General features: G+C 45.0%; 1 protein-coding gene across 3 annotated transcripts; it reads right to left on the reverse strand.

Moving 5' to 3' along the window:
* Positions 1 to 9839: 9839 nt before the first annotated feature.
* On the reverse strand, positions 9840 to 102706 carry KCNMB2 (potassium calcium-activated channel subfamily M regulatory beta subunit 2). Of its 3 annotated transcripts, none has more exons than XM_064721014.1 (5): positions 102161 to 102706; positions 27321 to 27431; positions 20703 to 20873; positions 18011 to 18206; positions 9840 to 11954 (listed from the first exon to the last, which is right to left on the reverse strand). In XM_064721014.1, exons 2-5 carry the CDS (start codon positions 27374 to 27376, stop codon positions 11670 to 11672), a joined length of 708 nt encoding a protein of 235 aa, XP_064577084.1. In that variant the 5' UTR covers positions 27377 to 27431; positions 102161 to 102706; the 3' UTR covers positions 9840 to 11669. The 3 variants fall into 3 exon arrangements, with proteins under 3 accessions (XP_064577084.1, XP_064577083.1, XP_064577082.1); XM_064721013.1 differs by lacking the exon at positions 102161 to 102706 and adding an exon at positions 57782 to 58708 and having other exon boundaries at positions 20703 to 20852; XM_064721012.1 differs by lacking the exon at positions 102161 to 102706 and adding an exon at positions 57782 to 58706.
* Positions 102707 to 144179: the final 41473 nt, after the last annotated feature.

Here is a 144179-nt window from a genome sequence, read left to right on the forward strand (position 1 = left end):
TCAAACGCCTTCCTTGTAACTTTTAAGATAAAAAGCTTTTGATACTATCACAATCCACCTTTGGAAATATTGGGATAAGAAATATCATTATCCAACAGAAAAAACATTTTGCTGAAAAATCGGTTTTTCTGCTTCAGAGGAAAATATCTGACACTTGTAGAAAGATGTGTCACTGGAGAAGACTTTCAGTGGTTTTACATGAAGCCACAGCTGGTTCTGGCTTGCCTGGGTCAAATTCCCAGTGCAGGCTGGCAGGGCTGGAGCTCGGAGCTGCTGGTGTGTGCTCAGGCACCCAAGGACAGCAAGGATGCTGCTCCTGCCCCTTGCAGCCCACGCTGGCTGCTGCTGGCAGGTACACAATTAACCTTGCTAATCAGCAGCTCTCTGAGGAAGGAAGTGCACTGCTCCTGCAGGGAATTCATTTTTTTACTTCAGGTTGATTGATATTCATGTACTTCAATATTTCAGCGTTGCTCTGCTAAGAGTGTCAGGTCTGGCTGGAGCAGGAGGGATTTTTTTTCTCTGCTAGAGCAAGGCAGAATTGCTCTGCAGGAGCTGGTGCTGCCCTGCAAACCTGATCTGGGCTGGGAGCTGCTGGAATGCTTAATAGCGCTTGAGGAAATACAGGGCAAGGAAGACAAGGGATCAAAATCTACAGGGGAAAACATCAAGTGAACTGAAGTACCAGAGGGAAAATGAGGATTTGAGGTGGGATTTGGTGGATCCCAGGAGGCTGGCTGCCTTGTGCCTGTGAGCCTGGGTCTAATGTGGGTCTTGCACTCATAGTTATTTAAAACTCAGACTGAGTTGGAGAGTGTTGGTGTGTCTGTCCCAAGTGAACAGAGCAGGTTTGGCTGCCAAAACAGGCTGGAAAAGCTGAATTTCAGAAATTCACTGCCAAAGAGAGTGTCTGAAGGAGTGGATAGTGCCTGTGAACCCCTCAGCAGGACCTGGCCCTGGGATGCACTCACTGGTAGCAGGCAGATGCTGTAGTAGGTTTCAAAAGCAAAATTTGCTCCCCACCATGATGTTCAAAGGTTGGATTTTCTCATTGCTAATTTTTCCAGGTAACACCCTGTGGAATGAACCTTTATTAGCTGTAAATCCCTTCTGCAAGACAGAGCAGCATTTTTCTACTTGAGTCATCCTCCAGCAATAAAAGTGAGTCCCCAAATTTGGGGAAAGATTTGTCACCCACTAGCACAATCATATATATTTACAGGCTGTATTTATGCATGAATGTAATATAATTTTTAAAGGCTGTTCTTTTGCCAGGCTATCTTATAAAATACCATCTGAACATGCAGATGTGGTGCTCCATCTCTCAGGGTGCTGATTCAAGGCATTGCTGGTGCCTCCATTACCTTTCCTCACCATCTTTAGCCATGCAGAAATGCAGCTGGAGAGGAGAGTGCTTCAGTGTCCCAGCATTTGCTCCTCTGCATTGGCTGTGGCCTGAGAGATGCTCATGCTCACTCTTTATTTAATAAAATCATCACTCCTTCTCAGATAGCTTTCCCCAGCTGAATTTATCAGTTTAAACAACTCAATTAAAAGGCCAGAAAAAAGTCCTTAAGGGCTCTGCCTTTCATCACTGGTGAGAAGATGAATGCTGTACAAAGAGATTGCAGAGATGTGACAAACAGCATTGCAAGTAAACCCTGAAAATAAAAAGAAAAGGAAAAATTTCCCAAGCAAATATCTACCTTTTCTCTCTGTGTTACCCCAACCATGCCTGGCAAGACAACACAACCCCTTCCCCTGGGTGTGCCCTTGGCTGGTGGGTTGACCTTGTGCCTTGTGGGTCACACAGGGGTGTTGTGGTTTCACCCTCTGCAGTTCCCATCCTGCAGGGATTCAGCCCAGGGGAAAATTGCTCAGACACCCCACCAGTCTCATGCTCCAGGCTGCAGAGAGGCTTAAATATATATATATATTGTTTTTATGGAAAATATATATATTGTTTTATTGTTTTTATGGAATATATATATTGTTTTTGGTGCTTACCAAAGTAAGCATCAACCATTAAGTTGCCACTGAGCTAGTGCTTGCTCTCGTAACCAAGGCATTTTCAGCTGTGTGTGTCAAGGCTCAGTTGTGCTCAGCTCTGTAAAGCCAGAGCAGAAGATGTCTTTGTGTCCAAAGAGCTCATGGTCTGTGATGGGACATCCCAGGTGGACACCACTGGGCATGGGGAGCAAGCACTGGTACTGCCCAGATGGGAGAGGCACAAATTTTGCTGTGGGACAGTTTTCTGTGTCATTGTTCTATGAAAGCAAGGTCCTGGAAGCCCATAAAATTTTGCTGGATTTATTCTTTCTGGGCTTCTGCCTCCTTTTTTACAGCAGTGGCACAAAGACAGCAACAGGGCTTGTGTTACTGGGACACCCCAAGGCCAATGGAGTGAGGAATGGAAGGCCCAGACTGAAACCCACAGTTATGGAGAGACACAGAAAAGTATTGAGCCGCTACATAGCCCACATCTAGACTCTCATCCTCCACAGAACTGTGAAATATTGAGAAGGTAGATGTAATTAATTTCCTTTTTTTTCAGTTCAAATAGCTCAAGTATTTACAACTTGCATACACTTATGTGTTTCCCAAGAAACTGGAGATGCTACACAGTGCAAATGTGTTATGCTTTGAGTTTGCATTAATTCTTTATATTTCCTGTGCTGGAGATATTCTGGAATCACTGAGCAGGAACTTTGCTAGATTCAAAACAAATGTTGAAAAACCCCAAACACGAAGTCACAGAGAACAAGAACCATTGAGAAAGTCTGTTCCACAGTGATGCTGTAGTCACCATGGCAAAAAAAAAATTTGAAACAACCCAGGTAAGACAATTAGTTTTGCTTCATTTCTTCCTGTTGCATTGCCTTACTGTGCTTCTCCACATTTTCACAGAACATGGTGATGTGTACCAGGGCTGCTGCTGGCTGGAAACTGATGGTAAATCCAGGTGGACCCTCATGGCTTATCGTGGGCATTGTCTGGGAAGGATCCATTGTGACAGGAGCAGGATTTGGTCTGTCTTTGGGGCTGATGGCTGGCTTTGTCCAGTTTCAACTTTATTGAGTGCACAGACACCCTGACCTTTGGCCTGGCTTATGGGGAGGCCAGCATGAGCTGGAGGAACATGGGTTTTGGTGGCTACAGAGTCTCTGTGTCAATAGATTTTCTGGAGTTTTGACGCAAAGGAGTTCAAAAGCCAATAGTAAATTGGCCCTGCTTCCCATGGGTCAAAAATGTCTGAAGATGATCGGTTGGAGCTGTCAGAACATTTCCTTCAAGTTGTTTTCAGCAGGAAGATGATCTGCTTGAGCTGAGCCCTGCTCAGGGCAGAGCCCAGAGTTTGCTCTGCTCCAGCAGGAAAGGGATCCACAGTATTTTGGGGAAAAGAAGTCTCTCCATCAGCCTCCCTTAAGCTAATCCTCTCCACCCTCACAGACATCTCAGCAGTGAAGGACATCAGGCACAGCTCCCTGTTCCACTCTGGCTCTGCCCCTGCTGTGACCCTGCCTGAAGGTCACTCACCAGGGCAGGGTCAGGGCTCCTGTGGAGAATGGTAAATCCCTGTGGAGTTAGAGCCTGTGCCACCATGCATATGTACAAGTGGTGCAGCAAGGAAGCTGTTCAGGCAGCTCTATTTCTGGCATTGTGTAACTTAGGAGTGCCTGCTTTTGCAACCTGAATAATGTGCTTTAAAGTATAGAGTTTGGAAAGGGTTTTTTTTTTTTTAAGGATGTAATTATAATCTTGTTCTACATAATTTAACAGCATCAGGGCAGGAGATTTTTATCCAAGGCTGGAAGTAATTGTCAGGCTGGTATTGAGCAGCCAAGCGGCTCGAGGGAAGGACAGAGCTGCTCATTTCCCAGTCACAAAGTGGAGGAGAGGACAAGCCCACCCCTGGGTCTGCACACAGAGCCTCTGCAGTGGGCAGGGTGCCTTGTGAACCTTGAAGGGTAAAGATCATCACCAAAATATCTGCTCCACAGATGTAGAAGAAAGGAGTGACATTTGGGACTTTATTCCATGGGCATGGTGGCACGCCCAGAGCTGACTGCCACCTCCTGTCCTGCTCTTGGAGTGAAGTGTGGAAGGTTTGAGGTTATCTCAGGCATGGGGTAGCAGGATTTGGGAGCTGGGGGTGTGAGTCAGCTCAGCAGAAGTGCAACTGCATGAGAGGGCCCTGGATGCTCGTTCCTCACTGTTCTCTTTGGGTCATTTGTGGTGATGGGTCCATAAAAAGCAACTGATGTGGTGGCCAGCTCCAAAGTCAAAGGGCTGCTGCCACCAAAGTCTCCTTGCCCAAGCATCTGAACATGGGTTAGTGCTGTTTACATGGCTCTGATGGTGGGAAGTAGATGGAATTTCATCTTTGCTTCTGCTTTCCTGCATGTGTTGATCTGCATGGCCAAGATCTCACCTGGAGAGAGGCCAGGAGGGGTGGGAGAGGACTCTGAAAGGGTACAAGGGAACAGCCCATTTCCTAGATCATTAATTTGCTATTTGCAGCCAGAGTGTTATTGGCTCAGGAGGAAGGACTGCCAGGGACAGCTGTGCAAATCTGGGACTGCAGATGATTTCTCTTCTTAAGGTCACTGCTGAGTGGCACAGCCCTGGAGAAACAGGACAGTGAGTGCCTCCCAAATTCCTGTGCACAGACCATGCCCTCAGAGCCCTGGATGCTCAGGACAAGGCACAGTGTGCTGGTGGGACAGGGACTCTTGAAGCTGCCTGGTTTCCCCTGTGCCCTTCTCTGATTTGGGTTGCAGTCCCTCTCTCCTGGCTGCTGCCTCAGGATTAACTTTCTGGTTGAAGTTATCAGGTTATCTCCTGGTTCTGACAGCAGAGGGTCTGGATTCCCTCCAATGCCAGCTCTAATTTTGGTGCTCTTTAACAGGGGAAAGTCTCCTGGAGAGCTCTGCCAGCTCTGCTGCTGTGTCTTTCACTGGCTGCTTCGAGTTAAAAGAGTGAAAAATGGAGAGTGATGGAGTATTAGCAGAAAATCAGGTTTTTAAATGAGGTTAACCAATTTCTCCACTCACAGCCAAGTCCATCACAGCTTCTGACTCCACTCCTGCTCCTGTGACAAGACCTGCAGTCAGGGCACTTGCCTACCAGGTGCTGGGATGTCCAACCTCTGCTGCAGCACATCCCATACAGCACATCACTCAGGATTGTGTCCAGATGGTGTTTGAATAATTCTGTTTTGACACTCAATACTCAAAACTTTTAGCATCTGGTTCAGTGGGCCTAGTAAGCTGCTACTCCTTGGGAAGCAGGGATTTGTGAAGGGCCATGTGTTGTGCCCATGAGATGAAAACCTGGATCTTATATGCAAACATGATTTGTCTGCCAACAGAGAATGATGCCCCTGAACATCCCCTGCCCTGGGAAACCCCTGTGTGTGAGCAGATAATCCTCATTTCTCCTGAGCAAAGCAGAACATCTCATTTCCTCATGTTTGCTGTTTGTCTTTCCCTCTCCTCCCTGGTGTCTGTTTAATAGAAACCTTGGATTAGTGGCACTTCACATGCTGTAGAAAAACCTGCTCTGGGACAGATTGCTTGGCCTCTGTTGCGCTCCCAGGTCTCGTTCTTGGAGGCTGAGGCACAGAAACCCCTGGGAGTGTGGGGCTGGGAGCAAAGGGAGCTGCCAGAGATGGCAAATGTGCTGCTGCTGGTACAAACCTGCCCTCCCCCTGTCTCTGAGCACATGGGGAAGTGGTGCCGAGCAAGAGGCAAGCACTGACAGCCAGACTCCCTCTGTGTGGGGTTCTGCAGCCTTTCCCTGCATTGTTCAGCTGTCTTGCTGTATTAATGGCTTTGAACTCCTGCTTCTGAGGGGAGTGATTGAGGTGTTGCTGCTTAGTCATCAGACTGTGCTTCCTCTTTAATTTCTGATGAATATAACGGAGAGCTCAAGTGTACCATGACTGAAATCACAAGTGAGGAAGCCTTTCAAGGTGCTCTTCCTTTCTGCCCCCTGGATTTTGGGAATTGAGCTGCTCAGCAGCCCCAGCAGAGCCTTTGCTTGTGATCAGGAGTGTGCTGTGCAGGTGGCTGGGTGTTAAAAAGGGCTTGGTAACTGAATGCACAACAGCACCTGCAGTTATGCCAAAGAATTGCCAAGGTGGAGACTTTAGGAGAGCAGATGAAACCTCCCACCTTCCTCATACACATTTTCACATGGGGAATCATAGAATAGTTTAGCTAAGGGACCTTACCCATCATCTAATTCCACCCCTTGTCACAAAAAGGACAGCTTCTATATGATATATTAGAATACCTATCCCAGGAAGGGTAAAGATTTTACCTCGAGCTGAGTGGGAAGCACCTTTTCAATTTCACAATATTTTTTTGAGCTGTGAATGGGAAGAAAATCTTCAAAATATTCTGCAGACTGAAAACCTAAAAAAAAAAGTCGAGTCAATACAAAGAGTTAGGTGAGATCACTCCAGGTTCAGATTTTGCTTTTGCATTTTTTCCAAGTTTCAAAAAAAAAGGAAAAAAAGACATAGTAGAAACTGTACATTTATAAAGGATGCTAGTTTTTGTGTGCACTGAATATCACAGTGTTTCAGCAATTTTTTCCTGAAACATACTGAAAATTGAGCACACTCCTGGACAAAAGAGCTGTGCTTTTTAATTTTTTTTTTTTTATATTTTTTTCCAACCTATAACAGTGTCTGATCCTTCTGGCTATACTGAAGGGTATGAACACAAATTCATATGGCTCCCCAAATCTGACCTGCCTGACCTCTGGAGATGCTACTAACTCTCACCTGCTTTTCTTGAACTCCCAAATTAAACAAACATTTTCTATGAGTTCAGTGAGCTGGTCCTCCATCTCTGCCCATGTTTTCTGAGTCATTTGCTGAGCTTTTGCCTGGAAATAGCCATGTTTCAATAGAGCTTGAAAAGCATTTTAGAATGAGCATCTCTATTACAATAAAATCACTAAGCAATGAAATACACTGAATTCTTACCTAAATAAATGTAGTTCTGTTAAAAATAAATACTCTTCTACCAGCTCCTTCTACGAAAATGGAGAACTATTAAAAGCAGACAGGCTGTATGGAGGGCTCTGCTAAAATTAACACTTTTATTTCAGTGCTTGGAGAAATTTGATTTATTTAAAAAATCTTGGTGTGAATTCATCAGGCAATATTGCAGATTTTTTTTTTTTTTTTCCAGATTATATCTGAAGGATGAAGAAGCCCTTTGTGTCAAATGAAGTTTGTTTTACATTTAGCAGCTGCAGGTCAGGGACAAACAGTGGCTTGTTGGGGGACCAGCAGATTGCCACAGGCAGCATCAACCCCTCCTGGTTCACTGGGATTTAACTTTAAACACTGAGTGCATCCACACAAACATGTCTATTCAGTAGCTGTTGTACTCTTTGATGCTGTGCTTTGCTTTACCATCCTGGTGATCCCTGAGATGAGCCTGGCTGGACCCTGGCTGGGGCTACTGGTAAATCCTTGTGATGGATCCTGCATTTCACTGGTGGTTGATAAAAATGAAAGAACCTTGCTGGTCAACCTCACAAAAGGAAAAAAAAAATCCACCTCAAAATATTCAGTGAACTGATCAATTGCTGTTTTTTAAAAAATTTTTTTTCTTTCACATCAGAGGAGCTTTTATGTTTCTAACTATAATTTTCCAATATTTCCTACATAAAAAGTTTCCTTCATCCCTAGATTTTAAAATGCTTCTTCAGATCAAACTGAAAAATGGAAACATTTTGTTTTCAAAATACTGAAACCAAATAATTGAAGTTTACTCCTACCTTTCAATCTATGAAAAATGATTTGGCAAAGTTTGTATTCAGTTGTGAGATGTTTAAGAACTCCAAAAACTGTCTGTGGTTTTCCTGTGAGTGCTAGGAGGTGACAAGTGCTCAGTGGAGCAGAAAAGTGAGGGATTTTCCCAAACCTTTGATGGATGATGAGCAGTACAGGAGCTAATGGAGAGAAGATGCTCAGAGCCTATGGAAGAATTGTGTTGCTGCAGAGATACTGGATAACACCCCTGAAAGCCTGGAGCTGATTTAGCACCAGCATGACTGTATGAGAAGGGAAATTAGCTGAAAAATTATAAAGGTGGTATTAAAGGGACAACACCACTCATGAGAGAGTTTGTACTGCTGTAAGGTCAAAGTATGACAGTTAAATAAGAGTAGGAATCCTCATGGAACATTAACACCAGCCAGTTCTTTCTCATCAGCTTCTTCCATTGAACTGACATTAACCCTCACCCAAACCCTAGCCCTAACTCAAACCCAACCCCTTATCCCAACCCTATTTTCAAACAGAATTAAAAATTTAATTACCCAAGTTTACTCCTATCCTCTGTATGAAATTAAAAAAAAAAGTCACAAGGTGGGACTTTATTCCCTATTTGTCCTTCAGGTGAGAAATCACTGCCTTTGTGTCTCCTCTTGTGTTTCCTGAACTCTCTCCTTGCTGCCCTCACCCAGGCTCACCCTGGAGATAGGTATCCTTCCACTGGGTACATTCTGTGAGACAAATTGACATCTCCTCAATGAAGAAATCTAAATCAAAATAAACTCCCTGTTGTCCTAGCTGGTGACATTTATAAATCTGCTGCAAGGTGCCAGATTTCAAAGTATTACAGCAAGGATGTTCACACTTCAGCTTCAGATTTAGATCTTCCAGAATAGGAATGAGGCTTGACATATACAATCTAATTAAGAAAATGACAACTACTAAAAGGCCATGGGAATTTGGTATCTGAAATACTTATGAATGCTTTAAATCATTTTAAATCACACAAGGGTGCTTGTCACAGGCTTCTGATGCCTGCAAATACTGCACAACCTTTTTCATATTGCACCTCTCCCTTCCAGGGTTTTTCAGGACAGGTTTGACCCTTCTGTCCCAAATGCCCAGCTGGGACATCAAGAATGGAACTGTTTGTGCTGGGAAGAGACAGAACCAGTGTTAGAGGCAAGGGTTGGTTTGTCTGGCTATTGAATTGCATGACATGTTTTTCTCATGCATTTGAGCTGCCTACAGGAACATCAACGCCTTTTGCAGGGGAAAACATGACATTAAAATAGAGGAGGGAAAGAAATAGGACAGACTAACATCCCTGCTGAAACACCACCTCTCTTTGGGGCAGCAGGAGTTGTCAAAAAATCCCATTTGCAGTGCAAACACTTCAGTAGGGGGTTAACAGTGCCAGGGATCAGATGGATAATTCCCTTCAAAATTATTGTTTTACCTCACTCCATCCAATTACTCAAGTTGTTTTGCTATCCCACAGATCTCTCCCTTAATGTCAACAAAATGATTATAGCCTACAACAGCAGCAAGATGTTTCACCCACAGGAGCTCTGGTGAAGTGTTTTACGGCACGAGAAGTTGAAAGCAGCGTTTGATGTGTAAATGTCAGGAACAATCAGCTTCCCTGCCACCCAGGGAAAATACACAAACACAGGCACCCAAAATGTCACAGAGCACCTAAACCATTGCGCAAATGGCCAGCACAAGGGCTGGTGGTGGTTGGAAAAGCTGTGCAGCATTCCTGATCTGTGAATTGTGCTTGGCAGCACAGTCCAGCCCCACTGGTGCTGAGATTCCCAGATCTCCCAGCGCTGGCTCCTGCAATTCCAACATATTGATCAAAACAGGGTTTTTGGAAATGAACATTTCTGAATTCCCTGGTGCACCAGCACTCCTCTTTTCCTGGTAATGGAAGCTACAGAAAGCAGTTTGATGAAACAAGCCAGATCTGAAGGCAGCAGATACTGAAATCTGGAAGATTTAATTGAATATTTTTATTACATATTTTTGGAACCTTCATTATCCCCCCCACCCTCCAGGAATTTAATTACCTAAAGAAAATTATACTACTGATTACAAGATTGCAGGTTTATTTTCACTGCTGAGAACTTTTTTTTTCTTTTTACAGCTCACATTACACTTGCATGACTTGTTTTGTAACATCTTGAAATTTTTAATGCTGTGATGAGGAAAGGTACTTTATATATATATATAGATGAACTAGGCAGAATACTTGATTTGCAGTCTTTTTGAAGGGAAAAATGTTATTTTCTTGGTTTGAGCAGGCCTGTATATGGTTTCTTTGAGCTATTGGATAATGAGTTCACAGGATTGCTCCCAGGATGTGCCTTGTGTTTGTCCTTCAGGCTGGGTACAACATGAGGAACTGAGAGAGGTGTCTTTAAAACATAGTAAGGAATGTTTTCTATAGGGGAATAAAAATAAATTATGCAGAAATTGTGACTCCAGTGTGTATGAAATTAAACTGGCAAGTATACTGTGGTAAATGTTTGACAGATAGGACAACAACTTAGCCAGATTCTCTGTTTTTCCAATACATCATTGCACCTGGGTCTTGTAAATCATAATTCATGTCAGCCAGCACTGCATGGTGAGTTAAGGTCAGGAGAGATTTCCAAATGTGTTATGATGATTATCTAACAATTCAGTTAATAGAGCCATAGAATTGGATGAGATTTTTGTCATTTCCCATGTCACAGCAACAGAGACCTTTGACTGAAACAACATCATGAATATTGGATAAGATCCTGCAGTGCTGCTTCTCCGTGTTATGATATTATCCAAGGATGAAGGTTACAAATACATGAATTGTACTGTTCATTTTCCAGTGGGTAAAAACAAAGGAAAATACCCCCCTAAACAAGTTTCAATACACAACTAGATATAATATAGCTTTTTCTTTATATATATATATATCTGTATATATATCAAGTAAAAAAATCTAAAATAGTTGGAAGTAAAAAATGAAAAAATAGCTGATAGTGTTATTTTTTTCTTTACAGTGATATGGTAGCAAATACAAGACAAATGAATAATAAACCTTTACAGAAGGAGTTCTGGTCCCACCTCCATCAATAGGGCTCAGACTAGAATACAAAATGGAACAAGGTGTTTTTTGCTTTTTTGGCTACAGCTTCTGCAAGTGACAAAACTTATGTTGATAAGACAGAAGAAAATTATAGCACTACACAAAATAAAACTCCAAAGTGTTTTCCAAAAGACCTTACAAACACCATAGGGTACAATTGACTTCTGAACTGAGGGAGCAAACACAAAGCATCACCAATTCCTACTGAGGCTGAAAATACTGTATGCTTGTCCCAGCCTAACCTCAAAATACATAATTTTTGTGCCATCCTACCATTTAAAAAAACGCTTATCAGTGCTTTTTCAATCTGCAGCCAGTTTTAAAAAAGCCAAAGCCACAAATCCATCCAATGGGCTGAGCCAGGTGTGAGACCTCAATGATGCACAGGTGGTCGGCTGCCCTTTGTCCAGCAGTGAATGTCCCCAGAATCTTTTACACCAAAAACATCAACTGACTAAAGCTTGGCCAATGGTCACACTGAGCCCTATCTTGGCTGTAGAAAGGAAAGTACTAATCCCAGCAAAAAAACAAGATCATAGAGACAGTCAACACAAAACAGGAACTTCTTCAGTCGTCTGCATAATAATAACATCATGTTTGCATATAGAACAGCTTTTGCATTATTGCTCTACTTAGAAGAATATAGTAAGGAACTTATACCAGACTTGCACATTACAAACTTAAGGTTCTTTGGTGAAGAATGAGAAAAAACAGTATTAAATTTCGGAGGAGTCTCCTTTCCTATCTGCTGATCCTCTGGATTCTCTCGCAGAGCAGGGAAAGGTACTGAGTCAGCTTTACCATGGCCACGATGGCCACCCCGCCGATCATCATGCAGGTGGGCCACACCAGGGAGTGGAAGAGCACGTTGGAGCTGTACAGTTTGGTGAGGATCACGTTCTTCTGCACGCCCTCGGGGTCGTAGAAGCAGGAGAAGCGTTGGTACTTCCTGAAGTTTTCCATCACCACGTTCACCAGCGACATGGACTCCTCATAGTTCTTCCCACACTTGGGGATGTAGGAGCACTGGGGAGAAAGCAGAGGGAGGAAAATGTCTCCAAACCTGTTGCAGTGTCTGTTTGCAGGTGGCAACTGGGGAAATCTCCAGATGATTATGCTTTTCACAACAAGAGTGGAATACTATTACGCTAATAATGAATTTATCGCAGCAAAACTCAATATTTTGCACATCTACAGAATTTCCCATTGGAGAACCTCCAAGTGCTGTTCAAACATTAATGCTTTAATCTGCACGGTGCCTTGTGAGATAGGTGAATATATTATTATTGCTAATTTGCACATGCAAAAATAGAACGGATGAAGTACCTCTTCATCTTAAGTGGCACACATATGCTCGCGGTTAGATGGGTAATTGACTTTCTGTAAATACAAATCTGGTAGTTTAGCTCTCACTTGGCTTGGATCAAAGTGATCACAGTGGGCACAGGAGTTCACTCACAGGGGGGAGGGATGAAGAGAGACCTCTACACAAATATTCTCATGGGGCAATTCTCATGTTTGTTTCTAGCCTGAGCTAGAGACAAACAATGGGTCTAGTTTTTCCTACTGACAGCCCAGAGGACTTTCATTCAGCCTCTAGCTGAAGATCAACCTGGTTGCCAGGGTGGCACTTAGTGAGGTTTTTGCTTTTGACCCCAGCATAAGTTCCTTTTCTCTGAAGATGACCCTGGATTTTCAGTTTTAGTCCCAAAGGAAATAAGATTTGGGGGTGGCTCTATCTAGCACAGTTGCAGCCTAGATTTCCAGGGAATACTAAAGGCAAGTTATTTTAAAAACAGCTTTATAGAGTCCATGCACTAAAGATATTCCATGGGAAGGGTAGGACAGTGGTCCTGGGCTGTGCTGAGCACTCCCTGCCAAGAGCTGGTGTGAGCTGGTGAGGTGGTTGGCAGACACAAGGACTGAGGCCACATCTGGACAATTTTGGACCTAGAGCAGAAACCCCTCAACTTTCTGTTGCTCCTGCTGGTCTGGGAGTTGACTGATGGAAGTAGCCCAGGGCCTTTCACTTCCCTCTCTCTTCTATGCACTTACACCCCACCAAATCTGAAATTTTTCTACACCTGCATAGGATTTTGATTAACTGTGGAAAACTGCTGCTTGACTTCTCCTTGGACGTGCAGGGGGGGGACCCATCAGGCTGCTTGTCCTGGTGAGAACCTAAAGTAGCCCCAGATAATTTAATGAGAAAGTGAGTTTTGCAAAGGAAAGAAGAAGGTTTTGATTAAAATAATGTGACCCATGGGTTTTGATTATTACTGTTTTAATGTACATCCTTTATAAATGTCCCTCTGTTCTTTTTCGTGACGTGCTGTGAATTCTTTTTTTAACATACTGCAACAAATCCCTAGTCCTAATTATGATCAAAGGATTAACCTCATAATAGGATTTGATTGATTCATTGGCAAGTTATTAACACAGAATATGATTTGAAGCATGGCAGAGATATTGTCTGGCGTTAGCAGACTGGAGCATTAATGGTGGAGCGTGGCCACACTGCCATTATGAATATTTCATAGAGCTCCAGAAATTAGAGATGAAAAATATCAGAGCATTAATATCTCATCCATCTTGCTGCTGGTGCGTGTCTGCTCCCTATAGGATATTCTCTTGTACTCTGACCAAATTTGTCTTAAATGTCCAAAGTCACGAGCCCTCTTCCAGTGCCCACGAGTCTTTAATAGATCATAATCTACTAAGAAGGGGAAATTTCTCAGTGAAGCATTCCTCATTTTCCCTTAGTAAATTATTACTGTCATAACAGCAGTATTTCCAGTTCAAATGGATTTGTGTTATGGTTTTTTAGGGGGAATTTGTTTTTTTTTCTTGTCATTGTTTTGCTATTCATTTCTGTTTCTGGAATTCCCATAAAGTATCCTGAATGAGGTGATTAAACAAGAACTTGGCCACTTTTGCAAAATACAACTTCCCATTGACAGAGAACAGAAGATACGTAGAAGCCAAAAGGATGAAATATTCCTGGGCTCTAAGTTTGCAAAAATATCTCAAGAATGCAGTGAGTCCAAGTGTTCTCAGAGGGGACCTGAACCAGAACCTGAGCTGTTCCCTGCACCACCAGCTCTGTTGGGCTGCCCATGGCGGAGGGTCTGGGAGCATGAGACTGTGGAGTGCAGCTGTGCCAGGGAAGTTGGTTTATTGTGCCTCTCATCCAGACTCCTTGTGCTGAATCCGTGTCTCTCTCCAGGCTTTGGTCTCCCAGGTGCTCTCCAAGGTCTGTGAGCCCTTTGTGTGCTCTCTGCCTCACTCTGGCTCTCCTGAGACCCTGGAAACCTCTTGGTCTTTGCTTTGATCCTCAGCACAAGGACATTAAACTTTGGTTGTGGGGTGCTCCTGGCCTCATTCAACATCTCAGCTTTCCCAGTGAGATCCCAGGGCTGTGTTTCATAGGTGTTTGGCAAACAAGAAGAAGACTCAACAACAGGATGTATTGATGTTTTCTTTGTTTTCCATAGTTTAAATTTCCAAAAGTTTTCTGCAATGCCTGGTAAGGAATTTTATATCCACAATTGTTATGCTCTACCTGTGAATGTAGACAATTATATCCATGCTGCTTTTTGGCACTTCTGAATTGTCAAACAGCTGGAAATCTGCAAGTAAACAATGTCTGGTGCTCTACCTCAGGTGAAGATTCTGTGATACAGCATGAGAAAGGTGGTTCTTGTGTCCCTTGCAATCTGAACACAAGAAGGATCTATCAGACAGTTACAAATAGAAGTTGTGATTAATGTTTTCATCTCTACATTCCTAATATAAAGCATTGGGTAGGTATCCTGTCTGAACCACCTCTGGACACATCCATTCCAGTGCCCTGCTCAGTGCAGAGCTGCTCAGGGACTCTTCCAGTCAGGTTATGAATATCTCCAGGGATGGAGATCACACAACTTCTCCAGGCAAGCTTCTCCTCCTCCTTAAATCAATGAAGAAACACTAAAAAGGTTGTTGTCAGAAAAGCCCCAGTTCAGGGGGGCAGTGAAATACACAACTCTCATCATACTGAAATACACAACTCTCATCATATATCTGTGGCTGGGATTGGTGTCCAAGCTGAGCCTGGAAACTTAGACAGGATGTGCTGTGGCAATCTTTGTGAAAAAGTGCTCAGGATGTCAATTTACACCTCTTTTGGAAAATGCAACAAGTTTGGAGAAGGATTGAAGGAGGAGTTCTGTACCTGAGCTGGCCTGAATTGACTCCTCCAGATGGAATTTTTCAGTTCCCTACTGGAATTCACAGCTGAACACCTCTGCTTCCCCTCCCTGCACCAGGCAAACTCCTTCCTGGCTTATAAACACCTGAGTCTTCAGTTAGAAACCCTGAGAATCCACAGAACCCTTTCTGAGTCCCAGGCAGTTACAGCTGATTTTGGTGATTAAATCCTTCTTGTTATCTCACTAACAGAGAACCAATACAAATCAGCAGCAGCTCCAATGACATGAAATGAGTCAAAATTACATAATGTGAGATCAAAACGGGGCCTCTCTAATTGCTTTAACTACCACGGCCCTTGCTCATGGTGACAGCCTGGCTCGGTGGCTGATTCACCTCTTGCAGAGGCTGTTAGAGCCTTTGGCAGCTGAGGAAGAAAAGTGTGGCCATGGAAGCATTTAAACTGTTTTGCCTGTGGTATTGACAAGGGGCTGGGCTTGTCCTAAAGGCTGGAGATAAAGTAGGCACAGCAAGAGCAATGAAAAGGCAGAAAAAATCCTTATGTGCTTTTCTTGGAAAGACTCGAGCAGCCTGACAGATATCCACTGACTCCCCACTGATTCCCACCAGAGACTGGCAGCAGCATGCTGTAGATCTCAGTATAAATTGTTCCTGCTCCTTACTCCACCTCCTGAGCTGACAGCCAGGTTAGACAGCATTTATTCTCCTGGATAAAACATTATTAAACTCAAAGTGGATTTTGCTCTGTCCGTGCTGGCTGGGGGGGAGAAGAGAGAGGCAGCTCCAGGGGCTGCTCTGTCGCTGTGTGTGGGTGCTCAGCAAAGCAGAGAGGTTGCTGGAGGGGTGGCACCTTTTGAAAGTCACTGGGGTTGGTCTTGGAGTGTCAGGACTGTGCTCTGTGTTGTCCCCAGTAATGTCAGAGCTCAGTGAGTCAGGCACAGGGTTATTTTTGTTTATTTAGCAAAGACAGGGAACACAAATGTGAGTAAATGGATGGAGACGGACAGCTTAGCACCCAGCTGGAGCATCACCCAGCCCATTCAGGACTGCTTTCCTGCTGCATGGGGATGCTCTCTGGCCAGGGAATAGGGAAATCACATCTGGAATGCTGAGGCTGGTTGTGCTGATTTGAGCTTGGAAACTCTGCTGATCCGAGCCATGAGCAAGAAGACAGGTATTTTATAGACATTGCAAACTTCCACTCAAAACTGCTCTTGTATTCAGGTCACATAGCCAGCAGCATGTCAGGAAAACCTAGGAATCCTCCTGAGAGCAGAGCTTAACCTGTAAAACAACCTTGGGCTGGAGAAGTATTAACTGTGCCTACACTAAATTAAGAGGAGGTGGCATCTGGGAGAATTTCAAAGTCCATTTCAGCAAGCAAAAATGATCAATAAAAGAATGTGGAGATTCATGCTGAATCTCTCAATTTATTTGAATCAGCGGAGCACAGAGATTTATCTGATCTCTTTTAATCAAATGGAGGCATGACCATCACGGTTTTGCTTCTGCCCCTGCAGGAAGTGGGGTCTGTCTGTCCTGCCTCAGGCTTCACAGACAGTGAGTGCCTCTTCCTGCACTGTGCCAGAGTGGAGGGAAAAAGGGGGAACTCTTCACCATTTCACACTTCAGAGCCAGAGGACTCCACCATGAGTGGAGTCATGAGTCATGAGAGTTAATTATCCAGCGGAATAAGCAGCCTACTGCAACCATGCCATACTTTGACTGATTTTAATATCACTTCATCTTAATATGCAGGATTAATTTGTTCTACTGAACAGCTGCCATAAATAGAAACACAATAGGTTACTTTGTCAGCAGCCTGATCTGGGGTTCTGCTTTGCCAAGTTTGGGGTTCAGTGACCTTGGATAACCAAGCAGTTAAAGGAAATCTGGCACCTGTAAGACTAATGATCCCACTGTGTCCCAGCTCCCTCCAGTTTGTGCTCTCAGGGACACAGGAGTTGTTAATATGAAGAAAAGGGGATGGGGACAGGGAGATTTCCCTGTTCCCATCTCTACTTTCCCTGTGGAAGGTGGGGAGTGGTGCATAGCCCACATCATTCACACAGCTGTGCTGCTGCTGCTGCATTCCCTGCATCTGCTGCTCCCTTCAGCCTCCAGGCTGGAGCTCTCTCCACCCCACCTGCATGGGCTTACACTGGGGCTTGTACTTGCAGAAGCAGAGGCAGGAATTCTTCAGGCTTGCTCAGAATAATTCCATTAGTCCAACATGTGGAATCAGAGCAGTTGTGCTGTAAAGATGGGGCAACTCTTTATCTTATTCACACCCCAAAACCAGGCCCTTTATGTTCATGCTGCTGCTTTAACCTTGGCACTCCCCAGTCAACAAACTCTCAGGGTCTTTGCAGGGGGAGTGCAGTGATGGAGCCCAGCCCAGCTGAGCTCAGGGGGCTGCTCAGGCTCAGGGTTTGTCACCAGGGATGGAGACGGGCTCTCCTCCCTCCCCATTTCTGCCTGCCCTGCAGAAATGGTGCCATTTCCATTCTCACTGCCACATGGATGCTCCCTGCACATTTCTAGGGCTGTTCACTCTCATGGGGAGCCATTCCTGGGTGGGAGGTGACTTGTCCACAGCTCCATGAGAATATCAGGGTGACAAGTTCTCAGTGATCCCCTGATCTTGTAAAACTGTTGGAAAGGATGAGGGAGGCTCCAGCCCTCAGGGCACAGCACCCCTGGAAAGGATGGAGGCAGAAAATTGCCCCTCTCCAAACATGTTTGTGCACTGATTTCTGTTTTCTCTGCTCTGTGAAACAGCCTTATATTGCTTTAAAGTGAGGAATGGATGTAATGAGATGAGAAGCCCTCCAGAAACCCATTTAGGAACAAATTTTATTCTGTGCTCCTACCTCAGAATTAATTTTCATTGTTTCCTCGGTGTGGTAGAGTAGAAGCTTCTGGCCAGAAGAGGTGAGATTAACATACACCTGCAGGCAGGGGTACTGAGAGATTTTCCAGCACTCTGGGCCGCAGTTAAATGAGCAGTTAAAGGTTTCTGTGATGGATGCATTGAGGAGTGAGCACTGAGTCTCTTCTGTCCAGACACTAAGCAGGAGAAAAAAAGACATTAGAGCATGGCAAGAATAGGAAAATAAGCACTAACGCATCTCAGGATTCCCATCAGAGATGTACTGGGGCATCTTGCAGGAGAGGACACGTGTTGCAGCAAAGCCTGGGCTGGCTCGTGCCACACATCACAGACAGTTTTATTCTGAGTACTCAAAGTTTGGCCTTTGGGCACAAAATTACCCAAAATCAATTACAAAATTACCCTATTCACTTATACCTGTGTATAAATGGAAACTGAACTGGAACTGCGATGCTGGAGAAGGTGAATTTGAAAGGGTGTCAGCAGAGAGAGAGGAAAACTGAGCAGCCTGTGCTGGGGAGAGCACAACACACGTGGTGCTGCATGACAGACACCCTGAGCTGGGACTTGAGGGTTAACTCAAAGTCCAGGTCAGTTTAATGTGAGGACAATTTTGAATTGAGGGTTAACACAAAGTCCAGGCCAATTTAAAGGCTGAGAGGATAATTTTGAATTAGCAGGGTATGGGTTCATATACATGAAGACATAGGAACTCTCAAGTGTTACCTCCTGCAGCTCTACCTATGGGAAAGCTTTTCCTAGTGGCAGCTTGCTCAGATTTCTCTAAGTCAGTGGTTGTAACTTTTCTGGAGATTTCATCTCATCTCCAATTCACCAGAGGCTGAAACTGGAATGATGGAGCCTGGCTGTGCGCTAGCAATGTTCACTGGCATGTATTTAAAAATCTGCAGCTGTGTTTTCCTTGGGGAAAGGGCACACTGAGGGCTCTGCAGAAAGCCCTTTGTGGGCGGGGGAAGGTTTCACCCAGGGCTCCCTTTGATGGTGCTCAGCCCCTCAGCTCACCCCCAAGGTCTTGCCCTACCACAAAGGGCAAGATCCCTGCTTGCCCCTCAAAAAACCTGTGAGGGGTTTTACATAGAAAGTGATATCAAAGATTTCTGCCTAATTCTATTGCTGCTTTACTTAAGCAGTAATTCTGCTTGTATATTCAGTTTTACATTTATATTAAATTATGCTATGTTTTCTGGGGGGAAATGGAATGAAAGGATTTTTCTCACCCTCCCAGGCAGTATTTGTTGGAGGGGTACTGCTGTAAAGGAGAATAACCCCTGAGGAAATCTGTCTGTGTGGAAAAAAGTGACAGCAAAGCTCCTGGGTTGTCTTCTCCTCACTTTCACCTTTCTGGCTGCTGTTTTATTCATGCAAGGGGTAATAAAGTGACACCTACCTACCACAGACTTGTGCAGATGGAATAGTTGATACTTTGGCGGTGTTTTGATATCATCTGGCAATTTTTTTTTCACATATCATATAATAAAAATCAACTCTTTCCACGTGAGCAATTTTGACCTTAGCAGCCTCTGCAATTGACCCTGATATTGCTGAAAGATATGGGAGAGCAATTTGGAATAGCAAATGCTCTTGGATACTTAGCAGGCCTTGATCTCAGCTTTCAAAATCGAATTGTTGCCTTGATTTAAAAAGGGACAAATAACTTTATCACATGAATAAGATGCTTGCAAATCAGTACAGCTCATCCTCATCTGTATTCCTCATCACTGCAGGGTCAAGAGGGAATATTCTCATGCAGGTGCACCAGTATAACTGAGGATGCTCACACCAGTTACTGCAGGCACTTCTTGCATGTGCCTAAAGAAGAAGCCTGTGGTGTTTAACCCAAATATCCCAGTATGTGCCCCTGCCTTCGTGTGGTTTGGGGCATGGCAGACTGATATTTGGATCCCCAGTTACACATTTTTCATTCTCTTAAATTCACCAATCAGGGCAGGAAAAAAACCCATCACTGGCAGTCTTGCTGCAGTCTGTGCTGGATTTTAAATAGGGCTGATGCTTGAAAACTGATTACAAATGTTGTTAATGAATCACAGGCCAAGCTCTCTGCTCAGTGGCAGAGGAGGAAGCCAGAGACAGCCTCAGAAAAATTAAGTGCAGTGCAGGAATGATGGAAGATGGTCTTTTGCTTTCAGCAAATTGCTATCTTTCATGAGGATTTCACTTGTTAAAATGAAAGCAATAACCAACATGGAAAACTACGTGCTACAAAGAGCTTGATTTCCTTCCCAAATTAATTCTCAATCTTTCATTTGGAAGTGTACTGTTTCAAAGGGCTGCAAAATGTTTTTTGCTCTTTTGTCCTGAGTCTGGGCTTGGCAGCAGCAGCCCCTGAGAAGCTGACATGGTTCAGCAGACTGCAGGCCAGCTGATATGGATATTATACTGGTGTAAACTGTGCCAAGTCTGAAGCCTGTGGATTGAGATTTTGTCAAACAGGGACCTAATTCTTCCCTCACTTTATGCCAGTATTACCCAAATTGCTTTCACTGTGGCTGTGCCTGATTTACACCGGGGCAAGGAAGTGCAGAGTTTGTCTGACCAAATGAACAATTATAAACCTTTAATAAAAAGAGCCAAAAGAACAAGCCACATGCAGGCAGCTGGGGATGGGAGGGCAGGGAGGGCCCTGGGGTTACCTTTGCATGTAGGAGCGCAGCAGGGTGATTCCCAGCAGGAAGTACATCATGATGGAGCACACCATCATGGCCAGCCCCAGCAGGATGGCTCGGTCCTCTCCAGCCTTCAGGGCTGTCACTGTTTTCCTTTTGTCCAGTAGGTCGTGATCCCTGATTTTTTGGTAAATATTTCTGAGGTTGAAAATAATACATTTTTATGTGAAGTTCATGTTTAATCATCAATGCAGCCTCTAAAGAAAGGGTGGGCAGTTCCACCTCCATACCCATCTCATGGGAGAGAAAGGCTTAAAGGTCCTCTGGTGTCCTTTTCCAACAGATTCACTCTGACCTGGTGCAAACTTATTCATTTCCAAAATAAATTACAGCCATTTCTGAAAAGGTGAAAACCCCTTACAGCAAAAACAAATATTAAACACTTGTGCCAGCTCAGTAAACACTTCTTTGGTACAGCCTCTTTGGCTCAGCAGAATTATCCCAGAGGTGCATTTGACCTGACAGTGCCATCTCAGGCCACCACAAGATATCCAGGTGTATGAGGTGTCTTTTCTCCAGCTGAATAGGGTAACAAGTCTTACATTACCACATGTAGGAAATAGCCTGAAGAAAGTCACTGTTAATATTATCTGAAAGGACCATGCTCTCTTTTGATTCACTCCAGGCTATTTGTTTGGGCAATTTTCCACCCTGAGTGTGACTCAAAGCTCGTGAAACACTATGGGGATTTTGCAATTGATTTCAGTGGGTTTTTTTGATTGGGAGCTTATTTGCTTTATTCATAAAACAGCTTTTTGGAAGCCCAGTTACTTATTACAGTGAAAACCCTCACAGAGAATTATCCACCAGAGCTATTTGTTCTGGGATTAAAAAAAAAAAGAAAAAAAAAAAGAAGATACAACAAACCATTACCCCTTCAGCAGAGAGTCCTTTGCATTTTCTAACCATAAGTCCTTCTTTCATCTCCGAGCCTTTGATGATTCAATGGGTCATGAGGACACAATGGTGGAGAAGGAAATACTTGAGTACATTTCAAACACACTCAAACTTTGTGGGTTTAAAATGTACTTACAGACCTGAGGCTGGTCAAAATCTCCTGTGCTTTCTGCTATGGTTCTTTTGAATCATCCAGGCAGCACCCGAAGCACAGCTCTGAGCCCTGGCACCACCATAGCATGGACACAGTAGGACACGTGGGAGGAGTTCCTCTTCCACTGTCTGCAAAATGGCAGGTGAGCAACATCAACGTCACTTTGGCCTCTAGCAAACCCACCACTCCTTTCAGCTGAAGCCAACAAGGTGCACTCACCGGTAGGGAAATAAAAATAACTGAGTCAGGTCAACCAGAGAACTTACGTTGGCTATTGAGGATAAAGAAATAGAGATAAGACAGATGTGAAATCACACATAAACACAGTAGATGCAACAGCAAAAAATATGTTTAATCATAGACTCCCTGAGACTGGAATTGAATTTGTATTTAGATGATGAGTCACAGCCAGGAAAAGCACATATGGTGTGGGGTTTTATAGCAAAAATGTTGCTTAGACAGTACTGCAGTCAATAGTCTTCTGTACCTAACAACCCTTTATCCAACTGCAGTTTACATCTTTAGGTGTCCATGTTTCTCTTCAAAACCATTCTTTAGAGCTTGTCAGTATTTTCCTGTTTGGAAATGAAATGATAATTCTGCCTGTCAAGTTTTCCTCTGCTGTTCGGGAAAAAAAATAATATATTGTAAACTGGCAGATGCAATTGCCTTCAAAGAAGTAATGTAGAGTAATAATCTAGTGCTACTTTTCTATTATTATTTATCAAACTGTATTTAACTGCTGCCATTCAGATTTGCATTGCTCCCAAATGGAAGCAGGCAGGAAGGCAGAGATTGTCGTGCAGTTCCAGCACATTAAACCATCACACAGCATAACTTATGGCAACGTGGAGGCATAAAACAGGCCCAGTGCAATCACTCACTAATGCCATTGGACATAAAAGGGATACAAATGGACAATCTGAAAACAAATAACTAATTGGGATTGGTTACAAGTGCTTCCCATGTGGCCCTTAGCCAAGGAACACACCATCAGAGGTAAAAAAAAGGAGGGACTGAAGGATGTGTAGTGAAAATGAGCACCTGGCAAAGGTGACTGGTGAGCACCTGCCAGGTGCATCCTCCAAGCTCACCCACCACAGGAAATAAACCTAAAGAAAGCTCTGCCTCAGAGGTCAGGCTTGGAGCACAGCTCTTTTGTATATGTTTCTTATTCAAAGCCCCAAACAACAGAAAAGTGATAGCCTGGTGCACCTCACTGAGGGCTTTTCCCCCTGAATCCCTGCCTGGAGTCAGCCTGGTGACCCTGCTGGGGTGGGTGATGGTGTGGCACATGCCAGCCCATGCCAGCAGTCCTGCCACAGCCCAGGAGACAGCTCTGAGCAGCCTTCGTCCTCCTCCTCCCCCTCCTCCTCCTCCTCCTCCTCCTCCTTATGCTTGTGCCTGCGCTGGGCTGGTGCCAATTCTCCAATTCTCTTTGTGTGATACTGGGAATGTCTGCTGCTACAAAACTTCACATTTTTGCCCCTTAGAACCCTGTTTTGGGGAACACAATGTGTTTTGCCCAGTATTTGGGCGGAGCAGAGCAGTCCCAGCACCTCCCTCGCTGGGGCACAGCAGTGCCCTGCACATGAGTGCACAGCTGTGTCAGGGAGGGTGAGTGAGTTCATTACCTGTGAACTCCTGGCACAGCTCAGGGGCCTCCCTCTGCTCGGTCAGCTGCAATAATGCCCTGCTTAGCTGGCTGCTTTTGGATCCCAGAGCTGCACAGCCACAGCCAGCTGCCTGCTGGGCTGTTTCAGTACAGGTCACTGCACCCCAGGCACTACTCACCAGGTGACTCCATCTAATCCCAGTGCTTCCCTGGGATAAGTCCCCATATGCCATCCACAGGGGCTGTTGGCTTTTAAAGAGGCCCCAGCTGTCAGAACAAGGTCTCCCTGAGCCCTGCAAAGGCATTTAATAGGAAGCAATCCCCCAAGGACAAAAGGACTTTGTGCCCTTGATCCTTTCCAAAGTGAAGTTCTCCCTGCTAAATTTCCCTGTCCTTTCTGCCAGGTTGCTCAGAGGATAAAAACTGGCTGAGATCTCAGCCATGGCTGTGCCTGCTGGGGACAGGCAGAGATTTCCCTCTCCATGTCCCTGCACAGCAGCAGTGCAGGGATCCCTCTCAATGTGCTCAGCAGATCCTTCTGTACCTCCTGCTCCAGAATGAGTGAAGAGTGCTAAATGTCCTCATGGGAAAGCTAGAAAAACCAGGCACCTGCAATTATTTTATTTATTTCAAATAAACTCAGATTACCTACCTTCAAAGCCCTCCCCTTGCAGAGGGACCATGGGGTGACACTGAGGGAGGCATTGCCTCCTCTGGCACCACGCAGTCCTGGGGCTTGTCAGACAGGGATGCCTGCCTGAATAATTCACAATGACTTTGAATTCACATTCCCTTCTCTGATATAGCTGTTGTTATGCAGATGTCACTCAAATTACCTCATGGTGAGGTATTTACTGATATCAGAAATCCTTGAATGCAGTAGTCAGAAACTACTCCTGTGTCTTACCTGCAGAATTCCCCCTATTCAGGGATTTTTCTGCTCAGAAGTCACCTTCTTTACATTTTTATTTACAGGTATGTTTGGCTGCACCAGTTTTTGCTAGTAGACCTATGGCAACAGCTGGAGCCCTCAGAATAGATATTAACAGATTTGTTCTCTCAATTCCTCCCTTCTTCCTCACCAGGCTGGACAAAACTTAACCAAACCTAACCAACCAAACCAGTGTTTTGTTTTTCCAATGGTTGTAATGTTGTGGAGACCCTCTTTGACAGCTGAGAAAGTATGAGACCTCGAGTTTTCCAAAGCATAAAATGTGGAGCTGGAGAACCATCGATGGCTAAAACAGCAATGAAATACAGATATTCTGGTGCTGATCCTGCAAAAAGAGATGTCTCAGAGATACTTGATTCCTTTCGAGCAAGTGGCTCATTGCAGCACAGTTAATATTATGGTGCCACCCCTCAAAATTCTGCGGCTGTAGCACATATTGGGTGACAAATTGGTGATCCATATGACAATCTTCCTGTCTGAAGTTTAAAGAACAAAATTCTTGGGAAAGGGTCATTTAAGGTGAGTCATTTCTCTGAAAGGCACCACCTGTTTGATATAATGATGGCCCTGGTGACTTTACATGTGTTAAAATCACTGCCAGACACTGGAGGATGAGTTTCTCCCACTAGCAGCACTTGCTCTGCATTCACACCTCTCCTCTGCAGTCCTCAGGCTGCCATCAGCACTCTCTTATTTCCATCTTCTTTTCCTCCCTTTCCCTCCCGCATTTTATTAATCACTCACAAGCTACAAAGAAGTCCTTCTCTTGGGAAATAAACCCACCCAAAGGCTTGTCAGGATATGTGAATTTACCATGGCTGCTGTGCAGGCACAGAGATCCTGCTCCCTGTTCCCTGTTCCTGCGGGCAGGCAGGGATCAGCTCTGCCTGGATTTGTGCTGACCAGACCCTGGTGAGCCCTGAGCCCAAGCTAATCAGCCCGGCTTCAAGGTGTGGATAGAGTCAAAGGCTGTGCTAATCAGCAGCTTCCAGGCAGCCCAAAGCGTGGGCAGATATCTCCTCACCCCTGGGCCATGACAGTGTTCCAATGCAGAAGGACATTAGCCTGGGGAAAATTCAATTAAAGAAGAGACTGGCAGAAGTACAGGAGGCATTTAGACAACCAGCTCCAATGAAAGTTCATGCTGCAAAGCTGGCCTTTTTGTCTTTAAAATATCTGTTTGGGATCAGATAACCCAAGAGCTGAACACCTATGCAACCTTAGCAGAAACATTCAGAGAATTGGCCAATTCTCCAAAGAACCTCAGGGTCCTGAGGGCAGCTCTGCTGCCTGAATTCAGGAGTGCAGATTCCCAAGCAGATGTCAACAGTAATGTCTCATTAGAATTACTGAAGAGTGTGTCTTGCTAATTGGCACTGTAGGTACATTGAGATCTGGTTTTGTTTCACTGGAGTGTGATTTTTTGTGATTACATTTAATAGTCACTGCAAGAGGAACTGAAGGAGAGGTGGAAAGGGGCAAAGGAAAGAAAAGAAAGGCAAATGTGTCCTTGTTGTGACAAGACAAGCTGTCCAGCAAATCTTACTACAAAGGAGAGGGATTTTGGAAGGATGAGTCTGAGCATTACTGACAATTATTATTTCATCGTTGATATTTAACTTCTTTTGTTCCCAACTGAGCACTGCCTTTGTCTGTGGACTTCAAACCTCTCCTTCCCTTCCCTTCTCTTTGGAACATTTCCCTGCTCCCCTGGGAGATCCAGTAACTCATTTATTCCTATCTCCTTCAGCCTGTTCCCTCCAGCAACACCACTCAAGTGGGCTGGTGAGCCAGCAGCTCTCTTCCAAGCAGCCAAACAACCCCCAGCTCCTGTGCAATGCTAAAACAACCCCCAGGTACTGTGCAGGGTGTTGCACACAGGCTCATCCTCACACAGGCTCATCCTCACACTGCACCTGCACAATGAGAAATCACCCCTGGCAGCTGGAGCATCATTCGGGAGTGGGGCAGGGACCTGCCTGGGGCACAGTGTGGCTGCTGGCTGGGGCAGGACACCTGCAAAGAGCATGAACACTTCTCAGGGCTGGGGATGCACAGCTGTGGCTGGGATTAGTGTGCTTTCAAACCTGACACAGAGATGGCCACGGTGTGCTGCTGGTGTATGAGAACAAGGAGGGCTTTGGTTATGGCTCTGGCTCTGGGATCTCTGCTGGTCACAGTGACTCTGAGATATGGACAAGCTTCTTTTTCCCATCCTGGCAGCTGAAGAAGGAGTCAGGATTCTTCTGTTTTCATTCTCAAGGTTGTTTATTGTTTCTTATCTGTAACATTCTTTCTCTGACCCCCCCAAGGTCTGTCTGGCATGTTGGGCTGAGGCACACTGAGCCCCTCAGAGTTGGTGTTGTCTTTTTATACTAAAAACTCCATGTACATTATTTATTTACCATAACTTCCCAATACCTATCACTACATTAGACAGTGAGCTTCTACTCTAAACCAATCTAAAGTGCCAACATCACAGCAGAAGATGGAGGTCAAGAAGAAGAAAGAGAAAGGCTGGACACACCCAGATTCCTCCATCTTGCCTCCTGAACCCCCATTCTAAAAACTTAAAAATCTATTTTTCAACCTGTGATAACTATCATTCTACTTAAACTCTTTTGTTTTGTAATTCTTCATATATAGGTTGATAATTGTTTTTCCATAGGTCAGGATCAAAGGCACAGGGGTCTTCGGCTCTGTGCCAAGGTCCCTGAGCCCCTTGGCAGGGTCTCGAGTCCTCCAGGGCAGCCAGAGGAATTTCGTGGGCTCCAACATCTGGCATTGCCCCTGGGCTCTGCTTTGGCTTGGCAGAGTAACCCTGGCACTGCTGGGCTGCTGCTGTGCCTGGTGGAGCAGCGCTGGGGCTGTGGGCACAGGGAGGGCACTCTGTGCATCCCTCCTGCATCCCCAGTGCCACCACTGATATGCAAACCCATAGGAGACAATCAGCACAGGTGCCTTTACCTTTTCTCATCATGTCTGTAAGATGTAGATCCCCGGCCACTGGTCCAAATAAACATTTTAGAGGGCTGCCCAGGGTTGGCTCTGCTCGCTGCAGTGGGACGATGGAAGGACCTGGGGGAAGAGGGATAATGTTTGTCACTGCCCACCCAACATGGCAGAGCACACCATATCCAGCGTGCCAGATCCCCTGTGCTCTGAGGATGGACATTTGTTAACTTGAGATGAGATACAAAATAATGGAGATGAGAGACCAGTGTGTTGGAATGGAGAATAAACCCCATTTTAGCCCCACTCACTGGGAAAAGATGAGGCTGGATGATCAGGTTTAGCTCTGCTCCACGCTGCAAAGGATTCATGTCATGGGCAAGGAATCATCAGCAGTTCAAGGAAAGGTAATAGCTGTGTGCAGTGTTCTTATGGCAGTATTTTTCAGGGACAAAATGGCTATTGTTTAAGCACATCCACACTCATTACAGGTTTTTGGTTTTCTGCAGCTCTCTGCAAGGTGAGGCTCTCAGGGTGTCTGAATGGGGCAGAAGAGGGAGATACAAATGCAGCATTTTCTGGAAGTGTAACTGATATGACAAGGATATCTTTTCCCATGGAGAAATTACTATCTCAAGGCAAATTAGATCCCTGCCCAAGGACTTCCTTGTTTCATTTCAGGGTGTGAGATCTGTTGCCTTCTCTCAGGCTCTCAGGCCATATTGGACCTTCTAGTGGGGCCACAGCTCCCCTTGTAGCCCTTCTTAATTCCTTCTGGTTTTCCTGAGTCTCAGTTAAAAATCTTGGTCTCTGAGAACTGGGCCATTCCTATGAAGGCTGCATTTTGTCTTCTTTCACAGCACAACATTTTGTGGTTTTAATGCATTCAGATACAAGCTTAAGGGAAAAAATATTCCAGATACCAAATAGTTCATTGTGAAGTTTTCATACACTGGGGGCCATTCTTTAGCTCACTGAAAAATAGACCTGATGGCTGGTGCTGTCAGCAGAGAAGGCACATGATCTGAGAAAGTCTCTAATGCCACTGTCTCCATCATCATGCAAAGGGCTAATTTCAATATTTGCATAGTGGGGAACCAGGAGAATACTTAAATACTGTAGAGGTGGCTGCAGGGGAAGACTGATATGGACAGGAGCCAAAACTCATCAGTGTGCAGACAGGCTGATGGGTGCTGAGGGACTCGGCATTCCAGCTGCAGCCATCCCAGAACCCCCACCACAAGGGCCAGGACACAGCCCCAGGCCCAATTCACACCCTGGATGGCCAAACTGGGCAAACTGGGCAAACTGGTGCTCCTGTCATTCCCTTCCCTGCTGGGATACCCCTGCCCTGCTCAGATGCTGGCTCAGGACTGGGACTTGCGGACAAGGACCTTGCCTACAATAAGAGGTGGCAATATTTGATGGAGCTTTTGGCTGCGTTGGTGAGCAGCAAATTGGACAGGAAGGGGGCCCAGAGGAAGGGAGGAGGAAGGAGGGGAATGTCCCCCAGCCCTTTCCCTGATTCTGTGGTGATCAGTGCAGTCTGAATGCCAAGAACAATTCTGTTCTTTCCATGCAACCACTGTAGTTAAATATTGGGGAATGAACAACAAGATGAGGCACCACCTCCCTGAAATAACTATAGTTTAGAAGGTGAAGTAGCATCTGCTGGGATCTAATTAATATAGCCAACAGCTAAGTGTTTTGATAGTGGTATTGGTCAGAAATTTCACTTGTGAAATCACTCACCCTGAGCCAAATCCTCACACTGCTGGATGAGATTTCACCCACATTACCTCAGACAGCACCACAGTGACCACCCAGCTGGGGCTTCTGCTCCAGGCCATGCAGGAGGGGTCAGAGCAACTCCCCAAGGGCCACAGTGCCTGCTGGACTGAGCCTATCCCAGGCTGAGCCCCTTAATGATGGAAAATAAAATTATGCTTTATTTAAATGATGCCATTGCACTCGTTAGGATGTCACGCACTACAGGAGAGCCTGGTTGTGCTGCTACAGCCTGAGCGGTCCCAGAGCCATCAGGAGATGGTGGTGAATGCTATTAGAGAGCCTTTTCTTAATTAAGCAAAGCTTGGGCACACATTAGAGGTCATCAGCAGCTTCTGCCACCTGTCTGAGCTGACAGGGACACCTGGGCAGGACTCCCTGGGCAGGGAATCAGATTTTTAAGCTCCAGAGCAAATTGCTGGGCTGGGAGCTGGGTGAGGGGGTGTGTCCCACTGAGGGGATGCCAGAGAAGGAAGAGGGATGCTTCTCTTCCCAGTGAAGTGGGAGTGATTTCAGACTCCCTAGCAGTGCCAGTGCCCTGGAGCTGTCCATATGTGACAGCTTTAATGCTGCCTGCTTCGTTAGTTGAGCAATCCAAGCTAACCACCACTATTTAACACACAATTGCACACCTAATTTTGTGTAAAATTGTAACACTGATGACATCAGAACACTGCTTCAGAGGTCAAATGAGTGACCGAAGCCCATGGCTCCCTTATGCAGGGGTTAGACATTTGGGAAAAACCTTTTGTGCACCAGCAACCATAGAAACTCCCCAGGACCCTTCTTTGAAGGCCTTTGGAGGATTCATAACCTCCAAATTTGCGTTCTCCATGAGCATGCTCTGCCCCACAATGTGACAGTGTTCACAGGGGTCTGAGGATGAGGGAAGAGATGAGGATCTGACTCCATGTTTCAGAAGGCTTGATTTATTATTTTATGATATATATATATATATATACACATATATATAAAAAACTATACTAAAAGAATAGAAAAAACGATTTCATCAGAAAGCTTGCAGAGAATAGAAAAAAAAAGATAATGAAAGCTTGTGTCTGACTGAGAGTCTGAGACAGCCAGACTGTGATTGGCCATTAATTAAAACCAACGGACAAAGAGCAATCACAGATGCACCTGTTGCATTCCACAGCTGCAGATAATCGTTGTTTACATTTTGTTCCTGAGGCCTATCAGCTTCTCAGGAGGAAAAATCCTAAGGAAAGGATTTTTCATAAAACATGTCTGTGACAGCACCAGGTCAGTTAAACCTCCATGCCTTTCTCCCCTGCTGGATAAGCCTCTGTGACCCATGTTTCTTCACTGCTCCCTTTCTCTTTTCTGGGAAAACAAATAACACTACTTTTTCTTGGTTTTTTCCCCCTCTGGCTTCTCAGAGTCAGCTACTGGCAACTTATTTTTATTATGCAACAAGTAATCAGCCTGGGCAACTGATTACTGCAGGATGTCAGCCTTGCATTCAGAGTGGGTTGTGTTATTGCTTGAACAGACAGAGCACCTAAAGTTACCAAAATACCTTAAAAACAGTGGAGAAGAGATGCTTCAAGCTGCTTTTTAGACTGTGGGGGTTATTCCTATAGGGCAGGTTATCCAAAAATTGCTGTAGTTGAGGTGACTTTTGCAGGGTGGGACTCTGGGCTTCCTGCCTGAGCTTGCCTGCACACCTCTGTCTCCTTCACTATTTACACACAAGAGACAATGCAGTTGTCTCTTGACACGGTTGCCACAGTGACAGGCAAGGGGGAAAAGCTTTGCTTTTTACAAAACACACCTCATTCTTCATATCTGGGTCTATTCTAGTAAATGCTCAAGGCTAAGGGCAGAAATGCAGAGTAAAGAGTGCACAGTCTGGTACAAACACAAGTCTGTGATGCTGTTCCCCTCCTCCCATCTTCTCTTGTTCTCATCCACTTCTTTAGCATTACCTGCTAGTGGATTTCATGGAACTCACTAGAAAACCTGACAAGATGTCCACTTTTTCAGCTATTGAAAGGTGAAGACTTGAAACAGCTCTTAGAAAATTAGAAACATTCTGCCTTGTCCTAAGGACTATCAGCATGTCCACATGCAACCACCTGATTGGGGATTTCAGTGTGAAGAAAACACAGCAGTGTGGCAGACATCTTTAATGAAAAATCCTTTCCTTAGGATTTTTCCTCCTGAGAAGCTGAGAGGCCTCAGGAACAAAATGTAAATATTGATTATCTGCTGCTGTGGAATGCAACAGGTGCATCTGTGATTGGCCCATGTTGGATGTTTGTAATTAATGGCCAATCACTGTCAGCTGTCTCAGACAGAGAGCCCGAGCCACAAACCTTTGTTATCATTCTTTGCTATTCTATTCTTAGCTTGCCTTCTGATGAAACTTTTTCTTCTATTCTTTTAGTATAGTTTTAATGTAATATATATAATAAAATAATAAATCAAGCCTTTTGAAACATTGAGTCAGATCCTCATCTCTTCCCCAATCCTAAAACCCCTGTGAACACCGTCACACAACAGGGCAGCATTTGCTTCAAATTTCTATTAAAAAGGATGTAATTCTGAGGGTAAATCACAAAATCCCTTAGCTGGTACCTTGGGGACTATATTACATACCCTGTATTACTCTGTTGTCCTCACTTCACCCTGGGTTGGCTGCCCTGCTTCCTCTGTCTTCAATTTGAGTCATGGTTGGTATGACAAGTCCCTTACTCTAGGTCACCACAGCTGTGAGCTGCCAAAGAGAGGTGTTGCAGACCATGTTTTTAGATGGAAAGCTGGGTTTTAGATGTGTGTTTGCTTGTAATTGCCTCTGCCTATGCTTATGTTAATCACAGGGTTTCTGAGACCTTGGAGAACATTTACAGCACCAAACTAATGAGCTTTTTTCCCCTTATGACATTTCATTTCCTGGGCAGTGTGGCCACTGTAAAAAGAGAAGCACTTGCATTAATTTTGCCTCATAAAAGACACCCTGATTCATCAAAAGGCAACAAAAGCTAAACATTCACCTAAAGATTCAATCACTGAGCACCCCAGCTCTGTGAATACACCCACATCCCCCACTTCTATGCTGACAGATGCTGGATGCTTTATCCCAGTATTTCCCAGCCAGGAGATTCATTCAAACCCCAAGGGAGCTCTCTGGAAACCCCAAAGTTTTCCTGCCACCCCTCTCCCCTTGGCACCCACAGCACCAGTGCCAGTTCTTGGGCAGATGGATCAGGGGCTGTTGAGTGGTGGGAAATATTTGGTCTCTCTCATGCCTGGATAAACCCTTTTTTGAGTGGTCCCATGAGGAAAGGAAGAGACTGAAGCCAGGCATCAAAGACAACCTGCAAGAAGGCAGTTCACTTTGAGGTGAATTTACTGAATATCAGCAATTAGACTTTGTGTCCAAACAGGTCTTACCCATGCTTCTGCCTGGTGATAGAATGTTCTCTTATGGCTTTGATGAGCCAGAAAACAGGGAAAGTGGTGTGTGATGAAGGAGGGGAGAATAAATAAAACAGCCTGTTGAATTTTTAATGTAAAGTGTAGCCTGACTGAAGGGTAGTCTGGTTTTTAGGTGCCTCAGAGCATGGAAGAGTTTCCCAGGCAGAGTGGTGGAAGTAACTCCTGTATTAAGATGCTCCTGTCTGATTCAGGAGATGATCCAGAGCAGGTTTCCTGTCCTGGTCTTAAAAGAATAAAAGAACTGGACCAAGGACCCTTGTTTGCATCCAAAACACGACAGAAAACACACACCAAGAACACAATGAAGCTAACTCACAAAAGAAATGCATCTGCATTAGCAGAAGGCAGTCACCACTTAGGGAACATTGAATGCTCTGGCAGCAGCAGCTCTGGATGGAGGAGCAGCAAAAGCAACAGCAAAGGGTGGATTTGTGCCTCTGTGAGGGAGCTTTGCTGATGGGTAGGGGCAGGGCAGAGTGACACAAAGTGCTGCTCTTGCTGCAGCCTCTCAGGAGCCCCATTGTCACCAACAGCCTGATCCAGCCAGCAGGTGACCTTCAGCCTGGGCAAGGGGGAACGGACACTGGGCAGCTGCTGCTGATGTACTGACAGAGCATGGGAAGGCTGATGGTTAATGATGCTTCATTAATGATTCACTTCTATTTCTGACCTGCTCTGAAATCTCCCCAGAGCTCAGAGCTGAGCTCTCCATGCAGGTTTTGAGTTGAATGAGGGAAACATCCTGGATACAGAGTGGTCCTTCTGGATTCCCGTGTCACAGCCATGTCTAGAACATCCCACGTCCAAAGGAGGAGAGTGGGGCAGCCATCAGGGACAGCTGAAGCCATCACACAGAGGTGCAGATTGTGTGTGGAACACACTGACATTTGGATATGTTTTCTAAGGCAGTATTTCTTTATACTTAAAGTCACTCTTGACAGTTAATTCCCTCTTTCCATTATATACAGGAGAAAAAGAAGTATTCAGAAAGGGTGAGGTATCTGTATCTCTCTGCTACATAACAATATGTCCACACTTTGAAATTAAATATTCCAATGTAGCCTCTGAACCTTCCAGGTTTCCATCTCATGATGTTTTTCTCTCCAATGCTATCTTTGTTTTGGAAAAGCTTTTAAGCCTTGCCACTTAATTATGCTCCTTATCCCTAGGCTTCCACTTTACCAACAGCTGCCTTCCTAGTCCACCAGCATGTCTGCAGACTTTATAGCCTTTATCCTTTGTGATCTTTTTACCTTTAACTTCCTTCTCCAATTTTCTTTTTCCTTATTTATTTTCCAAGTTCCTCTTCTATACATTACTATCCCAGTGACAATTTATTTCACTCACTTTGACCATACTCTATTATTCTCAGTTATTATTTATTATTCTGATTTAGCTGATTGAAGCAGCAAATTTGAAGATATTCCTGTGTCCCAGGTCAGCTACAAAGGAGAGGCCAGAGCAAGCAAGAGACTCACAACTCCTCTTCTTTGGTGGCTTTTTGATTGCCTTGAGCAGTCTGGCATTATGGCCTCAGTTTCCTCATGGGTACAAGAGAGGTGCTGGTGCCACCGCTGTACCTGGCACCTTCAGACCATCCCCAGGAGCAGAGCATGGAGTGAAGAGCCAGCCCTTGCTCCCATCCTCATGTGTTGGTGCTGGTGAGTTTGCAATCCAAGCACGAGGCAATGCCTCTCTTGGCACGTTGCAGTCGTGAGGATCAACGTTTGTGAGGAGCAGCTGAACATAATTGTCCACTTTGCCTGTCAGGATCCTGCAAACATTTTTAGCTTTCTGTGCTGAATTTGAATTTGCGTAGCGAGTGACACATTGGACAAGCACTATATTCTTCATCTCAGCTGCTCCCTGGCTCCAGAGAAGGGCACAATCTGCCTGTCAGATGGGGCTGGCTCTGGGAGGGGGTAGCAGTGGCAAGTGCAGGGTCACCTCCCTGCAATTTGCTTCTGTCCAGATGAGCCAAGAGAGTTTTACGGTGAGATCTGCTCTGCCAAAGACCAGGCAGTGTTGCACTGATGGAGAAGGATCCGGGGGGGGAAGGAGGAAGGCAGTGAAAGTGCTGCACTACCTCACTGGATGCTCTCCTTTAAATCTGAACTCAGCCCTCTGCAATTGCAGAGGGATGGATCACCTTGGGTGCTGCACTGCACCACGAGAGCTGGGCCAGACTGGCTGGATGAGAGCGTGTGGGAGGCAGGGAAGAGGCTCTGTGGCTCATGGCTGTGCCCTGATGTACCCAGAGGGAAATGGAGATGGGGTGAGAGAAGGGAGATGGAGTGGAGGCACACTGCTCCAGGCTGAGGTCAGTCTCTTTGATGGTCATCAGAAGGGAATGACCTTCTCCCCACAAAAATCTGAGCTTTAAGATCTTAAAGGATGCTGTTTTGGATACTAATAAATGTATTTTTAAGAGTAATTTGTTGCACAGGGGGAGCTGAATGCCTCTGACAATGCTGAAGTTACCTGCCCTCAGACTGACTCCAATGTCCTTTCCCTGAGGGACCTAGGATTTACACCCCAAAGTGTGAAACAAGAGTGTCGGCAGTGCTGTTTTAGAGGTGATGAACAGAGGCACAGAGGCTGCTGAGACCTGGCCAAAGGCTCCCAGGATGTCTGTGGTGGTTGTAGTTGAAAAACCAGGCTAAAAAATGGTGGACAACCACCTTCCACCAGTGAGGAGGGAGGAGAGCCAAGACATGCACAGATGCCCATGCCAGAGAGCAAAGGCAGAGCCTTGTTTTGTGGTTGTGCCAATTCCCACCCTTGGGGACACCCCTTCCAGCTCTGTGCAACTGTGCCTCAGCTTCACACCCCTCCAGAGAAGCTGATCTGAGAAGGACATGGCTTTTAAATGTCCCTGGAGAGAGCTTCACTTCAGCACTAAAACACTGACGGTGTGCTTGAGGGCAGGGGCACAGGGGAGGAAGGGTGATGTGCTGCTGGGGACACAGAGGACACCAGCAGCTTTTAGGGAAGCCACAGAGGAGAAGCATACTGCTTGAGTGATGTGGCTGGGGAGGGAGGTGAGGGCAGGGAAAGATAAACTGGTGAAAGCAGCACCCAGAGGAAAGGCACGAACAGGCAGGGCAGATAGGGCAGGAGTGGCTTTTCTGTCACCTCATTCCTTGAGCAGGTCAATCATCCTTTATCTCCTTTGAGGCAGCCCCTGTGCCATGGAGAGCAGCAGCCAGAACAAAGCAAAGGCAGAGGAGAGCTCCAAGCACTGCCCAGCGGGAAGTGAATACTCTGGCACTATTTATTTTTGAGTCTGCATTTGGATTAGCTGTAAAGAGCTGTGTGGATAAGCAAGCAGGCAATTACAGCTGGGACGTGCTGCTCATGAATGGAAACAGCTCCAATCTGCTCAGGACATATTGAAATTCTAATTCAGTTAGATTCCTTTAGTTACAGCGCTCATCACAGACACTAAAAGAGATAGGATTAGAAAATAAATACAACTCTTCTGCTGCCTTTGGTCTGTCTTCTGTGCTCCCCTTTCCCCCCTCCCCTCCCCAGTTTTAGCTGTTGTTTGACTTTATTTTCTGTGGTAAAATACATCAGTCTGCTCTTATTCTTAATTTTATGAGCATCCAGCAGAGCAGAGCTGGGCAGACCCTGCTGAGGGATGGGCAGTGAGCACCAGCACAGTCCCTGCTGCAGCTCCTCCTGTCACATCTTACTAAAGACCTCTGCAAAGGTACAGGGGTGACACTGACACTCAGAGCAGAGCAAGGACAGGATTTGCAAAAGTTCTTCCCTGGCATCATCCCTGGTCCAGACAGGAGCTCCAGCCTGCACTGCTCACCCAGCAAGCAGGTTGGATCTCTGCTTTGGGTATTGGTGTGAAGCTCCTTCACCACTGCAGGCAACCCCTTTTGCACTTTAGTGTTGTGCAGGCAAGTTCCTAAAAGATCTGATTCAAAGAAGTGACCAGGGAAGAGGTCTGGGAGTGCTGGATCAGCCCTGCCACTGTGACCTGGAGATTCAAGGAAGTTGCTTAGCTCTGTGCTGCTGGTTTAATTTCTCTGTCTGTCAGTGACAAAATGTTGTATTAAATCTGCTGACATATGCAAGGAACAGATAATTGAGCTCTAAATGTCAGAGACTGCTGGCTTGGAGGAACAGGAGGAGCTGGAGTGTGTGTCTCCATCTGACTGGAAGTTGTGCTCCATCACAAGTGGTCTCTTGGTCCTGCTGGGGGATCTCTGAACACAGGAGAATGTCTAAAGGGAGGTTGTGAATAGCCCTGACACATCAGATTAGAAACCTGGGTATGGCAGACCCTGGGTAGAAAGTTCTTGTCTCCCCTCAAGCCAAGGAGAGGGCTGGATGGAGAAAGGCAGTTGGAGTATCCAATCTGACTGATACTGAGTCATGGAGCTGTGAAATAAGCAACTCTCTGGTAAAAACAAACACCCAGCTTGGCTCTCATGAGCATCTTTCCTCTTTGTCTTATTACAAAAGGGTAAAATTGACATCATAAGCACTCTGCAGTGGCTCGTCATCCTTTCAGAACACAAACTTCACCATCTGTAGCCCTCTTAGCTGAATATGATAAATTGCTCAGATTCACAAAACAAAATTTTGTGCCCAAGTGCTGTAGAAAAGCTCCAGACATAATTTTTTTTCCCTGCACACATTTCACGTAATTTTCACAGAATTTAAAATTTTTATGTCATTATTTTTTAAAATGCAATTCTGTAGGTGCAGCTGCCTGCTGGCTCTTGAGTCTGAGTCCTGTGCAACATGGCTACAGCTCTGTGGACATTTGAACTCACACCCTTGTCCTCTGGAGATCCCTGTTTGCTTTGCCTGATTGCTTTCTGCTGATTAGGGGTGAGGAGCTTTGTTTTAACAGTGAGCTCAATATTAAGATAATAATTGAATGGAAGAGATTTCTCTCCATTGAGTAGTTCTGCTACTTATAGCAAAATAGAACAGCTCTTGGGAACAATGTGCAAATCATATTTCTAATGACCTCTAAACACAGCTAATGCTGTCCCAGTTGGGGACCTCTGCCCAGATATGGCCAGGTATCTTCTGTGATAGTCTGTGGGGTGATGGTAAGGATGCCCAAGCCACATATTAGGGACAAAGGCCAACTGGTTGATTGGAAGAACAATGCAAAACCCTAATTCCTCTTGGGCAGTTGCATGCCCCAGAGATCTATTTTCAGGGCAAGAAGAAGGAAGCCTTTCTAGTGGAGACATTTGTGCTTAGGACACAATCAAATCCAGCCTGATGAGCAAGGCAAGGAAGAAAGAAACTGAGTGGGTCACATGAAGGCAGAGTGTTGGAAAGACAGGGATCACAACCTGAAAGAGAGCAGTGATGCACAGGAGAGAGCAGGAGCAGCTGCGCACTGCAGCAAGGCAGTGAGGAAATACTGCACAAGGCAGTTGGGATGGGTGGGTGGGGAATCTGGTGAGGTGAGGGGTTCATTGACTGCTGAGATGAGGCTGATGGCTGGGCTTAGCCCACTGCTGCACCAGGCACGAGGTCAAAAATCAGAGTGAATCTAAAGCTCCTGATCTGCAGATGAGTTCAGTGCCTGGTGGGCTGGGTGATGGAGATGCAGATTCAGCCTCTTTGGTAAACAATAGCTCAGGAGTTATGAATCTCTACAGATGTGGCCTTGTAGTATAATTTTTAAGCATAAAACAAATTTTTCTTTAGAGTCAGGAAAAAAGATAGTGAGAAAGAACAAAAGCAAAGTCTCTCTAAGACAGAAGAATGTGCATATGCCTTCAATGCAGTTTTGAACCAGAAATGAGAACAAAATCTCCTCTGCTCTCTGAGGGCAGTGGAGCATGTAAACAGTGAAAGGGCCATGTCCATGAAACCAAAACCCCGTGTATTTTTGGTCTTATAACTGGTCTGGAAATGAAAGCAATGGTAGGAGCAGTCACAGATGCTTCCATTCCTCACATGACAATAATCTATATCAATTACTGCAAGCATCCAGCTTCAAACAGTGTCACTGCAGTGCTATTAGTGTTTAAAAGTATCGAGTTTCCAAGGAGGTGAATGTCTTTTTCTCTCCCTAATCATGATTACTCGGCTTAGTACTTGGGCCAAGCTTCTATTTAACCAAGATAAATGGATATTTCCAAAACAAGCAAGTTAACACTATGCATCACATTATTACTCTCCTCACAGATTTCTTGCCTCTTGTGCTATTTTACTCAGCTGCTCAACACAAATAACAATAAGAACAGGGAGGAGGAACTATGCAGGATCCTATATGTATTAAAGGGAAAATAATAAATAAATCTGGTTTTGACCATTACTTTGTCCTATTTTGTGACAGCATTTTCCCTTGATCAGTGTAGTATAACAAAATTATTTTGTCCTATAATTTCTCTTCTGTGAAACACAGACATCCACACCACATTTTTGCAGATACCACCAGCCTGTCTGACTAATATTTTGTCGCTTCCTGCTTGGAATCCTTATTTATCATTGAAGTTGATGTGCCAGCACTGTGGGTTAGCATTCAGAAGAGCAGATGGGGAATTAGAGACAAAACTTCTGTCAGTGATAACGGGACTTCCATGCCTCATTTCCCCTGGGGCACAGTGAGTGTTTTCCTTTTCAACAGCGCTGGGCAAAACTGCCTGGAGGAATTGGTGGCAGCAAAGCTGTGAGCTGGCAACACGCTGAAATTGTCAGGGAGAGATTTTGGGTTGCTGGGCCATTTGTGGGAAGTTATTTTGTAATAGCTCCTGGGAAGAAATTAATCTCAGTACTGGAGTTCCAGTGCAAGGTACCCAAAGAGAATTGACTTGAATTAGTGAGAGGTTTGGCACTGAACAACTTCTTCTCCACAGGTGTGTTCACCTGACAACATTTCTGGCTGTGCTGACCAGGGCAGGTTGCAGATCCATGAAAGGTCCTCATTCAGGTCTCCAAACTCTCCAAATCCCACTGTTTCAGCACCATCCTGATCCCCATTGCTGCTGGGGAGCACCTCAAGGCCGTGCATGGGCAGCTCAGGGAGAGGAGCTGCCTAACACACCAAAGGTAACAGGGGAAATTAAAAACAGATTCTGTCTGCTAAAATGTGCACTGAATACACATAGGAGACCTGCCCAGAAAGCAGAAGCCTGCCCCTATCCTCCAGTACCACACAGATGATATTTTTTCAAATAATTGCCACAGGTACAGACTGCACCATCTCACCTTCCTTGGCTTTTGTCTCGAAGGGCTCCATCATTTGGCCAGCCTCCACCCACCTTCCAAACAGCAAAAGGCTTTTACTAATCATTTGATACTGCCATTAATGGAACAAAGAAATAGATGCTGAAGATCAGAACATGTGTGCTATGTCTGTATTCTCTGCTCTTTAGGACAGTTTAACAACTACATGTTAATTTACACCCAGATTGATGTTTCTATGGATGTTCTTCCTGCCTCCATCTCTTTTAAGAATCTCTGAGCCCCAGTAATCATGTGGATTACATTTGAATCAAAATGCAGAAAAGCTGTGTGGTCACATTGACCTTGAAATCCTGAAGACCATTTCCATTATAAAGGTGCTTTACAGCAGAACTTGTGACTGAGGAGGCTGCTAAGGAAAATATAACCAAAAATGTTCTTTACATGGAGATAGTGTCAGGATAGTACCTGCTCCTAAAAGCTGGTAATTGAATTTTTCAAATTGTTTGGCTCATTTAAGCAGACACACCTGCAGGGTAACTTGTGAAGGTGTCAGCTAATGCCCTGCTCATGCCTGGAGCTGTTCCTGCTGTAAAGTGTGTGCCTTTCTCTCTAATGCAGTCAAGTAAGTAAATAAAAGCTGGTAGTCTTCCTCCAAATGTGTTCAGAGGGCTTTTATCCCTTATTGATTTCATAGTGGTAATTCAATAAGGGTAAATATTATCAGGAACTGCATTTTTATTGCATTTTAACTTTCACCCATACTCGCTCCTCTTCCTTACACCAGAGCCACCTTTTAAAAATTCTTCTTTTTAAGCTTCTGTACAAGCTTAATGAAGTCCATCATTTCAGTGCTCTTTGATATGTACTCAGAAGAGACTGGGTACTTGATTTTCTTCTTATTTACACCTGTGAGGTCAGCAGCTGAATGCAGAAGCAAGCAAAGGGCCAGAGCAATGCCACAGAGCCTGTCAGCACCACAACAAAGGCTTTTCTTCAGTTTGCAGTGGTCCTTTGGGAAATCCTAACAGCTGCACTAATGTTGGATGTAATTGAAGAAATACACTCCTTAAACAGGCAGGCAGTTCAGTATTTAAACATAATGCCTGTTGAGGGAATGCTTGAAAGCTGATTTTTGACCTTCATGTGAGGCAAAAAAGAGATTTTTTTTTCAGTATCTGTACAGATTTCAAAAAATGATGTGGAACATTTTGTCCAATAGTAGCTTTTTTTATTTCTTCATAGTGTTTGTATTTATTTTTACATTTTGCCACAATGGAAATTCAATCAAAGTCAAGGATTTTATCACCTTTCCACTCGACTGCCTGAGTCAGATGCTTAAAATGTAACACCAGCAGCCCTGTGAGTAGTCGATTAAAAAAAAATCAACCTTTTGCACTATAGCTCAGAGAAGTGTCTTTTTGTTGGTTTTTTTTCCTGCAGCCTGGTGGAGTCATTTGCCATCAAAACACGTTCTCACCCAAAGTTCTCTCCCATTAAAAGGGCTGGGATATGTTGCTGCTGGAGAGTTTCAGTGCTCCCCAGTCAGACCAGTTGGCTGGTGCAAAGCTCTGGGCTTGCAGCAGGAGTTGAGCTGTCAAACACATTTGCTGACTGGGAAGCAGCAATTTGCTTCCTCTCACTCAGTGCAGAGAGGCAAAATTTGTTTCATTTGGGAAGTAGAAAGCAGGAGTGGAACAAAGATGACTATTGCTCTGCACCTCTCCAGCTTTCCTTTATGCCCTGACCCCCCTTTCTGCCCATCCTTGAAAGGGCATCCCCCACGTGTGTCCTTGGCAGCACATGGAAGAGCATCAGCAGTTTCAAAAGGTAACTGATACTATTCCCCAAGTGTCTGCATTTTCACTTCTATGGAAAACATTAAGCTGATCTAGGAGCAATTAATTTGGGAGATGCAACTCAATCCCAGCAAAAAGCAGCACTTGGAAGACCACCCGTGGATCCCAGCAGCTCAGATTCCCTGCAGTTAAACTAAATGTCATCCCACTGTACACAGCTGCTGGCTCCAGGTTTGCTAATTTGTAAAACAACGTGAGGAAGATGCTGCACTTGTGAGCAGGGCAGCTGAATTATAGGTACTTAAGCAGCACTGTAGGGATATGAATTCTGTTTATTGCACAAACCTGCCTCTATAATTAATAGAAATTATACCATTCCCTTGCTCTGTTTTCATTAATTCAGACTGATAGCTTCAGAAGACCAGACCAGATTAGGAAACTCATTTTGGAAGAACAGGAGAGAACTAGAGGACTTTCTCAGCTTTTCAGCATCCCTCCAGATCTCCTTCAATGTGTAAGGAGCAAAATCACTAGCAATGCTTTGGGTGTGACAAACCATCTGGCACCATAATTGTAGCCTTGTTTTACTTTTCCCTGCTCCTGGGACAAATGATCCAAACTCCCCTGGCTACCTGTCTAAATTGAACATTATGAAATGTACTTTAAACCCTCAAGAAACAGCCACATTCAGCCCAAAACCACCTTAAACCCCAACTGCTCTCTAAGACCAGCGCCAGCACGTCCCAATAAACACAGGCTGCAGGGTTTACCTATCAAGCTGCAAATGAACTGAACAGCCCTGGCTCCTTTAGTGGGAGTTTTATAGGCCTCTCTCCCCTCTCCTAGGAGGTGTAAACATATCAAGGTTTAACATTGTGCTTTATTTATCTCAGTGGTGGAGTGTGTTATTGTTCCCACAGAAGCGCTGGTGATTCTTTATCGTAGTGGAGAGGGGGGCACTGCATGAACCAGAGCTGCTGCAGGAGCTGACTTATCCATGGCCAGTGACACCTGAAACAGGGCTGAATTTGGGTGCTGTTCCCTTATTTTGGATGCTCTGGAAGCAAAGTGTGTCCAGAAATGACCATGAAAATCAGACAGCTGCACAAAGGGAAGTGGCCTTCCCCTCTTGCTGTGCCCCCAAAGCAAAGACACACAGGAATAGGTACAGCCAAGAGAACTTGTTTTCCTCATGATTCATTGAAAATAGAATGAATCCTAATAGCTTTCTAACATAAAGTACCTAGTGACCACTGAACTGCTCTAAGGAGGGCCCTTTATTGATGTGACTCTGTGGCCAAATGTAATGCAATTAAATGATTGGATTTGGTTACGTATATTGACAGGGTGTCACTGACAATTTCCATCCTCTCTATTATTTCTATAAATAAAGTCATCTGCTATAATTAGAAAATATGAATGTGCTAAGACCTCCATTAATTCTTCTCCATATTAATCTAAGATCTGGGCAGATGTTTATTAATACCTTGTTTCACTGCGTTCATCAGCTGTTACCAAGAATAGAAAGACTGAGACCTGATCTCATGCTGAAGGTTAAACGAGAGCAGATCTTGCCAAATCTTGGCTTCTGATTGATATTTTGACAATGCCTTGTTTTTTTATCAGAATGTTTTCCGAATTTCGACCCTTTCTCTGTGTTTCTTTCCCTTTGGACCATGTATGAGACTCATTGGTGTTTCCCACGCTCTGGGACTGTCTGGTGTGATTTTAGTGGAGCTGGATTACACCAGCCTGTGGCCTGCCCTCTGCCCCTTCCATCTGGAGCAGGGTGAAAGCCCAGGTCCAGCACATTCAGTGCTGAGCACCTGCTGATGGGTCGTTGGGGATGGGTGTGAGGAGCAGCAGGAGTGGATGGACTTGCACCAAGCTGTGAGCAGCCTGTGGGACCTCTCAGACCCTCCTGGTATCTGTGCTTGGCAGGTTTCAGAGCTGGTCTTTGTCCCAAGTCATCTCTTGTTGTTGCTTTCACTTTTGCCAAGAAGCTCCACAATTTAATTATGTTCTCTGTCAAAGAGAGTGTAATTTTCCCTGTTTCTTTTAAATATTTTGTGTGGCAACCTGAGGTCACCCCTGATCTTCCTCTTCTTTCCCATTTGCCTGGTGTTTGCTGCCTCTCCCCACTCTGTTCTGTCTCCCCATCACAGGATTTGTTCTCTTGGCTGTTCTGCCCAGGGTCAGTGTCCATCAGGCACCTCTGCCACCCTCACAGTTTGTACCAGCAGAGTGATGCCCTGTCACCTCTGCAGAGATGACAGCTGCTTGGATGATGATTTGCCCTGAACCAGGACTCCCATCCCATCCCATCCCATCCCATCCCATCCCATCCCATCCCATCCCATCCCATCCCATCCCATCCCATCCCATCCCATCCCATCCCATTCCCTGGCAGATTCAGAGACAACCAAAGCAGATTAAAATGGTTCAGCAAAACAGAAACAGGTTTCATGTCAAAACTTCTCTTGAACTCCAAAAAGGAACATGGGTCCAAAATTAGACCTTGTTTTGTGCAAAGTCATTTTAAGTTCATATATATTAAAATAATTGAAAAAAAAAAAAATCCAGTGTGGCTTTCACCACTTCCTCGCCCTTGTCCATCTTCTTTGCTCTGGATGCTGCTTATCTCTTCTCTTGGCTACCACCTGGAAATTACCACTTTTTGGATTCTTTTTCCCTTTCTTGGAATTGAGTTTGAAGAAATGCACATAAAGAGCTATTCTTTCAGTCAGCATTTCAATTAGTTTTAAGTCTTACATTTCTATTTCCTAAGTCTGTACTTATTTATTATTTGCATAGAATCTTTGCCTGAGTGTTTGCATTGATTCTGATAACTCTGTGGGGTGCTTATCTCTCCAAATAGATCAGTAGCTTTTGGGCTGCACTTTCTGAAGCAATAAACAGAGAGTTTTGCTTTGAACTTGAAAGCTTCTGTACTGCATTTACTAATACAGCAACCTATTACAGATGTATGATCCACAAAATTACTTCAATCCCGCGCTAAAGGAGGTAGATTTTCCACCTGTTCTTCCTGGTCATTTTTATTTAAACAATTGCCAGTTTTACAACCCCTTTTTTTCATTACAGTCACCCTGAGTTCATCAGGGGACAGAACATCACTGATGTCATGGTGACATCCTGTCCAGAGTTGACAGGTTTGGGTTAATTGCTGGTCCGAGCAGGCCCAAGCGTGTGGATCACCCAAGGGACTAATCTATGGAGAGGATCTAGCAGGAATCAATCTCCTACCTCAAAAAAAAAAAAAAAAAAAAAGCTCCTTTTTCTTAAAATGCAGTAAAACAAACCCCACTCAAATCTGATCTGAATTAGCATCAGGGACAAACTAAGACTTTAATTTCTATTTCTAGTTTGTTCAAGTAACTCTTTGCCCTGTCTCCCTCCAAGCCAATTTTGGGCTAAGTTGAAAAACACAGCTCCACAAAGCCTCTGTGGGAAGGCACCAGGAATGCAGCAAGATAATAGTGCAGCAAGATAAGGGGGATTAAGATTACTTCTGGTCTTTTTTAAGACATAAGAGGTGAAAAAGTTAATGGAACACTCAACCAAGAGACATTGCTGAGACCTGCAAAAAGTGATAAACCAAGATAGCTGAGTGAAAAATATCAGTGAGTGGCCGGAGTTTTCCATGTGCATTGCAGCCTGCTGGGTTCCACATGGATTATGGCATGGAAAGATGCCTGGCAGAAAAGGACCTGGGCATACAGGTCAACAGCTGTCCAAACAGGAGTCAGAGGTGGCCAAGAAAGCCAGTGGCATCTCACTTTGTGCACAGTGTGGCCAGCAGGAGCAGGGCAGGGGTTGTCCCTGTACTCAGCACTGGTGAGGCCACACGTCGAGAGCTGGGTCCAGATTTGGGTCCTTCACTACAGGAAAAACATTGAGGGGCTAGAGCATGTCAGAGAAGGGCAAGGGAGCTTGGAAAGGACCTGGAGCATGAGCAGCTGAGGGAGCTGGGGGTGTTTAACCTGAAGCAAAAGAGGCTGAAGGATGTGTGCGTGTGGGGGGCATTTATTGCTTTTTATAATCCACTCAGAGGAGGTTTTAGCAAGGGGAGGGTTGGTCTCTTCTCCCAAGTAACAAGTGAGAAGACAAGAGAAAACGGCCACAAATTGTGCCAGGGGAGGTTTAGACTGGCTATTATTAAAAGTTGCTTCACCAAAAGGATGGTCAGGCCCTGGAACAAGCTGCCCATGGAAGTGGTTGAATAATTACCCTTGCAAGGGTTTCAAAGAGATGTAGAGGAGTCATGTAGGGACATGGGTTAGTGGTTGACTCAGCAACGCTGGGTTAGTGGCTGAACTTGATGATTCCAAAGGTCTTTTCCAATCTAAAGGATGTTATTATTCCTCACTGAGAATTTGCTTGTATTGTTGTGGAAATGAGATGTTCCTTTAATCGCCATGGCGAGTTTGAGTGGATTACTCTGTGGAGACAATATCAGCCACTGACAACCCAAATCCAGTGGACACCTGATCCAGCTGGTGTTGAAGCTGATGAAGTATTTCTATTGTACTTAATGAGCATTGGCCTCAGCCTCAGAAGAGTGCACTTCAGATTGAACTTCTCTGCCTTTGCAGAGATTTTATTACATTTACAGAGTTGGTATTAGATTTGCTCAGTGTATGAGAACATTACTATTCAGTTAAATTACTTTTTCAGTTAATAATATATTCTTTTCTACAAAGATTTTACTTTCTTAAATCCTTTCCCCCCTCTTTGCCTTCATCTGGTTAGGGAATTCATTCTCCCTTTCTGCCTTGAGCTACTACATGCTGTTATCTGGCAGGGTTAAACAGCTCTTGCCCACTTCTCAAAGGAGTGCTGAACTGTACTTTTGTTCCTAGGGCAGGCTGTCCCTTTCTAACTGGTGGAACCAAAGCAAGAAGAGCCTCATGAACTGTGAGAGGACCTAAATCAAAGCAGGCTCTTGACCCCAAGCTCTTCCAGGTCAAGGCTCAGTACTAACTGCTGGGAAAGCCCTCCACATTCCTGAGCCTTTTCTGTCCAACACAGAGATACACTTTGTGAGCCCATTCCCAATGATCTCTGGGATCCAAACTCTGTTATATTATTTATAGTATTTACACCTGTAATACCAGCAGCACACTAAGGGCTTTGAGGAGATCTCAGAAGACAAAGTCCCTGCCTAAAGAGCTTAATATTCACATTTTATTCATAATATAAAAATATACATACTCTGAGTCTGTAAGATACCGGATTAAAAAGGCTTTTCTCCTTAAATTAGCTCAGAGAAACCTAACCCCCTGAAGAGAGAGAATGAGGCAGCTGTGGAGGGAAGGGAGCCAGCACCACTGAGTACAAAGCGTCTCTCAGCTGCCTCATCTGGAGATGCACTTTCAGCCTCAGCTTGTGGTCCCTACAGACACTTCTGATCCCTGTGAGCCCAGCTGGGATCAGAGGGCAGGTTCACCATGCTCCCCTGCGTGGTGTTCTTGGCCAGAAGTGATTCCAGCCCAGCTCCACCTGGAGTGGGTGAACTGGGGTTGTGTGATGGGATCAGAGCCTTTGGATCTGCCTGCTCAAACTCAGCCCTGCTCAGTGGAACAAAACCAGATCCTTTTACTTGGGAGTCAGGGTGTACGGCACACAGCTTCTCAGTTCTGACTATTCTGATAAAGGGAGTCAGGGTGTACGGCACACAGCTTCTCAGTTCTGACTATTCTGACTATCACACCACTCCCAGTATTTTGACACAGTGCATTTATTTCCTATTTCTATGCACGACACACCACACTGTCAACATTGAAACACATTAAATTATTTAAGACCAAAGAAAACCCAAATAATAGCATATAAAGAGATATTTTGGAAAAAAGTTGTGTTCCTTCATTAGGTGTCCTTGAAGTTTGGTGGGACTTTTGCCATAATGGACAACAGTGCCAGAGAAATGGAGCAGAGTGCTCAGGAAGGGGCTGGTGACTAAATGATTGTGGGGAGAGGGAGTCAGAGCCACCATTACAGGGTGATAGTTGAGTAGCAAAGTGACAAGAGTTCAGAGGCTGTAAGTTCCAGTCTGTTGCAGAATTTTAATGTGTTTCCACATGAATGATATTTGGTTAGATATTGTAAGCACAGTGCTGGAAAATTAGGATTAGCAAATGACTAAATTAAACTGAAAATTGGGTAAAGAGATTTGGAAGTAAATGCAAATGCTTCAGTCGTAATGGACTTTGCCCTCTAAGGAGTATTTTTTTTTAATAGCCTGTTAATTCTTATTGGATTTAAATTTTTTCCCATTACAGACACTAGAGATTTTGCACAGAAATCTGAGGGGGGTTATAGAAGAACAGTCAAAGAACAACAGAAGAGATGTAGGTTGAAAGTGATGCAATGACCTCTCTTCTGTGAAATGCTCATCACAGATTCCTGGGAAAATTTCTGGGATTCATTCCGGGCCAGAACACAATGAAAAAAATACTTAACACAAACCTCACCAACTCACTCCTGGTCCTTAAGAAAATAACTGTTACAAGGCCAAAATCCACATCAGTCTTTCCAGGACTACCTATTTCTGAAACCCAGGTGAGACATAAAGGAAACTGCTCACAGACACAGGATGTAAATAACTCTGGGCATTATCTGCAAACAGGAGAAATCACCCAGAGGTGGCAGGCAAAGGAGATGGTCCATGCTGGACCCCAGGGTACACCAATACACCTGACCACCCTGCCAAATGCACAAAACTGGACCCACATCTGATCAAAGGCACTTTGAGCAATACAGGAGTTGGGATGCTCCACAAACCGGCCTTGTGCTGACACCAAAACGAACCAGACAACTCAAATACCCAAAATGGGAAAAGCAAATAGTGATAGTGAGAGAAAAGAGTGGGTGGTGCATAGCCCCAGTGACTGTCTCAGTATATTGTTTTTCCCACGAGGATCTGGAAGATCTGACACTCCTCATACCAATTCCCAAGGAATATTGCAAGAGAATTAGAGATAGGGGGAGAGAGATGCAGAACAGTCTGATAACTTACCATGATAATAGCTACCGAGTCAAAATTACATCCAAGGCTTCCCTCTTCAATCTGTGAGGTTTGATGATGCTGATTTTATCAGCAAGGTCATTTTAGCACCCAAGCTTAATCCAGAATCTATTCTGATATTTGTTTAGGAGATTTGAGTAATCTCTTTAGGAGTATTAACAAGAGCTGGAGTCCTAAAGAGCAATCTTCTCTCAGCCCTTACTGGAACAGAAGGATTTGAGGTCAAAGCTAGGTGAAGGCTTTTTTAGGGCAATCTGGAAGCAAATGGAATTATCTTAGGAGCAAGTCACATTTTGGAGAATAGAGGCATGAAGTTTGCAAAGGAGTTTAGGTTGGTTTTGGGTTCAATTTTCTGGCTGCCCTGGATGCAACCCATGAGCTGCTGCATGATTCAGGCATTGATAGGAGGGCAGAGGAGCTTGCTCTGAGATTTGCTCTCTGAGCCATGTACAACTGCAGTCAGTGGCCAAACAATATGTGAAAATTTACTGCCTTTTTCCAGTGTCACCATATGCTGCCTGTTGGCTCGTCATGGCACAGGGCTGGCCCTGGAGCTCTGTGCTGGGAGGGGACATCTAGTTGAGGGAGTGGATGGGAAAATTCAGTGAAACAAAGTCACTGATGCTCAAATGCCAAGCTGTTAAATCTTCAGAAAGTCTTGGTTCAGAAATCAGTCATTGCTTTTTATAAATAATTAGAAATAGGATCAGTGGATAGGAAGTCAAATGTTCACTTGAAGGCTTTGGGTTACATTTTGGAAGGGCCTTTGAGGAATTGTCATTGAATCTTCACACCCAAAGTGTTCTGAGTGTTGCATGGGTGCAGCATAAACCATTTCCACATGGTCTCATCTGAGACTGTATGGCTGATAACGCATGAGATTAGACCTTTTCTTGCAGATAAGCTGAAGAAAACCACAAAAATATCAAAAAAACCAAAAACAGATCAGTGCTTCCACAAGAGCCCCATTGTGGCAGGCAGAACAGCTTGTGGCACTGTTGAGCCATTAACCCTTGCACTCTCTTCTTCCCCAGAAGGCTGATGGATTTTTATCTAGCTCCAGAAAAAAAGAACAACACCCTGGTCTGTGGGGCTGAATGCTGTGGATACTCATCTCCAGCTCCCTGCTGTTTCACAGCTGGCAGCAACAGATAAATTTATCATTTCTCCAAGCCAAGATGGAATCAGGTCTCACTTTGAGGTGCTGCCTCGAGAGTAGAGGTAGATTTGGGCATTAACTCATCTCACCTTCCAAGCTTTGGAATGTCTGAAAATTTGGAACATAATTTGGAATCCTAAGACCAAGCACCCTAAGCCTAAGAGGGAGTACTACAGCTCACCTAGGAAAGGTTTACAGTGAGCTTTGCTATCCAAGCCATAACAATGTTATGTTTTGTGGGGCTGATAAATTGTCACAGCAATTATTTTACTGTAAAACCAAACAAACCTCCCATGCAAAAATCTATTACTGGTAGTTTCAGAAATGAATGTTGGTGTTGAGTAACTCAGATTTTGGTTGTACCCTGTGAGGGGAACTAGAAAACAGTGTTATTCAAAGTGTTGTGACATCAAGACATTTTTGGCATGATGTACCCTAATGCTAAAAGTGTGTGGAAAAAATAGTTTTATTTTCCCTGTATGTTTGAAGGGTTAGATACAATTGGTAATATACAGCATGTGACTACTATTGAATGCATTAATATAGATTTGCTAGAGCTTTTTATTATGAACGACCGCTAACAATGTTTATTTTCACTTGTGAGTGGAAGCACACGATAAAGGCATCCCTCAGGAAGTTTGTGCATTTGCTCTCCAGCCATGACTCACCCCTTACTCAGAGAAGCAAAGCCCAAGTGACCCAGCTGGGGCGAGCACAGAGCCACCACAGAGGAAGTTTCCTTAGCAACAGGAAAACATCCAAAACCTCTTCCACCTCCTGCTTGCTGTTCCTTGAAGTTGTTCTAAGTAAATGGATGCTAAACCTCTGAATTTCAGAGTTAGAATCAATGTATCACAAAGCAAATCCTTCTGCTTGCAAGCAAGTTAACTGGAGCTACTATCCTCCTAAATTCAGGCTTAAGAAAAATAATGTTTTATTTTATCTACTCTCCCCAAACACTGCCTGGGCTTATAAACAAATAGCAGAAACAACTCCTGCATCCTCAGCTGACACTGATTATCATCAGGGATCTGTTGAAGTTAATGAAACCATGGCAATTCAGAGCAATCAGCCCAGCATGAGCTCTGTGCTTGTGGGCTCCAGGTGCCCATGATCAAAGCTGATGAAGAGCAGGGGAATAGCTCAGCCAGGAGAGAGGGAGGCTTGGGGCTTTGTCTTGTGGTGTTTCTTTGTGAGATGTTTTGAAGAAATTTTGAGGTGTTTTTTGTTGTTTTTTGGTTTTTTTAAGAGGTTTTGGACCAAAGAATGGGAAGCTGCAAGCAAGTGGAAAATTGTTCTTTGTGTTTCCAGGTACTGTGTACAGTAGTCTGATGTACATTTCCTATATATATGTACATTGTTTCTTAAAACATCTTTACTCCCTGTACTGCACCCCTCTGGGGTGAAATGTGTATACATTGGAACAAGATGCCACTTTTTGTGTTCACAGTAATCTATGTTAAAGTTCAATGAGGCTCAATGTGTGTGCTTCTCTCCCTGTTGTAGGCATGCAGCCATGGAAAAAGAGTGCAGGAATGAGTGTATTGATTTATGCCTGTCACTGCCTGACAGGAGCAGATGGGGGTCTGGGAGTTTCAGTTTAGCTGATGGACTGTGCTAAACCTGACCTGGTTCTGGTGCTGTTACATGGGAGATGTCTTTGATGCAGCTCAGTCACTTTTGAAGTATTGTGGAAGGTGAAGCGGAGCCAGCTTTGTAGGCAATAACAACAGGATGAGATTATTTAGGCTAAAATGAGTCAATATTTGGAAAATTCCACTGTTAATAATCAGACCTTGCCTGAGGGGAGTTGATTGATGCTGCCTGTACCAGATGGTTTGCAGCATGAGGCTGAGCCTGGTGCTCCTGTGGACACCCTGATGGGGAAGCAGCTTGGGGGAACACGAGGGTGCAGCCAGAAATCCACGTGGGCACCAAGTCACCTCACTGGGAACAGCACAGTCAGGGCCCTCAGTTAAGGGTGGAGGAAGAAAAAGCCCTTTTGGGAAAGATATAAAATTACACAGGTTTGAGCTCTGGCAGGGCATTTGAGCTCTTGTCTGTGGTCACCCTCACTGGTGGCCTTGTCCCCAGCTGGTGCCAAGCATGGGGGTGCCTGACCTGCTTTTCCAGGGCTGTGAGCTCCTGCTGGCACCACAGACACGAGGCCTTGGCTGTGCTTTGCTGACATCTGTCCTATAAAACTGGCAGCAATAATGAATGATAGCCCATATTTCTGTAATATCTTCTTCCTCAGGACACCTAACAACATGCCATTGATAAAGCTCTTTAAGGGCTGGAGTTTGGCCAGGGCCTTGAAGAAGCAATAGCCTGGCTGTGGTCCCACAAAAGGGAGCTCCACAAAAGGGATGCTTCTGATCCAGGACAAGGGACTTGCTTTCCCTTCTCCCAGCTGAACAAACAACCTTTCCTCTCAGCTTAGGCATGCCTGACTAGAGGGTATTGATGGTTCTGGTTGCCTGACTTGAGTACCTGATTGTTCTTGGCCTGGTGCTCAAGCTCTGAACAAGTGCACGAGCTTTAATGAGTGATTTTGGGTGGGAGCAGCTGTCTGTAGTGTCAGACTGCACATCTTATGACATGACACTGAGCTGCCCTGGGTTAGGCTACAGCAATAACTCATTAAATATAATTCTGAGTGTGCCAATTTTGGGAGTGTTGGAGTGATCACAAACAACTGAGGCATAAACGAGTCCTCTTCCCATCCTTGGTCCATAGAACAGCTCAGGAGTTCTCTGGTTATTTGTGGACAGAATTTATTGATGATCATTGTATTCCTTGGCATGAACTGAAATTTCGGGTTCATGACCATTAACCATGGTGAGAACAAGTGACCCATTTGTCTCACATGATGGGTTTGCCCGTGGAATCTGCAGATGCTTTGACTGACTTATGAGCGTGGCTGGGTGCTTGTGTCAGGTGCAAACAAGAAAACCAAAAATGCCCAGTGGAATGGGTGTCTGTGTGTGTGATATGATGGTCCCTCCTGCAAATACTGGGCTGGGAGCAGTGCTGTGGCTTCCTGGTGCCCTGATGAAATGCTTCTGCATTGTAAAGATAAAGAGGAGATGGATTAAACTCATCTGAATCCTGGTAGAGCCTTTCTGCTCAAACTTTTTGTCTTGCTTTGCCTGACCACTGTGACACCAGCAATTTGCTGGTCTTTTTGAGTCACCAGCAAAAAGGAAATGCTGTGATTTGTACCCCAGGAGCAGGGATGGGAGCCTTCAAGCACCTTGTGTGCATGCAAAGGAGACTGATGCATCCGGCGCCGTGACTGCTCTGAAGAACTCTTCAGATCCTGGAGTGTGAGCCTGAGTGCAGTTTGAACAAGCTGTGTGCTTATGCAATTAAAACCAAGCTGTGCTGCTCCTTGAGCACTTACAGCACTCCACAGGGGCACACAGAGCTCAGGCACTGCTGTGTGGGCATTTCTTTAAACCCAAATGGAGGGAAATTGGCCCCTGTGCTTCAGGAAGGAGGCTGTGGTTTTCTGTCTCTGTAACCACAAGCTCAGATTCTGATTAGTGATTGCACTTTTCAGCAGCACCTGTGCTCTTGTTTTGCTCGTGGTGTTGCTTATTTTTAATGGATCAGGAGTCTGCAATCAATTTCAAAAATACCAGCAGTACAGTTTGAGCCCATGAGATCAGGAGTGGATGTGTACTTTCAAGAAGGCACTGAAGAAAAACCACTTTAAAAGCAGTTTTAATTCTATAATTGCTGTAGAGGATAGACACAGCAGGGCACTGTTTTTTTCACAGAGTGAAACAGAATAATGAGGAATCAAAACTTCTATATCCTGTTCCATATTTTTCATTCACTTCTATTTGGAGGCAAACAAGTGCCTTCCTTCCCTTCTGCTCCTGTAGGAAAGGCAGAGCCGCAACTGGGAGCAGAGCTGTCTTGTGGCTTTAAGACTTTGTGAGAATGGAAAGCCTTAATGAATGCTCCTGTGGAGATATAAAATGATTAATCTACAGGCATCTGAGAACACTTATGATTTAGGTTTTGGTATTGTATCTGTTATTTCACTTATGGGGCTGTTAATAATCTTGTAATGCACATCAGGCTGTATCTTAATGATTAAAACATGATTAAAAAGGGTCTGTTTTATCTGTAACTAGTAAGAAATGCAATTATTTTAAGTAGTTCAATGCCTGTACCAGTCAGATGTGGTATTAAATGGCTTCAATGATTTGGCTGGAGGGGTTTTTTGAGGTGCTGGAAGCACCCCATCAGAGACATAGATAAGAATGTGGTGTGGGGGCAATGCAGGAGGGCAGGAGGCCATGGGATGGAGAGCAGAGAGATGGCAAGAGAGTGAGAATAAGGCAATTTGTAGTGCCAGATGTAGATCCTTAGCCTGAGGACAGCTGGGCAGGTGGAATAAGGCCTGGGTGGGAATTCTGATGAGGATGGCAGAGCTGGGGGACACAGAAGGATGGACATGAAGTGAGAGGGCTAGAGATGAGGTGAGGGGGGAAAGCTCTTTTCCTTCCTCACTAAGAGCTTGTGCTGACAGGAAATCTCAGGAATGACCTTTGCCTCCCATAGCTGACCTGTTGGTCCCTGCAGGGGAGCCTGCAGTGCTGAGACCCATCAGGTCATCTGGCAGTGCTTCCCAAAAAGCTCCCCTGCCTCTCAAAGGTCCAGTGCTCCTCAAAACCTCACAGCTCCTTACTCAGAGATAATTAACTGTGCTGTTAACAGGGATCAGACTTCAGTTTCAAGCAAAATAAACCCAACTGTTAACATGTGGGTGGGACATGGACGGGCTTAAAGCATTTCTGAGGTTTTTCACTTGTGCTTCCCTCATATGGGATGCATTTCATCTCCCCACCAACCTTTACACATCAACAACAATTAAGAATAGAGGCAGAATAAAAAATGGACAGTTTGTCCAGTTTGTCGTATTTCTAGTGTGGAAGGCTACTCTTCAGCTCAAAGCCAGTAAAGTTTGCCTGGACACACAGAAGTGACTCCCTGCTCACACAGGAGCCAGAGGCAGCTTTGCCACTGAGTTCAACCAGCACTAAAACTGCTCCTGTAAAAGTGCATTTCTACAGCTGCACTGCAATACCTCTGCTCTAAACCTCTAGTTAAATGCATGTTAAAGTCCAGGATCAATCTACCAGGCAGTAAGTTAATGGCCCATGGTGTAGCTGCTGCTGTGATGCCTCTTTTCCATTAAGAGAGAGGCAGTGTGGCTCTGAGTGGCTTGTGTGTCTGGAATGGTGCTGCTTGTGGCTCACACCTGCGTGGGGAGGATGCTTGTTGCATTTAAACTAGATTACATGAGCCAAAAGGATTGTTCAGCCCAGCAGGCACTGCAGAGCTCCAAAGGGACACTCCTGTGGGACTGGGAACTCCTGGCATGTGCCCCTAAGCATTATTTCAGGAAGCTCATGCAGATCCCTCCACTGACTCAGTTTTGCTGCCCTTGACCTGCAGGGTGCTGCAAGCATCAGTACTCCTGTGTTTGCAGCCTCTGAAAAAGCATGCAAAAAGCCAGGAGACTTCTTTGCTATCCCTGCCCTCTGTTGGCACAACATCCTGCATCTGGCTCAGGCACGCTGATCTACCAGCTGATCCTGGAGTGTAAAGGGGAGAGATGTTGGTCATTCTGGATGCATGCAATGCTCCAGTCTGCTGGGTTGCCTCTGGCATTTTGGATAGTAGCCTGGGAGGCACTGGATCTGCAAGGTTCAGTGCTTGGTGTTGGGATCTCCCAGCAGTCTGCACCTGGCATGTAAAGCAGCACAGAGAAGTGACTTCTCCAGCTCCTTTAAAAGCAAAAGTAGAAAGGGAAATAAGAAAGAATTACCAGCTTTGAAGATGGGAAGGATGCTGAGACCTTTTGCTTTCCTTTGCCACGGCTGTGCTCCTTGTCTCTCCTGAGCCCCATGCTGTAAATCCCACGCTCCCATCTGAGGAGCACTGGCTGCAGAGCCCCTTGGTGCAGTCTGGGTATTTCAGAGAAGGTGGTCAGGAATAATCCTGCACCTCCCTGCTGTGCCTGGACACAGCTTTGCCTTCCAGGGCATGGGAGGTGCTGGGCTGGTCCTGGGTCCTGATTCAACCCACTGCAGCCTTGGGGCTCCTGGGGTGATGCCTGAGGTTGGGCAACGCTGGGACACAGGGAGAACACCTTGTGGCATCTATCTACCCACTTTTTTTGGGTGGTGAGGACCCAGTGACTGAGGCTGGTGCAAGGCATCCCTGTGAGGCAAAACCCCCCTGCCCTGCCCAGGGGCTGCTGGAGAATAAGAAGATTTCTAGTGGGGCAGTGAAGGCCTCCTAGGGAAAGACAGGATTTCCTCCAGTGGGACTGAGGAGATTATGACAGAGAGCTAATCTGTATGGCTGTTTCATAAGTTTCCCCAGTGCCTGGACTCCGTGCTCAGCAACAGACACTCTGTGTGCTGAGAATAACTGATTGCCCAGAAACACCATGGAAGGATGTGTGGAGGGCTGGAGCAAGCTCTGCCTCTCAGTCTCTTTGTATTTCAGTGTTATCTAACAAAATCTCTCCCCATTCCCACACCAGGTTAGTAGGAGGGACCAAATATGCTGCTAAGCCCCACTGCTTGGTGGAACTCACCCTTCACCTGGTAGTTTATATTCCTTGTGAATTCCCACCTCTTTCCTTGACCTTATTCACCACAAACAGGCAAATGTTTGTAGTGACAAACCCAATTCCAAAGCCACTCTTCAGACCACTGTCCATCTCCTCCTCATTTGCTGCAGTCAGAATTCACGAGCAAAGGCAGAATGCAGGTTCTGCTCCAGCCCAGGGATCACACCACGAGGGGCTTTGCTACTGTCCCTGTGCTCAGACCAACTGCACTGTGCAGCAAAAATCACAAGCAAGCAACATCCAAGGCTTTCCAGATTATGTTATTACAAAGTGTAAGTGAAGATCTAAGTTCCCATCTGGACACTTGCTCTATCCATCTTCAAGATTTTATCCAAATTATTTAAATGCTCACTGCCTTAGTTCTTCTGTTTGTAAATCCCTAACCTGCCTGTTTGCTATTCTTGGATTAAAATCACTGTGTGTAGTACAGCTCCTGTTCCAGCAGCTCCTGCTGCTTGTACACGTTTGGACAAAAGAACTCTGAATGCATTCTGGGGAATATGGATATTCCAAATCAGCCCAGGGCTGGAGTGCTGGTACTGCTGGGGAAGCTGGGGAGAGTGTGGAACTTTGTGCTCTGTCGGTGGCAAGTTTGTGTGCAGTTACAGCTTCCTCAGTATTTTTCTGTTTTAAATGCAAACAAATACATGACTTCAAGTCTATTCTATAAAAAAAGGAAGATCACAACCCCTAATTAGTGCATTAAAGCTGACAGCCTGTTTTAATTTGTTACTCCTACACCTTTAGCTTGCCTGACACAGCTGGGGAGCGCTGCCAGTGAATGCTGTATGAACGCCTGCGTGTGAAGTTGGAGGGGATGGACAGTGAGTTCCCCCCTGGCTGTGAGCCACAGCCTGGAATTTCCTGACAGTTTTTCTTTGTGGTTCTGAGAGCAGCTTGCTGTCAGGGATTGTTTCTTGTGTCCCTTCCCTACCCCATATGCTGTTTTCAGTCTCTATTGCAGCATTCTGGAGTATTTTGCTTTCCAAATGAGGTCCACAGGGTACACTAATAAGTTGAAACATCACAATATGCATCAGTTAGACATCATTGTAAGCCTCTAGCTCCAGCCCACAAATGCTACCAACAACGAATTCATTCCTCAGATGAGCAAGTGTAATTTATAACTCAGAGCAGCACTTGAAACTGTTTGACTAATAAAATGCCCTTCACTCGACTCCTGGGTTAAAGCCTGGCTGGTGCCAGCCCCTTGTCAGCTGCAATCACTCTAGGAAATCCTTTCCAGTGTGCACCTAGCAGTCAAACCTACATGTGCTCTGATACATGCTTTACTCTCCACTCCCCAGCACTGCCCTAAGTTCTTCCACCAACCCCATCCCAAATTGCTTGGCCCATCCAGCAGCTTCCCCCCATAAGGATCAGGTTTACCTGAGCAGCAGTGGAGCAGCAGTGCCTAAAATGGAGATTTCAATGGGATGCGACAGGGAGATTTTCCCTCTCATCTACGAACTTCTGTAGCTGCCACCTTTGGGAAAACAGCCTAGCTACCAGCAGAAGGCTTCCAAATATCTCGTCTCTCAATGTGTCCAAGTATTTCTTGCTGCTTTCACAGTTCCCAGGAAGTTTTAATTACTTTTGGTTTTTAAATAGAGGCAAAGCACCAGAATTCAGCAACTACACAGAAACAAGCTGTCAGTAGGAAGTGGGTGTGAAGACCCTCTGAATAAAGTCAACCCAAAAAAAGCTGAGCTTTCTCTCTCCAAACTTTATTTCACGAAGCTCCTTGTTCTCCCCACATTTATAAAAACTCTTCTTAAAATCCACTCTGCCTGCACATCCTGGGCTGCCGTGACTCCTCTGGGGCATGATGGCCATTTCCACCAGGGCAGGACGCTCCGTGTGGAGTCGGTGCGTTCTCTGTCATTTGGCAAAGCTCATCCCTCTCATTTTTCCTTGGAAGGAAGCTGCAGGAGTCAGGCAGAGACAGGAGATCAGGGCTGGGGCAGTGCCAGTGCTGTGCTGAGCCCTGGCTGGCCGTGCCCCCTCTGCCTCCGGAGCATCAGGGCTGTGCAGGAGCTGTGCGGCTCCTTCTCCAGTGCTCGCTCATCCCTGCGTGCCCTTGCCTGTGCTGGTGGGAAATCAGGGGCTTCCCAGCCCTTCCCTCAGTCACCTCCATCGGACCACTTTGTCCTTGGGTGCTGTTTGCTTTCCTGAGCCCAGAGCGTGCTGGAGAGGCGCTCCCGCTCGTCCCCGGCTGCTCACTGATTTCCCATGCTGAGCTCTTGCTGTTTGCTGCTGTGGCAAAAGGAAAAGCAGCTCTTGCTGGCCAGGTCCACAGTTAGTTGTGAGAGGATCTTTTTTCCCCCTGTTTGAAATGTAAGGTCTCGCAAATTAAGAAGCTACAGCCTGTCTAGGTCTTATACCAGTCAGTCTGTGATTCATCAGAGAATCTCCTTGGTAACTAGCAGTTCCTCTCTGATGATTTGCTACTAAAAAGCTCTCCCAATTTAAAGATAAAACACAGTGGAAGCAGGAAGAGGAGCTACACTATACAGATACCTTATACAGAAACATATGCCTTGCGTGCACGCAGCTATACTGGATATTTTCTGATGTGTGTGGGAAGCAGCCTCTCTGTGAGACAGCATGGTATTACCCTACGGATGGCAAATATGCCCCAATTGCCTCATCTCTGCTAGAAATCCTTTTTGCTGCTCCAGGGTCAGTAACCCCATCTGCAGGGTAAATAATCCCCCAGGAGAAGACGAGGCTGGCATTTAACGAGGGGCTCAGCAGTTCATGCTTTAATAAGCCAGATTTCTGCCTTGTGTGGGACTGATTGCCAAGCACAAGGATTCAGAGACAGGGTGACTTTCTGCAGGAGGTGTGCCTGGTGTGTTTGATGCTGCCTGCTTGCCCTCTGGCTCTGGCAATGAGCCCCTGCTGCCTGACCCCCTCCTCACACACAGCAAAGTGCTGTCTGTGCTCTGGTGCTTGCTCAAGCTGCAGGGAAGGTGCTCACTGAAGATTTATTTTTCTAGGAATCAGTATTGCTGGAAAAGTTGGTCCAAGGTGAGGCTAAGAAGATTCTGTGTTTGAAACAGTGAGTAACTGTGCTCAGAGAGTCAGTGTAAGTGAAGGATGCCAGAGGCAAAAAAAGCTCTGTGGTGAGATTGCCTGGGGTTCCTCAGGGAAGAGGGAATGTTTTGGGCTGGAGGTGACTGCTCATGTTGTGCATGTCTGGTGCACCTACAGCCAGAAAGCTCCAGCTCCCTGTGCATGCTGAGGCTGTGCCAGCAGGACTGTCCTGCTCTGGTGGGGCTTTCTGTGCTACTGAGCCCACCTGAGTAGTGAAGGTGACATCAAATTACAAATGAGTGGAACCAAGCTGCTTCCAGTTCTTTTTCCCAGATAAATCAGGAATTAATATCACTCCTAGACTTCTCTTGCAATGCCCTTCCAGCAGCCCTTGGCAGAAGTGAGCAGAGGATGAAGAGCAAGGCAGGTTCACACTGGCAACCCAAATCCTTCTCTGTATTTCCCCACTTGCCTTATGTTCCATGGCACTAATTCCTCTGAATCATCACAACAAACAGCAACAAAGCACCAAATCCGTGAGATGTTTTTCCATTCCTGCAGGAGGGTTTTGAGCTCATTGTGAAAGCTTGCCCAGCCCTGGGAAGCACCAGCAGCTGGAGTGTGGCTCTTCCAGGCAGCTCTGACAGTAAGGAGACCATGCCCCATGGATGTCACCAATTTGGGACCAAATCTATGCTCCCATTAGGTGATGTGGCACCTCTAATATCTGAGCAGGAGAGTTCCAGCATCTGGAGTGCTCTGCCTGGGGAGGCTGATCCAGCCTTGCTCAGATTCAGACCTGTGGTTTCAGATCTTTAATTTTAGCAGGAAAACACTTGAGTGTAAATGGGCTGCCCATCCCTGCAAAGCCAAAAGTGCTCAGACCTACATTTATCAAGGAATATGAGTGACAATAAGCTGGTTCTGATAAATGAGAGCTGATATATTCAAGCTGATTTTTGATGCAATTGAACATGTCAGGAACACGACCTCATTCTGGTTAAGGGATGAGTTTTTAGATAATCAAAGCTCTGATAAGCAAGGCCTGACTTCCACCTCAGTCAGGAAGAAAAGGGGAGATTGATGCTCATCCTCCCCCTTCCTGCTCCCACTGTGGGTGCTAAGCCTAGGCACGGGCAGGTGAGACCTTGCTGTGTGGGGTCAGGTGCTGCTGTTTCTGCCTTGAAGGAAAAGTACCAGGGGAAGCCTCTCCTTCACCTCTCTCCTGCCTTTAAATTCCCTTCCTGAAGCTTGGAAGCCTTTGCTGCTCCCAGATCTGTGAGCCTGTGCCTGTTGGAGGGAGGGAAGCAGATGGAGCCCCTGATGAGAGGGATGTCTGCAGGCATGTCTTGGCTGGCTTAATCTCCAGGATCTCCTCATGGAGAGAAGGATGGAGAGAGGTCAGCTCTAGCAGCACTGCCATCAGTGCCATTCTGTCACCAGAGGCTACCAGACTGGGAAAAGCAGGACCATTTTTGTTTTACCCAGGGGTAGCAGGAGCTCATCTCCCCTGGGGGAGCCTCAGAGCAGAGCCTGGTGCAATGCCCACCCCCAAACTCTTCTGGAGCAGGAGATGCTCCCTCAAAGCCTGTCCTGACAATGAGCAGACCTGAAGCAGATCTGACTTTTTACCTTTGCTGAACCTCTGGAGGGGCCAGATCTCAATTTTTATGTGATATGTTGAATCACAGTGTTGTGACTTGGACCATGTCATGGGGAGAAGTGTAAAAACATCAAAACCTGGTGGTTCCTCACCCCCACCTGGTGCCTGCATCCTTCCCTTGGCTTTCCTCACACAGCATCTCCTCAGCTGGGCTATTGCCCACCCTGCCTGGCTTTGGTTACAAATGGATATTTATAGGTATAAAAACAGAGTTCATGTACAGTGTTCTGCTCTTCCTGCCTCCTTTGCAATGTGTCTCTATTTTGGGAAGTGGAACAAAGGTGTCTGCAGCTATTTATAGCAGGGGAAGGTGCACAAAGCCTCCAGCCTGGGTGGGCACTGACCCTGATGTGGGGTCCCTGCCATGAGAGATGATAGTGCTTTTTTTCTGCTTTTCTGTGTCTCTTCTCTTTTTTATTTCAATTGTTGGACTAATGCTGAATAAGATATGAACTTAAAGGACTGTTAATGGCACTTTGAAAAAAAAGAAAACGTGCAAAGCCTTGGCAAGTTTTTTATGAATTGAATCTCTTGAGATGAAAGCTTCATTAGTGTGAAACAATGAACCTGCTACACTTTTAGTAGTACAAATGGGTTTCATTTGTATTACGAAGATACAAGCTTATTATTTTTAGTTTGTTCCTGTAGTACCAGGAATGTTTAATGTGATAATCAATGTAATTGAGGAACTGAAAGTACAGAAAATTGCAGCCCTCTCAGAAGTGGTAATGACTGCAGCATGGCCAAAAGGTCTGGGACATGGGTACAGAAACGCTTAAAACAGACTCCTGTCCCAGGTGTGGATGATCCATGATCCCTGGTTGTGCTGGGGTCTGCGGGAGGACAGTGCAGCCCTTGGAACCTGGTGGGATATTCCCGGTTCTGAGCACCCAGCAGGAAGCTCAGAGCTGTGGGATGCACTTGGGATGGCTCTTCTGGAAGGACAAAGGGAAAAGGAGTTTTTGCTTTTGTCCCCAAACCCGAGGATTTGGGAAGTTTCCCTTCCTGGGATCTGGGGGGTGAGAACATTTGGCAGCAAGCCTGACTGCAGAATTTGGCACCTAAGTTTGGGCAGGTCTTTACTGAGGATTAGGATAGATCACAATTTGGCCACTTTGGCTTGTTTTTCTTTCCTTTTTTTGCCTCCCCAGAAATAGCAAAAGGCACACATTTGACACCAAAAATCTACTGTCAAATTCCCACTCTTCCTAAGCACAAGGTTGCTAAAGATTTTCAATTGAATGCTTCAGAGCCCTTAACACAGAGAAAACACGGAGAAAACACATCATCTCCTCTCCAGGCCACTGCTCACAAACTGTGATGCTATTTTGTTAAACTATCACTCCACAAACCCAGCAGCAGGCACACACCACACAAATTCAGCCTGAATTCTATGAAAAACATAGCATAAGCAGCAAACTCATGGGAGGACCCACCAGCAGCAGGATGGTCACCTATAGCCCAGCACCACGGAGATCCTGCTCCAGCTTTGGGCAGCTGCTGATCCCATGCACCAAATACAGCCTTTCCTGCACCTTCAGGCAATTTCCCTCCTCAGTGCATTCCCTCCCTGATGCAGCTGGGGGTTTTTGTGATTTACTGTGTATTTAGTCCATAGAAGAGGTGGAGGGGAGGAAGGCAGATCCTTGTGTCTGCCCTGGCTGCTGGGCATAAGCCTGGGTGGTGATGGGTGAGGAGAAATCCATAGAACCCAGGGCAGACTAAATATATTTAAAATGCAGCCTGTGAAGCTGCTAAATTCAGAGCAGGTCTGAAAGAAACAACAGCTTGCAGAGGTGCAGCCAGGTTTGTTTATACCTTCTCCATTTTAATTTGTTTCACTTTGAGGAGGGAAATTTTCTATGTGAGAAAAGTTGCCTTGTTCTGGTGGTCTCTAATAAATCACAGCTGTGATTTTACCAAACCTAAAAGTGTTTGATGCTCTCTGGAAATGCTGCTGGAGCTCTTTGGCCATGCCAGGATAGGCTCCCTTGCCCCACAGTGCCATCCTTGAACAGATAACTGCAGAGAAACAAGGTTTGCCCATTGAATGAACTCACTTTAGTGCTTGCCATGAGTTAGATTTAAGCCCATTGCAATCAGAGTGTGTTCTGGGGAATGACTGAAGGCAGAGCTGAAAGTGGTGATGCTTGGGCTGTGGTGCTCGTGCTCATAATGCAATTGCTTACATTACAAAGCAATTATCAGAGTTTTAAATTTCAATAGCATTTAAAAAGGCACATATGCTCGGGGGTTTTCCATTTGCAGTGATGTTTCTTTTATTGTACCTACTTGCCTAGTAACTTCACTGTTTTAAACACACCAAAGTGCTTTAGAAATCTATTTGTGATCTTCGTTGAAAAACAAAGGCAATCCTGCCAGGTCCACACAGAAGACTTGCTCTGTCACAAGTGGCTCCTAAAGCCCAGTTTAGGTTTTCGTGAGGTTTAATGAGGTAAAACCCCTGTACAGTGTTTCCTGCTCCCTTTGGTAAATTTTGGCAGCACATCCTTCAGCTGGGGCAGCATGCTTCAGTGCTCTCTCTATCACTGCAGTGCCATCAGCTTTTCCCTATCTGTCCAACTCCTCCAGGAGCAGCAGTCACTCTTGCAGTAAATTTTCACCTGGAATAGCACATTATTCTTGTGGCCTGCTCCTGGTGCTCTGCAGACAGAGGGGATGGGAAGGGCAAACCTTCCCCTGCAGCTGCTGAAGATGAAGCTTTTGGCTGGTAATTTGAGGTGGTGCCATTTTGGCCAGCAGGGCTCTGGACAGTCCAGGAGAGCCAGAAGTGAACTGGGACCCATGGAGGAGGTAATTCAGACAGCCCTTATCACTTAGCAAGGGATTCTGCAGAGAGGAGAATGTTTGAACCTGACAATTCTACACCTCCCAGCAGTGCTGCTGCTCCCTCAACCAGCACCAACAGACTAATTGTTTATCACCATTTATCAGGTGCAAAATTCATGTGAAATTGCAATTTCCATAGTAACCATAGTCATCATCTTCCCATGGAATGTCAGGATACTTGAGAGTACCCCATGTACCTGTGTCCTTGTGTGAAGCACATCCCCTTCTGGCAGCCAGACTTTTGTTTTTGGGCTTCCACTGCTTGGCATATAAGCGTTTGTAAAGCCTTGATTATTCATCAGTACCCCTGCACTAAACACATGCTTCTCTAATGTCTTTAAGGTTATGTGGGATTCTATTTGCAATCCCTTTCATAAAAAAAAAATATTACACAAACCACTTGCTGCTAAATCTGGCTGTCAGCAAGCAAATGCCAGAAACCAAAATGACTATTATTATTACTGCTATTTGCACCATTCCAAAACCCATTAATTTGCTTGTTGCAGTGTTAGGTAATGAACACTTCTGCAGCAAGGTCACACCTCCATTTTACATCAAATAACTATCTTTACTCATGTTTGATATATGAAGCCTATTTCTTGCTTAGGGCATAATGTTTTATTAACATTATTTTCCTTTGTTCTTTCTTACAGATTGTCTATTATGACTCTAAAGATTGCCTGCATGACATCTCTTTTTAAATTCAATGCATAATTGCATAAAACAGAAATTCATTTGATGCTACATTAATAAATCTCTCATAATTTTCTTTGAACAGGGGGACACGCTGCTATTATTTACCAGAAAACATGGATTTAGTTAAGCTTCATGGAATTTTGCTGTCACTGACACATGTATTGGCGCAGCAATGAAGGAAATAATTTGAAGGCAAGCTAGCCAAAAAGACTGATGGAAATAGTAAAAATAGTAGAGGTATGAAGGCAAGAAGTACTGAAATAAATATCTGACATGGAACTTGCAGGGAGGGTTCACTGCAGCTGTGCCTGGCTGAGTGTCAGCCTGGGTTAATGTGCAAGGTGACAGATGTCCTGGGAACAGGCAAATGCTGAGGAGCAGAGCTGGTGTCCCTGGGCCAGCTCTGCTGGTGGAGCTGAGCTGCTCTCAGGTGTCCTTGGAGCATCAGTGACTTTCTGAGCTGTGGCTTTGGTGCTCCTCTCTGAGGATGATGGTGCAATCCTACACCTTCACAAGAAAAGCGCCCCCTCTCCTCCTGGCAGCTCGGTTTTGATCTACTGACCCTATCCTGCTTGATCTGCTTCACCCACTTCAGCTGGTCTGGCTCACCTCTGACTCTTTGAGCCCAATTTTCCCCTGACTGGCTGTAACCACCCATTGCTGGGCTTCTCAGTGCTGTCAGCCATTGTGTCCAGGTGATTCTGGTTACCCCAGCCCCTCCTCCAGCAGGGCTGCTCCTAAATACATCCCAGGTGACCTTGAGTTGTAATTTCACTGTCCCCTTACTGTGGCTGAAGGAGTCTCAAGGGTCTTCACAACCATTAAAGAAACCACTGTGCAAGGACAGAGAAGAAAAGAGGACCTCACACCCTGAACTTTGAATTTGCAGGAGGTAAGGGCTGCTGTTACTGTTTTGTGGATAGAAAACCTGCTGGTTGGCAGATATTAAGTGTTTGGCTCAAGGTCACAGGGAGTATCTTTGAAGTCACTTGATAAACACTTTGTTCTCAGCAAAGGATGTGCCTTGGGCTGTGATCTTATCCTGCAACAAAAGCTGAGATAGTTCCTCCTCGTTTATTCTAGTCTGGTGGTCGAGGTTGCTCACAGTTAATAATAAGGGGAAGGCCATTAATTGTGCCTTCTGATATATGTTTTTAATTTCTTTATTCATAATGAGCTCATTGCTGCAGCAGCAGGAGTGAAATATGTGATACTACTGGAATTTCTTTGCAATTCAGCATTAATTAATGTCCGCTTCTCGCACAGCGTTAATAATAACGTGCCTCATGTTTCAGAGGCTGCTATGGAAAATTCTTCTCTATCTGGCAAGAGCTGAGATTTGCATTTTAGCCTTTTGTTTAAAAATGCCTCTGAAGGACTTTGAAGTATTAGAGTGAAGTTGGATGTAGCACCCCTGTCCAACCCAGCACAGCGTAATCAGAATTCTGCTCTGTCTGCTCCCCTTGTCTCTGCACATTTACCAGCTGGAGCAGGGAAGGACACCTCATTTCCACAGAGGCCATGATGAACTTTTTGTTAGGGGAGCGTGTCTGTCAGCCCTTATTCCTGCTGTTCCAGCAGAGTTTTGGGTAAATGCACTGTGGCGCTTGCTACCTCTGACATCATTTGTGTCCCCTTGTGTGGGATGGGCTCCTGGGTCTGTGTGATGATTTTCCTCACCTGTCTATTGCAATAACAGCATACTGCAGGTTTTGCTGGTCTTCGTCCCTCTGGAGGATCAGACATGTCACTTAGCAAGACTGGCCATCCAGGGATAAAAATATGCCACTAAAATTAAGTTGCTGTTTGCCTATACTGTGAGATTTGTGTTAATACCATCACAAGGTTAAACCCATTTCTTCACAGGTTAAAGAGGATGGATTTACTGGCCTGAAATGTTGATTTTTCAGCATACCTTGCTGCTGTTTCATGCATGTTCATCTTCTCAGCCCTGTCCAGGGGAAAGGAGAGGCTGGGTGTTGACCTGTGGCTTTTGGTAGAGACTTGGGAGCCGTCAGACTGATGGTTCATGGCTTAAAAACAGAGTGTTATCCCTCTATATTTAATGATATCCTTAGTTTAGCAGCAGGACTGGGCAGATTTTAGGCCCTCAGCACCACAGTGAATATCTTTGCTGTGAGGATGAAAAGAAGTCAAAGGCTGTTGCATTTCCTGTTCCTGACCCTTTAAAGTATGATGCCACCTTTAGCATTTACAGAGAGCTGAGAAATTCATAAATGCACACAGATTTAAACAAGAGATGCTGCTTCCTTTTCTGAGAGCCCTGTCAGGCTGTTGTGGGAGTGGGATGATGTTGCTTGGCAAACTTAGGAATTTGTGTGTGACCTTGCTGCTAAAAGCTTCATCTTGTGGCACCAGGGCATAACACTGAAATTGTGCATGGACTCTGAATTTTTGTTGGTTTTAGGCTGCTGAATGAGCAGATGTGGAAACTGCTGCTTCCCTCTGCATGCTTGGAGTGACATTCCCAACAGCTCCTGCCATGGCCCGGGTTGGAAACACCCTTGTCTAAGGGCAGTCTGGGGATGAAGCAACCTGTGGTGTGGAGGAATGCATTAGAGATGTGTCACCTTGTCCCCATGGTCATCTCTGGCACCTTGCTTTGTGCACCCTGTGTTTCTGAGCTGGAGAAGCAGCTTTGCTGACTGGGACAGGTGCAGCTGGGAAGTCCTGCACCCCAACAAGGATCAGGTTTTTGCTGCTTCTTTTTCAGCCCTGCTTTGCTGCAGGCTGGAGCTCGCCCAGTGCTTGTCCAAAGCAGGAATCACAAGGCCAAGTCCTGGATAGGCTGTGGAATGGGAATGGGGAGACACTCTGAAGTCTCCATGCACAGGGGATGTACCAGGGACTGTTTGGCTGCTTTGCCCCACCAGGGCAGCTGGGGAAAACTGCTCCTTTTGTGCCTCTCCACTGTCACATTGGAAAGAAAATGGGAGGTGACAATTATTGCAGTTCCCCACCCTTGCTCAGCAAGTCTTGGCGGGGATGTGGCACTCATTGTTACAGCCAAGCCTGACATCTCCTGACCCTTTAGCTTTGGTGGGGAAGCTCAGAGGCAGGGATGCTGGATCCTGCTCCATCCTGCTTCACTGAGCTGCCATCAGGAAAGTTCCTTGCTTTTGGTTTTGTGTCTAATTTGGAATATGTGCAGATCTTGGTCAAGAAAAGTGAAGAGCACAAGGTACTGCACCCTGAGGTAATGGCCTCAGTGTCCCCATGTTGCATCTGACTTCAGGATTAAGTGGGAGGCTAAATACAAATTCAGGTGGTAGCACAGACTCTTCAGTAATTTACCATTTCACTCACAAATGTGCTTTGCAGAGAAATAACTACTTGAAATCTTTCTCTTTGCTACACCCACTGACAAATATAGCTCTGAATCAGTGTAATGCTGTCTTTCCAAAGCGTCCATTCACATCTGTCTGTGCTGAATTCACAGGCAGAAGTTTTCACAAAGGGATGAATTGCTAAAATTCCTAATGAATGTGGTTATCAGAGAGGCTGCTCTAATAAAAATAATATGCATCAGCAGAGCTGGCAGATTTTTACTGGGGCAGCTCTTCATTGAGTCCAGAGTAGATGCTGTGTGATGAATCTTAGTGTTGTCACTCTTGGTCCTAATGGTGTGAACACCCAATGAGCTCACAAACCAGCAGGGCCATTCAGTGACTGGTGTTTTTTTGGCATCATGCTCAAGTGTTCTCCAGCCCTTCTGGTCTTTTCCAGTCTCTAATTCTTTTATAATGCATGTGTTCCTTCTGCAATGTGTCTTTTAATCTCTGATGTTCAGTGTTTTATAGTGAAGTGTGTTGCCTGCTTTCAGTGCAGGGTGTGAACCCCACTGCAGACACCTGGCTCCATCTCCAGAGATCCAGGTAACACTTGGTTCTCAAAACACATGTGGGGTTTGTTTTATGGCTTTCCCTTTCAAAACTTTGAGGTGGATTCCTCTCTGGCTTTCACAGACAGTTACAGCTCTAGGCTGAACTGGAGACCAAGAGATAAACCAAATTCTGTGGGGCTTTTGTGCAGAGTACAACTGGTTCATTCATTATAGAGGATGCTGCTGCTTGTGGAGCCACCCCCAACCAGTTGGGTATTTCTTGAACATCACAGGTTGTCTCATGGAGACAGCCACAACCTGGGGCTGGGAGCCCACAGCTCAATGTTTGCTTACTATCAGGTGACAATGATCTTGTTTCCCTGGCTGGATTGGAGCTGTCACTGTGTCATGCAGGATTCACAAACTGCAAACAGGGACAAGCAGGAATTTGGGAACAGCCTGTGCCTGGGACTGGTGCTTGTGCTCCTTCCTTGCCATGTGCTGTGCAGGATCACTGGCTCTCAGTCGTACTGTGCCAGCTTCACTCTGGAAATTGTGGAAGGTTTCTTTATATTTCTTCTTATAAAGTATCTATTGCTGATCTTATGTGTCAACAAACTCAAGTGTTTGCAGCAGAGACAGTATCTTATTGAGTTGTTTTGCATCAGTGGAGATCTCAGCAAAAACCAAAAAAAAAAGAATAAATGCTAGAGAGTTTAGTGAGACCTGTACCAGCTTTGTCTAATACTAACCTTGCAAGAAGTCCTTGGATGATGTGAACTGGCTGCTATTGCTGGCAGAGAAAATAAAGTTGCAGCAGTTTATACAGCTGAGTACCTGGTCATTACATCTCATGTTGTGGAAGCACAGGTTAAAATGGTTTTTCATCTTTGATCCCTCAGCAATGTGGGAGTCTGTAGTAATCTCTAAGATTAGGGTAATAGCTCAAATTTTATATACAGCCTGCTAAACTGTTTACAAAATGCTTTAGCTCAAAGAGGGGAGTGCTGCATGTACAGTGTGGAGTGGATCTCCCTCCCTCCCTGCCTCTGCTGGGCTTTTAAATGTGTGTGGAGTGCCATGAATGTCTGACTTGGCAGTGCTGTGGGTGCTCTGAGCTGGAGGCTGGCACTGCTGGCCCAGCACCTGCTATTTCCAGATTAAAAGTGGAGCTGAGGAGGGGGTACCACATATTTATGGAATTGCCCATTCTTTGGGAGCAGACATGGAGCCAGGCTGAATTTGAGAGACGATGTAAAACCCAAATCAGAGGAATACACTGGCATGCAGGACTGGAAGCAGTGGCTTGGCTGTGTCTCATATTTCCAGGTGACTTTAATTACACTCCCATGCAGGGCAGGGTGTAAAACATGATGGCACAAATAAAGAAAACCATCCAGCTAACAGGAGGCACAGTTGCAGGTTCTTAGTTTCTAATCCAACGTGCTCCAGCCCATGTTTCTAGGTTCCCTGTGTATTAATACAAATCTTAAAAAAAACAGTTGATGAAAAGGATTTCAAATGCCAGAGCAGACAGCTACTGAGACCAGGAGCCAGCTAAGGTTTGGCTGTCTTGGACCAAGCCTGGGATTGCTCACCGGGCTTCAGTGGAGTAATAGTGGGTTTGCCCTGGGAGAAAAACAGTTTGTCTGACCATCAAGAGAAAACATAATTCAGACTGCAAAGCAGAACAGAATGGATTTTTGTAGCTTGCTTGCTGAAATATTTTTCTTTGAAAGTCTGTTCTGGTGTTGTGAAAGAGATAGCAAAAGAATGGATTTGGTAAAGGTGGGGGTGCCTCAGTGATGAATGGAAAATTTTCTTCCCTCTCAGCTTGCAGTAGTAATTCTATGTATCTGTTCATAGGTTTCTCAGAAAACTCTTTTCATCCTTCCAGCAATATTTGATACCCTGTGTATCCTGCAGACTGCAGAAAATGTTTACTCTGTCTTGTTTGCCCTTCTCCCAACAATGCACAGACACAAAGGACAGCTTTGAAGTGTTTGTTCCTTTTGATTGACAATAAAAATCTTTTGCTATGAATTCTGGCAAAAAGTTCATGGTCCTCAGAATGCTTTACAGTTAATTGTTGTTTCATTTGCATGACTAAACAGTGGTTCTGCATCACTTCATTACAAAAAACTTGCAGAGCTTCTTTGTTGGAGAAAAATCCAGCAGTAAATCCTGCTTCCATGTATGGTTAAATTGCTTTAAGCTAAAAACCACAATAGGAACAATTATTTTTCATAGAATAATAGTATGCTTTGGGTTGGAAGGAACCTTAAAGATCATCTTGTTCCAACCCCCTTCCACTAGCCCAGGTTGCTTCAAGCCCTGTCCAACCTGGCCTTGGACACTTTCAGAGATGGGGCAGCCACAGCTTCTCTGGGAAACCTGTGCCAGGGCCTCACCTTCCTCAGGGTCAAGAATTTCTCCCCAATATCCATTCTAAACCTGTTCTGTTTCATTTTAACACCACTGCTCCCTGTTCCATGTCTTCATTCCCTGGCCAGGAGTCCCTGTGCACTCCCTTGAAGGCCCCTTTAGGACCTGGAAAGAGCTCTGAGGTGTCCCCAGAGCCTCATCTCCAGGAGGAGAACAACCCCAGCTCTCTCAGCTGTGTCATGGCAGAGGTGCTCTGAGCATCTCCCTGGGCTCATTCCACCAGTTCCTGGTCCTTGTCATGCTGAGGAGCCCAGAGCTGGTGCAGCACTGCAGGTGGGTGTCAGAAGAGCAGAGTACAGGGGGACAATCATTGCCAGGCCATGTGGAGCTCCTTGTCAATCCACACTCCCCAAGCCCTTCCCCTCAGGATTGCAGATGCTTTTATCCCTTCAAATGCAGGAGCCAGTGAGGCTTCCAGCCCTAGAGAATCTGGGTGTGGATGGTGGAAATAATGAAGGATGTCTTTGTGTGAGAAACAATCCAAGTTTCTCTCAGCACAGGGATGTGAAATGCTGGTGATTCACTGCTGGAGCTTCCTGCCACATGCAAAGTATTGCCATGAATTATTTAGCAAGCCTAATTGAATGTAATTTTGCTGTTGGAGATAAGTAGCCACTAAGCTTAAAAATCAATTTACCTACGTCACAGAACTGGTATCCCTCAGAAATGGCCTGGTGCCAGTGCTGCCTCCTTCATGCTGCAGATTTGGGCCTTTCTTTGGTGTCAGTTTGGCCTGGGATGTCCAACAGCCCACGGCTCTCTGGGATTTTACACACAGCAGGATGTAAATCCCCCTGAATTTTCAGAGTGGCACACATCTCAGACGTTCCCTTGTCTTTTCTGGGAGATTTATGATGTCTTGGGGCAGTGTGGCACACACACCCAGCTCTCTGAGGACTGCACAAGGGCTGGGCTTTGCCCAGAGCAGCTGGCAGGGCTCACTGTGGATGTGCCATGGAACTTGTGAGCGAGTGAAAGAGAGCCAGGAGCTAACACAGCTGAAAGTATTACTGCAATGGGAGTTGGAAGCACTGCAAAGGGGTTGGGTAGGCCAAGAAACCTAGATTTGGTCTATTGAGGTCAGCATCATCTACTGGGGATTAGGTAGGATCAAGTAATTAATGAAAGGGATAATTCATATCAGTTTTCTAATCCCTGCAGATAGTGTAGATGACACACTTCTGCTTCTGACCCTTCTAGATATGTTTTCATTGTAAAGATGTGCAGAGAGGGAAAGAATGGGCAACAGGCTGCAGAAGCTGTCACTAACTCTCTCCAAGTGGAATTTTTTGCTTCAGTGTTGCTTAGACTTTTCACAGCAATGTCCTAAGTCAGAGTGATGTTTTTGGTTGCAGAATATTTTGGTTCAGAACTTTCAAAACTGTTTCCCTCTCTGTTTTAAAGCTCACAAGATACTGTTTCAAAAATTTCAATTAAACTTCTTGGACACTGTTTTGAAATGGTTTTCTAATTTTAAAATGTCCCTTAGTTAAAAAGAAAAAACAACTGTATTTTAAAATATTTAAAGCAGACTTGAAATGAAATGTGGATTTTATTAATTACATACATACATAATAATATATATAAATTAATAACCTAATAATGCTGTATAAATATATAATTATGGATTTATAATAGATATAATATATAATTATATATAGTTAATAAATTAATAACATTTAATAAAATGTATAAATTAATAATATTTACATTATTAATTACATGGAAAACATCCTTTTTGGAACAACTGCAGCTAAATTTTTCCTCCATGCCAAGGGAGCAGAGCCCGAGTGCTCTGCTGCTGCAGTCTCAGTGTGGCTGTCTGAGGTTGTTCCCCACCTTGTTCTCACTTTTACTGCTGAAATATGATCCTGCAAATGACTCCCCTGAAGGGTCTGGGGCTGTTTAGAGAGAGATTTCTGGGTGCACCTTGCAGGGCTGGTCCCTGTCACTGTCCTGCTGTCCTCCAGGATGGAAGGGGAGCAGGCAGTACTGTTCTGGATTTTTCTGGAGCAGGTGCCCAAGCAGCCAGAGTCTGGCAGGAAGTAAAAAGAAGAAGAATTGGAGAAGGTGGGAGAGGAAACTGTAATGGCCCCAATCCTGTATTCATAGGTCCATGGCTGATTAGGATTGTCCTGAAGAGCTAATGCGGGATGGAAGCTCCAGGAAATCAATCCACAGGCATTTGTGCATTGATCTGTTTGGAAACATTAACCTGAGGAATTTCTCCATCTACACTTGTTTTTGTTTGGGTGCATGTTCACAGGGATTGATTTTTCTAAGATCTGAGCATTGAATCAGATGTTTTTCTGGATGCACTGCTTCAACCTCAGCTTTTGTAAGGAGGCAGCAACTGGGATTTCACTTAATGTGGCTGTTTTTGAGATTCACCAACAGAAAGCAGTAGGTTTGTGACTGCATTTTCCTCAGAAGCCCTTGAAAGGGCAGAGGGCTGTTTTATGTGTAAGGCTGAACTGTGTTTTTACTCAAATGCTGTGGGAAGTGGGGGCCAAACCCAGCTGTGAGACAGGGACATGTGGCAGGGCATAAGGGTGGGTTCCTACCCCAACAAAACACAGTGAGCTCTTGGCAGGTAAAGGACACACTAAAGTGTCATCTTTTCTTAGGAAAACTACTCTGTCTAGGTACATAAATTGTGCATGTAAAGGTATATGTGTGTTCATGTATTTCCTTATCAAACTGCTTTGTTGTCCTCTGGCTGTGGAGGAATGAGAGTGAAGCCTTAGATAAGGTGAAAGCCAGGTGCCCCAATGCTCTGCAATTCTGGTGAAAACATTTCTGGGGAGAGAAGGAGGTCCCCAACTGTGCCAGAGGACTCCAGCAGAGGCTCCTCATTACACCTGCAGGGTGGTGGTGCTGCCTGACTTACAGCTCATCTCACATGGCTGCAAGCACAGCCGCCCTTTGCTGTGACTGCCTGCCACTGCCAAACTCCTTTAATGAAAGCAGTGGATATCTGTACCCAAACTGCTAAAACAGGCAATGCTATGGGTTTGTTTCCTCTGTCCTCATCCTCCCCATGGGATGTGTGCACTGTTTGCCATTTAGCCCAGCATGGACTGCCCTGAATCACAGGGAGACAGCTCCAGAGCCAGCTGTAAGTGGAGCCACTGCAAAGTCACAGGAAGAAAAGTGGCTTTGTCCCCCTGCAGGCTTGGAACCTCTTTACCTTGAACCTGTGCAGAGCTTGACTTGCAGGGGTCAGGTCAGAGTGAGATAAAGCACAATTCATTACAGGGTTATTTTGTATGCAGGGACTGAGCTCAGGCGCTCTGTGTTAGCAAAAGCTGATAACAAATAGATATGAAACACCTTTGAAATGTTAACTTGTCCTAAAAAGCCTATTTCTTCAACACTTCTAAGAAGCATAAAGCTTCATCCTAGACAATCTGCTCCCTTCTCTCTATTTTAATAAGCAAGAAGCATAGCATCTGTCTGGAAGGAATGCAACAAATACTTTCACATTCACACAGCTCAGGAAAGAAGCAATGTGGCAAAACTTGAAGAAATCCCAGTTTCAAAGTACAGGGATGAACAGACAGAAGAAAAAGCTGGGAACAGAGAGGTTTCAGGCAGGATTGTGCTTCCTCCCAGCTGTGCTGTCCCATCTTTTCTCTGTGGGCTGGAAGGGGCTGCCTAGGCTGTGTCCTTCTGGGGATGTTTTACTTCTGACCTGCGTGCAGAAGCAGCCAGAAGCTCAGGTTTTGCCATAGCAGGCTCTGTTTAGCACAATATGCACTTTGTCTCCCCAGCTGCATTTTCCCTGGGCTCCCTCTGAAGTCAGGTTTGCTGCTGAACTCCTTGTGTGGGTACACTGTGACCCATTTCAGTTCAGATGAACTAGGTTAGCTAAAGCAGTGGAAAATGTAGGTTTTTGCTATTTTGCCTGGCTTTGAGTGAGATCCCTTGGCTGATGTAAGTCAGTGCACCTCCTTTGACTTTGATGGAGCCTCATCTCTTTGTTCCAGCTGCTGATCTCCCCTGGCATCTGGTACAATCTATCCTGTGTGGTGTTTATTTTAATAGCCTGATAAAACTATTATTCTCAAGGGGAGCTAGAGGCTGCTGGCTGTGTGTTTAGACAAATCTGCACCCATGCAGATTCCATAAGTGTTTGCTTCAAAGATGTAAACACCACGTTACCCAATTAAAGGAGTGTCCTTAATAATTTATCAGGCAATTAAAACGTTCATTGCCCTTTATCCCAGAGTGCTCCACCAGTGATATATAATCTGAACCTAAGTTAAAATGCCATAATAAATGAACAGTGATGCAATGTATCAAACATAATGGGAACATTAAGGCAATGGAGGGTGGTTTGTCAAGAGTGGAAGGTATAATGCACTTAGTGGAGCTAACTTAATTTCTGGAAATACCACTGCTCCTGAGGAGTGGGGCATGGCAGGGGAATGTCTGGCAAAAAAAATTTCAGTAATATGTTCCAGGGAAAACTTACCCACTACAAAGCTAGAGACAGAAAAGATCTCTGTCCCCAGTTATTATTAATAATCCTCTTGAGGATGCCATGAGAAAAGGAAATGAGCAACTAAAAGAGAGGGATTAGAGCAGGAGAGGTGTTTCAGCTTAGCTCTGGCTGCTTGTTATAGTACAGTATTGCTTCCTACTTGTGTAATGGAAAATGCAGAAGTAAAGGGCGCATAAAAAAAGGCAAATGCTTTTGTTGCTAATTCTGATCTGGATGTTTTAAAAAAATGACCCCAGAGGTTGGGAGTCCAATTCACACTGAGCTAGAATCAGATTTGGACAGTTCGTTTCCCCTTTGAAAATCTCAGTCATTATTGTAAAAATGCCAGAGCCTTGGTGGTGCCCAGCCCCTGCCTGTGCTGTTCCCTCTGCTCCTGGGAGTGTTTTATGGTGTACCCAAAGATGTGTGGGTCCTGCAAACACACAGCTGGTACGTGTTGCCCTGGGGGTGAAGGAAGGATGACAATTTCATCTTTCCTGTTTTTAATAGTATCTTAAGGTGGGAGGATGATTAAGGGCCACTATTACTGCTTTTGAAGAATTCCTCTTGAGCTCTTAAACTGTGGATATGAAAAAGGATGGGATGGAAGTGAATGGCAACATAAAAGTTATGGTCCTGCAGTTCCCCTTTCCATGCTCTGAGGATCAAACATCTCAAGTGATTTTCTTCAATGGGGAAAACCCAAATGTGACTTGTTCTGTGGGCAGAGTTTTGAGGCTTCACAAATGCCCACAGATGCTTTGAGTGAAAACTGGCCCCCATAACAGGGCTGCCTCTGATCTGTCCTTGGGCACACACATCCTCTGCCATCTCAGAGAGGAAATGTCCGGCTCAAGATGCTATTTTATCAAGATGCTGGTTCATTTGCCAGCCTGTACAGACCTGCATGATGCCTGTGGGAGCTGTGGTTATTGGTACTGGAGTCCTAGCACAGCATCTTGCATCAAGTGGAACCAAAGGGCAGGTGTGGAGCCCACTGCACACAGCAAGGGCAGGAAGGACCTGGGATGGGCTTTATTCCTGCTTCAGTTACTGACTTGCTGCCTAATCCTGAGCACTTTGTACTGTTGCTATTTCCCTTTGCCTGTCTGGTCCCTTGTGGATGCCTTGGAGAGGGAGCAGCTGCAGGACTGAGGGTGCTTAGTGCTGTAACTCTACGGCAACTCCTAACAATAGCAGGGAGGGCTGTTGGATACTGAGCTTTATATTGAGCCATTTGGAGTGGATTTTATGGACTAGAACAGTGTAATGGAATGCAGGGCTCATCCTTTCCCCACCACTTGCAGCATGCATTGAATCCATTTATTTATACTGCCACTCTTTCTGATGCAGAGGAGAGTCAGCCCCCTGTTACAAACTCCCCAGAGATTTCTGGGGCAAGGATCTTCTCTTTCCTATGCCTAGGAAACTTTTACAGAGTTTTGAAAAACTCTGCATCCAGCAGCATGTGCAGCTCTGCCATCCCAGCCTGCAGAGCAGCATCCCTGCACTCCCTGCCTCCCTGGAGTAATACCTGGGGAGCTGGACACTTCTTGGCTAGCCCCTGTCCTAGTTTAAAGAACAACCACATCTGTCAGGATAAAATATTTTGCTTTGTCACGTCTCTTCAGACTAATTTTTTTCGCTGAATAAAATTTAAGGACAAAAGTATACAATTAAACAGAAGCACAAGCCACAAAAAACAACAGCAAAATGAGCTTTTATAATGATACTTTACTCAAATAGCTTTTTATTAGTTTAACTCTGCCAGCTTTTAGTTCTTTGTGGTAAGTTAAAGCAGGCATCTCCTTCTCTCAGCCCCGGAAAGGCACGCAGAAAAATTGATATCCCCATTTCTGTCATCCTGCATGTCCTTGTGCTTTCACTCTTGCCTTTTGTGCTTGGTTCCCTTCTTTTTGCAAAGGAGCATTTGGATGCTGTTCAGCCCAATGGGGGACTACAGCTGTTCTCTCTCTCCTCATCATTCTGGTCACTTGGCTGACACTTCCAGCACCTGAACTTTCCCATTCCTGGGCTCTCTGTGCTTTTCCTTGCACACCTCTGAAGGCAGAACAGCAAGACCTTTGTAGTGTTATGAGATTTTAAAAAACTAACCCAGTCTTTTTAGGATACTCATAACTATTTCTTCTTGGCTTTAGATGCTTAAATGAAAAGTGGTTTATGTGGTTTACTGATGCTCCATCTCACTGTAGAGTTATAGGGACTGCTGAAGGTCCCTCTGCAGTCAGATGCTGCCAATGCTTCCTTTGTACCAGTGCTAGTCCTTGGCATAAAACTTAGAACACCTGAAACAAAGCCAGAGATCTAATATCCCATCCTCAGAAAATCAGGAAAATGTCAGCTCTAAATTTGCTGTGAAAACATTTGATTTGTGATGAATTTCTAGAGGAAAATAAAAATAAAAACTGCTGCCTTGCAGAAACCACAAGAATTTCAGTAGATTACAAGGGAACTGTTCTTTTTCATGACTGCCTGAATCCTCCTAATGTCATATAATTTATGTTAATTAAATGCTGATGGAATCTGAATAAGCATATTGATGGAAGATGTATTTGAGATACTGTTATTAATTCATCATTCAGTAGCTAGTGTGTGAAATAATGCATTCCTAGGCTCTGATTTAGGACATTTCATTTTCAGTATTACCAAGATGTCTGTTTCCAACAGAAATAACCCTTTAATCTACTGAAAAAACCAAACCAAAGCACAGCACAACAACAATTAAACAACAACAAAAACTCACCAAAAACCTTGTTGGAGGCAGCTGGATTAAACAACTCTGAAGCAGTAATTATTTATGCCTTTCAGAGCTATAGCATGTACTGACCCCAGTTCTCCAGGCAATGGACATAAAAGTTATTTTAAAATAGTAATAGCATTCAAGTATGAACAAGGAGCACCTCTAAACCCAGAAGCGTGTGCTTTATTGCACCCCAAGTTTGTGTTCTGGCAAGTGTAAGGACAAGGCAGCCTTTCTGGAACTGAGCTTTGCACCTAAATCCTCACTTTGGTGTAGTGAGATGTGGCCAGGACTCAGCATCCTCCATCCAGGTGGGTGAGCTGGAGCTGGCTGGAAACTCCTTCTGATGGCAAAGTGTTCTCCACCATGCCCTGGCTTTCCTGGTGCTGGAGATGGTCTCACAGGTCATCTCTCAATTTTCAGTAGGCCTCCTATAAATTAATTTGGGGAGTTAGCAGTGCCTGGGGACATCACTGCTCCCATTACTCTGAGCTTTGCTGGAGGAAGGGAGGCGGTGTCACCTCCAGCAGTCACTTTCCTTTGCTGAAGGTGGATCTGTCACCTGTGCCACCAGCTGTGCTTGGTGACCCCAGGAGGAAGGAGTGACCCCTGCACACTGAGGCTCCTTCAGCTCAGGGACAGGGGAGCTCTAACCCCAAATCCAGGTAGGGACTGGGACATAAAATTCCCACCAGCCCCATGTCTCTGAACGAACTTGGCTGGTTTTGTGGGATCGGATGGAATCTGGGTCCTGGGTTTTCTGCAGAGGTTTTCATGTGTTCACCCAAGGCTTTCAGCTCTGTCCCCTGTATAAAAGTCATTGCCTGGGAGGTGGGGGAGCACTGATGTTGGCAAGAGCTCTGTTAATTCCTGAGGCTGTTCACACTTTCCCCACCGCTGCATTGAGCCCTGGGGAGGAGTTCAGGGACAATGGAGGAACGTAATGATGAGCTTCACTGAGAGAATTACAAATGTAATAGGGAATGGAATGAGGTAAACAATGAAAACCAAGGTGAAATTTCCCGACTAACTGAAGCTGAACTAACTGTGGGCACTGCTGAAGGAAGCTGCATCATCTGCTAGCTCTGCAGGCTTTGCCACTTTCTTCACCAACACCATCACACAGGGTAGGCTGAGCTCTCTTAGAGCTGTGGGGTTGTTTTCAGGTGGATTACTGAGTGTAAATCAGTGGGGGATTTCTGCTCACACCTAAGATGAAGTGCAGTGGCAGCCTTGCCCAGCTGCTGTACAATTGGGAGTGTAATGTGCAAAGGGGTAATGCTGCAGGTTGGATATATGGGCACACATGGCAAATATGCTCTTGCTCTGCACTGGGGAAACGCTGGGTTCACAATGCTCACAAATAACTGGAAGTATATAATACCAGGTTTTAAATTCCAGTGACCTTTCTGCTGCACCATCAAGAGAGAAATAAAAATCTGGAAAGAGATTTCTTTGAGCATCTGCACAGACAGGACAGAGGTGCTCCAGATTGCAAACAGCCACTTTTCCCTTCTGCTTCCCAAGACTTAGCCATGCCAGGCTCATTCCACGTTTTCCTCATAACCATTCAGATCAGTGAATTATTTAAATATTATGCTTGTGGCTTGTCAAATAGTAGATGGAAACCTTTCTTTGGGTCATTTGGAAAGAGGTGCTTTTAGACTGCTGTGTTTTCTAAGGAGATCCTGCTGTTCAAATGGGTGTGAAGGGGGTTTGAAAACAGCCTGTGTGTTTGTGCACAGCAGGGAGCAGTGGCTGCTCACTTGAATTCCCAATTCAGACTGTGCTTGGGGTGGCTCTGACTACCCCAAAGATCAAACATCCCTGTGTATATAACCTGCTGCTGGGCTGCTTTGTGCTGATGATGGTGTCTGGCCCAGCAGTTACAATTCATGCACTGGTCTGTGTAGGAGGCACAAAGCTGGAAATACTCAGGAATTGCTCTTTGCCCCCACCAAACCATTTGAATTCCTGTAGGATTGACTGAAAAGGCCCTCACAGGACACATGGCCAGGAGCTGCCTGCATCTCACACTGGTTGCACTCATGGATTCAGGCATCTCTGAAACCTGGAAACCTGTGCTTTCCTTCCTGGCTATCATTCTTTCATTTTTGGATGGGCTTGAGTGTAAGGCTTGTGAATATTCCTTGCTAGGGCTGGTATTTGCCTGTGGTTTTGGTTTCTCCCCATGCCAGGGCACAGTGCACCACCAGGAGCTGTGAGCTCTGCAGAACAGAGCACAGGAACCTGCAAGCTCCTGTCTCCATGTCCTCTCTCTTTTTACATTACTGTGGCTTTATGTACATCCACTTGCCTGGGGACTTGTCATCTTATTTGTAATCTATTGTTTTAATTATTTTCTGTGAAGGTGCCCAAAGACCTTGGGGTATTGAGACACAAATACATTATTTATTCATTAATTATTCATTACTGCTAACTACTCCCTACAATGTCTGCAGTAACGAGCCTGGGGTGAACCCTCTACCCTGGATAAGGGGGTTTATAGCCGCTTTATTTGCCAGGATTGTTCCTGGGTCAGGAGTAACATTTTTAAAAAATTGGAGGGAGAAATATTTACACTTGGCCAATAAAACATTTCCTTATGTGAATCTCTAAGAGTTGACCTGAAAATCATCAGATGGAATGTAGGCTTCCTAATACACTTCTGGGGTTTATAACCTATTGCTGATTTGTCCCAGAACTGTTTGGAGGAGGATTTACCAGGTAGATAAAAGTGATTTAATCTCCTTGGTTATCACTGTTTTTTCCCACTTAAGCTGCAGAAGGAGACACTTCTTCACCTGCATCTGAAACCACCCCAGCTACCTCTGCAATTCAGTGCACAGGTAGTTGTCTGCAGTGCATTTTGTTTGGAAGGCAGAAATAAGCACAGAAATGTTAAAAATAGAAATAACCCTGAGCTGAAATGATTTCCCCTTCCTGGCTGGCTGCCTCGCACGCCAGGCTTCAGTCATAGATCATCTGAGATTGCTGGGGCTGGAGCTGCCCACTGCTAATCTCTGTGCTGGTTTCCTCAGAGAGATACCTGCTCCCAGCTTTCCATGGGCTCCACTCATTCCTGGTCCCCCTGTTTTCCATGATTTCCCTGCTCTGATTGCAGCCAGAGAGGGGATGCAGCAAACCTCCAGGTGCAGGGGGTGTTGTGGACAGAATTCAGAGATTCCAGACTGCCTTGTCCCCTCAGTGCTGCAGTCACTGCAGCCCCTGGCACCAGGGGTGTGATGGTGTTCACAGAGGTCCCAGGATGAGGAAACTTTAACAGGATTTTGGTGTTTTGTTTCAAACAGGATGAGGATCTGACTCCAAGTTCCAGAAGGCTTGATTTATTATTTTATGATATATATTAAAACTATACTAAAAGAATAGAAGAAAGGATTTCATCAGAAGGCTAGCAAGCAAGAAGAATGGAATGATAATAAAATCTTGTGACTGACTGAGACAGTCCGGACAGCTGGGCTGTGATTGGCCATTAATTAGAAACAACCACATGAGACCAATGACAGATGCACCTGTTGCATTCCACAGCAGCAGATAACCATTGTTTACATTTTGTTCCTGAGGTCTCTCAGCTTCTCAGGAGGAAAAAATCCCAATGAAAGGATTTTTAATAAAATGTGTCTGTGACACCACAGGGTAGCTGAGTGCCCTGAGCTCAGATCTTGGTATGGGATCCTCCCCCAGCCCAAGCACCGCACATATGGCTGTGGGTGATACCTGCTGAGCTGCTGCTGGAGCATGTTCTGCTTTGAAGATGTCTAAATGAACTCTGATGAGTGACAGCTTTAAAGAAAATCCAGGAAAACTTTAACAGGATTTTGGTGTTTTAAAACAACTTGTAGTTGATCAACTTTTGATTTTTACCTTGAGGGGAAGCCAGACATCTAAGAGCTGGGTGATCCTTGGGGGTCCCTTCCAACTCAGGATACTCTGTGATTTTGTAAATTGCAAACATCTTGATTAGTGAATTTATTGATATCAGGTCAGAGATGTTGAAATATCTGAGATGGATTGATAAGCCCAGACTTTCTGGGGGTGGGAATGCAGCCTGGAGAGGTCTGAGCTGAGGAGAGCTGTGTGTTGTATGTACTGACAGTGTTTTGCCCTCCTGAAAGACCCATCTCCTCAGGGACTATTGCAGCAACCTGACTTTTTGTGAGCACTTCTGGAAATAAAGTTCACCCACTCGGGAAAATCAATGCAGGCTGCCAGGCACTCTGTGACTAGCAGGTCTGTAGAATTATTTTAATGTCTTAAGATCATTTCTGGGAGCTCTAAAACTGTGTAAGAAACCTATTTGGCTTCATAGTCCTATCAGAAATCCCCATAGGACACTGGTCACTGTGACTGAATGCTGAGGAAATTTTTGCATCTGCTTGATGATTGTGTGGCTATACACTAATGTTGTGGATTTCTACAGTAATCAAGGAAAAAAAAAGTGGTATGGAAAGATATTCTATGAAAATGGAAAGCTATTCTAACAGTCCTGGAGAGGAGAGAGGAGGTTTGGGTAAAAAATCCTGATATTGGAAGAGTAAATCAAACACCCAGCATTGCTGTCAGCCTTTTAATGGAAAGCAGCTCAATCACAGGCAGGATCAATCCCTACAGACTGAGCCCATGGCTATTATCAACTTTTCCCATGTCCTTGCTGCTTGTAAATTTAACTCCACCTCTCAAAAATTTTAAATGACAGGCACAGCAGCACTGCAGAGAAAGGAAACAAAATGCTTCCCTAACACATTGCTCTGAATACACCTCTTCTCTGTATGAAACTTTGGTTTTGCCTGCTGCTTACACTTGAATTTGTACCCCTCTTTGCTGTGCTTGAGAGCAGTCCCAGTGTGATACACTGGGAGTACCTGTCTGCCCTCCCAAAAGGGCAGAAAATCCAAAGTCACAAAATCCATTTTAAAGCATTCTTGGGAGAGCAAATCCCATTGCACACAGTTCTGAGTGGCTTCAGCAGAATAGCATCTATTAAATGGTAATTATCTTAGATGTGTAGCAGGGTAATTCTCCCTCTGCTGCTCTCTCCAGTGCTCCCACCCTCTTGGGGTTGTGTGGAAGTGGGACTTGAGTGCTCCCACTCTGCTGCTGCTCTACCTGGGGAGATCTGGAAAGCAAAGTGGGAAAGTGCCTCTCACCCTCTTGCTTGCACTTCCCAAGAGGTTTGGAGCTGTGCTGCTCATCTGCCAGCTCCCTTTGAGGAACCACAGAAAGGAGCATCAGTGACCATTCCTGGGCTGTCAGGGCAGGGGCTGAGGAGTGGCTGGCTCAGTGCTGGGAGGAGACAGCCTGGAGCTGGGGTAAGAAATGACACCAAATCAGCTCCAAATTTGGCAATGAGTATTTTCAGCTCTCACACACTCCCCAGCACTCAGGTGTTAATTTTGCAGCCCTGCAGTGTTTGCCTACCCTGCCTGCCTCACACAGCCCCTGCCTGCTCTGAGCACAGGCACCAAGCAGTGACTGGAGCCACTGGACGTGGCAGCACAGGAGCATCCTATGCCAGAGCCACCTCCTAGGCCTGGCTTAATGGAGCACTCATCAAATGCTTGCCCAGCTTAACAGAAAAAACCCAGAAATGCCAACATGGGCTGGCAGCTGAGACCCTTCCTGTGTGACCACAGCTGTGCAGAAAGTGACAAACTCTGAGGGTGTCTCAGCATTTATGGGAACAAATGCACACATATTATTTAAGGATATTATAATATAAATTATCACTTTCTCTATACTCCCCAGTTGTGCTATAATCCTTCACAGTGCTGCTCCTTACTGTGCAAGGAGCAAAGAGGGAGCAGGTGCCTCACACTGCTGCTCACAGAATAAAAGTGCAGCATTGTTGTGACAGCATTTGTAGGGTGCCCCTGTGCCTGGAGCACACCCAGAGCCATTCACCCCACACCTGGGGGATGAGCAGAGCTCATCTGACACTGCATCTGCCTCCTCTGCTCCTCATAAACACAGAAACAGCTCACAACAGCATCTGTAGAAACTGGGGCTTATAACCCTTGCTGCCACATATATTTCAGTCTTTCCTTAAAGGAGAGAGAAGCAGAAGTTTGGAGACTTCGCTCTCTAGGGACAGAGAAAAGATCCTACCTTTGATGCACGGTTGCCATAGTAAAACCAAACTTGTTTTGTGCAAAGGGTGTGAAAAGGTAAAAGTTTGAACTTAGACCAAGTGGGTTCATTACAGGAAAGAAAATAATCCTTCAGATAGTCTCACTTGATCCGTGATGAAATAAGGAGCCACTGAAAAAGGTTTTAATGTGCTTCAATTATCTTTCAACAGAGCTTGCCAAAGTCTGACACCACAAGGTTTCAGTAGGAATGTGATAATGATGGAGATGGGCCTTAAAAACATAAACAAGGGAATCTGAATCTAATATGGGCAGTTTGCTTGAGGTTGTTTTTAAAAAGCAGAATTTCTCTCCAAATCCTGCCTGTCTTAGTCTGTCAAGAAGATATATCTGTGTGTACAGGATGTGCTCAACAGCAGCATGATGTATCACTGATGAATAAAGGACTTTGTAGATGGATACCTGCAGATTTAACACATAAACAAACCCTCTTCCCACAGTCCCCTGCTACCTGTTGCAACCTAATGAGCAGAAATATGTCAGGGAATGCCAACAGCTTTTTTTTTCCAGTGGGTTGTCTTCAAATGCATAATTGGTACCAAGTTTTGACACTACAGAAGCTTGCAAAAATTGTAACTGGTGATCAGAAAGCAATGTTTGCCAAACAGAAAGAGATTTCTCCCTGGCTTTATACCCCGGTTGATTTAGCTGGCCATGTAGAGTGGGTGAGGGCTGCAGCACCCTATGGCTCCCCAGGTGCCTATAGAAGCTATTTGTGTTACTCTCTTGACCATTTTCCATGGCTAGTTTGATCCCAGCAATATTTCACATGCCCTTGGGGAAGTTTGCAAAGTGACGTTGCCCCATGCCCAGGAAGGAGAGACACTTGCCTCCCCCCATGGGAGCACAGGATGCAGGAATGGAGCTGCAAAAACACTCCATGGAAAGGTCTGGGGAGCTTTCCATCAGAAAAGCAAAATAGGACCCATCCTCAGGTCTTTTTCCTGTATGAAGGCAATTTTTATCCAGTTTTTCTGTCTGTCACAACACACAAATGAACCCATCCTCCCACCTATGCCAACCAGTCTCCGAAGGGCCTGTGCCACTCGCAGTGGTTACAAGGCTGCTTTATTCAACAAGGGGCATTTACTCAGATTTTTCTCTTTTTCTTATTTCATGGCAAATATCTCCCCTAGACAAGCCATCAGTGATTATAGCTGAGCTAGTGTTTGCACCACTCCCCCAGAAGCTCTCTGTTTCCACAGCCCCTGGTTTTGCCTTGCAGAGCCTGGCTCAAAACCTCATTTTGCCTTGGAGGAGCTCAAAGGAGGCCAAGGTGAGATGCTGTGATCTGACCTGGCTCCAGCTGAAGTCAAAGCAACTTTTCTTCCTACCATCCTACTCATTTAACGTGCATCAGGGTAGGGTTTTCCATGTGGGGATGATGTTTGCAACAGTGCTGTGGTGTGGGGAATAAACCTAAGCCCACCATGACTATGGAAAATAAAGTTATCACAGTGAACTCGCTGTGGAGGGCTGAGGTTGCTGTGCTGTAAAAAGGGACCAAATACAAGGACCTGGAGGTGAGAATAATAACCAAGAAACTCTGCTCTTGTATATTGGAGGTTTCTGATCAAAAGCAAAACATATTTTAGATTATGGAAATTATTTATGAACAATGTCTGGGGATTCTAAGTGGTACAAATGAAAGGAGCTTGTCCTCCCCTCCCCACAATTTGCCAGTCTCTAACTTCTCATCTCATAGCTGCACAACTGAAAACTGAGCTTTTATCAGAGGAAATGAATTTACTAAAAAATGTTTTTTAAGAAGTGATCTGATCCCTGAGATTGGGGAAAAAACATTACAGCTGCAGTATTTAATATAATTTAAAAGCTGATTACTCTGCATGTGGAATCAGTACTTTTCATAAAGCCTTCTACTACATCTGGTATGCACCCTAATTTGTATTAATGGCTCCTAAGGAGCCATCATAGTTTATCAAGAAAGTAATATGCATTTTAAAAGCATTCAAATAAAGATTTACATGATAAACCTTAATAACTCTGGAATGCATTATTAGCTAACATATACTCCCAGAAGAAGTCACTCACTTCAGGCAAATTAGATAATTCAAGAAGCCATGAAAACCTTCAGGTCAGAGCAAAGCTGTTCCTTGGTCACCCTCTAGGATTTATTCAATGCATTAAGGAGCACTTTCCATCTCAGCCTTTGTATGGTAAGTGGCTATTTTGTGCTTAGGGGAGCTGCTCTGATTTCTTCTGAAGAAAACAACCTGTTAAGCTTTAAAGCTCATTATTTATCACAAAATGGCCTTATATCTCTGGCAATATTTCCCTGCAATTGTCCTGTCAGCCAGATGCTAAGTAAGATATCAGTATAAACCACTTTCCCAATATCTGTGAAATATGGCTGGTAGATAACAATGTTACTGAGATGATGCTTTTAAATCATGAGAAAAGCCAGGCAGTAAATTGATGGCTTCCATAAAGCCAATGGCAAAATTAATGCTGTGGGGGAGAGGGGCTGAAAACTGATTTACTCCAGCAAGATGAGAACAAAGCAGCAGTGCAAATGAAAATTCAATAACTTTTAATTGTGTTGAAGACTGGGACCCCTCTGACACAAAAACTTGCATGGAACAAGAAAAAAATACATCCTAGGGAATAGCTATGTGTTCCAAGTAAAAGGATTATCTGACCTTTCTCTGCTGTATTCGAGATAATTTAACTTTAAATGTACTTCTTAGTGTGACTAGTCATGTCCTTAAAAATGAGCGATTTACACTTTTTCTTTTTTCCCCACTGAGTTCTGAACTGACATTTTCATGCCTCCAACTCCATTTTCTGGCTGTTCTGTATTTGCAGTTATTCTTGTATGGACAGCCTCAGCACTAGGGACTGGTTTTGTGCTCCTTGCTGGTCAGCTTCATGGTGCTGGCTGGGCAGGAAAGGCTCCTGCCCAAAAAAGAGGAAATGTTTGACTGTCTAGCCCCATCCTCCGTACCTGTGTTCTATGTATTGGCATGGAACTGCCTAAAAGTGGCCTTTGGGATTCTTTGGTCCTTAGACTTGGCTTACCCTGTGAGCTTGTGCTCTGTGCTTTATCACCTTCTCTAAAACTTTGGAGGGACTGCAAATATTTGTATATGCCACTGCTGGGTGGGATTAATGATAGCAAAAGAGCAGGTCTGAAGAGCACTGCATTTTTTAGACATTTAGATGCTGGAGAATCTTAACTGGAGCAAACTCTGATAGTGAACAGCTGGTGAGGCAAATTGTCCTGAAAAATTAAAGGCCTTAACTTACTTTGAGTGGGACTATAAATGTCCACCTACCCTCATGGGGCATGTGCTGCTAAAGATCAGGGGAAGGACACAATGAGGGAAAAGGGGGTGGAAGGAGAGAGGGGTAATTCTACCCAAGGGATCTGTTTTTACCCTTGTCCCTGGAGGTGAGAGCCAAGGTAGGGTGAGCAGGAGCAGGCAGCGCTTGGCTGGCTGGGGCAGTGACCAGGGCTGCCCTGGCAGCAGGGGCATGGATTGCACTACCCAGAGCCATTATCTGCTGGAATGCAGAGAAATTGCTGTGACAAAGCTGGGGTGGGACAAGTGGCCAGTGCAGGGCACCCCTGGCTGCCCAGCTGGGCTCCATCCCAGCCAGAGTCAGGGCAGGGCAGAGCTCAGCTCAGAGTTGTGCTGCTCACACGTCTAACAGTGAAGGAGAAGCTGGAAAAGGCTTTTCTGGGGATTTGCTTGGATGGTTTGTTGTTTTTAAAAAGCTGTATACCATGGTCCAATTACTACCTGAGAGGAAGAAAATTGTGCTGTATTTGTTCTCCTGAACAAAAAACCACAAATTTTGGGGAGTTCTGTGTATCTTGTAGGGCAGAGATAACTGAGTTACTGCCTCTGGAGCTCCTCTGCCAAGGCTGAGACCAAGAGCAAGGAGAGTTTTACTGAGAGAAGGAAGCTGCCCTGGCCTGACCTGAACCTGTTACCTGTTTACAGAACAGTTAAATGTCCTTGAGTGAAACTGCAAATCTGAAAAACTGGGCTGTCCCCAAATAAGCTGCAGCTGCCATTGGGGTAAATGGCACACAGCTTTGTTTCAGGCTGGGCAGTGGAAGGGAAAAGGTTTGGGAAGTGCTGCACTCTCTGAGATATGTGGAGCATGGCTGGGAGCTGCCCCTGCCTCCCCTTGGGCAGGATATCCCTGAACCACCACAGTTCTGCCTCAATCCTGGCCTCATTTTTACTTTTATTTTATGTCTGTATGTCTCTAATGAGACACCTAAGAGAAAACGTTCATGGCCTTGGCCATATCCTTCTTGTGCAGTGAATGCCCCTCACAGCCTGGGCTTGGGGGGCAGGAAAGCTCCTGGTGAGACCATGGGAGGCAGCAGAGGGGGCAGAGGATCACCTGGGGTACTTGGAGGAGCTGGAGAGGGAGTGGTAATGAGCACTCATTAATAATGATAATCATCACTCAGAGGTGAGGGCAATAGGGTGGGTGACTCCACCCTGGGGTGTTTTTCCTTAGCGCAGGAAAAGGGAAATGGTGCTCCCACTGATATTTCTGTCAAGTCACTCAAGATGGAGAAACACAGACTCTGGACTCATGGTCCCCTTCCCTCCCCTTCCTGCCTCACTAACAGCAGCCTGGAATGGCCTTCCAGCTGGGTTAATTACTCTAATTGCCTGCAGCTCTCTGGCCAGCCTCACCTCTCCCCAGGAGGGGATGGCCCAGTGGGAGCAGCTGTGGTGGGATGCTCCAGGAGCTGCTCCTGCTGCCTGTGGCCACCTGCACACCTCCCCTGCTCAGCACTGAATTGCTTTGGGCATCCTTGCAAGTTCAGTTACATGGGGGAAAACAAATGTTTTGGTTCCTACCAGTTTGATATAAACTTTATAAATGTGCATATAAAAAAAGTGGGTTTTCCATGTGGGTTTGTTGTCACAGATCTCCTTCAGCTGCCTGATGCAGTTCATGTCCACTGCAGCATTTTGTATTTTCTGGGAGCTGTAATAGGGAAAAATGACCCTTGAAAAGAGAGTTCAAATATTCCTCTAAGGACACAACAAAGTTTTCCTTTTCTTCCTACCCCAAAGCTAGGTTTTGTTTTGTGTGCTTAGGAGGAAAAAAAAAAGACAGCTGATTAAGAGGTTTAGGTGCATTTGGTATCTGTTTACGCAAAATCCAGGGATTAGTTGTGATGAGATAAAAGCAAATCTGGCTTTATTGTTTCTCTTCCACATTTAAGTGATCACAGAAAGAGCAGCCATAGCCCAACTGCTCAAACACTATTTTCACATTTGGTTGTTGCTTATATTAGTGTCAAGTCAGACTTTGAAAGGAATTTTCTGCAAATTTGTTTGTATGAAGTTGGGCACAAAGCAATTCAAAGCTTGGCATGGAAACAGCAAAGGGGAAGCAATTCAGAAATCCAGGGAAACGAGGCTGGCAGCATTTCAGTGTTATTTACCTTCCTCTGTAATCTCACTTGTGAATACTGGAACCAGTCAAAAATCTGTGTGCTCCTCTCTGTTCTCCTCCTTCATTAACCTGTGGTACTAATTAACCAACAAACCTCTGGGTTTCACGTGATCTCTAATGTCCATCACAGGTAATTGTGCTAATTAAAGAGGTGACAGAATGGTTCAGCATGGGAGTGCAATTCTGAGATGGGATGGACACATCTGTGAGCTGTGAGAGAGCTTTGGGTAATAATATTTAGCACTAACAAATTAAATTTTGGAACTCCATAGAAATTCATGCTTCAGGGCTTAAAGTTAATCTCTGTCAGGGTAAGACCACTGTTGGCATAGATTATCCTGTGTTTACCAATTAAGGAATTTCTTGTAGCTTCCTCAGAAGGCAAGATTGCATCTAGAAGAGCATTTGTTTCACTTGGGTGGCAGCTCTTACACCAGGTGCCCTGACCCAGGAGAATAAAGCAAAAATGGGCACAATTCCATGAATATGAGAGACATCAGCTGGGGTTTGTCATTGTGCTGGGGTTTGGGAGACTGACTGCTAACTTTGTTTTAGGCTTTCTGTGTGTTTTGGTACCATACAGGCAATTTTTTTGTGCCTTTGTTATATGCTTTTGAATATGAAAATACAATCCCTCTTCTGACACCTTTCCAGCTGAAACACACACCCTTCACTGAGGAGGGGTCACTTCCTCCTGTGGGCTGAACAGTCAGCACCTGGCATTGTGGAACATTGAATTTGAGGATTTTCAGTTTTAGCTGTGATGCTGCTGCCACTCTCGATGATAAGGATGACAGCTGTAGCTTTCCTTTTTCTGAAGTTTATTGGTTTCAGCATTTATTTTTATGTTTCATTTTCTTACAGTAAAAACTACTTTTCAAATACAACAGCCTGTTAGTTTGGTTTTTCAATTGTGAGGATAGAGAGTAAATACAACCAGGAGTTAGCAGAAGGTGAAGTAATTTGACAGTATCTCTAGAATCTGAATGAAGAAATGAGGGTTAATTTATGATAAAATGCTTCTCTTACAACATATTCTGTCTTATTCACACAGATTTAGTGAAAGAGATACCACAAGCACGAGACACATCTGAAATCTCAGGAGCTGGGGAGACGCTGTCATATAACTTGTAGCTGTTTCTTCATGTCTGGCAATAAAATAAGTTATAGATTAAAAAGATGAGTTAGAGAGGAAAAGGAACTCCATTTGGATAAGCAATGTTTCCTCATCATGTGCACATGAAAGTCAGAAATATAACATATGAAAAAACACAGAAATAGGGGAAAAGTGCTATCCTGGGAAATGAGAGCTTGAGAATCTGAAAGGCAGCCACTGCTTCAGAGAGGGAAGGTTTGTTTCTGCAGTTACTATGAAATCTCATGAATGAAAATGTCATTCTGCTGTATTTGTGCTATTATACAGTGCAATTCACTGGCAGGTAACCAGCTCTTTGAAAGAAAAGCTGATGGTCCTGTTACTGTGATGCTGTAAACACACAACCCAGGAAAAAATTGCCAGAGAGAAGGAGCTAGAAAATGTTCTGGTCTCTAATTAATTATCCCCCTGCCTTTCACTTTCCTGGCCCATCTTTGCTCTCCCTCTCTCCACCACAGGGCATCACTTATCACCCATCCAGCCTCGGAGAGCTGCAAAATCATCACTCAGTGCCTGTGTTAGGGCAATTCATTTGCACTGCTACTGTCCCAATCCTTCATTCCTCTCTGCTGCTCACACCAGAGCTCAGAATGGTGCCTGCAGGAGCCTGAGGCAGGCAGAGAGGATGTGATGATGTGTGTGTGTGATGTTGGGGTGCTGGGGTCTGTGCAGCCCCCCTGCTCACACACCACACTGCTCCTGGCCCAGCGCCTCCTTGGGCTGCATGTTGCACCCATGTGCAACCTCCTAAATGCATTTAATTGATCTTTATGGCTCCATGTTTGTCTCCCACCTGGCTCAACACGAGGCTTTAATTGGCTGCCGTGTCACAGACATTAATAATAAATATGGCAATTAGCTAAAATTGTGCTTGCTGTTTGAGAAACTCCTCTGTGCTCTGGATCATGCATGAAGGCAAGCCAGGGCTGCTGCACAGCCTCAGCAGCTGAGCACACTCAGCCTGGGGATGAGCTTGCAGCAGTGAGGGATGCCAGCGCTCCATCCCAAAAAACAGAGACTTGGGATATTAGGTGACACCTACAGAACAGGTTTGTGTCACACCATTTGCAACTGTGAAATCCCTGAACATAAAATTCCCTGCCCACATCTCAGCCTGCAGGGAAGGTGTGAAGGCTGTTAGCTGCTTTGTAGGCTGGGGATGAAAGACCAGTGCCCTGCTCTCAGCTGTTTCCCAGGGAGGTCTGAAGGCACTCGTGATGATGAGCTGCTTTGAAAAATGTTGCCCTTAATTTTGACAACCTTTTGAAGATAAAATGTTTTTATTGTTGGTGTTTCCAGCTTCCAACAGATCACAAATATGTGATATTGTATTTGTGTCTCCCACCAGTCAGAATAAGGCAGGGCCACAACCACCTTGTAATAAATAGAAGAAAGGCAAGTGGCTTTGTCAGGCCTCTGATGAAATACTTGTGTTGGATTTTGTATCAACTTTGAGATGTGAATTGGGCTGGTTTTTGTTCATCTTTAGCTGACAAACAAGATTAAAATCCTATTTGTGCTCACTCTCTGGCTATTGTTGACACTGTCCTGTGTAATCCCTTCTGCTGGGTTATCAAACTCCATCACAAAAATAGTCAGGGTTTATTCCCCCATCACTGAGAGGTGCTTTTCATATTCTGATCCTTTTAGGGTAAGGTGATTTGACACCTAATATTCCAAGACAGAATCTATTATGAAAGCAAAATTAAGCAACAACATTTATTCTCTGATTCCCTTTATAAACTCCAACATATCTTGGCACACTTCACTTTTGTATCTCTGAGTTATGCATAAGAGATGAAAGATATCGCTGCAAAAAATGTTAAAATCATTGAAGATGCTGTCACAGGTGACTATGATATTTATTCATGCTCATCTGGGGGACTTCTAAGGCTGATGGTGTGGTTCAATAGAAATTACAGAGTGGGAGTTTTTTTTAGCATTAACAGTTGTTAAGTGTGTCAAAGCTGGTGAAGTCAGAGGAGCTTTACAAAGACAAATGCACAAGAAGCCTGACAGCTGGTGAAATTCATTGATGAATCTGAGTAAGATTGATTGCAGAGAATCACCTCAACTTCTTATGTGTTGGCAGATTTTAAATTAATTATATTTTAAATGCTTTGGAAACAGACCTGAGAACAAATTTGTGGAGCCCAACATAAGTGGTGGTTCAATAAATGAAAGATGTATAGAAAAGTAATCATCATTTTAGCTGTGTACAGAATGAAAAAGAAATCAAACACTGAAAATATTATTACAGTGCCATTAACATAAATCAATTGCATGCTCTATCCTCAGAATCTTTTTTCATTTCTGGTCATCCTATCTCATAAAGTCTTAAATGGTTATAAAAAGAGTGCAGAGATTGACAGTAAAAATGATTAGAGACGTGTAAAGATTTTTGTAAGAGGGGAGGCAGCAGCCTGGAACTGCTTAGAAAAAAGCTTTAGCTGCCCTAGGAGATTTGAGCAGCTCAGAGGACCAAGGCAGGTTGTAAGTGCTGAACGTGGTACCCCTGTCCCCTTGCTCACCTCCACCCAACCCTCAGGGTCCCTGCACTCCATAAACCATGGGGATTTTAATTCAGGGCAGTGGAGCTGTGGGGCAGCTCCTGCTCCAGCTGTGGGTCACACTCTGCACTGGGGACAGGCCAAAAATTACAGCCCAGCCTGGGCTCTTCCTGAGACATGGAAACAGCCAAAATGTCCATTTTAAAAGGCACAGCTCTCTAAAACACAGGCCGAAGATCTCACCCTCAAAAGCTGGTTCTCTCCCATGTACCTCTTGGTGGAAATGGGATTTTCAGCCTCTCCAGTCAGGTCCTCTCCTAGTTCCCTTGGTTTGGGAATATCCAGCGCAGGGTACCAGCTGGCTCTGGGGATTTTCACTGCCTGTCCCCTCCAGCACAAACTGCTAAAATGAACCTGCTGGAACTTCTGTATTATGCTAAAATATTTGCCACAGGATGCACACCGATTGCTTAATAGGATTTTAGATAACCCCTAGAAATTTTTAGCTAGAGAGCATCTATCCATTTTATTGGGCAAGCTAAATCAAGGATATGCTATCTCATGCCTTAAGGTGTAAGTCAGACATGCAGCTACAGCAGATTCAGGCAATGATGGTTCCCTTCTTGGCAGCTTGCTCTGCAGTTTTGTGCCATTCCTGGGAGGAATGTTGGGATTCCCAGACATGAAACTGGGAGCTCCCCTGGGCACACTTCTCATGGCATTTCAGCAAAGGGGAAGGAAACCTGTCTGCCCTGTCATTGCATTTGTGGTGGGATCAGCTCCCCCCACTCCCACAGGTGCTTTGGCACCTTTCTGCCTTTCTCCTGATAAAATGGAAGAGGGAACCAGTGTTTCTGAGGTGTAAATAATGTTTAACAAGTGGGCCTTGGAGTTGTAAAGGAACTCCTGCACTTATGCTATAATCATTTTGGTGGTTGATTTAGAGCCAAGTCCTGCTGGCCTGACTGAAGCAATTAGCCTGATTACTGCCAGAGGGATGCTCATGCAATTAAGGTGAGCAGTGTTTGCTCTTTATTCTGGAAAGCAGTTGTCTGTATAACAGTAGTTGACACAGTGCAGCGGTGCTGAGGGTGACGGGCTCTGAGACAAACCTGGGAGCCCTGACAGAACCTGGTGTCTCTCACAGAAGAAGGATGGACAGATGGACATTGTCTGACACTGCTCTGAGGGGAAAGCTGAAACCTGACAGTGAGAGACGTGTCCTGGTGTGTTTGCTGTGGGACTGCAGCTGCTGTTGCTTCCCCAGCTTCTCAAAAGGATGGGACTGGCTAATTAGATCTACAGTTGCCATTTATCAAAAAGAGCATCTGAAGTCTTCAGTGATGTTTTTCCCCCCTCTCTCCCTGCTATTTCTAAGGCACCTATCAATGTGGTGCAGAAATACCATCTGGATACCTGGCTGGTGACCAGCAGGCTGTGGTATGTGAGGGTTTTAAATAGAGACAAGAGAATGGAGGGTGGAAAGGGTAGACAAACAGCATCTTTTCATGGAGGCTGAAAAGGGGATAAATTAACTGAAAAGCAAAGAAGAGTGGAAAAATACCTTTTCTTCAAATTTTCACAATGAAAGAAGCAGGGAGGAGCCTACCTAGGAATATTTAAACTGCTTGGGAAGTGTTCTGCAGATGAGCAGGGCTGCTGCATTGGCTCTGTGGATGAGAACTCACCAGAGAGCAGGAGCATCTCTGCAGAGGAAACTTCTCCCTGCCCTGCCAGGAGCACCTCTGCACCTGGCTCTGGATGCCAGCACTCCTCTGCATTCACTGCTCAGAGGTTTCACTAAGGGCAGGCACAGCCTTGGGGTCAAGGGCTCTGACTTATCCCTCCCCCTGAATTCAAGGAAATGCAGAGGTTTTATTTGATTCCACAGAAATCAAATACGCTTTGCAACGTGGGAATTTGCCTTTTTGATGGATCTGAAGGGTTTGTGAATAGCCTAGTCCAAGGTTTTAGTGTGAAGCCTCTTGTGTCATCTCAGTGATGATGAATTCACTCGTGTCAATGGAGTTTACTCTTTGTGTTAGCTCTGTCCCCCAGGTGGGTGCCTGTGTGTGCACAAACAATGGCTCGGTCAGGCAGAACATCTCTGCTAAAAACACCTCACTTGTCAATTACTGGGGATTTTCCCTGAACTCTGGAGGTTGTGGAGCAGAGTTTGGGCTTCGGGTGTTATGACAGAATTTTGCAGGTTCAGTGATGACTTTTGACAGCTCAGGTCCCAGCAGGGAAAGACTCCTCACTTGAAATCAATCAACTTTATCACACAGGAAAAAAGAAAATTAAAACCCACCTGGAACTCAAACCTGCTTGAAAGGGGCTCCTCTCTGAGTTGTTACTACAGATATCTCTACACAACAAGCACATTTATGTGGGGAAATATCAAAAGGTAGGTGCACCTAACAAAGACTTCCTGATCATGCTTAATGCACCAGATAAATAGTTTTAAAATGCAGAGGGTTTTTTTGAGTTTTTAGTGAAAAAGAACATCCAACACATGCATCTCTGAAGAGTTTTTTAATTAATTGCTTTCAGTCATTTCCTTTCATAAAATTAGAACAATGATGAAATAGACTGGCTGTGGAGTTTGGCCGAGGAAAGATTACACTAATCCACTTGAAATATGACTAAAACAGAAAGCAAGGAGAGATAAAAGCAATTTTTTTCCCCCCCAAGCTTATTTACCTGTGACAAAATCCTTCCAAATCAGCTGCACACAAAATACTGGATCATCTTAATTAAACTCAACCAAAAGTGATCTTGCTTTGGACTTCGTGGGGTATTTCATATCCAGAGAGTTTGTCCCATAATGCTTTTAGCAAGATGGGGAGATCTGTGTTTCATGCAATTAATGATGAGGAGAGCAGCAAAGCTTTTAAAGAACAGAGTGACACCCAGATCAACTTGCTATATGGAATCAAACAAAAAGGGGGAATTTATCTGAAATTTTTTATATACCCTGAGGCAGCACTGAGAGTGATTTTTCAAGAGTCAAGGGACCTCTCATTTGCATATTCTCCAGTTAATAAAAGGCTATGGTTACAAATGAACTTCCTTTGTTCCCTCCATGGGTTATTGCTCCCTAAGCCTTGAACTATATATTCTTTGTTGAAAGAATAAAAAGATGTCCTAGTTAATGTGACGCTTTCCACTCAGACTTTCCTTCCAAAACTCTTATTTTCCAGAGCAGTAAACTTTGCCAAACCACAACAGCATCTCCACAAAGACTGGTTTTCACAGCTGAATCAATTCTTTCCCTATCAGCACAACAGCAGCTCTGGAATTCCACATCTAAGCTTACAAATGGCTCATCAATAACCAGATGGGCCCTGAGGATCAAAGAGCAGTGAGTGCAGACACACTGCTGTCCTTCTCTGCCCTTCAGCCAGCCAGCCCTGGGCTCTGCACACATTGCTGTGGTCAGCCTGTGCCTGGCTGGAGCCTCTTTCTGCAGGTCATGGAGGCAGAGCAATTCAGGGGCGCTCAGCTGTGCCAGGACTCTGCTCTTCTCCTGCTTCTCCTGCTTCTCCTGCACCAGCTCTGGAGTTTTTTGTAGACTCCCTTGTAAGTCAAGACCAAAGCAGAATTTTCAGTAGGTTCCATGAGCTCTGAGGGCCAGGAGAGCCTGGAAGGTGCAGGAGTGGGTGGTTACATGGGAATGGGAAGGCAACAAGAGAATAAGGGGCAATGCCAGCCCTGGGGCTCATGGGCTCCCTGAACTGTTCCCCCAAAAAGCCAACACACTCCTGACTGAGGCCAGGGAGTCAGTGTGTTTGGCAGCTGCACTGAGGAGCACCTGGACACAGGTCTCCAGGAGGGTTTAATATTGCTTTATTCCCTCTGACTTTGATTTAACCATGCTTTAAGTACCAGATATTAATTAGAAGTGGAAGTAGGTCCCAAAGGGACCATACTCCAGATCTTCTCACCCTTCCTAGTTTGACTTATTTCAGGTTACTACTCTGAAACATTATTTATGCACCCAGGAGCCTGACATTTATAATGCCCAACTAAATTTGCAAATAACTAATGGCTGTCAGTGAGGAGTACCACTCTGCTGAGGTGGAAAATAGCTTGCCCACAAATAAAACCTAGCCAAGCATATGGGATGTTTTCTGCAGCACTTCTTTAAGGCAGGCAATTGTCTTGTCCCTCCTTTGGCATCACACCTAAACAGGCACAAAGGGACTATGCTACAGGGAGGGGTCCCACCAGGATGGCAGCCTTGGAGAGATGAATCACTTTGGGCTGAAGCAGAAACTTCACTCTGAGCTCTGAGCCTCTGGAATGAAGTGGGGAAGTGGGACAAATGCTCTTTTGGCTCCTCTGCTCTCCAAAACCCTTCTGGCAGTGGCACAGAGTGGGAGGAACACTGAATTCAGGCACAATTTCTGGGTACCTGTGAGTGGCTGGGGCATCCCATTTGGCACAAGCAGAGATGGAAATTATTTATGGGTAGCAGGATAGCTTTGTATTAAGAAAGAAAAAGCATCTGAAGTCATAATAGGAGTTTTAACAGTATCTAGGGGGGATTTCAAGTTGGGATTTATTCTAGACTACATTGAGTCAATTTTTGTCCTAGCAAAGATTCTCTGTATTTGCTCAGATTTTAGTTCCTCTAATTCTTCTCATCCTCCTGCTCTCCCCAGGCAGTATCAGTCTGGTGTTATGTGTGCCCTGGCAGAATATGAATACACATGTGTTGCCTGTAGTGACTCCACTGTGTGACTCACAGCACTTGCAATTTAGGCCCACTTCTATTTTTAGAATTAAAAAAGGATATCTAGGATCATTGGACTTTAAAATCACTGAAAAGGTAAAAAGGGGCCATCTGATGGGGGTGTAACTGCTGGTTGCCTCTATGAAGTCTTAGCAACCCTGTTGATTTAGCTCACACCAGACTTTCTATATAAAGTACATGGACAATAGAGCTCACTCAGTGGGAGACGTGAGGTTTCCTCCTATATGACATAAGAACAGTGCAAAAATATCTCAAAAGGCAAATATATTCATGGTTTATAACCTTCTCCCCTTGATTTGTTTCTGAGTAAAAGAGCTTGGTGTTTTGACAGCTGAATTTTTTTTTCTGTCTGTGAGGAAATACGTTTGACAGAAATTCTTCACCCAGGTGGTTTTGACTGTTTTTAAACCATATATCGGGTGTTAGTTTTCTTCTCATCTGCCATTTTCACAACTCTTCCATATCTCCATGGCATGTTAACAGTCCCCTGCATGACAGAAAGTAAACTCTGTCCCCCTTTGCTTGGTGGCAATTTTGGTGAGCACAGGGAGGGATTGGGAGCAACAAATTCAGGGCTTGCCATGGGCTGAGTCTGGTAAGACCATAGACCTTGAGGTTAATGACCCAAAACCACTAGATTCACTGTTAAAAATTGTATTTGTATATTAGGTGTTCCTGCTGTTCCCATTTCCACCTCTTCTGTATCTGCTCCATGTGTCACTGATCACTCCTTCTGCCAGTCACCCTTGCTTTTCCCTCTTTCATTGTTTTCTCCTGATCTCACTGCCTCACTGTTGGCTGTTCTCATGTCACAGAATGTGCAAGACAGGCATAACAGGAGAGGTTATAATGTGGAAAATTTAGAAATTTCCATTATGGTGTTTTTTTCCTTCTAAACTGGCTGCACAAACAGTTTCCACTGGCACTGTGGGCTTACTCTGGAGAGTTGGGGAGCCCATGGGGGCATGGCAAGAGCTGGGAGAGAACAGCCCATGCAGTGCACGATGAATGATGCCCACTATTCATTTTAGCAGAGCTGCAGGAATCCAAACACTTTTCATGAATATTCATGTGAAATAGAAAGCTGTTTAACCTGGCTCTCACATCTGTCTGGTGGGAGCACTTCAGTGCTTATGTGTTGCTGGTATGAATACTTGCAAGACATGAATTTTAAACCTGACTGAGTGTGATGGAAATCCAGTATGAAACAGAACACTCGGTTGTGAAATTTGCAATTCCTTTTCTGCCAGTTAGCTGCACAAGTCAGCTAATCAAGGAACACCACAGGACTGAACCAAGCAACACAGTATGAATTTGCAAACATTTGCCATTCCCAGAAGATCTGTAAGCCAAGAAGTTGTTTGCTGAAGAAAGCCCTAAATAATATCAAATAAATAAATTAGAAAATTGCATGACCTCCACAGGAAATTCATAACAGAAAGGGCAAGTGAGATTCATGGCAAAAAGGACTCATTGAGCTTCTGAAGAAAGCAGGGAAATCCTTCCTCAGCACAGTGAATCAATCTGATGTAGTTTGCTCCACTATCTGCTGCCCAGTGATGGGAGATTTCGAGTAATTTCTGTCAGGCCCTCAGATGAATGGGTATTTGGTCCTGGCAGAAGTTTTTCTAAGTGGCCAATTGGTCTGGGGTAGTTTTGAGAGCAGATTTAGTTTTGAGTCACGGGATTTGCCTTGTGTCATATTTTACACTTGAAAATGCCTGAAACATTGACATCCTTCTGCTGCACAGTTTGGCTTTGCATTTTGCCCTGTTTGCTCAGCCCCATTCCCTGAGTACCACTGTCTGTATTTCCATTGCATCACTACCACCTTAGCCTCGATGCACTGCCCATTTCCCAGAGATGCTGAGGCGTTTGCCCAAGTCTCCCACAGAAGTCTGGGCACAGGTTGGACACAGTCTCCCACCTCCTCATGGTTTTACCCCTTTCAGACCCTTCTCTCAGAGAGGCACTGCAGTAAAAAAAATAACTAAAATTGTCTAAGCTTCTGGACAAAAGTGAGATGGAGAAGAAAAGCCATATACCTGATTTCCGCATACATTGCTCATTTCTGGCACAGATCTCCTATCTCTGTGTAATAACTCTTTGATCCATATTGCAAACTGCTACAACAATTTCTTTGGAAGAAAGTTTTCGGTGTTATCTTTATGTACTCAGTAGAGTACATAATATAAGTTGAAATTATTTCCCCCTAGATTTGCAATGCAAAGTAATGCAGTTAACTGAAAAGTTCTTGCTTGGATCAAATGGGGAATATTTATGTTTCTTAAAAGGAATTCTTACCAATTTCTGATCCAATATTGCTTCTTTTTGGCACAACCAGTATTCACTTAGACTGAAAGCACTTTTGTTGTTAAATTGTCGTTGGTGTTTTGTTTTAAAAAGAATTACATCCCAACCTATTTACTATGCAATATAACACACTGAAGTTCTCCTTAAAGAGAACATTAGTTAGGATGAGTAAATTCAAATTACTTGGTAAGTCTCTGCTATATAGGAATTCTTTTTCTGATGAAAATTTAATGAAAACAACCAGTCTAACAGAATTCTTGAAGCTGTGAGTTTTTGGCAACAGTATTGTAAAGTATCCTTAGTGACATCCATATTTAAGTAGATTTAAAATGGTATCATAACCTTAATTTGAAAATTTAGCACAGCAAGTGACTCCATACCTCTTGCTGCAAGAAATGACTCTCAGCTTCTTTACGTGCATTTTTAATGGGTCCTGTGAGAAGCATTTCCACAAGCAGAACATTTTATTGTTACTAAATACCACTCACTCTGAAGTCCCTCTGTTTGGGAATGAAACTTTAATGAACAAGTAGAAACAATTCATCAACCCAGGGAACATCACACTCAGATCAGGCACGCCGAATGATAAGGGCTCTGCATATGCATGGAAATATGATTTTCATTCATTATGTTCCTGCTGCTCATCCTGGTGAGGGTCACACACACAAAAACAGAAACTCACAGCCAGCCCTGCCCAGGACCCCATGCAGACCCCACTGCCCTGTCTGGTCACACAGACTTGACTCTGATTTTTGGACATTTTCTTGTCTAGTGATGCTAAACTGGCACATCATAAAAAAGTACATGAGGCTTCTAACTTTGGTATCACCTCTTAGACTTCTGGCTGGGAAGAAACAAGGTTTTTCCAGGGCAAGCCTTCCTGTTATCCTAGTGAGTGTTGATTCTCCCCCTCAGCCCTTGCTCACAGCCCTTTCAGCATCCAGCTGAACGCTGTGTGCATCCTTCCCCACGCTGCTTTCTCAGGGGGAGGAGGGTGTCAGGGGGCTGGCAGTGACACGGGAGGAAATCGTGCCTTTTTCTGCCTGAAACTACATTTCTCGTCCAGCAAAACAATGCCAACGGCGCAGAGAAAGCTTTGATTATGCAAAATGGATGGGCACATCACGCCTTCTTTTGCAATAGGTTATAACCCAAGGAGTCCCTCACCCGGAAAATTCCTCCCACCACCTTCCCCCGCGAATGCTTTCCCCCTTTCAAATGACATCGATGGCACTCCAGACACATTTTACACGTTAATAGCACGTCTCCCTCCTCTTACAGGCTCCATAGCTTTCCTCTCCCCCTCTCATTTTAGGGCAGCTTCCCCATCTCAGAACCAGCCGGGCTGGCTGGCTGGAAAAGGAGCAAAGTGTTTTCTTGCATGACCTCTATGCATTTTACTCCGCGGGAAGAACAACGTGGAATGCACACTCAGCAGGCAGCGAGGCTTGAGCCAGTTTATCCTCGGGGCATTTCTGCCATAAAACACAAGGCTGTGCACAGCATTTCCATCCCGGCTGTTCCCCCATGGCAGCGACCCGTGCCCAGCGCTGCCGCCGCACCTGCGGGGAGCCGAGCCCCGACCGAGCAGCAACAGCTCCCTTTGTTCCCCGAGCGAATCCTACCTCCGAGAGCCGTCACATCTTCCTCCTGGTTATTGACAAACAGAGATCCAGCGGAACCCTCCGAACTGCCACCGCTTGTGAAGCGCTGTCATCGCTCCCTCCCGGTGCTGGAACCTTTCTGGAGCATTAATGTCACAACCCCTGCTAACTCATCGCTTAGCACTCGCTGCTCAAAATGTCTGAAATAGTTTGGAGGGATAATAGGAATGACAGGCACACTAGACAGCCATGCTTGAAATTAGTTTTCTCCAGCTGACTTAAGGCTGTTCCGTAGTGCTTTTAGGCATGCACTCGGTGGGGTTTATGAACCTAGGCTAGACATGCCATTGCTGCTTTTGTTCAGGGCTGTAATAGGATGGCCGCTAGGAACGCAGCAGCGATAGCTCTAACTCCATTCATCCCTCCGTAGTTCCTAAACCTCCCTGGGAGAGGAAACGGCTTCAGTCATCCTTAAACTTACTGAGGCCGCTGTTTCTGCGGAGCAGGCTTTCACACATTGTTTTGGAACTAAAGAGAGAATCCCTGCCGGGCACGGAAGGTGCCGGGGCTGTGGCGAGCAGCGAGAGGAGCCGGCAGCATCCGCCCCCGCCGCAGGCTGGGCTGGCGCAGGACTCGCTGGAAGGAGCGATTGGAGGCTGAAAGTTCCTAAAACTCTCTGAGGCAGCTGTGGCACAAAGAGAGCGAGGGGGGTGCGGGGACCGTGCCGTGCTTTGTGTGCGCAGAGTCACAGATGTGCACTGAGCTTGTCAAATGGCAAAATAATGTTTGGAGATGGTGGGGAATCAGAGTCTAAATTTCTAAGTAAGCAGCACCTGGGATGATGGTGGGCAGGAGAAATGAGATCAAAGGATAGCATTGGGAGAGTGGTGGGGTGAGAGATGCTACAGAACACTGCTGTACTGTTTTACTGTTTTCAGTAAAGCCGTGCGAATCACCAAATCCCAGCTCAGAGATATTTGTGTCCTGCAGAGATCTTGGAGCCTCTTCTTGGTGGCCAGTTAATGACCAGCCCAGATCAAGATGCAGAAAGGGTTGTTAACATCTGCTACCATTGGTGTTGCTGATCCCAGTATGGTCCCTCGTGGACAAAAGTAAGAGCCACCAGCACAGAGGTGTCTCTACCAGCAGCAATGGCACACATGGGCTGAAGGACTGGAGAGGCACCCTGGAGCCAAGGCAGGCTGGGGCAGAACAAGTGGAGAATTAGTTCTTTCATTGTTTGTTCCACTCTTGCCTGTTTTTCTAGTACCACCTGGTTCACAGCTCTTTGCTCTAAATGGAAACACCATTCAGGAAATGCCTCAGAAATGAATGGTGTTGGGAGAGATTTAGGGGAAAGCAGATCACAGTGAAAGCCCAGCTGTAGCTGCCTCAGACCCTGGGAAGGAAAGGGTTAGGACAGCACTAACGGCAGATCTGCTTTACCAAACAGCAAGTCAGTGTTTGTGCATAGCATGGGACACTGGTCTCTCCTCCTTGTGCATTGGCCTTCACTGAAACCATGAGTGACAGCAGAATTGTTTCTGGTGTAAGCCAGCCATGGATGGGGACATCTGGAGGGACCACAGGCATGGTATTTGCTTCTGAATCAATGCTGCTCCTGGCAGAGCTGCCTTTGCTCTCTGTGCTTCCCCATGCCTGCACTTGCTGCTGCTCTTGGACATCCTCCCTTTCCCTCTTTACCTACTGCTCCTTACACAGTCAGTGGTTGGAGGGGAGGGCTCAAGGCTCCAGATTTGTTTCTCAGTTTACCCTCACTGGGGTATTATTACCACACCAAGCTACTCCCAGACCTGGTGGCAGCAAAGGGGACTTTGAATTTTGTAGCCAGAAATCTCAAGGTGGGCAACTACACGCTGATGGATAGCAGGGCTGACTGAACAATATCTGCTTTCTGAATAATTTAAAGAAATTTTTTTTGTGTCACCTATCTTGCATCTTTCATGTGCCCTTCATTCACCTTAAGGCAGAAAAAGAAATGGAAAAAAAAAGTTCTCATTGTCACAAGAAATATATTTCTGTTTCAGTAAGGGTCTCCCTGTGCCATTGATTTGTAAGTGGGGTGACACAGCAGTTCCAGAGACATAAGAGTCTGGTTGGAGATACCCAGGTCTAGGAGTCCTGACTTTTAGCTGATGATCTTGTGAGAGATTTCAGTGCTGAACTGCACACAGGAATGTTCAATGCCAGGTTAAAGCAGGTGGTGGTGGCCACCTATGTTCACAGTTCCCCAGCTGTGTATGCTGAATATGAGAAGATTCATAAAAAGCTCCTTCAGCTCTCCCTCCTTCATGGACCTCTCTGCCAGCGTGATCCCAAAGGCCTCAGTCCTTTCCAGTAAGTTAAAGCCACTCAGGCTTGGGGGTCAGGGGGTGACACTGCCTGTGAGAGCTGTGTGACTGAATGGAGAGGAGAGGTTCTTACCCTGGGTGGGATTTGAAGGGGCAATAAACTGTTCAAGGTGTGCAGGGTAGGCAGGGAATGACCAGAAACATCTTCTGGGACTGATCTGTTAACATGGTCAGCCTTAGGGAGAGATTCCATGATACTCCCCCTTTCCCCAGGCTTTTTCTGATCCCTGAGCAGCCACAGCAGCTCCATCAGTGTGGGACTGCTGTACTCCTGTCCTTACCATGGCTTCTCTGCTGTTGTGTTTTTCTGGCACACCAATCTGCTCCCTGCTGGAAAGGGGATACAGGGAGCAGTGGAGTGGGGATCTGATCAGGTATTCCAATTTTCTGTCTTCCTGCCCTGTATGACTGTTGTAAAGTAGGATTGTCCAGGGAAGCAGAGGGCTCACATGTGCTTTCACTCTGCCTTCCATCAGGAAAATCCTATTCTGCAGGAGAGGAAATTGCTGCTCAGCTGTACAGCAGTGGATCCTATTTGAGAAAACCCTTTGCTTGCAAAGGAGTGCAACAATTTACAATGCCTGGTCAGTTTCTGATCAGTACTTAGGAAATGGCCAAGGAGGATGAAGGACAAGAGGAATTCAGGAAGTTTGCATGTTGCATGTTGAAATATGCCAAATAATATAATGAACAGAGCAACTAAGGCATCATTTCATTATGAGTCATCCCCATTATAACAGGAATTTTATAGATATGTAATTAGAAAGTGTAACTATCAGTTACAAATGCACATTTCTACTTACAAAAGAAAGGATGTGATGCAATTAAAGCTTCAGGTTGCACACACAACAACCTTTTCTCCTCCTGTGCTCACAAATTCTCTAGGAACAGAATGAGTATATTTTGAAGTTGCATACCTATCAGACAGCATTCCTTCTACCCACTTGCTGAGTCTTTTTGAAACAGCAGCAGGCAGCCTCACTAATCCATAGATTCTTGGTGTGAGTTGTGTATTAAAGGAATTGCAGGATGATCTGCTGATGCCTCTTGCACGCTGGGTGTCTCTGTGGAGTGTCAGTGTTCAGAGCAGCATTAGCCTGGCAGGGCTGCAGGTGTGGTGTGCACGACAGGTACCAGGCTGTGCTCAGGATGTGCAATCACAGTGCCACTGAAATTCCTCTAGCAGGAAAAAGAATCCTCCAGAAAGGGCCAAATTCTGCCATGCACATCTAGATACTCTTGGGTGTTGTGGAGCCTGAACTCAGACCTGAGTTTTGCAGAGGGCAGCTATTCCCTAAAAAGGATGAATCCAGTGTGGGGAAGATAAATTCCTAACAATTATCTCAGCAACAAGCATTAATCTCACCTCTGCTGTTTAATTGAAAAAATATCAAGAAACCTTGTTGATGTCACTCCCCAGATTTACAGCTCTGCCTGGTTTCCCTTCTTTTCCCTGTGGCAGACCAGGCAGCACCTGTGTGAATGCAGCCCTGTGTTTGACCAGAGTATTGCAGTGTGGTGCTGAGAACCCCAGGACACCCAAGTGCTCATTTAACTGAGTTACCTCACAGTGACTGCCTAATCACTTCCACATGCTGCTTCATTGTCCCCCTTTATATCCAGCTCTGCCTTTTTCCTGCACAGCTCTTTTTGAGCTGCTTGCCTAAGAGAAAATAACTACATCTGGAGTGTGGTTAAATGACCCAGAAGCTGCTGTTTTGCAGACTGACAGTGTTTGATGCAAATAGATGGCTTCTTGCTGTGAAAATCTCCTCGGCTGACAATCCATCGGCTGCTTTCAACGATAGTTGTCTGAATTAAAACACAGGCTCCTCTTTGTATATTCACACTATCATTCTTACAGAACTGCTGGTGTTAAACTCTTCCTGTGCAGTCTCAGTGCAGGCCTCTCTACTCCCCATTTGTGCACCAGCTGCTGGTGCACATCTCTGCCTCTCTTTGCCTTCAGCTTTTGCCATCTGCCACCATTAAGTTGCCCAGGTGTTGGAAATCTTCTTGCTCTTCTCTGGCAAACATTACTGTGCCTCCTTCTTCACTAATTCAGCCTTCATTTAAATGGAGGCTGATAGATCAGGATCAAACATCTGCTGCATTTCATCCTTCAGGGGGGCACATGGGGAGCAGAGCATGTGTAGTTGGAGGCAAGAATAAAGGCTGGTTAACCCTTCCTTCCCTAATTTTCCACTCCAGCTTTGAGAGCTTACAGTTTTCCTGCACTTCTAGATGCGCCAATTATTTAATGCTTGCCAGTTGGGATGTTACCTAGAGCAAATATATCCTAAAGCAGAGCTAATTTTCAGAAACATCAAAGCTTTCACATGCTGGAACAGTGTCTAGTCCTGAGGTATTGAGGAGCAGCAGAGTTGGAACTTATCTCAGACAGTTATCAGCAAAGACACCAGAATAAACCTTTTTTTCCTTTTTAGACTGCTTCTGCTGGTGCAAACAGGGGCCACACCACTGACTTTCTTATGCTTCCCACGGAGACACAGGTCAGGCATCCTTTGTGATTGCCTGCAGGGGAAATCCAGGCTCACTGATCATCTTTCACAACAATGGGTGGTGTAAACTATTGAATTATTTTGGTAGAGATGAAGAAATTAAATGATTTCCTGTGTGCCCAATCCTCTTCAGCAAATCACTGAAGATTGACTGTAAGTTTGAACAGCAACAAACCAGAATCCTACAAAACAGGCTGCTCACACAATGCTGCTTGCTGGGCCCAGGGAATGTTTCCTGCTTAAAGGCTGGTAAAATATGTATCTGAGGATGCACACCCAGCTGCTGGGGCCAGTCTGCAGCGTGATTGTTGAGTAATTCCAACAGGATTTCACACTTCAGCAATTTTGCTCTCCTCAGCCTGGTTCTCAGTGGCAGAGCTTTCTCAGCCTGATACTGTGTGAGACTCTTGGGCAGGGATGGTTCCCTGCTCTGAGCAGTTCTGCTGAGCAGCAATCGCTGCCTGCTGCTTTCCCATTTGTTAAACAATGGATTAGTGCTCAGACATTTGCAGGCCACGTTGGCCTAAGCCCAGAGTGCAATTCTGTGGATTTACTCCTCTCCTGGAATGCCATGATCAGAGCTTGTTTCTCTCTTGTTCAATAATTTCCTGAAGCACTGCTCCAATCGACACTACTGTGATTTCCCTGCTTTGTGGCAGATAAAGCATTGTGCCACTCACCTTCCACAGAAACACCAAATTGGCCACTTAGATGCTCTCGGATTTTACACACAGTGCCTGGCTGTTTCTCCAGCTCTTGATTGCTTTTTCTGTCCACACTTTCCTATTCCCATGTTAACATTACTTCTCCAGCAATTTTAGCAATATATTGCTAGATAATTCCTTTGCCTTTTTTATCCACCCCCTGCAAATCATCTGCTATGCAGAACTCTCCTTTCTTCAGGATTCAAGTATCTCCTTTAATCTGCTCTTCCTTTTATTCTTCACTCAGCTGCCTCTGCCTTGCTTTGGTGGAATAGTCACTTGTCTGATGAAGCTCATGCTTCTATTTCTGTGCTCTCCCTTTTGAAAGGTCCTTTGCACCAGTGAGAGGCCTCTTTGGGTCCCTTTGATGATTTGGGGCTGTGTACTGAGCTCTGCACTCCAGGACTGGGAGATCAAGTGGGAAGGATCCAGTTGGGCAGAGTGTGCAAAGGGGCAGGGAAGGGGGTTTTGCCATGCCCCAGGGAGGGAGTTTCAGTAAAGCAATAACAGAGGCAGGCAGGTAAAAGGCCAGGCCAGGAGCAGGAAGAGGAGAGGCTTTTTGTAGCACTGTGACTCAGTTTCCCCACTTGTAAACTTAAAATAATCCTCTGCCTTTATAAATTCCTTTGTGAGCCTGTGAGCTGCAACAGGATGACTGAAATTCAGTGTTGCTAAGTTTATATTGTTGCTCTCTTGCTGATGAACTTTAAATTCAGAAGAGCAAAACTGCCTGAGAAGCCTCCCTGTTGTACAGGGTGTTTGGTGCTGTGATCACACACAGCCACCATGAAGGCACAATGCCTGATGTCCCTGGGCTCTCCTGTCTGACAGCACCACAGACTCTCATGGGAGATGCTGTGGGATGCAGGAGGGAGAAGGAGGGGTTTGGGGGCAGCTTCACAGCAGCCAGGGAGCAGGAGGGACATTGCCTGGGCTGGATTCAGAGCCCAGCCTGTTTGGAGAAAATTCCTGCTGTAGGCACAGCAGAAGCCTCACACAAGATGCCACTTTTTAATTTTCCTGATCTATATTCTGCAGCAGGTGCCTAGAGTGGCACATAAATCTACCAGCACAGGATTTATGGTTGTGAACACCAGATATTCACCAAAGCTCAAAATCTCTTCTCAGTTTTCCTGCAGAGTGACCAGAGGGGTTTGATTACACTTACAGAAGCAGAGGTGTTAGGGATTTATATCACTGAGGACAACATTTGGTCCTAAACATACATCTCCACATATATATAGGTTTTGTACAAAGTTATTTCTTCCCCATAAAGAAAATCTTACGGTACCTGTACAAACCTGTCACTTCCACCCCATCACCACAGCAGCTGAGGACACAGGATGTGCTTATGAATAAATTAGTGGGGAAAAATGGTATTTGGAAACCAAGCAGAGGCTTTCCAAGAGGAAATAGGCAAAATGATAAATCTTTGCTTTCAAGACAAGCTACAGGGATGCTCCTCTGGCATAAACACACATTTTTTCATTGATAAAACTGATCTTTTTCCACCCTCTCTGATGAATTTTTCAATTCTGCATATGCAAAAATATCAATGTGTCATCAAAAGCTGAAGTGGACTCCAGAGGAATTTAGCCAGTCAGTTATCTCTGGTTTTAATTACCTAACGGTATTTGTTTACATCTGCTTGAAATGATTTTATGCTCATTATGGATATTGAAATAATGTTTTGTTATTTCTCCAGTTCTGTGAGTTTTAAAAACAACAACAAAAAAGGAACAAGTAGTCCACAGATACACCTGTAATCTGACCTTTTCCCTGCTCTGAGAAGTTTTAAGAAGATTATTTCAGTTTTTGTGTCTGTACTTGCTCTATTTTCGGAGTCTTAGAAGTAACCTTGACTCGAAGTGTGGCCTCAGAGAGAGGCACAGGAGATGCATTGCAGGCTGTGGAGTTCATCCCTACTGGGATGAGGGGCCACATCCTCACTGCATGAGAATTCCTCCAACAATACCCAAACCCCTGTTGCAGCAGCTCCCAGCTGGAGCCTCACACCCCAGAAACCAGAGATGTTTTAATGGTGGGGACAGAAGAGACTGGAAAAGCAATCCCAGTTAAGTTTGTACTTTTAATTGATGCCCCAGCTGCACTGTGAGCAGGAGGTTGCAGGATCAGGCTCTGGGATGCATTTGCTGCCTGTGTTTGAGGATAAAGGCACTCTGATGTGCCTCACACACACACACACACAGGGACACCCAGCATCTCTAGCCCTTGGCTCACTCCTCTAATCCCCTCTCTCCCACCCACAGCCACTGCAGGAAGGATGCTTTCCTTCACTTGGTTTCCCTGCTCAGATTTCAAATGCCTCTTGGTGCAGTAAATGAGTAAAAAACCCGTCCCTGGGAATGCAATACCCTTTGGGGGAGGCATGATGGATCTGCTCGTGCAGGAACAAACATCCCCAGGCTCTCCTTTATCTCACACACCACGTCTATTTACCTGGATTTTTCCCCTCAGAGTCACTATTAGTTTTGCACAGATGACTAAAACAGCTCCCCCATCCTTCTTGCTTTGATGTTCACTGGCTCTTGCTTGCTCTCCTGGTAGCCCCAGCTGGATCTTGTGCCATCATCACTGCTGCCCTCTTGTCCCTGTTAGAAAGCTCAGGGCAGAACCAAAACAGGGGCTGCATTTGTATTTGAGGTCAGAGACACTTCAGTGTTTGTCAAGATAGGATTTCAAGAGGGAAGGAATCCAAATTATACCTATCAAAGGGGTAAAGAGATGGTGCCATGATTAATCTCTCAGCTCCTGCTGTGTAAACACAGAGCAGCTCCTGGGCAGAGGATGGAGAGGCTCCCACCTGTGCCAGTGCCAGGCAGGATTTGGCATGGCTGAATGCAGGATGGCATGAAGGAGCACTGGAGTGGCGCCAAGCAGGAGCCCAGTGGCTCTGGAGTGATTGCAGGTGATGCCTGTCCCACACACCACAGTGAGGAATTCACACACACAAAAAGCAGATGTGCTTTTTCTGTCCTCTCCTTTGCAGAGAAAACAACTGTGTGTGTTAATTACTTTGGCCAGCTCAGTCCTTTTGGGGTTCTTTTTCAGGGACTGCTCTATTGTGTCAAAGCAGTGCAGCCACTGAACAAAAGATATTGTGTGCCTGATGCTATTTATGTGCTTCATTTCAGTGACTCTCAATATTTTAGTTATTAGAATATTCCCTGGAATATCTGATGCGAAGAAATGTCATGCCATTAATATTTAGTACAGCTATTTCTAATGACAGAGGATCAAGATTCTACATTTATGTACTTGGTATGATATCTTTGTTATATCCTCTACTGTATAAGTAGTACTGTCTGCTCTAATTTCTATCTCCAGATATACAAATGCATTTTGTTTTGAAAAACTTCAATCCTGATACTGGATTTTTCTCCAGAGATCCTTTGTCCATTAAATAATAACAGTCAATATTATTTGAGTATGATGGGAGAACCGTCCAAATGTGTGAGCCCTGTTACTGTCAAGCAATATAGCTTTACAAAGGAAGTCTTAAATTTTCCTGAAGCTCTTCTGATTTCAGTCATTTGACAAGAATATAAATGAGAAGGAAATTTTCTCCTTTGCTGGCATCTGATTTCTGAGTTTGATTATTTATAACAAGAGTTTTTCCTTGCACAATCAGATTTGCTAAAATTTCCTTATTAGGTTCATAAAACTGTTTTGTGAAACGTAAAATTAAGCGGGGATTTTTTTTGCCGCTAAGTTCAAATTTTTCTGAACTTTCAACTGGGCTCTGGTATCCTAATAGAGCCTGCCTTTGATAATAATAATGTTTGAATTTCATTACTTTCTTTTCTGATTCCAGACACTAGCCATTTTACTTTTTTCTAATAGCACTACGAGGTAAATTACCCATGCAAGGATGTTTAAGACGGTCCTGGAACAGCTCAAGTGAAATGCCCTCATCTTTCTTAATTTTCATTGAGTCACCATCTTTATGGTGTGTGTGTAGTACAAACAGTATAAATACCTTACTGCAGAGCTGCCCATGGCTTGGAGAGCTCCCAGGGGATGCTGAGACTGGGGAGGAGGGAATGCAGAGCCCTGGCCGAGGGCTGTGCTGACAAAAGGAGCAGTGGAGGAGCAACAATGGATTATAGACTCTTTCTCAGGCACTAAGACATGAAAAAGGATCACAAAGATGTGATATGACCTGCAGAACCCACGGCATTTCTGGCTCTGAAACCCCTCCAGCTCATGTCTTCAACCCTCCTCTGCCCCCATCTGTGACGGTGTTCATAGGGGTTTTTGGTTGAGGGAAGAGATGAGGATCTGACTCCATGTTTCAGAAGGCTTGATTTATTATTTTATGATACATATTACATTAAAGCTATACTAAAAGAATAGAAGAAAAGGATTTCCTCAGAAGGCTGGCTAAGAATAGAATAATAAGGAATGATAACAGAAGTTTGTGTCTCGGCTCTCTGTCCAAGCCAGCTGGGCTGTGATTGACCATTAATTAGAAACAATCAACATGGGCCAATCACAGATGCACCTGTTGCATTCCACAGCAGCAGATAATCAATGTTTACATTTTGTTCCTGAGGCCTCTCAGCTTCTCAGGAGAAAAAATCCTAAGGAAAGGATTTTCCATAAAAGATGTCTGCGACACCCATCTTCACACAAACTGCACATCTGAGGGTTGGTGATCCCTTTAGGGCTTCTCACAGAGCAGAGCTATGAAAGGCTGGCACTGCAATCACATCTGGCCATCCTGAGAGGGAGGAACATCACAAAAATCAGGTTTCAGGGAGAAAAGGGAAGAAGCTGCCCTGGCTGAGGCAAGAATATGGAGATCCTCAGTGGGTAGGATGAAGGGAGGAGGGGAAACAGGGAGGGAAAATATGGATAACTTGGTGACATAAATTTAGCATATAGGAGCCCACCAGGTCCCCAAACCCAGGTCCTTTTTCATGATTAACCAAAGGATATAGAAATGCTTAAAAATTAGATCTCCAGCCAGAAGGCTGTGAACATCTAATAGCCCATTACCTGCACCATCCAGAAGACTTTGGATCAAACCCAAACAAAACACATGGAATATTCACAATTTTATTTTTATTTCTAATCACCTCCTTCTGTGCACTTTCAAATTCTCTGGGCTCTTTTAGGGAAGATTTTTCTCACTGCCATAGGAAAAGATTCAGTATTTTGTTTCCATGGGTCTTGTGAAAATCCAGATCTTACATTATTTTTCTGGAACTTGGTCTGCTTGACTCCTAAACCCATGAGTCTGTACTTTGGCACTCTAAAAGCATGATTTCAAACCTCTTTTGAATTAAAGAATGTAAAAAAGTCCAAACATTTTTAAAAGAAGGTAGAAAGGCCAGTAATAGAGGTTAGGTGCTGTTCTGCTGTGGCTTTGCTAGAGCCAATTTGTGTGGAATCTGGCTCCAGATGGGGCACTGTTCCTGTCACCCTTTTGTCACTGTTCCTGTCACCCCTTTGTGGAGTCCTCACTTAGTATATTTTTTAAAGGAAAAATATGATCTCTGTAACTAAAGGCTGGTTTGTCTGACCTCAAAGTTACACAAAGCTTTAGGAGGTAAAAGGATTTCTTTTTGTAGGAAAAAATGCAGCAAAGCTTTACCAAAGCAGTGTTGTGTCAGATGCATTTGATGATTTTATTTGATAGGATAATTGATTTTCCTAACAAAGCAGTGCAGTAGATCTAATCTCTCTGGACTTCTACAGTGTATTTGACATGGTGACAAGATTAGCCAAACTGCAGAAAACAGGGATTAGTGGAATTGTGCAGGAAAGGTCTGGAGAACGACAGAGAGTAAATTTTGGGAAAGTTTGGGATGTAGTGGTGACCCTAGAGTCCCTTTAGGGTTGGTGGGGGAGATTGATTGCATTAATAATTCTAATTTTCCTGACACAAAAGGAGATGCTTTAAAATTTGTGGCTGAGATGAAATTAGGGTGAATAAGCACAATAGTGGAAAACTATTCAAAAAATGGGATGGACTTGAAGGCTGCAGCAGGAGAGATGGAAGTGTGAAGAAGGATGTGATCATCTGAAGGGCAAGGCTGGGCACTGAGAGAATCCTGACAGGCACTATTTCTGTGAAATGGGGCTTATCCCTTTGGAATTATAGAGAAAAAAGTGAAGTGAGATGTTCTGGCATGCCACAAGAGACTTTGTGAGTCTATGATGATGCATCAGACATCCATGTGAACACCCCTGCTCCAGGGCTTGATGAGATCTTACCTGGAGCACCAGGCAGTCAGTCCTGGCACAGGAACTCAGAAAAGGTCTATTAGAACTAGAAACAGCTGCAGAGAAGTGCAGCAAATTCAGCCTTTCTTTTCTGTGGCTTTGAGAGATGTCTACAGATGCAGCTGGGAGGAGGTTAACACTGGAGGGTGGGAAGAGATATTTTTGCTTGAGAACAGCATTGACACAAGAATAAATAGGTAGAAAGCTGGAAATTTTGGGAAGATTTCCAACCATCAGAAAAATGAGGTATTAAATTAGTCCTCTTGACAAAGAGGTGGAAGTAAAGAAAGTGAACTGTAAACTGGGTAAAACCAGTTTTATGATAACAGCCTCCCTGCTGGATGAAGGGGATCCTGTGGAATGATGGTGACTGCAGGCAATTGGGCTCAGTGAGGCAGAACCTCCTCCCAGCCCTCTGTTTCTCCACTCCTGTCAGGAGAACTCCACTTTTGCAGTGATTCTGTGAAATCCTGTGCCTTGCAGGGCAGTGTCTGAGGAGGGCACAGGGAGGAGACTCTGCACCAACCAGGAGCACAGACAATATGTTCTGAAGGCCAGCTCTGGGACACCATGCAGGAATATCCCTGGTGTGCACGTTTGTGGGTGTCAGCATCTTTATGGCCTCTGGATGAAGGAAGCAGCTTTCCCTGAGCTGGGCACTCCAGCCAGGCAGGACAGAGCTTGGCAGGCACAGCAGAGCAGCTGCTCTCTTGTTCCCACCCTGCAGGAAAAATGGTCAGAATCCCTTGTAACTGAGGGAGTCATGACCTGTGACTGAAACTTTTATCTGAATCCTGAAAATAGAACTGCTCTGATCCTCAGCTCCCAGGAAACAGCAGCAGCAGCAGGAGGAGGAGGAGCAGGCATCAGCTCAGCATGGGCAGCTCCTCTCCCTGCTCCCTCCCCAGTCCCTCAGGAGGTGACCCCACTCTTGCTGCTTTGCTGGGGGAGCAGCACTGAGCCCAGCACATCCCTGGCATGCCCAGGTGCAGAGGGGATTGCTGTAGGCAGGGCAGGGCAGGGCAGGGCTGCTCTGCTGCAGTGCTGCTCACAGCCCAGTGCTCACAGGGCTCAGGCACAGCTCCTGCAGAGCCAGCAGCTCCTTTAGCCCTGCAGGGCTGTGCTAGCCCAGCCCTGGCCTCCTGCTGATCACATCCATGTGAGGGCCAGGTCAGGGCAGTGCTAGCCCAGCCCTGGCCTCCTGCTGATCAAACCAGGCACAGGGAGGGATGTGAGGGCCAGGTCATGAGGCTGCCCTGGTATTTTAGCTGGGCTTGCTCATTTCTGCTGGAAAATGCCATAGCTCCGTGCCACGGTGATGCTTCTCAGCAGAATGACACCATTCTCATGGGGAAATGTCCTCCTTCTGCTGGCACAAAGTAGATGTCTCTTTAGCTCATGTAAAGCATGGCTAAGACATCATGCTGCCCACTGAATTACCTCTTGGCACATTTTCAGAGGAGTGATGGAAGCAGCAAAGCAGCAATGCTGCCAGTCAAGGAGTTGTTCTTGTCTGAGCAAACATCTCCTCAGTTTCCCCTTCCTGAGGGAAGAGGAGGGGCAGGCACTGATCCCTTCTCTGTAGGACCCAAGGGAATGGCTGGAGCTGTACCAGGACAGGCTCAGGTTGAGCATCAGGAAAACATTCTTCACCCAGAGGGTGGTCAGGCACTGAACAGGCTCCAAAGTGCTCACAGCCCCGAGGCTTCCAGACCTCCAAGGGCATTTGGACAAGGCTCTCCAGCACAGGGTGTGGTTTTTGGGGTGTCCTGTGCAGGGCTAGGAGCTGCACTCAATGATCCTTGTGGGTTCCCTCTAACTTAAGATATTCTGTGATTTTATATTAAAACTCCTCCTGCAACAGATCCTGCCTTCTGAGCATGAAGGTGCTTGCAAAGTCCATACATTTCTATGATATTCAAGTCAGGAAACAAAAGGGATTCTGTTCCTACAAATGTCTGGGCATTTTCTTTTATAAAGGCCATGAAGACTAAGTGCACTGTGACCAGGTGAAATTGTCTGAAATAGAATCAAGTGTGAGTGTCCAGATCCCGGATGCATTTGGGAAATCCTGGTGCTTCAGGAGAGAAGAGTGAACATTTACTTCTGGGAAGGTTCTTAATGTCACAGGGTTAAAATGGGAAAATAAGCCTGCCCAAAGGTAAAGAGTTTGGACCAAACCTCCCTTCCTTTGGTGCTGTGTGACACCTAACAGAGTTTCTCCAGCAGAGAAATCTTCTCTGTAGTCCTTTGTAGGCTGGCGCTGATATATCCACAGCTTCTCTTTTCTTTTCTCCTTTTTTTAACATTTTTTCCTTTTTTTTTTTTTTTTTCCCAGAGGAACTGAAAAGAATGTGTCAAATAAAAAAGCACAAATCTTGTCTTTGACAAAAATAGCAGAGAGAAGAATTAAAAAGACCCAGAGGACAGAAAATTAGTGTTTAAAAGAAGGAAAAAAAATAGATACAGGCCCATTTTTCAGCTTGACTGAGTTGAATTTTGGCTCCCATTTTCTGTATTCTCTATATGAAAGCCAGCATTTCAGAGTCAGAGGTTCACTGGGATGCAGACATTTTGGGTAGCTCCTGAACCCCTAGGGTTATGGAAGGAGGAGACTTGCCTACCTGAGATTTTCTTCCAGTGAGGAATTTCTCTAGAGGAACTTCAGAAAGTGCCCATTAAGGAAATTGCTGTGGGGCTTGTGAACACCATTTGGAGTTACTCTGATGAAGGATTCATTGCCTCTTTTGTCAGTGACATACTGATACTTTCTCCCAGCTAACTCCCAAGGAGAATGCAGCTGCACAGACAGACTGGCAACCAACCATGGTCTGTCACTGCTGGATGTGCTGTTGGATTCTGGGGCGTTTTCTTGTATTTGGGTTTGCTCCTTTGTAAAGCAAGTAATTTTCCTGATTCTGAAGGTATTTGTAAAACCAGGTGTTGTCCATGGAATGCTCTGCATTCCCTGACTCCACTGGAGAGGATGGAGTGCTGCTACCCAAACCCAAGGTTATGCTGACCTTGATTGCTGCACATGACTAAGCCACACTTTTTTATTTTTTCTTACTGCTAAAATAAATGCACTGAGAACAGTTCAGTCACTCCTGCCATTTCTGCAGATCCCCTTTTACTCTGAGAGCTTTCTTCAAGTCAAATGGTCAAACTGTAAAAGGTTTCTGTGCATCCAGTGGGTGCCTCAGAGTGAGAGGAAGCCAGCAAAGGTATCACCACAGCAGACAGAGCTGCCCCAACTCAGCTATTACAGAAGACTTTTCCCCATCACCTCATCTGAGCACTAAACAGCTGAGAAGCAATTATGCCTAATGTTCCCTGATCTCTTCCCTCTCTGCACATGGCAGGATATTCTGTTTCTGAAACACTTGCCTCATGTCCATGGCATTTGGCCTGTAGCAGGGAGGTTGAGTCCAGCCCCAGAATGTCTAAAACATTTTCTTCTAATAGATGGCTCACCATAAGCTGGAAATGCGTCACACACCAGCCAGTTATTTCCACATCATAAACTCCTAATGCTTCTTTAGGCTGATGGGGTTTTGTATTTGCTAAGAGCTGGAAACGTGCCAAATATCCCTCCATGCATGACACTCCTTTTATTTCAGTCACTGCTGAGTTAATCGTTGGGTATTTCTGGTGCTTGAAAGCCCCTCCATTTGCTCCTGGCTATGAGCTTAAAGCTGCTCCACAGCTCCAGCAGGGACAGAAAACATTTGTGCTGAGATGTGACCTCCCAGCCTGGCCATGGGGTTTGCATTGCAGGCATTCCCAAGGACTTCAGGGAATTCCTGGGGCTGGGACCTGAGCTGTCCTCACATCCAGGTTTCTGCTCAATGAACTCCTGAGATATTTTCTTCAAGCTCTGCATGCCACCAATCCTATTCCCCCACTTCTCTGGTTTTTTTCCTCTTCCAAGAACCTTGCCCACTAAAATCCCAGTGGATCTGGGAAGTTGAGCTTATCAGTGTTTGCTGGAAGGAGGGCTATTTGGGAGGGCAGTGAGAATAAATGCAGATTTTCAGTGATGGCTTGACTTCTGTGCTCAGATCTCTGGTGATCCCGTTGGGATGCAATTGTGTGTTCATCCCAAGAACCAAAAGGCAATTCTGTTCCATTAATCACTCTGCTAGCTGGCTTTTAATGGTCTTATGAACACGCTTTCTTGTCTGCAGACTTCCCATCTTTGAAGTGCTCTGCCTGCTCACCTCTCCCCTTAATTTGTTCCTTTTATGGAACGACTCTGAAAATTGCAGAATTTCCTCTTTTCCCCACAGACTCCAAGTCTGATGTGCTTTCCAGATTCTCCAGCTGCTCAACACTAGTTAAGACTGTGCCAACCCATCAGATAACTCGTTTATTTCCACCCCCCACCCCAGAGGTTTGTGTGTACCAAGCTTCAGGCATAAAAATTGCATCAATCCTGAAGCTTGGCAGACACACCTCAGGACAGCAGCAAATACCTTTGCTAGGTTAAAACCAGTGATAATACCTCCGAGCTTTTTTTTTCAGTATTGAGAGTGAAGACCTAACAGTTTGTATGATGGAGGAGTGGATGAGCTTATTTAACTGAAGCAGGTTTGATTTAGCACGAGGATTTTGCAAGGGATTCAGTCTCAATACAGCCTTTTGCAGTGCTTTAAATCCCTCCTCTTTCCTCTTCTGAGGTTAATGTAGTTGTGCTTACACAAGGAAGAGGGTGTATTCTGCAACTTGACACTTTTGTTCTCCAAATGCACCCAGGAACCAGGAGTTAATTACACCCACGGACCTACTTGCATATGCACATGCATGCAAATGCACACAGGCAGTGCATGCATGGTTTGTTTTCTCTGTGCCCTTTCTAAAGGCTCTGACCTTGTACCAGCTCTTCTACAGAGCTGCTCCTTCCAGAGCTCTGCTCCCCACAAACAAAAGCTTTAGCTCCTCACAAAGCACCTGTGAGGCTGTGCATGGATCCTGACTTCCCTGGCTGACACCAGAGCTCACCACACTCAGGGAATCCTTCAAATGTCAGCTCCCACCGGGGCTCCTTTGAAAGGACTGCAAAAATTGTGGTGCTTTTCACTTAAAGCATTTCCTCAGCACTGGGTCCTGACTACAGAGGGGCCTGCTGGCATCCTCCACCCTAAAAGCACAAAAAATTTCTTGGAGTGAGTGCAGCCCTCAGCAGAAATGCCCACTGTGGTTGTGGGCACTTTGCACTGAGCTGTGGAGTACAGATGCAGGCAGCAGGATGTCATCCATGGAGGGGAGGAAGGAAGAAAGGACAAGGCAGTTAGAGCAGAGAAATCCTGCCTTTACTGCATCCAGGCTATGTGGATTAACCAGATTCAGCCCAAAGTATTTTTAAATCACAACAAACTGCCATAAATATTAGTAAACATAAACATCTACAAGATCACCTCTTGTAGATTATCAGCATACCCCCCCCGATCTAGAATCTCACACTTCAACTTAGACAAAATGTCTAAACATTTTGTGATGCCTGGAAAATAGTTTAAACAATGCAGTAAGTTTATTCTGAGTCATAATGGACAACAATTAATGGCAAGGGCAAGGTTCCTGCCCAAATCTCTAAAAGCACAAAACAAAAGCCTTCCTGGTATAAACACAGAATCATACCATATTTCTTAATTCCACCCCAAAACCCTTCAGATCCCCAGTCCCACTGGAGAGCTTTATATTTATCAAAAGTCCAATAGATGAAACAATAAGGCATGGCAGAACCCAGCCTGACCAAAGTAAAGCCTCTGAGAGTCTCTGTAAATCCATCAAAGAGCATAAAAACCATTAATTTATCTCCTGGTTTCACATCCTCCTGACAACTTAGTATCCAAATGCATTATTAGTGGCCATTTCTTTGCAGTTGGTAGCTGAAGGGGAATTGGGAGGGAAAGGGTTTGTGATTCCCAGCACAGAGCAGGGCACCCCAGCAGCTGCACTTGGCCACAGGTTGCTGTTTCCTCTTGGCCAAGTTCCTTAACCTTTTTGTGCCCCATCTCCCTCTCTGTCCTGGATAACAGCTGCTGATTTACTTCACAAGACTTTTGTGAAGCTCCATTTTTCAGTGCCTGTGATGTATTATTTATTGTCAAAGACATAAACAATCACATCCTGAGGTGGCTGAGCACATCACCTGCATTTTGATTTCTGCCAAAGCCTGTCTTCCACTCAGACAAACCCTTTCTCCCGCACTAGCATAGCAATATTTTATTACATTATAATGTAATTTAACCAAGTCAATATGCATGTTTGGGGCCATGAAGCCAGTTCCCAATTACTGACTTTCTGGATGGGGGAGGCTCAAGGGAAAGCCACTGGATTTGTGATGCACTGGTGACAAAAATTTACTGTTTGTTTTGAGGACTCTCTGCAAGATGCTTAAAATTGGTGTTCCTGTCAGTATCTTCAGCAAGGTGTTACTCATGTCTGAAGGACAGGTTTTAGGGTGAGGAAATGCCCTGCACTGAGGCTTAAAGAGCAGCAGGATAAACATGTGGAGAAAAGCTGAACAGAGCCCAGATAAAGCACTTCTAGCTCAGTTAAAGCTACATGGGGTAAATGTATCTGAGAAAAGGCATATAAAAGAAGTACATTTTCTATAAATCTTGGTTAAAATATTGACTTGGTTTTCATATTTTTTCTTCTGGGGATTCTGGTCTATCAGGCTTCCTTGTTGCTGTTACAAAATGTGATGACAAACTAGGCAGTGGCTAGATTTAACATCCTGACTGACCTTATCTAACTGACCTTGCACCAAAACAGCACAGTGTGCTGCCAAACTTTCCAATTCTCTTCAGTATCTGAAGTCTCAGGAGGTCCATTTCCTAAATAATTCTGCATCTGCTGACCTTATCTCACTGCCCAAAAGCAAAAGCCCCAGTCAGGCAGTGGGGGCCTGCTCAGGAATGCTCAGAAATTTCAGCCTGCTCAGAAATGGGTGAGCTCTGGGTGCAAAGCTCTCCTCTGGAAATACAGAAGCACTCAGCCTGTGGGTGGTGGGGCTGCTGTAAATCACAGCAAACAACAAAGTCTGTGTCACTGAAGTACTTTTACCTTCCAAATTCAACCCAGAGCAAGTGTTTAACTAAAATCCTGCCAAACTCTGGAAGAATGAGCATCATTTGGATGATACAAAGCGTTGCAATTTTAAAGATGCATGGCTTCAGTTTGGGGAGAACTCTTCTCAACACTCAAAAATAAAACAGAGAAAGTTAGAAATGTATCTTGTGACTCTCCAGAACTTTTATATTGTTTCACTAGTTATGCAAGCCAAAAATGGGTTTAACACAAAATAGCATTGAATTTTCAATCATTAATGGCACAATCAACTAAAATACATAATCTGTTGCAGTGTTTGTAAACACGTGCAATTAAAGAGGAATAAGATTCAATTATAATGGATTATGTGTGCATAATAATGCAGATCATGCAATTCTTATTAGTTGGGCTGTACCCTGAGCTCAGTTCAGGAGGAAATTATATTGAAATGCTCTCTAATGAAGAGGAAATTTTAATGGGAAGACAAGGTTGAAAAAATATTACTCAAAGCAAGAGGAATGAAAGCATCCGGAGGCAGAATACAAATGACAGCAATACAAAGTCATTTGACTCCATCTCTGGCTCTTTGCAAAGATCAGGAATTCACACTTGACAGCTGCTGGGAGCCAGGCAGGCACAGCTCACCCCACTGGCTGCCCCTGTTCCCAGAGCAGGTCTGTGCTTCCTCTCCAGATAAGCTCCCCACAAGCTTTGCTCATTTTAGGAGTTTCACCTGGTGCAAGAGACAGAAGAATTCAGCTCTCTGTTTTAAATGTGTCTCCTTTTAGACTGCTACTTTTTTGGTGGGGGCAAACAATACTCCCAAAGATGCCTTAATTTAATTGATTTCCACTTTTTTCTTCGGCTCTATCAGCTTATATCCAAGGTTGATGCAGCCATCCAAGGCTTCTCTTTGCTCAGTCATTCATGGAAGGTGCTTTACTTCACATGAGTTGGTTTAATTAACTATCATTAGGAGTGGGGGAGGGCCAAACTACATTTTCTAATGTGCATAAAATTACTCCTGAAGAGAGTGTAGGTGATACAGAGCACATAAGAGCTGATCTCAGCTAAAACATGCAGCCCTTGTCTCACTCTGGAAACAGATAGCTCACGTGCTGCTTTACACAGCCAGCTACACAGGGCTCACGTGTACAACAATGCAAACTGTGCTGCACTGATTAGTACAAGGCTTTGCCTTGACTCAATCAATATTTGAGAGGTGGAAGCAACACCACATATGGAGGAAAAAGAAATAGATGAGAAAGGCAAGCTGCTGTGCTCCATCAGCCACACAGGCCTGGCTGAAATCCTGCAGAAGGGCCTGTATTGGCATGGACAGGGCATAAAGGATATCTGCTGTTGGCACAGAGCATAAAGGTGCTGTAGAGTGATGACAAGTGACTGTAGGTATGGGAGATTAAACTGGAAATTTTACACAGAGAAGAAAACCTCTGGGTGTGTCCGGTCCCATGGAACCACCAAGCATTAAATCTCTCAGATAATCAAGGGGAAAATTGCCCAGAGACCAGAATCCAAATTTTCCATTCTGAATGAGTGCTCACTGGAGGAAATTAGAAATATATGAAGGAAATGGTACTGTCACCTCAGCTGACAGTGAACAATAGTCTCATACATATTCACACACTCATTGCTCTCATGTCGCCCCAGAGGGGATTTGTGCCCATCCCAGGGAGGGCAGCACAGTGATCTCCTGGCTCTCTGGGGAATGGGTGATCACCCTCCATTGCATCTTCTGCCTTTTTATTCACTTTTACTTCCAGTGTTGCAGCACATGAGAGTTCCCTTGTCAGGAATTCTTTCTGGATATTTAATCTGTTTCCCTTTCTCATTTCTAATTATCATGCTTCCTTTTACCCCCCACCACTTAATTTTCCCTGTCTTTGGCATTTGTACCTTTCAGCACTGGATTGTATCATCTCTCTGTAGCCATTTTTCTTTGAGTGTATTACAGATTCAGTTCTTCCAGTACTGATTTAGTTCCTTTAATCTTCCTTTATAAATGAATCTCTCCATCCCCTAGATAATTTTTGTTACTCTTCTCTGAACTCACCACAATTTTTCAATATCTCCTTGCTAATGAGCTTCCCAGAACTGAACACAATGTTCCAGGTGTAGAAAGAGCAGAAGAGCACAAAGTTGATCTGAACCTGTCCTGCCCCAAACTGCACTGCCCTTCTGCTGCCATAGCTCGTTTCTAGCCTGGATCTAACTTGTGCCCACAAGTTTGAGGAGAGTGGATGGAATTCACCTACTGTTCTGTTTCAGGTGTTTAGCAAGAAAATTCTATTTTTTTTTCTTTTTTGGCAACTATTATTGAGTATGCGTATCTGTCCTGAAGACTGCAGTCTGAAAATGTCACCCATGAGGAACTCAAATCCTGCCTTATGTCACTAACTTAGAAAATATACAAATTGTACAACATGCTGGGGTGGAAATGGGTTTTCATAAGCTTTCAGGCTCACAAGACTCACATCCACAGAAGCAGACATGCAAAATTATGAACCCAAACCTCCTTTCCTCCTACCAATGAAAACTAATGATCTGTTTGTTCCAGTAAATGGGAAAACTGGTCACAGTCTCCTGTTCTGTAACTAATCCTGAATGCATTTTATACTGTCCTGACCCAGCTGCTTCTCTCTCTGGATCTGTTTGCATCTTTTGTGGAGGATTTAATTCCTCCTAGTTTCATCTCATCTGCATATCTTATTAAAATCTTGTTTCCTTCACCATTTCTAGATGAACAGTGAAGATATTAAATATAAATTAAGAGTAAGCTTTGTGGTTCTTCTACAGCCTCCTCATCTTCAGCTCCATGCTTTGCCTCTCCCTGTCAGCCTCTCTTTATGGCTTTCCAGCCTGTTTTCAATTAAGACAGTGTTGATCTTCAAGCTGATTTAAATTAATTTTTCTAGAAAGATTTCATGAGGCACAGTATCAAATGCACTGCTCAGATGCAAATATATTACAGCTCCAGCATTCCCTTCATCCGTTAATTTTCTGTTTCTATCAGAAAAGCAATCAAGTTTGTCTGCTGAGATTTATCCTTGCTAGAGTGGCACTGCTGGAGGCTCTGTGCTGCTGGGCCCCGCTCTCAGGTGCCAAACCACCATGACCAGAGTTGTGTCTGAGGCAGCTGGATGTGTCAACCCCTCTAAAAATGGGTGTTTGGGGGGCACTGTTATGCTCATTCTGCACTGGGGGCACAGCTGACTGGCAGCTCTGTCACTATTGTACCAATGCAAGCCCAGGTGGAAATACTGGCTTGTGATTTCCCAAAATGTTGTGATCCTGTACAGCAACCTGGGGTGCAACTTCCCTCCTGGAGGGCTGCAGCCAGGGCTTGTGGTCCCTCCAGCTGCTGGAAGCAAAAACCCTTTTGTTGTGGTGAGGCCACCCAAGAGACCCCAGAGAGAGCTGTGTACTGGCATTTCTGCCTCAGCAGCACCTGCAGAGCATCCTGCTCCCTGTCCACTTCCTATCCTGCTCCCTGTCCTGCTCTCTGTCCTGTTCCCTGTTCTGTTCCCTATCCTGTTCCCTGTCCTGCTCCCTGTCCTGCTCCCTGTCCTGTTCCATCTTCTGCTCCCTGTCCTGTTCCTTATCCTATTCCCTGTTCTCTTCCCTGTCCTCCTCCCTGTCCTGTTCCCTATTCTGTTCCCTGTCCTGTTCTTTATCCTGTTCCCTGTCCTGCTGAGCTGCAGGCAGCAGTGGCCATTGCTACTCCTGGACCCCTGAAAAGTGCATTTAATGCCCCAGTTGTGCCACCTGCCTTTGTATTCCTCACCCTCAGCACCTTCCAGAGTAATGATGATTAGTTTAGAAAGGGTATTAGGTAGATATTCAGAAAATGGTGTTTGGGATAATTTATTTCTCATTTTAAGTGTCTATATAGCCTTTTCATTAGTCTGATTCTTAGTCTTCTGGTGGCTAATTAGGAGGAATAATCACATGCAGCATGGCATTTTCATCACTTCCCCAATAACATGGGCTGATCTGTTTCAGCTGATTTAGGTATCAGCTCATTTTCCTTGAAGTATTTCCTCATATGCTACCAAGAAAAGGTGTTTTATTGGCTTTTCCTCCTGTCTGAATTGTTCACATTTCTTTTATCTGTCTCATTAAAGATAGGTTCTAGCCATCATTATTTTCAGTTTACTAATTAATGGACACATCATCTGTCCAGGATTTGTGCTTGTCTTCCCTCGATACTCGTATAATAAGAATCTTTCATATTCCCTTTAAACCCTTTGACAGCATTCATTCACACTGATGTTTCTTCCTCTCCTTGTCATTCCCTGATGAGCTTTAAATGAATCTGTATTCTTGTTTGATTCCCCTCCCACCATTTCCTATTCCAGCACAGGGTTTTAACCTCACATCTTTGAGCAGTCCCTCATGAAGTGACTGTAACTGTGGCAGATAAAAAACTTTTCCTGCACACTTATTAATCATGCAGATTGTGCATCCTGCCTGCCAGAGACATTGGAGGGGTTGTTTCTGGAAATGGTCCCTAGGGAATTATGGCCTGGGTCAGGACAGGGACCACTGCCACTGGGTCCTCCTAAGCTGAGCATCCTCCTATGGGCCAACAAATATCAGCCATTAACCCCCCTAGAGCAAGCTGCAGTCCCAGAAAATTCATCAGGGTCCTTCAAAGGATCCCTGGCATCTACCTGATCCCCATAAAAAACCTCTTGCTGTCAGTAATTAGTTACTTAAATAATTGTTTACTTAAGTAATTAGTTAATATTTGTATAGTATTTTGAAAGTGTTAAGTGCTCTATAAGTGCACACATTATTTTTGGCATTTAAGGGCCCTTTCTGTGTCTGCTGGCCGTGCCTGGCTCTCAGCATTAATGAATAATGTGACACTCCTTAGGGGCAGCTGTGTTCCACAAACGATTAGTTGATCCCTCTCCCCACACTCTATGAAAATAAAACAAAACAAAAAAAGACCCAAACCCAAACAAACTTACTGTTTGCTAGGAAAAGGAATATCCACCTTTACCACTCCCTTAGGGCAGCAGAGAGCCCCATCCTGGGTCCCTGGTCCAAACTGGGCATTGTTGGGTCCTGGGGGTGGGGAGCAGAGCCAGGACAGTGTGCCCCACTCTGTTCCAGCTGCAAACCCTCCTCTCACTCCATCATGGTGGGGTAAGGAAAAAGGCAAATTCTCTCCTTCAGGCTATGTAAGTAATTACATTTTTTACTGCCACCCCTAGAGTCAGAATTCTGAATATGAATGATTTTGTTTTTTAAGAGTCACTACATTTCCAGCAGGGACACTGGTGAAGTTATTCTCAAAGTCAGGCTATCAACATATTAAGCAGCCTCTTGATGTGATCTGTCTAAATCAGGTGGAAGTGGTGTTTGTGTTGGTTCTGTTTATGTTGTTCCTACAAACTTACTTAAAGTTCCTGGCTAATTCATTATTCTGGGAGCCTAATGCAAGGCAGCAGGTACTACAGTTCCCCTGCAGAGTCTATTTTCAATATTAATTATCTTGCTGTGCATTAAGTAGTTTTTGTCTTTGCGTTAAAAGGTTTATGAAAATTAGATTATTAAAATGATAAAAACTAATTTTCTCAAGTGTAGCCACTCTGCTAAAAAGAGAAAAATATGTGCACTTAGTTGTCTTGGAAAAATGGCACCATAACTAAATTATCATATGTGGAGGAAGGGAGCAGTGGGAAATGCTGCTTAATCACAAATGTTGTTGCTGTCCTGCTGGCCACACACTTGTGCTTGTGTTGATGGTTCTGCTGCTCATTTTCATTCCCAATAAAGCAGATTTTTGTCTGAGAAATTAATTTCAGGATATGACAGGCATGGCTATCACTTGCAAAGGCACCGCATCTGCTGCGGAGCTGAGCCCAAGGTGGCAGCAGGGAGTGCTCTGACTGCTCTTTAGGAGGAGTGGGGTGATGAATCCTGCCTGGGGCTGGCTCTGGTTTCAGGGTGTTAGGCTGGGCTGCCCTCTCGCAGGGCCAGCTGTTCCTGGAGGATGAGCTTATGGCCAGAGGAATCTCTGTTACCAACAGCCCTGCTGTGCCTCGCTTCCCTTGCTGCAAAATGATGAGGGAGCTCTGAAGGAGAGGGATAAGTCCCAGCCCTGCCTTCTGTGAGACACTGTTATTAGTCTGCTAATGCTGACTGATATCTGGTTTCACTCCTTTGCTCTTTATCCCCGGTGACATCCAGAGGGACTCTGCAGAGCTGGCACAGCTTATTACAATGTATTGCTAAATTGGGGGCTGTTGGACCTCAGCAGGTTTGTTAGTTTAATTTTGGCCAAACAGCAGACTCTGAGGTGAGGACTGGATGGTTAAGGAAGACATCCATCCTCTTCCTCACTGAGCCAGGGGGCTGGAAGTGTGATCTGAGTGCTGCTGCAGCTCTCAGAGCCCTGCAAGGCTGCCAGCCCAAGCTGCATTTGCTGTCCTGTCACCTCTGCTGCTTCCATCACCTGTGGGGTGAGAGAGAACCAAGAGGGCAAAGCAGCACAAATGCCATCCCCATTCCCTGTGCTCCACATCCTCCCCTGTCATGCTCCCACAGAAGATCCTTTCCTTTCCCCCATCATTACAAACCTTTAAGTGGCACAACACATTTTGTTATAACAAAGTTTCCTGCCTGTCAGGCAGAAGGATCTGCAGAGAGTTTGCTAATGCCAAAGCCATGGGAATTAATGTCACTCTTATCTTTAGCAGTTGTCACTCCCATTGCACGTGTGAGGATGAAACCAAAAGAGCAAAAGGTGCTTTGTGAGATACCAGAGTAAGCCAAGAAGCTGAGGAATAGCAAGAGAATTGCTCTGATTATTTTTCATGATGCAAATATCCATTTTATGTGGTCCTGTAGTGGTTTCTGCATTTTGGAACACTTTCCTTCAATGACTAGCATTCTAAACATCATTTTTTCTATGAGGTTGTTATTGTTAGTGTTATGAACTGTTTATTTGTTGATATCATGCAGTTTTCCAATGTCCTAGAATTTATTATGGGTATTAGAGATGCCAATGTTTATCCATTTTACACCTTCATTATCTGATCTAGCCCCATCATTACTCCAGATACATACAATGGCATTATCACTGTTGCCTTGTTTCATTATAATTCCCCTTTGTTTAGTGCTTTATTTCTAAGAAATAATTTGTTAGAAAACATGCTGGAGCATAACCAGACCCCATATTACATATGTTTGGATCTCAGGCATTTGACAGGAAATATCTGTGACTGAGAGGTGGCACAGCATCTGTTTTACATCAGTGTTCACAGACTGGGCCAGCAGCACAGGTAATGCCAGACCCCAACAGCCTCTGAGAGCCTGAAATATCTGTGCTGGATACCCCAGCCTCCTACATGTCCACAGGGAAGGTTTCCCCCCATGTTGAATATAGTCTCTGCTCTCAGAAAATTAGTGATTTGCCATAGGAATATATGCCTCACCTGCAGTAGAAATGACTGATGTGTATTTGATTTTTTTCCCTTAGTTCTTCTGAACTGAATCTCTGTTGTGTGAACTTACACTCAGTGGTAGAGAGGGGAAAGGAAGAGAGAGTGGGGTAGGAAGAAATTAAAGCAGGGTTCAGCTGCCCCTGACTGAGATGGACACAGATGTCACCCTGTCATGGTGGCAACTGTTAGATTTTTATGCTGAGGAGGATTTTAAGGATCAACTCAATAAAAAGTAAAGTCGATACAAGAATGCAGAACACAGAGGGGCCAGAAGGACAGCTGTGACATGTGTGACATGAGGGGACTCCTGATAAAGGAAACTGCCTGTCCACCCTGGGCAGGGAAAGTGTGCTCCCAGCCTAGGACAAATCACTGAATGTCCTGCCTGAGAGCAAGCAGTGACAAAGCTGACCTGAATCCATTTTTAGCAGTGATTGTTCTGCTGACTGGAAATGTTTTCCAGCCACAGGGAAGCTGCACTTGGCTATGAGCAGGTTCTGCCTTGCTGGATGCCCAGCAGGTCATCAGTGTGAGGTGGTGGGATGCCACCAACAGTCGAGGAGGACAGGCTGGGTTTGTTCAGCAGCCTGGGCTTGTTCAACAGCCATTCCTCTGATTGCACCGTGTAGCTCATGGCAATCATTGGCCACAAGTAACACAGAGTCACAGGAGGTCTTGTAAGAGCATCTGCTGCAATAAAAGCAGATTATTGTATCTGTATTTTAGGGAAGCTTGGAGTGAGTCTCAGTTTGTAACCCCAAACACAGCCTTTCATTCCCCTCAACGGCTGGAAGGGAAAAGTTCCAGTTTCTCAGCTTGTGAGGTACCATTAATAAACAGCCCCTGGAGAAAATACCAGAAACAATGTTTTGGAACAAATGACATGATTAAAAAAGTATATTTCATCCAGCAAGTAATTATCACACCCGCTGACATTTGCTAAGATATAATTCAGTGAAAAATAGAACCTGTGTTTCTGCTATAAATTCTGGCTCAATTCCCACAGATACCAATCCTCAATCTTTAGCCAAAATTTGCTGAGGCATTGTCTGACACAGAAAATGGACTCTGAGTTCTAATGTAAAAGCTAATTACAGGAGGTACTGCAAGACAGGGCAAGAGATGATGTCTGTAGTGTTTAAGACAAGAGTGTTTGGTACACATTCTTTTCCAGAAAAAGACCTCCCAGATATCAGTAACACTGCTTAGATGCAGAACACACCCACAGACACATCCTACTCCAGTATTGAAAAGCATAAATTGCCTTCTCTCCTCTTCATTCAGCCCCCAAACACCTGCAGCAGTACCAACAAATACCATAAAAATTAGAAATAACATTCCAGTTCTGAATGCAGAGAAGCTGGGGTATGTCTGTTCACACAGGGAGAGGTGTGAGGATTTGGCTGATAGGTGAGAAGTCAAGATTGATTCTGTATAATATAATATTTGGAAAGCCTGTCTATCTATTCATCAGGAATGGCTTCATGCCTGGGCAGAGGTGGCAGCTGGGGCAGTCAGGGCAGCAATGCCCATCTTGGGACAGCAGAATATCGTGGGGGGCATTGATGTCTCTGCAGGCATTGAGACCTTTGGCATCAGGTCTGGATTCCCAGGTGCCTTTTCCCTGCTTAGCACCAGGAAGCTGCACTTGGCTTTGACAGTTTTGCCTGCAGGCTGTGTGAAACTGCACAGCAATGAGGGGGCTGCCAAAGGCAGGGTAACAGCAGGGCTCTGGATTGCAGGGAAAGCACTGCAAAATGCATTTTTGTGGGGGAGCTGCTCTGCACTGAAGGCTCAGCCAGCCGTGGCAGTCCTGGGAGCCAGCAGGGGCCGGGAGCAGCAGTGCCAGCTCCCACACATCCAGAGCGGCACCAGCAGAGAGCTCAGGGACCCCCACCCAGTGCTCAGCTTCCATCACAACCCCCTGAGTGACTCAGAGCAAACACTATAATTCCTTACAGGGAAAGGAGAAATAGAGACCTCAGCTCTCCAGCAGGTGCAGGGGAGCTCTCCAGAGCTTTGTCAGGGAGGTGGCACAGCCTGTGGTTTTAAAGGGCTGTAAGGTTCCTCTTGCTCCCTGCTGTTTCTCAAGCCCCATTTCTCATTCAGGACATGGTTTGACATGGCAGAGCAGTGGGTAGGGGCCATTCTTTATGAGGTTCCTCTCCATGCAGAGCTGTTGTGTGTATCTGGCCAGTTCCTGCTGGATTGCCTGGACACTGCTGCAGCTGGATGGAGCTGTAGTTCCTGCCAGGCACTATTTTCTGTATGCTGCAGTGGCAAGAGCTAAACATCCCAAGGTTAACAAGGCTTTTCCTCCCCTGAGGTTTTGCCTGCTGTGTCTCAGGATCACCTGAGTTGGACTGTGCTCTATAAGAGCACCTTCTGGTTGCTCCCATCACTGCACCCTAGCACAGCTCTCTGCCACCCAGCTAATTCTCATGGCATGCCTGAGACCTTCCCATCCTGTGAGCAGCATCGCACAACTCTCACATTTCAGCATGCAAACACCACCAGAGATCACATATAGGCATTAAAAGCACTTGTTGAAAGGAGATTCTCAGATGGAAAAATTAAAGAGCTGTTCTCCAGGGTTTGTGCCTGATCACACACCATCCCTGCCCTAAGCTGAGATTAATGTTTCAAAGGAAACACAGTGTCCTGTGGGCACATTCAGAAAGATCCTGCAGAGCAGCTGAACCAGTGTAAACTTATTAAAGGCACAGTCTTCTTGCTTCTTTCTCTGCAGTACATATGGGAATAAACCCCTTATGTAAGTGTATGTGTGCTATCAGGGATGCAATGGGAACTTTGGTAGTTCTCATTACCCAGGGACAGGGAGGTCTGTCACCCACTGTTACAATGCCAGCACATATTTGTGTGATGGTGTTGAGGGCTCATCTGGCCACAAAGAACTCATGCTAAGTCCTGCCCAGCATGGAATTCACACAGGAAAAGATTTAATGCAGAATATATGGATGGTGGGGAGACAAAAATCCTCTTCACTGATTGTCACAGCTGGCATGGGATCAGCTGGGTATGGAGCACCTTAAATTTGTGTCCCTTGAGGCATCAGGAAAGGAGCAGCAACACCTCACCTTAATGCAAGGTGAAAATCATTGTGTGGAAATAGAAAGGAAAACTGAGGTTGCCCTTGGGAAACAAGGGAATATTTGTCACTCATTTAGGAAACAGCAGGGTAGGACTTGCATGTTGGCTAAATGTCTGAGTAAAGTTCCTGGAGGAGAAGGGATTAATGTGTTTTCTGGTACATGTTCTAATTTTCCATCACACTGTGGCAAGCTTACCGTGGTCATGACATGCTTTGTGATAGTGATCAATATCTAATTAGGCAAAATGCTAATTTGCTAGTGCCTGAAGCCTTAAACCTCACTCTCCAGAGTGAGCCCCAGGTGCATTACTGCTGTCTGTGACAAATCACTTGTGTCCTAGCCCTTGACCTGGCAGGGTTAACTCCTATCTGACAATGCCACTAGTTCACTTTAACCTCTTCTTTTTCCTTTGTGTGAAAAGCTAAACCAAGGCTCTCCTTCAGCAAAACATGAAGCAGAAGGTGATGCTCAGGCAGATGTGGAGGGGTAGCTGTGCCCGGTATGCTGTTCATGCAAGAATTAATACCACACTTTTAAAAAGGCACATTTTGGTGATCCACGTCTGCTGCAGTTTCCTCCTGCATCGCGAAGAAGCTGCTGCCATCCCTGTCCCGTTTTTCCTGCCGGGGAATCCATAGCTGGTAGTAGAGCAGCACCTAGAGGTGGATGCCAGGGACAGCCCTGCCCAGGGGGCTCTGCACGGAGGGGCACAGGGGGCTGAGCAGAGGCGCTGCGGGTCCAGGGAGCACCCACACCACTGCAGGGCTGTGGCACAGAGTGTCCCAGAGTTCTCCCAGTGTCCCAGAGGATTTGGGGTCAAAGCAGAGTGGACCCAGCCTTCCTGGATCTCAGGACCATTCATACCTTGTACGTCAGACCTGCCAGATCTGTGAGACCAAAGAGACCACCAGAAATGATTTCTGTGGGATCTTTCTGATCACTCACCTTCCCAGCAGGAAGGGAAGGGGAAAAGGAAGCCAATTTTTACTCAGTGATTCCTCCTTCTCTCCTTGTTCCCCTTGCTGCTCACTGGGATACAGCTGCCTTCTACATGGCTGTTTCTTCCAGCTTTTTCTAAAAGATAAAACAGTCCTTTACACCCGGTATTTTCTTCTTTTCCTCACAAAACTAGTTTTGTATTCCAATTAAGTCACTTCTCTGACATTAGCTGTTCCATAAGCCAAGAAACCAGCTCATCCTTTGTCGCCTTTTGCCAAGGCTGTGGATCTGCACTTGCTTTGGTATTTAAGCATTCTGGAGAAAATAGGGATGCTAGAAACAGCGCAAAGGGAAAATGAACAAAAGCTGCCCTTCCTACATGTGCCAGCATAATTCCATAAGTGTCACTGGCCACCAGCAGACAAGGAAAGCACCAGGAGGATGTGGCACAGACTGAGGCCCTGCCCCAAGGGATATTCCTGACCTTAGTGCTGTTCTGTCTGTGCAAGAATTATATCTCAGTTTAAATAAGATCAACAGTAGGGCTGGAATAGCACACATAAAGCTGGTCTGCTCTGAGAGGAGACTGCAACATTAAATCTCCCAAACCCTCACAGCAAACTGGAGGGCAGTGCATTTAGGTGTCAGTGACTGTAATGGGCATTGTGTTTTCACTTGCTGGTTCCTAATGTGCTGGTCACCAGCCTGAAATAACCAGGGGCCCTTTCTCACTCCTGCAGCCACTGCTGAGTCACTGACCAGCACTCCTGGGTGCTTTGGGATATTGAGAGCCCTAGGACAGAGTAAAGGTGGTTCTGTGGTTACTGAAGGGGAAGGGGAAATGCACCTCACTTTCATGTGATGAGCAGCAACATCATGCAGCCCTGCAAATTCCTCATTTCTTAATCATAACCAGAAATTCCAGCAAGAAATGGTGTATAGAGCCATGCAGGATTAGCAAAGTCAATAAAGCATGTCAGCAAACAAATTTATTTCTAATACTCATGAACAAGACTCTCTGCAGGTGGAATGATTTGCAAAGATCAGACTGTGCAGGTGTCCCTGAGGCTGCTGCTTTCTCTCCTACTTGACCAGCAGCATTGAGGGGCCTCTTTCTTGCTTTTGGAAGCAGCATAATGAAGGGAAGGATTTATCTCTGCTTCTGACTTTCAAAGGGATAAAAACAGTAGAAGTTTGATTCCCACTCCCTCACTGGTTTCTAAGTCTAAAAACTTCTGAGCTCTGTGACTTGGTTTTCCTTTCTGGGAGAAGAGAGATGGCTCAATCCCATCTCCTTGTCCAACAAGGCACATTTTGTTTTTTCCAGTTTTCCTTTCCAACATCTAGCTGGTATCCTCAAATGAGCATTTTTGCTGCTGCAGCTTTTCTTAACCCTTTGGGGAAAAAAAATGCTTTCTGTAATCTACCTCTAAAGTATTTGTCTAGATGAATGAAAAGGGCTAAAGGAAGATACACTCAGCAGAGGAAGCTGTATAATTGCCAACAAAGCATATCCTGTGCAGGCCCAGACAACACTGCTCTGCAGAGAGGCCAGCTCTGGCAGTAAATTCACTGATGTTAATGAATTAATGTGTGTACTTTATCAAACCTATGGAATTGATAAGGGCAAGTGGCCAGCTGGAATGTGTCAATGCAGCTCCACAGCATTTGGTTTGCCCCTGTTGGTCAGGCACTGCCCATAGGGCCAGAGCACACAAGTGCCACAGGGGGAAAGCTGCTGCAAATGAGGGGTCCTGCAGAGCCCCTGCTCACCAGATGCTTCAAGAGGTTCACTAATTGCTTTAAGAGCAGCAGATGAACCGAGGGTTTGCTCAGGAAACATGGAAAGAAGCAGAGCAGGAGCGTTTGCAGTGGGGTTTCACAGCAGCTGGAGCAGCTGGTGGGCAGCAGCTGGGCTGGGCAGTGGCAGCAGCTGGGTGGGCTCTGTCTGCTCACACCTCTTGGCATTAATCCAATCTGCTGGGCTTCTCCTTCAGAACTTCCGTGGGAGATCAGCTGTGGCATGTGTTTAACTCTTGGAAGGTGGCAGAGAGGCTGGTCTGGAACCCACATTAACAGGGAAACTCTCAGAGCCTGTGCCTTGGTTTTGCAGACTGTCAGCAGCCTTGGCTGGTTTTTCAGCAAGTATTGGGTCTGATGGTGTGCTCTTTATTTGCAGTGAAAGGGACACAAGTAATGGCTGTCTTGTTCAGTGTCATGAATGACTACTGAAGTCAACACTGGCTGTGAGAGACATTTCCCTCATTGAATTAATTCTGGTGTGCAAGGTTTCATTAAATACATGGAACATATATTGACCAATTGCTGCAAATCCTCTCCTAACTGCAGTTATTCCTTCTTGTCCTTTACTTATAAACTGAATCCATACTGGAACTGTACAAGTGACAACTCACTTAAAAACTGACAGTAATGTTGTGTTTCCAAACTCACAAATAGGAATTACTTAGCCTCCATAGAGGAAAAGGTTGTATTTCCCATCCTAAAGGTGGGAATCTAAAGGCCCAATCCTTGCCTAGGGTCTCTTCTGTTTCCTAAGACTCAGGAGGCAGCTCTCCTGTACTCCAGCCCAGCTCTGTAACTACAGGGCTATTCTCTAATCTCTTATTCCTGAAAGCCATTACTCTATAAACATGATAAATAGACTGCTAGAAGTGTTTAGCATTGAATATTCCTGAAGCATAATTATTCCAGCCTCCCTTGGCAGCAGAAACATTACTCTTATGTCAAAGATGAGGAAACAGGGGCACAGTGCTTTGTCCAAGCTTGCAGGACTGCTCAGCCCTGGGCTGTGATCCCAGGTCAGCCCTGTGAGCTGTGTTCCAGCTACTGCCAGTGAATTAAATAACAGCTCAGTGGAAGAGGAAAATGAAGCAGTACTGCTGAGGAAGACAAGGTATGGTTTTCAGTGAGATTTGAAAATTGAGACAGGAGTTGATTAGGTTGATATCACTGTGCAATCTAGAGATGTGAAACAACCAGCTCTCCACAGCTGGGCTGGTGGGAATATCGACCAGGTGGAATTACTGCTCCTGAAATGCAGTTAGCTGACATACTGCAGTGCTGCTTGGAGGGGGTTATTCTGTCATGGGAGGGAAGAAACAAACTTTTCCTTCTTTGACCCCAAAATCTTACGGAAACCTGGTGCAGTAACACAGTACTTAATTTTTCCTTGACTGCTTTGCAAAGAAGATAATGCCAGAGGAGCAATTGAGACACACTGGAGGATAGAAAGTTTATAAGGAATAACTGTTAACAGTATAAGGAACACATCTATAGTGTCAGGCTATAACTATTCTGCAATGGGAGAAATTGCAGAAAAGACAATATTTGAGTTTGCTGAGCCCCTGAGTGTGATCCCTCCTGTCCCTGGCACAGGCTATGCCTTGGTTGTGGTTCAGGTGGGCTGGATGGAGGAGAGAGCAGGGGGCAAAGCCCCTGGCTGTGCTTGCTCTGCAGGCCCTGTGGCTGTATACCATGGGGCAGATGACTGAAGTCCCTTTGCAGACTGCAGGGAATGGCAGGTGACAACAGGGCAGAGTGACACTGACAGCAGGCTGAGAACTGCAATGAGCTGACAAGTGGCAGGGAGAGACCAGGGTGTGCCAACACCCACACCCTAAATGCGCAAGACATAAGGCAGAGAGGGAGGATTATGGATGCTGAAACTTTTGAAATGCCAGTTGTCCAAGAATGTCTGTCTTTGCTCTGATGCTTCCTCTCCAAGTACATTGTTAGTGGTTTGCTACATGAAATCCAGTTCCAGCTGACTGACACCTATCGAACAATGCACACCGTGGGTTGTGTATCAGCGTGGTGAACTGAGGAGCAAGAAAATAAATCCCCATTTCTGAAAACTGTCTTTAAAAAAAATTAAACCCTACACAAACAAAAATACCAAACAAGCTGCCTGTGCATCTCATGCTTTTACAACTGTATGACCAAATACAGCTGCTCTCTACTCACACATGCTTGCTGGTTCTGCCTGAGTTAATTGGGGTACCTGGAGCCCAGGAGGGTCCCCTCTGGTGAATCCTCTGCAGTTCACATTATGAAGTGTTGTCTGCAGAAATATTTTATAATTTTATAATACAAAAATTACACACCCTTTACACACCATGCTATTCTCCATGATGGCCCAGTGGGATGAGTGAGTTGAATAGGATTGCACCACTAGTGGAGGTTTACCTGCTCCTTTCCAAACTGGAAAACCACATTTTGTTTGAATGGAATTGCTTAGGGACTATTTAAAAACTAGCTTCCAAGGGTTTGGGAAACTTTGCTACAAGTTTATTTGGTTGCAGTATGGTGTCTGTCCAAGTACCCAGCCTCTCGTGTGCCCTGCTCTGCCTTTGGTGCTGCTGGAATCCTGTTTCTCTGTGATGAGGAACCTGCAGAAAGCAGATGGGTTCCTTGCTCTGGCTGCTCCCAGGGATGCTCCTGCTGTCCAGGAGAAGCCTGGCCCCTGGGAGCCCTGGCAATGGCTCTGCTTGGGGGGCTTGGTGGCTGAGTGGGACATGGCATGTGGAGCTGGAGACAGTCAGGGTACCGAAGGTCTCACAGAACACCAGCAGGATTTCTGGATGGCTGTGCACTAGGGTGAATTTATATGGATTTTCTGCTGCCTCAAAAAGGAGAACAGGCAGAGAAGCAGGGATGAGGGAGAAAGGATCAGCATTGGTTAAGCTGACAGCTCTGCTAATGTCACTGTGGACACAGCCACTTTCCTTTCCTTTGCCAGCAGCAACTTCAATAATAAGATGCAGAGGGAGAAGGAGGGAACGTTGCTGCTCACAGTGCTGCTGGCAGTATTTAGATGAGAATCTGGTGCTGTGATGGATGGCCATGATGCAAAGATACATAGTGATCAGGGCTCTGGAAATGCAGGCAGATTAAGTTGGACTGTGCCTGACTGCTCTGAAGGTGACTCTACTGAGAGCCAGTGGTTACATGCTAATCTCTTTTTGCTCCCCACAAATAATATTTGTGCAGGACTCACAACAGTCCTTGCAAGTATGTTGGCAGGTTCTGCTCTCTCACATTGGCCTAGATCTGCTTGCTGGGCTGTGGAGTTCACAGGCAGAGGGGAATTTGTTTGGTCCTGGCAAGCCATGGTGCACATCAAGCCTGGGCAGAGCAGAGTGGTGCAGCTGTCCTGTCTCCTGCCCCTGGCCCCCAGTGCCCCCACTGAGCAGGCTGGCTGAATGGCTCTCGTCTCACCATGGGCTGCAGACAAGCTCAATTCTTGAGCTCTGTACTGTTTTGTAGGAGTCTTTTTCCTAATTTTACTTTCTGGCAGGTAAGGAGGGGTGATACAGCTCTTCCCAAGCACCTCTAGCTTCAGGGCAAGGCAGTGTGCTCCTGGTGAATCTGGAATGTGCCTGCAGGCTGTGTGAGATGGGACAGCCTTTGTCAGATACACAGACACCAGTTAGGGCTGAATTGAACAGGGATAAACCACAAGCAAGGAGTGTGAATCATGGTGACTGTGCCCTGTACCTGTACCAAGCCTGAGGAATGAAACTACATCTTTTTACACCCACAGTTTTAGCCCTAAACCACCACTTTAGAAAAAGAGGAGGGTGATATAGAAATACTGTCCAGGCTGGTTGGTGTTATCATTATCATCAGCACATGGGTTTGCACACTGAGTTTAATTGTAGTTACTAACAGTGTCCACTAAATTTTGTACCTCACAGGGTGGCTCTTAAGTCTTACATTAGACTGTTGGACTAGGATTTAGGGCTCATTCCATCTACTTTCATGGATTCAGATTAAGTAAGAGATGTTTCATAAACTTCATGTGTATTTGGCAAAACTAGTTGTGATGGGCAGCTCTGACAAGAACCATTCGTATAAATACCCAGACATCATTATTTGGATCCACATCTCCAAGGTCATTATGAAGAGGTAATCTTTGATATCTTTCAAAGCACCAAGTCAGGTTATTTCCAAGCAAGTTTCTTCTTGGAAATGAGTATAAAGCTTTAGTTTTAATTGGGTAGGAGTGAAACTGAAAATTATTAACATCTCCAACACTAGACTTCACATACAGAGCATTGTGGATATCTGTCTCGTGTCTCCACTTAGCCAGGGGCACTGTCTTTGCTGTCTCTTTCATCCAAGGACAAAAGGAATTTGTTAGGATGGCAAATGTTCTCCCATTCTTGCAAATTAGCATTAGAACATCACTATAGAAATATTCCATGCAATCTGGATTATGGCAATTAAATTTCTATCAATGAAAGCTGGTTTCTGAACTAATATTTAAAGAAGATGAGAGAGAGATGTCTACATGAGGGGCATCACTAAACAGATTTCAGTATTTATTTTTCTGACAGAGATTCTGTTTCTCCTGAAAGGGTAATGTACATCCATCTTGCAAGGAGTTTCCTTAGAGGGTTTAAATGAAGAGTGAGGCTTTGAGAACAAAGTGAAAATGGAAGAAATATACTGCCACAGGAAGATCAAAAATGAGGCACTTGGGGCTTCAGAGAGTTATCATTAATCCCCTCCTGCCCAGAGGGCATTCCTGTGTGACCATCAAAGTGACACACATGCAGCAGCCTGGCAGTTTGCCACAGCTCTGGGTTTGATGGACTTTGCTCTGGGGATGGCTAAACCTCCAGCTGTTCAGAATGGCAGCTTGTTTTCCTCAACAAATTCACTCCCATGTTTATCTAACCTATCTGGAGCCACAAAAGTCGATTATAAATTGTTTCAAGTGTGTTTTCAACACCTTTTCCTTACCAAAACCTGGAAACACAAGCAGCCATCAAAACCAGAGAGCTTGTCCTGCCAGAGCAGAGCTTTGCCTTTAGATTAGGATCAATGTCAAGCCTGGATTGTACTGCCTAAGATGCTGTTGTACTTATGGCTCAACAAAATGTGTAATAATGTTCACTTATTAATACGGGAGGGAAATGCAGGTGTGTGTCTGTCTGGTGTGCTGATAAGGCTGTGAGGGTGACATTTACCCCCAGGACAGCACTAAGAAGTCCCTGGCTGGTTCTGTGAGGCACTACTGCCCAAGCAGTTGCATGGCAAGAACATATTTCAAATAGGTAAAAGGAGGCAAAGGTCAGACTTATATTCCAAGAGGCAAAGAAATCTCTTCTTCAAAGTGAGGAGAAGCTCAGGGATAGAGCTGAGGGTATCACTGAACCAGCAGTGCCTGAAATGGTTTGGTTCTGTTCACCTCATTAGCTTGGGCATTCTCCAAATCAAGGGATTTAGAGCACTGAGAAACTGTTTAATAGTAACTGACAAAATGTAAGCATTGATTCTGAAAATGCTGCACAGGTATGATGAAAGAGTAGGTACATGATGGATGACAGAGAGATGTGGGAAGCGCTTGTTTGGCTTTGTTTGGGTGGAGTAAAGGATGAGAGAGAGGGAAAGAAAAGGATCTCCTAACAGTAGCATGAATGTGAACAGTGTGAGACACACTCAGACCACATAACAAATTCAGAGCCTCCTTTCCCACCCTGTGCAGCTGCTCACAGATATTGGGATGGTTACTAAGACAATGGCTGATGCCTGCAGATAAAATGTTTATTTGCTTTTAAATAAAAATTGAGCTGGAAGTACAGCTCATGATTGCAAACTGGGAAAGAGGACAGATCTTTCCAAAGCTACTGCCAATCCCCTTACAAGGACAAGATTGGACTCCTGCATGTACTGAAGAGGAACCCATGACTCAACACGTGGATCTGGACTGAATTGCACTCACAGGTTTTTATTCATTATGACTCCTAAGCTCCAAAAATAAGAGCTTTCAAAAAAAAAAATTAAAAAGACACCAGGGGGGTAATGTCAAAAAACTACCAACAAAACAACCCTTCTGAAATAGAAATAATGGGAACAACTGTACATGTTTCTCAGCAGTGAAAGAACTAAAAGTCAGGTGTATTCTGACTCAGATAAATCTTAAGTTTCCCCTGTGTACAATTGAGACTGAAAATTGGAGAAGGACTGATGTGAGGAGATGAAAGTTTCCTCACCAGATGAGGACTTGGCTCTTCTTGCTCAAATACACTTATTTTCAAGACTATTTGCTTTGTGATTGCTCTAAATCCAGGGCTTTCAATATCTTAACAAAACTCCTGAGCACAGTAAATGCACTGCAATGGGCGTCAGAGGAACTCTCACTGGAGACAGCAGGAGCTGCTGCTGCCAGGGATTGCACCCAGTGTGGGTGGGAGTGGAATGGGTGATGTTTTCTCTCCCTTTGCTCCATTTCCCAGTGCTACCAGTAACACTCAGACCAGGGCTGCATCATTTCCAAGCAGCCTCAACACCTGGAACCGGTGAGCTCATTATCCTGCAGGTAGGCAAGGCCAGGACACCCCCAGGAATTCAGGGTTAACTGCATTAACCTGGTTCATGTTTGAGCACGCTGATAGCAGCCTCTCAAAAGAGACCAAAGTTCTCAGGGCTCAGCTGGAGGATAAGGTCAGGAATTGACATTTTTTATAGTAGTTTTTAGAACTTCTGCCTCCAAACATACAGATGAAGTCCACTCCCTCACTTAATATTGTGACAGGAATTCTAATGCAATGAGGAATATGTGCCACACAAGCAGTACCACAGACCAGGGTAGGCAACTGGGTATTTTCTACAGAGGCTGTGAAATGGACAATGTTTGCATGCACAACCTTTCTGCTGTGGGGAGAGATTTCAGCTCTTCAGTTGTCTGAAAACACAGACAACAACTGGCCATGCATGGAGCCTGGTAGCTCTCCTCCAGAGCTCATGGCTGCTCATGAATGCAAACAAAACAGCCCAAAAAACAGCCCAAACTGGCCTCATCTTAGCCAGCCTCCATCACTTGTCTTGTTTGCTGACTAACACAGGGCCAGCTGTCTGGTTAGTGAGACAGAAGCATTAAGGTAGAGAAATCATAGAAAAGAAAGACTGGGAGGCCCCTCAGGTCCATCTACTGCCCCATGGGAGGTTCAGCTTTACTTGCATCACTTCTCTCTGTTTTGCCTAACCTGTTTTCCAAAATAATTTCCAGAATTCCTGAATCACACACCACTCCATTAAGTATAAAGTAAAATATGTGCTTCGTGAAAAACAGAGCTGTTCAGCCAGCAGCTTCTCTCTAGGGTGTCAATCTGATGTACAACATCCCCTGTGTGGTTTCCTAATGCTTTCAGGAATCTCACTGATCTTTTGGGGGCATGCAGATCTCAGGAATAGGAAATGGAAGATACAGGCTGACATTTGCCTGTGAGGTTGTTATTGGTAGTGTGCATAGGTGAATTTTAGCTGGATGGGGTTTTTGGTGTGAAGTATTTATGCAGCTGCCTTTAAGACCTCAACTGGAGCAAAGGGGGTTAGGCACATACTGAGCAGCTCTCAGGTACTGATCTCACTGAGGTTACTCTCCTTTTTCTTTGCCTTCCCAGGGCATAAGGTAAAATTGGACTAACTCTCTGTTTGGTTCATCCTCTTCTTTTCCTTTCGGTTTTCATCACTGAGCACATTTTGATGGTGTGCATAAACATGGCCCCACAAAAGGTACCCCCAGGCTCAGTCCCACCATCACTGGGAGAAGGTTGATGCATGTTCCATGGGGAGCCTCTTCCACACTTCAAATCCAGGGACTTCTCCCCAGGACCTACTGGAAATGGCAGCAAACCTGCAGCCCAGCATCCCACCAGGACTGTCAGGCATCACAGAACTCACACCAGTCAGTGCCGGAGAAAGAGAAGCATTTAAGGATATTGCCAGCACATTATGGATTTTAAAAGTTGCTTTTAATATCTAATATCCACATCTTAATCCCAGAAAAATAGCTGAGCTCCTAAACACTCTTATAGGGACTGTGAGTGGGTGGAAAGGAAGAATGTTTGTGAATGGATGTGAGGAAACAGCAGGGAGATTTCACAGAAGAGGCAATTGAGAGCTAATCCCAGGCTCTGCTGCGTGCCAGTGCCTCAGAATGCTCTTATTTACTGATGAACAGCAATTGACTGAATTGTACTATTTATACATTTTAAGCATTTTCCCAAAACTGCATATCTCACAGGAGTGTGTGGGACAAACTGGCAATGGAAAGGAGCAATTCTAAAGTAGTCAACAGGCCTGACTGTCATTTTTATTCCACCTGTATATGTAAAGATTTTCAAAAGTAGTTTTAAGGAAAATGAGAATCAACACTCTTGAGCTTACATTGTCTCTTACAATTTGAGGAGCTAGCACACATCTTGCATTCCCTTCTTCATGGAATATAAATCAGAGAATATTATACTTTAAAAAATAATTCTGGTCTGGCTAACAGCAGGAAAATCCATTATTCCAGTGATGGAGAGTAACAGTACAAGACTTATTTATTCATATCAGGTACTGCAGGTTTTACCATCAATTCCTGACTTGCCAGCAGCTCTCTACATTACTGGGACTTTCTCCACAGCCTCATATTCCAATATTTTCCTAGACTGAAGATTCCTAATTTGAAAGACAAGGCTTGATGTTGACCAGAAAAACAATCTCTTCTCTGGCAGATCAAAGCAGAGCAGACACATACACACCCCTTGCTTCCTAGCCCAGGAGTTTCACTTTTTGGCAACACTTCAGAAGCCTTAAGATTAGAGAAGAATATAAGTCAAAAGATTTGAGGCTCTGAGAGGTTGCACTTCAATCTGGGTGTTTGTTGTTTGGGTTTTGCTGATTTTTTTTAAAATATATTTGTTTTTCTTTTTTTGAACCCTATGCAAAGCACTTAAATGAGGTGGAATTAGAGACACTGCCAAATTGCTGGCCCAATCCTTGTTACCTTTTTCCCCTACAAATTATCCTCCTGTTTGGTAATTGCTCTTGTTTTAGATTTGTTTGGGTGTAGCTTTTGTTGGGGTATTTTGCACTGCTCTGAGAATAAGAGAAAGTTGAGGAAGAAGAAATCCCTGGGGGTAGAGGAATTGAGCTAAAATACTATTCTCACATTCAGAACATTCACAGATGCCTTTAATACCATGTATCCAAAAGAAAAACATTTCTACCAGGGGCTTACCTTTGCCACTATTTCTCAACAAATCTCCAGAAGCTTTTGGTTATGAATAGAATATTTCCCCCACTTTTTCAAACATCCCAGTATAATCAGAAATAAATAGATTACTGTTAGTTTCAACATAATTTCATGCTGTCCAGAAATAAGATGGGAGAAAAACCTTTTAGGTAAAAGCAGAAATTTCATTAAGAAGCAACATGTGAAACACTTTCTTTGTTAAGCATAATTAGCAGTTCAAAGACACTTGCCTTTCAAAGTGTCTGCTTTGATTCCTGTCAGATGCAGAGGCAGTGATATATGACACGACATTCATCAACTAACTCTCAACATAAAATGATGTGATGATTTTTCTCTAATTGAGGGGATGGCAAAGCAAGCTTCTTTTTTTCTTTCTTAAATGAGCTTGAGAAATAATTTAAATGGCTGTCAGATCTCCAGCAGCAGGTAGTAAAACACTGGGTGGAAGATTTTCAAATTCAGTTTTTGCCCATTCCCAATGTTTCTCTTTTAGATGTATTTTACTTTCTGACATGTCACATATTACTTTTAGGAATTGTTTTTGCCTGTTTTTA

The sequence above is a fragment of the Zonotrichia leucophrys genome, chromosome 9 (assembly GCF_028769735.1).
Source record: "Zonotrichia leucophrys gambelii isolate GWCS_2022_RI chromosome 9, RI_Zleu_2.0, whole genome shotgun sequence".
Classification (NCBI taxonomy): domain Eukaryota; kingdom Metazoa; phylum Chordata; class Aves; order Passeriformes; family Passerellidae; genus Zonotrichia; species Zonotrichia leucophrys.

What these genes read in the sequence shown, in the direction of transcription:
- KCNMB2 (XM_064721012.1), bottom strand. Translation starts at nt 57,855, where the DNA reads ATGAGAGGGAAAATCTCCCTGTCGCATCCCATTGAAATCTCCATTTTA. An exon ending in CTGCGCTCCTACATGCAAAG is followed by an intron (nt 18,207 to 20,702) that starts GTAACCCCAGGG and finishes TCTCCTGCTTAG; the next exon opens with TGTCTGGACAGAAGAGACTC. An exon ending in CAATGAAAATTAATTCTGAG is followed by an intron (nt 11,955 to 18,010) that starts GTAGGAGCACAG and finishes CTTTCTCCCCAG; the next exon opens with TGCTCCTACATCCCCAAGTG.